General features: G+C 40.6%; 1 protein-coding gene across 3 annotated transcripts; it reads right to left on the bottom strand.

Moving 5' to 3' along the window:
• Nucleotides 1–27,829: 27,829 nt before the first annotated feature.
• Nucleotides 27,830–131,187, bottom strand: PRDM6 (PR/SET domain 6). 3 transcript variants are annotated; one of them, XM_037801790.1, is made up of 9 exons: nucleotides 131,050–131,187; nucleotides 129,956–130,550; nucleotides 120,643–120,950; nucleotides 58,232–58,359; nucleotides 54,595–54,719; nucleotides 44,052–44,394; nucleotides 40,561–40,599; nucleotides 35,673–35,849; nucleotides 27,830–28,750 (listed from the first exon to the last, which is right to left on the bottom strand). In XM_037801790.1, exons 2-9 carry the CDS (start codon nucleotides 130,533–130,535, stop codon nucleotides 28,636–28,638), a joined length of 1,815 nt encoding a protein of 604 aa, XP_037657718.1. In that variant the 5' UTR covers nucleotides 130,536–130,550; nucleotides 131,050–131,187; the 3' UTR covers nucleotides 27,830–28,635. The 3 variants fall into 3 exon arrangements, with proteins under 3 accessions (XP_037657718.1, XP_037657720.1, XP_037657719.1); XM_037801792.1 differs by lacking the exon at nucleotides 40,561–40,599; XM_037801791.1 differs by lacking the exon at nucleotides 131,050–131,187 and having other exon boundaries at nucleotides 129,956–130,667.
• Between the last annotated feature and the right edge of the window lie 12,992 nt (nucleotides 131,188–144,179).

The raw sequence follows: 144,179 nt of genomic DNA, 5'->3' as shown, positions 1-144,179 counted from the left end.
GTTCCCAGTGCCCACCCACCCCCAACCTATTGTCCATTGTCCACCCTGCACCACCCTCTCTTAAAACATAGACTAATCTCCTCTTGGTGTTTTGGAAGGAAGGGAGAGAGACAACTGGACTGGGGAGAGTTAAAAATAGCTGCAGCTTAGGAATGAAGCTATGAGTTTTCTCCCTACCCCTAGTAGCCAAACTTAAGAAATTAAATGATCAAGGCCACCAGTGAGGAAGAGACAAGTATAACTCTTAGATGAAACCAATGCTAAGCCCCTCAGCCATTCCTGGAAAATTGGGGGCCTGGCTATCCAGACATTAGCTGCAGCCAATACCTCAGAGGTCTGAAGGTGAAGCCTTGGCAGAAAGAACCCTGATCCCCATCCCACCCCATAATGCTGATGGAAACTTACATGGTTCCCATGTAACCCAAAGACTTGATGCCTATCTGTACCTACATGTATGTTGTGTCAGTTAAACCTCTCTTTACCCAGCATTAAAAGGACTTTGGGGATAAGGGAGTGGCAAAGGGAAGGAATGGTACTTATGCATGATAGTAGATATCCATAGGGCAGAATCTGTGACAGAGAGATACAATTCTTAAATTTAGAGACCTGAATCTCCCCTATAAGAATCAGGAATCAAATAAGAACCCCATGGTTATACACACCAGAGGGAAGCTTGGGGTTCCCTATATAACCAGTGTACAATCCTAACCAGGACTTGCTGAATGAAGCAAAGAAGTTTCATGACTAAATCTACTACTCTCACCAGTTTTAATGCAATGAAAGTTTTGTAAGAAGTCATATGCCTTCGATACCTAGATTTAAGAAAGAGAGCATGAGTACATGTATCAAAACATTAACAGTAGTTATTTCTGAGTAGAAGGGATGGCATTTTTCAAAATACCTTTTTGCTTGCTAGTTCTGTTTCTTTACATTACAGTTTGCTTTTAGAACCTATTAAATAAGGTGATTTAGGGGGGGAAATGCAGTAAGCTTTTGGGAATAAAGGGATGTTTTCCAAAGGCCAGATAAGACAGTGGGCTCTTTCCAGCCCTGCTTTTGCATAACTTATGTACTAATTTTCTCCTGTTGGTGTCATTTGGGCTAGGTGATCTTAGACTAGCTTTTTCACCTCAATTTCATCATATGTTAAATTGGGGCTTAAACAAAATGACTGCAAATATCCCTTCCCACTCTAAATTCTAAATGCATGTCTAAAGACTTAGGTTTATGTCCCCATATCTCAAAAACATCCACAGATGCTGGAGGTGAGGGAGAGGGGTTTCTGAGTAGGTGAGCCCTGCTAGGGGAAGATTTGCATAAAGCTGATTTAGCAAGTGAAAGATGGACTGTGACAGATTAATGCTGGAGGCTTGATCTGCTCAGTATCTGGCCCACACAGCCCGGTCTGATCAGATCTTCAAAGTCATATGGTCCCTATTTGGTTTTACAATAAATAACTCAGACTTATGAGGTAGACACCAATTAATGAAATCATTTAGTCCAGAGGAGAACAATCGGCCTGGGCAGTCATTTTGGAAGCACGGGCCATCTACTAAGCTTGCCAAGTCCAAGGATTTGATTCCTTCCAGTGATAGAAATTGTAAGATTTCTCCAAATTCCAGTTGACCTTTGCTCTGAAATATACCAGTGGTTGCCCTGACGGACACGGAGGGCTTGGCTCCCACGGACTTCACTGACGATGAAGGGCAATTCTGATTCTAGACAGAGTCTGGACTCAGAACAGGAAGTACTTGGAAGCTGTAAGTGAAAGACAAGAAACTTCTGATTAAACCAAGTTTACTTTATTTTTGTTTATTTCCATCTTGTAAGGATACAGGAATGACTACAGGTAGCAACATTTTGGAAAACATTGAAGGCAACATCTTGAGGCATCATGTTCCTGGTTGGGAAAGAAAACTATTGATGTGTTCATATATATTGAGAACCAAACCCACCATGGGTGCTCAATAAACATCAAGCAATCAATCAATTCTCCAGCCACAAAGAAGCTTCCTGTTCCAAACATGTAGTCATGGAAGGGGGTTTGGCTCAAGACCCAACTCCCTCTTCCAAATGATGTGACTCCAAACTCCAAGAAAAGTTTTGGGTGTTTTTTTTTTTCATCCCATAGCAACTGATGGCACAATCTTTGGCAGCCCTGGAAACAGTGATTTCCAAACCAAGACACCAAAGCAATGAGGTCTTGCCATGTGTTGGTCAAACTTTTACAACATAACGGAAAGAGAATCTTAAATTTTCACCAGGCAGCTGACTGGAAATGACTGTACCTGTTTTCAGAAATGCTCTAAGTAAAAATTGATGTGATTTTGAAAATGGAACTCTATTGTATGGAACTCCTTAGCACTGAAAACACTTGCTGGAAGATGGCCATAAACTGCATTTATTTGAGTTAATTTTGCATCAATCAACATGCCTCAAAGATGACATTCTGTGTTTTTAATTTATTGATCCATATATTATAAATTTCACCTCTAAGTTTTTGGGGGAGAGAATTAAAAATCCACTGCAATTGTTGACAAGCTACTAGCAATTTTTAAACACAGCTATTGCAAAAACAATTAACTACTGAAGTTTGCACATTAGGAGTTACCCACTTTTCAACTTATAATACTGAAGTTTCAACAAATGTGAAATTCACTTGTGAGGGTTCTGCTTTTGCACTGCTTAAAATGCTGCATGTATTAATGGTTCCGTGGGCATATATGATTTGCAAGACTATTCCAGCTGTAATTTGAGAGACTTTTTGATGGGCCATTTGTCTTTGGCTCTTAGAAAAGGGAACCAAAGTTATATGATCATATATGTTTTTTATTTAATGGCCTTGGATCAAATCTCCACATACTTCTTGGTGTGGTGGGATAATAATCTGATATATTAACTATGTGCGGTTTTCCTTTGCATTTTTTTTAGACTTATGACCCTGTGAGTACCTCCCATTAGGACTAGTAGAGTATGGCCTCTATTGGGAGGCAATTTCAGAGGGGATGGGTGAACAAAGGGACAGATTCTAAGTTTTTAAATTTAAAAGCTGTTTATCCTGGAGTAAGATAAAAGAAGCAATGGTAATCAGACAGAACCAGTTACCCTGGGGTTCCATCCCTGACCCCACCCAAAATAATTTTAGAGCTGATAAGGGGAAGAGATATTTGGGAGCAGCCCTGGGAGTTTTGGGGGCAGCTATAAAATGGGTGTGGCTACTGTGCCTAGGCTGGGGGTGGGTAATCAGACATAGAAAATTGAGTCTGTTTTCCATCTTGGGTACTGAGAGGCAGCCAACCCCTCCAGAATTTCTTTTGCCACCATGCTTCTGGAAAGCAAGTTAGGAGGAACACAGCAGTCAATCGGGATGGGAGAGGGAAGAGAAAGAAAGGCCACTGCAGGAGATGTGGCCTGGAGCTTACAGCTAGCGGTCTGATGAGGCATCATTTATTATAGCAGATGCCAGCTTGGAGGAGGGGAGACTAGCTAAGATCCAAAATAGGTGACACATCTCAGCAGAAGCGAGCAGTAGACACAAAGAGACCCAGGCACCTTCTACCTCTCTAATGTTTCCTCTCCCAAACCCACTCCAGATGCCATGCTGTTAACAGCCATGATTCTTGCAAGTCTGTGGACTGAGAAGTATCATACCTTCTGTTGGGGATTGAATCATGACCCCGACAAAAGGCATGTTCAGGTCTCAACCTCCGGTCCTGTGGGTGTGAACCCATTTGCAAACAGGACCCCTGAAGATGTTATTAGCTAAGCTGATGAGGGTGGGCTTTTAGCTTTTATCCCATATGGCTTAAGTCCTTATACACAAAGGAAATTGGACACGGAAAGAGAAGCCACAGGGAGCAGCCAGAAGCTGGAAGTCAATGGCACCCAGAAAAGAAAGGGGAAGACGCTGCCACCATGTACATCGGCATGCGATGGAAAAGCCAAGGATCAAAGATTGCTGACATCCATCCCCAGAATGCCACAGTCTTCAAGGAGAAAGCATCGCCGTGCCGAAGCCTTGATTTTGGACCTCTACTAGCCTCAAAACCATGAGCCACTAAATTTGCACTGTGTAAGCCAACCCACTGTCTGATATTTGTTTTAGGAAACTAAAACCCTTTCTCCTTTAGTGCAGCATGAAACAAATACTCTCTGTATTGTCTGCACATACACAAAAAATATACAATACCGAAAACAGAGAGGCACAATAAAGTTTGATTTAGTAAGGCCATAAATTAAAGGCTTACCTAATGAGTGGAAAGTTATCAGAAAGCTGGGGATCCAGTCCCGGCCCTGCCACTCACTAGCCATGTAACCCAGGTGAGTCATTTGTTCTTTTTGCAGCTCTATTTTCTCATCTATAAATTGGGGATAATGCTGCTCTAGCTCACAATGACTCACACAGGGTTACGGTGAAGGTCAAATAAGAAAAAGTATGTGAATGTGCCTTTAGACTGCAAAATATTGTATAAATGTAAAATATTGTAACTATTTTCTTTCCAAGCAAACAGAAATATGGAGAGGTCAGTTCTAAGAAGCAGCAAGAGCACTGGGTGGCATATACTCAGTCTATTCAAACCATCTGCCCTCAAGATCTAAGAAGCAAAAACTCACTTGAGATTTCAAATATTTCTCTAAACCGGCATATTAGGGGAATGGTTGGTAGTTTAGCTTTTTATTTTTCAGCGTGATGATTTTAACCACATCTAATCCCAGTAAGTGTGCAAGGCGTGATCCCTCCTGAGTCTATCCCACCCCATCCCCCACCCCCCCCACCCCCACACACAAAAGGTTGGGGAAAAAACAACTAGGAATTGATATCAACCTATTTGTTTTTGGTCCAAACATTGTGTTCATCTTTAATTTACAAGGTAGATCTTCTGACTCTGTCTGTAAAACTGGTTCTTCATATCAGAAGAATATAGTAAATGCCTGACAACTAAGCTAAATAAAAAATGTCAATCCTCTTATGCTTCATCCCAAGGAAAGTAAATCAGAGGCCAAGAAGGTACAAAGAAATGGGACCATAAAAAACAGGACTGGGTTATGGATAAACAAACTTTGGGAGTGAAAGTATGTGAATACAGAGGAATTATTCAGCCCTGGCCCACCCAGACGCACTGCTGGGAGAGGAGGCCGAACATATGCTTGATTTACAACAGTTCAGCCACATATGCTCAGACAGGGTCTGTCTTTTCACGTAATCAGAAGTAGTCTAAAATTATATATTGCATATGTAATATTTATTATATATTGTGCTTTCCTATATAATTAAACCTGCATGCATATCACTGCACACTTCATGTGTATAATGTGGGTTTTTCAAAAGTAATTGGACTACATACATTTTTGCCTTACATACTGACTCTGGAATCTAATCTCCATATAAAATGGGACTTCATTGTAGATCTGAATAATCACTTCTCACTACACTGAACAATATTTTAACTATGAAAGAAGTGTCCAACTCTCTACGCAGAGCCATCTTGTCTATATTCACCTTCTTTGGGGGAAATAAATTGATTTCAAGTTTATTTGGAAGCGAATATCCATACTAGATTTACGGAGCTTCAGAAGAGATTTTTACCTCCTTTGCAAATTTGTTTATTCACTTACAGCTAACCCAATTCCAAAGCTAAAGCTGGAGTTTCAAAATCCATAGGAATTTGGCTTCAAGAGGTGCTGGCTTCACCTGTGGAACAGAAGGGAAGGTGAGCCACACATCACAAGCACAATCAAGGCCCAACACAGGGTATAGGTACCCAATCTAAAAACCCATCCATTTTAATCACATCCCCATTAAAGAAGACAGACATGCCATCCTAAGGAAGGGATCCACAGATGGAGGAAGTCAGAAAACAATGTTAAATGTTCTCTTTGGCTTTGCGAACAGCCTCTGGAGGCTCAACTGAATTTTTGGTGAGAACAATTCCACAAATGCAATGATTTGAAATTACTATTGACATTTTTAATAGGCAAAATTCTGAGAAAATCTGCTTTTCTGATTCCTTTCAGACTGGTCACCTCTAAACACCACTTGAGGAATTACAGAGTGATTGTTGGGGTATCCCAGCCCAGGATGCCCTGGGCCTGACTGAATGGATACCCCATGTTCATCTTACCCTTGGGAGGTTGGTCCACAGAAAAGGAAAATGATGGCAGCCGATAGCAGTAATTCTGTTCCTAACATATGTCTCATGGCAGAAGCAAACCTGGAAGCTTCATCTGCAGAAATGCTGATGCCATGGCTTCACCAGCTGTGGCTCCTTGGGAACTGGTTTGTTAAGGATATTGACACTTCCACACTGACTAGTTTTTAAAGAATTACCTAAAACACAAATTCCCACACCCTGTTTGAGGGAACCATGGATGCTTCAAGGGCCTAAGAGAAGGCCCCTGGGTGCCCCTCCAACTAAAACATTTCCATATTTACCTTTGACATATTGGAATTTTGTTTAAGATTCTGTTTGACAAATAAAACATTCCACTGTTTAAAAAAAGGTTTAAAAACCACTGATCTAAACTACAGACCCAATAATTGTTAAATGTTTTTCTTCACTTGGACCTAGATAATACCTCCAGGTGATGGGTTTCATAGGCTGATGATGCATAGACTTAAAGAGTATATCCTTGAATCAACTTTCAACAGGAGCCTTTTAATTGAATACCATGTGGGCCTTGAATTATGAAAGAACAATCAGAAACACCCGTATGATCATGCCTTACTTTGATGCCTGTCATTTCTCCCCTGACACATCTCATTCTGACTAAATACTATAAACCTATGTCTTCAAATTGCTCTTGGCATCATTTTCATATCGTTATACTTTCATTTCCTCCCAATTAAGATAAGACTGGGTAAAATGCAGAGTTAGTCTCCTGCCCTTCAACTCAAGAGCCTCATCAGAGTCCCTCCTCTCCCTGCTGGTCCAGCTTGCTGCTTGGAAATTTTTTTTTCCCCCATCCCATGCTGGATGGTGAATTAGAGATACGAGAGCAATCTTCACAATTTTTCTTGCTAAGAGTAAATCCTAAATGTCTGTATAAAGTCAGAGTGAAGCCCCACATTTTTACCTGTCAGCAGAGAAAAGCAGAAGACTTCTGTGCATACTACATCACTCTGATTCTTGGATACTGGAGTCAGTCAACTGCTAGCCAGTTTTTTCACCACATTTAGCCTTCAGCTCCTAACAATGCACTTTTTGCACATGAAGAGGAATGTTCAATGTTAAGTCTCATTATTCTACTGAGCGAACTCATCAGAGTCAGACAACTTGACACTTGTTTTGAAGAGAGAGCTTCTTTGGTGGGAGACCAGCTGTCATTAAGAAAATGCTCTTTGGCTTTAGTGAGGGACATTTGGGCTCCCCTTGGAGCTAAGTCACTTAGAGATCTACCCCCAGTCCTCTGCAAGTGTGATCCATGCCAGCTACCATGCACCTGGGAAAAGAGGCAATGGCAGGTCATTCTGAAGAGGAAAATGTGGTCAGGCAAGGAAGGAGGGGCGCCTCCTTATCACAAAGCCTCCTTTGATAGAATCAAGCACACTTGGCTGTTGATGAACCCCAGGCGTCCCAGGGCCACACTCAGCACAAACCAGCACTGATTCCTGATCTCTGGAAGCGTCTGTCTGAGAAAGCTTCATGAAGCTGGGAGCTCTGACCGTCCCACTGGAGCATTCCTCGGGGGCTTTGCCAGATACAGCATTACTTAGAGACGGCTGGCTCCGCAAGGGTCACAAAAGACCTGCTTCTAGTATTGCAAAGTCCCAAGGGGGTGGGGGGAAGACCCACAGGACTCCTCGAGTCCCAGGCCCCTGACCCTGTCAGAGATGCAGTTGGCCAAGCAGTTTCCACCCACCAGGCCAGGCCCAGAACAAAGTGTTTGGCTGGACATGGTGTTGAGTTTTTCTGTTGGCTTCTCAGGTTGACCCACTGACCAAATATGATACCCCACCTCTGCTTGGGATTTTGCAAGTTTATAATCCATATAGAAAAAACACTGTTATATAAACCTTGCCAAGGCTATAGGCCCTTTAAATTCCCAAATAAGAAGCCAAAGAAATTTATGGCAGTGTTGCTAGATGGGGAGGCCAAGTAAACTCACAATGTTGATCTTAGGTCTGTTTAAATTTCTCTTGCCTTCTGGCACTTTAAGCAGTAGTGGAAAGAAATCATTTACTCATAGGAGCATTAAGGGTTTGGAAACACAGGGGTCCCGGGGAAGAGCGTTGGGAGCATAATTGATGGCACACATGTGGTCCCAGCTTGCAGAGAGCAGGATTCCACTGCAACACTGCAGCCATTCCTATCAGGGGTGGCACAAGAAACCAACAGAAACTTCATGCAATCAACAGAATGAATTATATGGAGGCTCAGTTTTCCTACTAGTGAAGTCTTGGTAATTAACCAACCCTCCCCTGTGCCCCCAAATAACCCCATAAAAGGACACACTGCTTAAACATGGAGCTAGTCATCAAGTAAGGAAGATCCAGTTGCCTTCCAAGTAGAAGGACGTAGGTTTTTAATGCAAGTTTCCTCTGCTCCTTTGTAATTGGCTCTGGGCGTCTCTTCTCCTTTTTGTGTCTGTAATGATTGCAGGATTAGCAACAAGATTCACTCAACTTCCGATCCTTTTCAGGACTGTAGTTGAACGAGAATGAGCTGAACCCTAAAGAGAAAAATCAGAATTTAGCCATGGTTAAGCCTTCATTTGCCAATTGCATGTCCTTGAGGGAGAATCTGAGATTCAATTAACAATGAATACTTTCAGCTAGAGAAGGTTCTGATTCTGCACAGCTTGTGGAAGAGTGAGGCAAAAGTTGAGAACCTCCACTCTTGCCGAGAGTTGAAATTGAAATGAGGGAGCCTATTTTTACATGCCAGATTACCTTGATTTAATACAAGATGAAATGCAATCTGATATGTGAACTGGTAATGGACTAACAAATGACTCAAGTAAAAAGTCATTTTAATGTAAAGTCCTGGACATGATGTATAACCTTCCCGGGAAGCCTGCTAATTGTGTGCCCCTAAGGTTTGCAGCTACAGGAATTTTCTGGATGTGACGCCTAACCCTTATCTACCCTTCTCCCGTGTCGCCACTTTAGTACTCACTTGTGTGTAATCTGAGTATTTTATATAGGGAAAACTTGCTGGAGTTGAAATTGGAAGAAAACACGCCTTAATAGAATTTATAATTTAACAACACAACATGTTAGACTAGAATTTATTGGAATAACATCTCTTGAGAACCTTCCATCTCCCAGTGTCCATAATCAGCGACCTAGATCTTTATAAAAAAGAAAAGAATGCCTTAGTATTTTTTTCAAACTGAAGAAAGCTGAACTTGTGTAAGTGTATAGGGTTCTTTATAGACATAGGGAATAGTGAAAGAAAGAAAGAAAGGGGGGGAGGAGGGAGACTGAGAAAGAAAGAAAAAGAAAGAAGGAAGGAAGGAAGGAAAGGAGGGATGAAGGAAGAAAAAAGGAAAGAGGAAAGAAAAGGAGGGAAGGAGGGAGAAAGGGAGGAAAAAACAAAAGAAAGGTCTTGGTTTCTAATTTCCTTGTAGCAAGAATGGCTTTCTTTTGTTTTCATTCCCTCTAGACTCCACCCTACTCCCATTAAGTTCTTGGATACAGACACTCAAATGCTTTCTTCACTCAGGAAGTTATTCTCCTCACGCCTTGTGAGGTCTTGGAACAAATATTAGTTGAGAAAAAACAACTGCGCCTCCTTTGTCCAGAAAACAAAAAAATCACATTGCATCAAGTGTCTCAAAAAAGTTTGGGTTTTGGGGGGAGGAAGGGGGGTGGAGATAGCATTAGGTAGAGGAGGAGAGGAAGAAGGGGAGGAGAATCTCATTTTCTACATGTGTAACTTTTTTCCTGAGGGAAATACCGGAGCCAGCAGTCACTGTCTGAATGCATGGTTTGCAGGGGAAGAAACCGACATGAACAGATAGCGTTTGACTGGGTGCAACCTCATAGGCAACACTATGTGGCATTCGTACCCATGAGGGTTTTGTTTAAGTCTCTTTTTGTCTAATTTCTGTATGTTATCCCTGCCTCTCACTTCCGCTAGCCCCCGCCCCAAATACTAAGGCTTTTCTCATTAACAAACAAAAATGTTTACAAACAGTAGATTTTACACTCAGAAATTTCATTGTCCCCTCCCTCAAAGGCAGGGAAGCGGGGCGGGGGAAGGCTCTGTTTATTGGTCTATAAATCACGGTCACCACGTCTGACCCAGCCATTGGGGTGCCTGGGGTCAAGGAACCCTCTGCTTCCAGGCAGCTTCTCTCTTTGCTGGGTTCCTAATCAACCCTCCAAAGGCAGAAAGAACATCAAACAACCAAGACCTCAGGGAAGGACGGGTGGTTTAAACGACTCAGCCCCTGCTTGGGAGAAAAGATTACTGAGAGGATTCTGCCCTGTTGTAAGCGATTTTTCTGATTCTTTGCAGACAGATGAAGGACTGGCAGGGGAGAAGGCAGAGATTATTCTAAATAATACAAATGATTTAAAGCCAAGAGAAAAGACAGTAAATGTCAGCCCTCTGATCGAGTTCCCTCCTTTTTAAAATAGAGACAATAATAACTGCTTCCTCCTATCCCTAAGAGGACTCAGGAGCAGCAGCCCAGTGGGTGTGGGATGGCCAATCTGCCCCATCACTCTGCCTAGCTCAGATCATGGCTCTTTATGACTCAATTTTTCTTGTTTATAAAAGAGCAATACAGAATCTACCATATAGAACTGTTAGGAGAATTCAATGAAAAAATACATGTAATGTGTTTAGAATAGCCTGGTCTATATTAAGTTCTCAAAAAACATTAGCTATTATCATAACATAATATCTATGCCCTCAATGAAAGTTAGTTTCCTTACTCCCAAGTCTGAATTACCTGGGCATACACTTAATGAAGCAGCATGAGACAATTGCAAGAACGCAGCTTTTGATGCCAACCAGACCAGGGTTCAAATCCCGACTTCTCCACTCACTAGCCATGTGACCTTGGACAAATTACTTTCTGTCTATGAGCCTTGGTTTTCTTAACTCTAAACTAGATAACAATGCTTATCTTACTGGGTAACTCTGAGAACAAAATGAGAAATTTCGCTTAGGAAAATGTTTCATTTGATGGTGATATGTGGCCTAGAAGCTGTCAGAAACCAAAGACGCACACTCAGTGTATCTGATAAAATAAATGCTTACTGAGCTCCTACTGTGGACAGGCATTTTGCTGCTAGGCATTGAAGATACAGAGGTGAATATCACACAGTCCTGTCTTCCAGGAACTTAAGTAAGTGTGGCAAGGAAGACACATAAAGGAAACACATCATTTTAATTCTTTGTGGCTCTTGGTAAGGTTGAAAGCATATTCAGAAGACCAGAGAAGACTCAGTAAAATCCTGTTCCCTTGCCTGAAACATCTTCCTCCAACTGCCGACTAAAGCTTTCAGACTGGACTTTGCTTGGTCAAGGAAGCTTCTGTGAACCCCAAGGCACCCTCTCCTTCCCATTTTCCTCTATCACATGTACACTGCCTTGTTCATTACATTACCTCCCACTCCAGCCCACGAGCATTTCCAGAACCATGTTAATTCATTCGCTTGGAAAATGCAGTATACATCTTTGGTATACAAAGAGCTGATCTGCCCCCCAAGGCTGCTTATAGGTGAGTAAAATGTGGGGTGCACCAGATCTCCTGGGACATCCTCAGCATCCAGCCTCTGGTCTGAAGGATTGGGGGCAATTTCATGCTCACAACAGAATCCAGTAAGTCAAGAATTATTTTGATCTAAAAGCATTTTGGTAATGAAAGGAGTCTAAGAATCTCACTATGGGCTGGAAGTGTCAGTTCAAGCAGACAGGCAAGGAAGGAAGGCAGAATGCAGTATGGTGGCATTTGGAGTGAGGTTGGCATTTGGAAAATCCAAAGACATTTGTCTGCGTGAGCTTCACTTCCTGCTTCTTCAGATACTCTTGTCTTTTTGTGTGTGCGTGGGGGTGGACTCCATGTGGTCTGAGTCACTAGCACTTTTTGAAGGGCTTGTTGATGTCCAAGAAAACCTTAGCCTCTTCTTAACTCCTTTGTTTTTAAGGCTGTATGATTGGCCAGAAGACTGCAAAGCCAGTAAGACTGAAATTCATATCCAAAGCTCAGGCCTGTGGAGTAGAAACACATTCAAATCTTGGCCCAAAGGACAAGAGCTGCAAGGAAATGCTGCAGAATGAACGTTGCAGAACTCAGGATACCTGAGAGGCAAGTAGAGATGAACTCTAATTCCTTAAGGTTTCTCCTGCAGAAAGCTAGGGGGTAGGGTTGGGGTTGGAGGTGGAGGTGGGGAGGAGGGCAGAGATCCAGAAAGTGCCTTGTGGTTGCTTGAGTCATTTTCACAGAAACAAAGCCTATGGAAGAGTAACATGCCCCACCTTGCTAGTGCTCAGAGTGCACGTGAAAATAACTTATTCCAGGAAAGCAATCTTAAATGGGAAAAAGCTGGGAAGTGGGAGGAAGATCGGGATGCAGGAAGGAAGCTCTTAGCTGTGGGAGATGGTATTTTAAACAGAAATGAACCAACCCTACTTGTGATTTGTCTAAGCTCATTTTGCGAGACTCAAAGAACCTCCACACCAAATCCAGCTCCTTCACTTTACTTGAAGGACTAGTATTCATTATTTGACCCAAAACAGATTCATCAAAGTTGCCCCAGTCAGTAGCACTATGAGATACAAAATATATTTGTCCCAAGGACCATGTCAACATTTAGAAAGCAAAACTATTTCTAAACCTGAAAGCAGAATTCATCCAGCTGTGGATTTTGGCCTGTTTCCACATGGATTCATCTAAGAATGATTTCTCTTAGAGCAGTTGCTTTTTGGCCTGTTGGGTGGTTCCTTTATATTTAGGACTCAACAGATCGTCCCTACTTCTAGCCAAGGAAGGTCTAGTCAAAGGGCTCTCTGAGATTCAGCCAGGGAAACTTTTCATATCAGAGATGTTCATTGAGGGCTGGGCAGTGGATGAGGGAGACAAAAACAGAGCATGGTGTGAAGAGAGAATTTCTTTTCCAGAGTTATGTTCAAAATTTGCTTGAAGAAGCAGCAGGGCCAAGGAACGGTGATTTATTTCCCACACCCTAAGGAAAGGAGATGTTTAGAAACTGCTGAGTCAATCTGTGGCAGTCTGCAAGCAGAGCGATGTAAACACCCTGTGGCTACAGAACTAGTGAGATCTTCAGGCTCTGAGAAAGATAAGCGTTGCTATCAAGGGCCTTCAAGAGACTTCAATGGATTCTTCTCACTACTTATAAGTTTTAGATGATTTCAGAGTTATCCTTGATTTTTGCCCTGAGCTATTCATTATTAGGGCTCAGAATGACTCTCTATGAATGGTCCAAAAGTTAAAACATTGGACCTTTAAGAAAAAAATGAAAGAAAATAGGATTGAGTAGTCTAGATATATACATCCCAGAAGAACGTTTTTGCAGATTCTTTGTAATTCCTGGAATTCTATTAAGTGGGTCTTTGGCAGTTTGAAAACATGGTTCCTAAACTCTCTGACTCTCCTCCAATCAAGAAGCAGGGTCCATGTTCCCTTCCTTGAATATGGGCAGGTTTGCAATGGCTTCAACCAATAGAACGATTCGGAAGTGATGCTATGTGATTGCCAAGGCTGGGTCAAAAAAGACCAAGCAGCCTCCACCTGGTCCTCTTGGTTTGCTCCCTCTGGGGGAAGCCAGCTGACATGTGAACTCCCCTAAGACCGCCATGCTAGGGAGGCCATGTCTAGACACTCTGGTCAAGGGTATCAACTGCCAGCTGTTGGAAAGAGCCAGATTGGATGTTCAGTCCAGTAGAATCTTTAGATGATCCAGATCCACCAACTGCTGGTGGCAACTGCATGAGAGATTCCAAATAAGAACTGCTCCGACATGCTCTTCCTACATTTCTGATCCACTAATTTCTGAGCAAAATAAAATGGTTGATTTAAGCAACTAAGTTTGGGGTAATTGCTTTATTCAGCAATAATAACCCAAATGTGATTTCTTAATGGTTTAGTGGTTTTGAAGGAAAGGTTAAGGAGACAACTTAGTGTACATAGATGTCACAAATTTGCAATTTAAGGTTAGTTATGGCTTTTACAAAAATCCCATTCTCTCCTCAATAACCATTATGTTCTTAAAAGTTATATGTCTTCTTGATCTATGTGCACTATTAGGTTTAACGTAACAGTCTGTCCTGGCTAACTTTCAGTTAATGGGTAGAGTGCTTGGCAAATATATTTTCATAACATTTGTGTGCTATTATTTACAATAGTTAAATTTGTGTTTTTCATTTTTGTTCTACAGCAAATATTTACAAAGCACTTATGATGTGCCAGGTACTATTCCAAGTGAGCATATTTAAGCTTCAAAATGATCCCATGAGGTAAGTTTTATTACTACTATTGTTATTTTATAGGTGAGGAAACTGAGTCGCAGAAAGATTAAGCAACTAGCTCATGGCCACACAGTTCTTAAGTGTTGGATTTGGAATTTGACTCCAGGCAGTATAATTTGAGTCCATAAAACTTGACTCTCTGCTGTCTCTGAAGTATGTGTCATTCTATTCCCAATTCGCATATACACAAAGGACTCCAAAAGTGATACAATGAAGTATAAAAGAAGTAATAAAACTAGTAATATAAATATACAACTCAGAATAGCATCATAAGTGTAAATGATCACCAGACTTCAAACACAAATATTAAGTATAATCTATATGGGTTTGGATAAATGAATCCAAGTTGATAAATAACTGAAAATTAGATTTTACAGGGCAATCTATCCATTTTCCCTTGTCCCAAGTGTGTTATCTGTTACAAAACTTTATAATATAGGATCATGAAGCCATTTAAGCATTCTCCTTATTTTTGATCACAGCACAACAGCCTTCCTGATAATACAACAGAGTTTTTCTAGAACAAGTGCAAATAATGCTTTCCAGTAAGAAACGTACAACTTGTGCTGCTAAGGCATAGACGAGACCTAAAGGACAGAAGCATCATTTAAAGTGGCACTCCCTACAGCAAAACAAGTCACACTATTGCCAATAAGCTTGTAAAGCTGGTTATATATTTAATGATTGATATCGTGCTTGGCAAGAAAGCAGAGCAAGTTATTGGAAAAGCTCCCTTTTCAAATGGCAGTGTGGGTGTCACATAATAACAACGACATCGAGTCTGGAGGAGCAATTACTACCATGTGTAGTGTTTAAGAACAAGGACGCCAAGTCAGAGTCCCTGAGTCCACATCCCAGCTCTGCCACTTGCCAGCAATGTGATCTGGGGCGAGATACTTAACCTCCTGGTGCCTCAGTTTCCTCTTATGTAAAGTAGAGATAATAATAGTACTTACCTCAGGGCTGCTAAGAGGATTAAATAAATCAATACCATAAAGCACTTAGGGCAGTGCCTGGCACAAAGTACCTGCTATATAAATGTTTGTCAAATGAGTAAATAAAATGTGTGCTAACAGATATTTCACCCTGCAGTTGAACAAAACCACTGATGTACAGTGTTCCAGTTCAGCATGTGTGTAACGCATTCACAAGGGAGAAATGTGTGGTCTCTTTGTTCTGTTTAAGACTGAAAGCTACAGAATGAGAGATTTCTTTGGTTAAGTTAATGATTATTTTGTGAGCTATGTTATAAGTAGAAAAGGTGAGTTAGCTTTAGGATTGATGGAGCACTAGCTATTGTGCAGCAAGAATAGAAGAGTAAAAGAATTGTCCTTAAGTGTCAATCTGTACCAAGGTTTATTCACAAAAGACAGTGGGTGGCCAAAAACATGCATTCAAATCTTAATTAGGTGTTGAAAGAACTAATGAAAATTGGAAATAGACTCAAACTGCAGCCACTGAACATCTTTTGAATGTGCTATATGAAAAAGCGGTAGTGAAATACAAGCACTCTCATTTTCCACATTGACCTATGTCAGCTGTTGTACTGATTTTCTATTGCTATGATTATCCTGTGTGACCAAGAATCACAAAATCTTCATGGCATGCAAAAATACATACATTGCCCGTGCATCTGGGCTCATGTGAGGATTAGCTTGGCAACACTGTTGAATTCGGCTAGGCTGGTGCACACATCTGGGGGGTGGCTGTCTATCAGCTGGGTCTAATGGGGCAATTTGGCTCAGTTCCAAGTGCCTCGCATTTTTCAGCAGGCTACCCTGGACATGTTCTCATGGCACTGAAAGAGGTATAAGAACGCAAACAGAAACATCTCTTGAGGCCTAGGCTCAGAAATGGCACACTGTCATTTCTACCACATTCTATTGGTGAAAGCAAGTCAAAAGCCAGCCCATATTTCAGGTGTGGGAAAACAGACTCCACCTCTTTAATGAGCGAAATTGCAGGATCATATAGCTAAAGGAATGGCTACAGAGAGAGGTCAAGTCAAAGGCCATTTCAATGACTCAAAAAATTTTCCCCAAGATTTACTATCCTAAGGATGCATTTTTAACGTACCTAAAATTGGCAGGATGTATTTATATGAACTGCCCATCACAAGCTCCGCAGATGCCAAAAGTTTGAGAACACTGATTCTACAATCAGTTAAGATATCATGATTTTAAAGTTAAAACCATAATTTCTTATTAAGACCAAAACTGAAAACAAAGTCTAACTTCCAAGAGCTTTTCTGATACTTGATAATTTTTATCATTTATTGGAGAAAAAAAATCAATGATGTATTATTAGACATATTTTAAAGACATAATCAAATGCCACAACATAACAGGAAGAAATTCCACAGCTATAAAGCTGTGATTAGGAAATCATTTTCCTTTAACTCTCAAGTTGAAATTTCAAACTTCCAACTTTGAAAAAATATATGCTCAAGTTAGGGTCTGACAGAGTGTTGAAAGTAATATCCAATGAAAAATTTCTCCTTAATTCCTGATTTTACATCCAATTCAAATGTCTAGAACTCTCTGAACAGAGTCATCAAATACCGACTGCCACTGCCAATTTTTTAAAATTGGGAATTAAGGGTTTCTAAATTAAAAGAAATTAAGTGTAAGAAAAGAAACAGACCAGATGTCAAAACAGAACCATAGCCTAAGTTATCCATCAAGGAGTCAGATGATCAGTTTATTTATCATGAAAATAAATTGGGTAATGATTAAAGACACTATCATTCCTATAATTTATATGAAAAATTATGATTAATTTTAAATTTTATTATTTAAAAACATGACAATTCTTTAAAAATATATCTAAAATTGATGTACAACAGGTATACTGATGGTCATTAAATGCTCCACAGATGCTAAATGTTTGCAAAACAACTAAATGGTCATCAAATATATAAAAAAGCACTTGCTAACCCTGATGATCATTTTCTGTATAGATTCAGCCACTTGCAGTCAAATTTAAGAAAAATTTAGGGAGGGTTATTCTGCATTGTGAAAGTGATGTGACAAACTTTACTGACCAAGAAGGGTAAGAAGAAATGAAATTTATCCTGGTAGAGAGGTGGGGAGAATTTCCTAAAAGTCAATTTGATTGAACTGAACTATTGCCCACTTGCTGTTTGCAAGATGCTGTGTTAAGATCTATGATGGGAAAGAAGATGGTAAAAACTCAGAATAGCATACAAAAGCTTAAGATTCTTTTATTAAAAAAGTTACAAATAAAATAGATTGTTACCTCCTATAAAATGTGTGTTTGTATGTGTGGACTGGCTGCCTGAAGGCAGGGAAAACTGCCTGACCCCATAAGATCATGCTGCGCTTTATTATATAGGGAGTTGAAGATGGAAAGTTTTGTTTCACCTTCTCTGATAGATGCCAAATAATTGATTTTGGTTGAGACTGGGATTTCAAATAATTAGTATTTCCTTACAATTGGATGCATGTCATGCATAATTTCCATATACATACATATGTTTTTAATTTGGGTGAGATAAGGAAATAATCTAGGATGATAACAGATGGGGAAAACATCTCCACCTGGCTGTGAGCGCCTCTTTTTTTTTTTTTCTTTTTTGGTATGGGAAGGTCAGGAGTGACTATGCCATGTTAATGGAATTATTATTATTATTATTATTTTTAAGTTTCAGTTCTTTCCTTATTATGCAATATAGGGTATAAACAGAAAGGTGAAGACTTTCAAAGCACAAATCAACGAATAGCTATAGAGCAAATTTCAAAGAATGTTATAGGCTACAGTTCCACCACGTCATTTACCTCCTTCTGAGCTCCCTTTTAGAAGATACCAAAATGCCTCTCTAACCTGTTAACCTTGCTTGGCTTCTTTCCAGGTCTCTATGGGCCTCCTACCAAGTCATGAACGGGGAGAAGAACTCCTGGTCCCAGAAGCAAGTACCCAAGCCCCTTGTCTCCCTAGCTGGGAGAGTGAGAAAATCTTTGCCTCATTGCTTAGAATCGTCATGAAAGCAAATAAAGAGCTACATCTGTATTTATTATCCACTGGGAGTTTTTTTTTTTATTTTCAGCTCCACTCAGCCTTTTGAAGCTATAATTGATGGGCCATTCCAAATTCAAAGTCTTAGAGCCAGAGGTTCTTATCTGGGGGTCCAGAGTTCCCCATGAAATTCAATGTAAAGTGTGATGTGTTTGTGTATTTCTCTGTTGAGCATTCCATTTTCCATCACATTTGCAAAAGAAGCTGTGCTGGTTTGAATGCATTTTGTCCCCCAAACGCCATTATCTTTGATGTAGTCTTGTGGGACAGACTTTTGGTGCTGATTAGATTTGCTTGGAATGTGCCCCACCCAGCTGTGGGTGGTGACTCTGGTGGGATACTCCCATGGAGGCGTGGCCCTGCCCATTCAGGATGGGCCTTGATCAGTGGAGCCATATAAATGAGCTGACTCAAAGAGAAGAAACTCAGTGCAGCTGTGAGTGATGTTTTGAAGAGGAGCAAGCTTGCTAGAAAGGAACGTCCTGGGAGAAAGCCATTTTGAAACCAGAACTTTGGAGCAGATGCCAGCCACGTGCCTTCCCAGCTAACAGAGGTTTTCCGGACGCCATTGGCCATCCTCCAGTGAAGGTACCCAATTATTGATGTGTTACCTTGGACACTTTATGGCCTTAAGACTGTAACTGTGTAGCCAAATAAACCCCCTTTTTATAAAAGCCAATCCATCTCTGGTGTTTTGCATTCTGCAGCATTAACAGACTAGAACAGAAGCCCATTACTCCAAAGAGGTAAGAATATACATTTGACTTTCAATGCCACGAACCATCAGTTTGTTGTTGACCTTAGGCAAGTTCTTTAGTTTCCGTGCACGAAACTAGTATACATACAGGGGGCAACAGCAATGATATAAATTTTAGAAATAAAAGGAGAAGTTTTAATTGAAATATGACACATATGTTCTAGGGAAGGGCACCCTGGGTAGCTGTCAGCACAGGGGGCAGATTTTCCAAGAGTCCACCATGGACAGTTCTTTGAGGTAGCTGTTTAGGAGGGGAAGCAAATACATGTGTCTCTTCATTTCAACACACATTTCAGAAAGCAACTCCTTGGATTTTCCTGAACTCTTCCTCCAGGGAGACTCTTCCGTCAGGATGAATCCCTTAAATCTGTCCCACTGGTTCCTGTACAGTCTCCTACACCCCTGTATTTTGCTTGATTACCTGTCCTCTCCTATCCAAATTTTATTACCCATGATATATTATTCATTTTTGTATATAAGCATCCCAGCACATAGTAGGTTTTTAAAAATGATTGTTAAATGGACGTATGAATGAACAGATGAATGACAAACACTAGTTTTCTATGGACTAGAAATCTCATTAAAGCTGCTCAGAACTATCCCAACCAGAAGGGTGAAAACTATCAACCACAGCCAGGCTGGCCCTGCTTTCCCACATCAAGAGTCAGTGAATTGAGCCGACATAACCTGGCCAGAGAAACAGGCTACACAAGGAAAAAGGTCCTATATGCATTCCCAGAGCATCTTTTCCTAAAAGAATCTCCAGAATTAGACTCCTGTGCCCTGTAAATGCAGGACACTACTATTTCAAAAGTAGATCCTTCATTCTGAGGTAATCTTTTCTCAAGAAATATTTGCATCTTATAGCTGGGCAATGGAATACCCATGTGGCACAACAGAAGTAGCAGGGTGCAGTGCAATGCCTTGTTTCTAGGTCAGGGCTGGCTGCTGACTTGGCACTTGGGGAAAGTTAGGAACCTTGTCATGCCTGTCGTGCATGATCACTTTCACATCTGTTACACTGGGAGGATCCTGGTGCCTGTGAGAAAGGTCAAGTGGCCTGGAAACAGAATCTAAACCCCCTCACTTAAAATTCCATCCTTTCCGTTGCTCAGGCCAAACAACCTTGGCGTCTCCTTGACTCCTCAATCTCACATCTCACATCCAATCCATCAGCAAACCTTGTTCAATCTTGAAAATGTACCCAGAGTTTAGCTACTTCTCCTGCCTTTACCACTACTACCCTAGTGGTGATAATCTCTCACTTTGGATTATCAACATATCCTCCCTATCATCTCTTGCCTTCCGCCCACGTTCTCCTACTGCCTATTCTCAGTCAAGCAGCCAGAATGATCCTTTTAAATCAGGTCATGTCCCACCTCTGTGCAAAACCCTCCAGCCCTTCCTACCTCACTGGGAGGGAATGCCAAGGACTCAGAGGCCTGCAGGGCTCCACACAGTCGAATCACACACATCTCAGACCTGATCTGCAATCTCCACCTCGCTCACTCCACTGCACCTCACTCTCCCCCTTACTGTTCCCTGGAACTCACATATTTTTTTCTCGGAAATGGGGAATTTTATTTTCTAACAGAATAAGTGTCAAATCAGACAGCAGACTTTGGCTTTCTGACAGAGAGGCCTGTGGCTGTGCAATCATTCAGGAGAGTCACAGACCCAGGGGATTCTCAGAGCAACACCCTTCTGCCCTTCCCCAAGGCCCATGGGGGTGGAGATCACGTCTCAAATCTACCCTACCCCAGAAGTGGGTCTGGGCCTCTGTGTCTGAGTTTTCTTGAAAGTGGACCCAACTCGGTTGAGGAAATGAGCATGCAAGCACATGGGTGAGGAAAACAGCAATCTCAAAAGAGCAATCTGGACTACATCTGAATAAACTATGGGGCTGAATGCTAACCATCTTTTCTCTTGCCAGTGCTACAAGCTCCCTCATTCAATTTTCTAGCTTAAGCTTCACCAATAAGAGTTAGTTCACTGCCTACTACCTAAGCTGCAGGCTAGAATTGAGCAGTTTGTACCTGGAAAATGACCAACGTGGGACTGGAAAGACAGAACCCAAGGGCAGATCAAGTCATCATAGAAACATTTTATTAATCAAATATATTTACATTTTGTTGTCACTTGTCTTTAAATGTGTGCCTGTTTTTCATTTGAACACAATGTAATCCTGATAGATTCTATCACAAGAACACAGCTGCATGCATGAGCTCATTGGTCCTTTGCAGTTCTTCTAAAGATGTGAGTTTAATAAAGCTTTTTTTAAAAGTAAGCAAATTGTTTACCATTCTAATTGCAGGATAATTATCATTCTTGTCATATCGGTGGCCCTTACAGCAAACCATCCACATGCTTCTCACCACCCACAGAGAACTTCATTCTCTTGACTGACTTGTTTAAACTTTCCAGACCTCAAAGAGCAGAACTGAAATTGAGCACTAACCCTAATCATTTTATTTGGTGAAAAGTCGGAAAGACACATACTCTATTCCATGGGGAAACTTTTACAGTAAGTTTTAAATAAGCATATTAAGAAAATTTACACAATGTACTGATAGCATCTAAACATCGCACTTCAATTAGCAGAACACAAAGCTGGATCCAGTCCTCCCCTTGATGTAACAAAATAAATTAACTTGGGAACATCAGGTTTCCCAAATTCCTTTGCTGATCTAAGCCAAAATTTTCCTTAATATCTGAGTCACCACTTCGGTCTTTGCATTTGTACCAGGGGAAGCCTCTTTCATAAAGTACTTTGAACTTCCCAGCAGAAGAATTTTGCCTCTATTTTTGTATTATGTTCTCTCCAAGTTGGAAAAAAACTCTAGTTTTCGAACCAGATTGTTCAGAGAAAGTGAGTCTATTTGGGTTGAATTTGTCAGCGTTAAGCAATGCTCAATGTGCATCCACAGGAACTGTGACTTGATGGACATTTGGTCTAAAATGGCTGCTTTCCGCAACATATGGTGATCACCTGCTGTAGGTTTTTAAACACACCAAAGAGTTCTGCTGAAGGAAAATATCTCCAACTTGTTGATGTTTATATCAAAATTGTTTTCAGGCAAAAGTGATGTGCCAAGCTTTGGGGGAGAAAGGCAGCAACAGGGATGTTTTGCAAGGCAGGAACCAGGAAATACCAACCAGGAGCCTGCCATGTTGGACTGGCAGGGAAAATGTGCTCATTGCTTTGGCAAACGAATGCACCTGTTAGAATCAAAATCTCTGGAAAAGTAGCATACACGGTGGTTTCAATACCTTGGTAAATAACAGCCTTGTAATCAAATCAGTTCATAAAAAAATTTTGAAAACTTACTTTTTGAACAACTCTCAGTCTCATTTAGATTGTGTCCAAGAACTTGAACTGGTTTCATGCATGTAAACTATATTATCTGTATTATTTGACAAGCTAAACCCTTTAATGACTACAGGCCTTCTACCTCACAGCTTTAACCCAACAAGCCAACCACATAAGCCCATATTCCTAACAGATACAACTGCAAATTATTCCACTGATGGCCTGAAAAGTAACTCACTTTAGCATTCAGTCAGAACAAAGAAAGAAAATGAGGTTTCATTTAGTCTCATTCAGGATGTGTCAGCACTTGTCCATAGTGTTCAAGCCTAGTTCTTCTCTTTGGGCCACTATCCAGCATTACCTTCCTTCTTGCCTGCTGCCATTTGTCCTAATGTGTATCACACATTTCAGGAGACTTTTTTTTTTTTGTTTTAATCTTTTAATGTGTAATTTTCATTGCATGTTTAGAAAAACAAAAACAATGCCTGCCAGCAATGGGATATTTGAAAGTCTACTGTCCAGAGGCACAGATTTGGAGATTACAAAATCAGCAACTATAATGGTGTACATTTTAAGAGTATTTTAGTATTATTTCCACACTTTTTATAAATAAATTATGCTTGTGTATATTACCTTCAAAAAGCTCTTGTTCTCAAAAAAAAGCTTTGCATAGAGAAGGATTTTGCCTCCCTTTTTAAAAATGATTACTGTCTTGTGGGTTTGGAGGAGAAAAGCCTAAAGAGCTGCTAAGATGAGATTGTAAAGTGTATATGAGAAGAGGATAATGCTAGTATCTTTGCTATAGGGGTATTTGGGTCTAAATTAGATAATCCATGTTAAGCAGCTATAACAGTGATAGTAATTGCACATAAGTTACTATCATCATCATCCCATCAACATCTTTGGGAATAAGCGCAGCTCAAAGTTTCCTTACTTTCTCATTAAAACTTCTTCAAAAGATTCTTTTCTAATTCAAGTACAATGGTAGCATTTTAGTATACAGGGAAGACCATTCAACAGTTTCTGTTTTTGCCCTGTTTCCTGACATATTTTGTTTGTTTTCATCCTATTTTGCATGTGTAGCTGCTAAAACATCTGACATCCAATATTTAAATAAAGAAACTGAATAAATATTTTAAATGTTAAACACAACAAAAGATTATAGGCAAAACACTGAAGAAAGCCTTCCACAGATAAAGCAATGGTCTTTTCAGTTTAGCTGTCTCTGAAAAGTTGTAACTGACAGAATTTAATCTTGAGGAGGGCTGAAATATGTGGCTCTCCCTGGACACTGGAGACAGTGTCACAAAATAACAACACAGTTGTTACTTTGTGGCAGTTCAGATAACTGCTAGTGATGGGGAAACCTCAAACTCTTAGATGGGTAAGTACCCAAACATCTAGTCGTTTCGAAAAATTTCTCCAAACCTCTTCACCTTCAAAGTATCCTGACAAATGAATGACATTTCTGGAACCTGCTGTTATCCCTTAAAGAAACAAATCTCTTAGTATCTTTCAGGCTTTTGGTGACAGGGATTGGTAAAGGCTACAGGAAAAAAAAGTTAAATTCCCATCAAGAAAGGAAGATTGAAACTAACTTTTTTGGACAATTTCTTTATTTAGTGTATTTGTTATTTATGGCCAGGTTTATGCAGGCATGAGTACCCTTAATGTGAGAGCAAATGATTGGCTCCTCAGTGCAAAGCTCCTGGGTGTGCTTTGACTAGGGGACCCCATTCTGCTCTGGAAATACTTTCTTTGTGAGATGTGCTTTGTTCTTATTTTAAATAACTCAATCAATACTTGCATTTGATTTTTAAAAAAATAGTAAAAAACAAATACAGTAATGATGCTATTTCTACCATGAAAGGCAAATATTAGTTTCTTATGTGAACAACTCTAATAACCAATTATTAGTAATTAATTTTGCAACGATGTGCCAGAGACCTGAGGTTAAAAACTAAATTTAACCAAATAATGGCTATTTACAACCCCATGATAAACATCCACTCTGACAGTGCTCTCTGAAGCACCTGGGTACAATTATGTGCACTTTTAGGAAGACCGTTGAGGAGCCCCCACATCTGAGAGCATCACAGCCCCACGCTGGGACAGGTGCTGCCTTGCCAAGGCCTGTCACTAACGAGGCACCTCAGACTCTTGCGGGACCTGCAGACCTCCTTCTTGGAGCAACTCCAGCCCCATTCCCATTTGTTGCCTTATCCCTGGAATAAAACCCATAAGGCTCTGGCCGTAATTCTGCTCCCTTGATACTGCTGGTAAAAACTGATAGCCTGGTGGGTATCTGAGTTGTGCCTCTTAACTGGTTTTGAAATACACTGCTTTCTGGTCCTTAGCTGAGCCTCTCTCTGCCTCTCCCAGCTGCAGCAATCTCTGTAACTTCACTGAGACAGGTCTAAAGGACTAAAATACCCACACTCCTAGGCAGTCACATAGGAGGAGATTATTATTTTCTCACTAACAGTTAGCTAAATAATGCTGGATTATGGCAAACACCTAAAATGGGATCCTTATACAAAAGAAGAGTTCAATACATGATTGTTGAATACAGGAATGAAAGAAAACATCAAACAACCAATTGATGAAAAACTGATGGAAAAAAATTTGATGAGCTGGTAAATGTTTGTAAATCTTTCTAAATATGGACTAGAATGAAGTTTTTCCAAGGTATAATCTAATGAATCATAACCCCTATGTGGAAAGACGTGGTATTATAACTTCCTCCTGTTATATACAGTTTCCAGTATAAGGCTATCACTTGAATGGGCGCTCAATAAATATTTACTAATTGAGTCAAATTATAGCTCTGTAAAAGCATATCTTCCTCCAAAAAAGTCATTTTTAAAGACAGTAAAGACAACCTAAATCAACAGCTTATCTTAAAAAACAATTTCATGCACATTTCCTGGGGATGAATATTTCATCTTTGCCTTATGATCTGAGACTTTTCTAGAAATGTAACCATCTGCAGCTCAACCCCTCATCCCACTGTGGTTTAACTGTTGCCTGGCATTGCCCTTTGGCTCAGACTCTTTTCTAGACAAATGAGTACATGCTAGGTGGTATGTCTTATTCTGAAAAAAAAAAAAAAAAAAAAAAAAAAAAGGTTATTCTCTGTCCTCATTGGCATAAAAGCATCAAGAGGGATTGCTTCAAAAACTAAAGACTGATTCAGCTCTAATAGTCCACGTTTCTCATCTTAGATATCCTTTTGCTTCAGTGATTCAGAGCTTTTACTATCTTTACACCATTACTAATTAAGAAGTTGCTAATAAGGGAAACTGGCAGTTTCTACTACCCATTTGCTGGGTCCCAAGGGATTATATGCCAATTTTAAATAGAAAAGGCTAAAGCAATTGTTGGGACATGTCAAGTAGAGCCCTCCTCTTCAGCACAAACTTCAGTTAAAAGCACTTGGGACCGGAAAGGTCTCAGAACCTGCTTCAGGGCTCCGAGACAATTTGCAGGTGAGTCCTGGCTGATGGACAGCTGGCCTAGGCTGGTCTGTTAGAAGCTGGCAATGCCTCAGCAACGTGAAAATTGTGAACATTCCCAAATGCCCAGAAAATTAGAGCATCCAATTTTCTACTTGTTAAGCAGAAAATATTTTCTTACCAAATCTGGTGGGAAATATATGCCAAAATTCATCTTGGTAAGAGAGGAGAAAAATAGATGAAATGGAGCAGAATGCTAAAAGAATCTTTTGGTTTAGAGGTTACTGCCACCTTCACTGGAAGTTTGGGATCAGCTAGCAGAGCTGCCTGAGTGGCAGAGATCTTTGTTATGGAGACGTTTCCCTTGCCAGGAATCGGGGGAGGAGTGAGGGCTTCTCATTCTCTTATGTGGGGCACACTGCGTTCACTAACAAATCGAGGCAAATGGCTGAAGTGAGTCTTCTCACTGGAAAAAATTCTTGAAACATACAGGGGAATCCCTTATTACCATAGTCAAAATGTAGGATCAGATGTTTCAATCTTAAATGGGGTGGTTTGCTGATGTGTCATTTTCTCGCAGGTTTGGGGTTAATGTGGCTACATCTTCTTTCCACCCTTCCCAATGACACACATTGTTAGCAAATGTCTCCATCACCTCGGGCAGAGAACTGTGGGACTGTAACACCTTCCGATCTACCAGAGAGAATACTCTAGATCCACAGAGGTTATAGAGCAGCACAGATTTTGCCTGCTACTTCCATGATAGTGAGCCAGCAAGCACTGGGGGACATGGGCTTGAGATTGGGTCAGAATTAGCCAACCTCCTCTTCTGTGGTCCACAATCCCAGAGATTATTCATATGTATTCATATATAATCATTCAAAACTACAGGCACAATTCTCACTGTTCGTTAGGCCCTGTTTCACTACATTTTAAATGTGGCAGGTGGGGGCGAAGGAATAGGGAGCAAAATTAAAAGGGAACGATGACTTTCTGAAAACCAAGTACACGGCAATACATGAAACTGAGAGCACACAGTATCAGTGCCTTTTGATAGTGTCTCCTAATGTTGTGGGGGGAAGACACTGAGAGGGCAAAAAGACTAGGAGTTCCTTAGAAGGCTGGACCCTGTTATCAAGTGACCAAGAATTCAACAAGCAGGAATTGCTGCTGTTGATCGCTCTAGATAAAACCATTCCGCTTTATTGAAACTGGCCATGGTGGTGCCCTCAGAGACAAAGGACTGAGCTCCAGGAGCATCACTCCCTCACGACATCAGACCATTTCATGCAACATGACCTGATTTTGTTGGGCAACACTGTCGAACTCCATAGGGGTAAAGAAAGGTAAACCTGCTTTCCCAACACTCAACAAAAGAGCGGTGAAAATGTGTACATAATTCTTCCTCTCTCAATCCATCTATCTTGAGAGAAGAAGGCCTAATTCTGTTTAAAATTCTATTTTTATTTAAAATTATCAGGGGCCAGAGGAGATGCAAAGGTAATTCCTCTTGATAAAATCAGCTGTTCCTGGCTAGTTTTTTCTAATCACAACCTCTCTGTGGCTGCCCCTCTCGGTGTTTCCTTGTCTGGGCTGTTTTCTGCAGAGATGCTCCTGCCTCCCTCAGGAACGAGTAAATGGGCCTGCGAGGTTTGCTATATGAGGATGAAAGATGAAACCACCTAAAAGGGCCTTGACAATTGGGCTTGGCACTATTTCTGCTTACATATTCAACCACTTTCATAACGAAAACAAAAAAATTACTTGAAACCTGATACATTATATTCAGCTTCATATGGAAGAACTTTATTTTCGTTTTTTATTTTTTTTAAGCTAAAATGTTATTGAAAACAAAATTTTCTCAACTAGCTGCTTCGGGACAATATACTGAATTATGAAGCTCCACATATTTTAAAGGTTTTTGAAATCCTGACGACACAGTAAGTCCCCCATTTTTTCCCCCTCAAATTTTGATGTTTAGGCCACTTTCTTCCTTTTCTGGGCTCTCCTGCCTCAAGACCACGCTGTGGATGAAAGGAGCCGCTGTGAAAAGTGCATGAGAAGTGAGCGTGGAAAGCACAGAGCTGGACTTCCTCCTGGGCTGGAGACAGCACCAACCGAGCCGGGGCTGCCGCTTCTGCTTCCAGGTCCCCTCTGGGGCAGCCAGCATCAGGCCAGGCCGAACTGAAACAGCAGAAAGAAGGGCTGCACAATGGATCCCCTTGAATCATGCTACTAAAAAAAGGTGCAACGAGAAACGAGTCCCTGTGCATTCTTAGTCACAACTGTGGGCAGAAGGAGAACCCAAGCGATTCCACCCTTTCGTATTAAATAACAGTTTAAAAAAGCTTTTTAGAAACAAAGCAAATTCTTGGTGAGACTGGAAATGTGAGCCATCCCAGGCTAGCTGTCCACTGAAATAAGTCTCATCCCTAGTCATAAATAAATAATCTCTTTCCTGGTCTGACTTCCACGCCAGGATCAATCTCTCTTAACATCTTACTTATTTTATTACTGCTTTTGGTTTTCTGGGACTGATTGAAAGTTGCTTGGAGGAAATCTTTGGTTTTGCTTAAGTGTCCGTGACATTTAATCATGACTTTCCTTGCAGTTTAATTCCAACCAGTCAATCAGTTAATCCACTTCGATTGATTCTGGGCTCTCGGTGATTGGCTTGCACTCATTGGGCATCCGCTGGTGCCGGCTCAGCTGGGTGGCCTGCGTGAAGCTCCTCTCACACCTCTCGCACCTGGTGGAGGCAAGAGAGAAAATTGAGACTGGGAGTGGGGCCTGCAGGGTGATGGGCTTCCTCTCATCCTGCCTAATCAGAACAGACACTCCAAAGTGGCTTCAGATTTTACCGGCTCAAGAGGTTTAATTGGTGGCCCCTTCCAAGGCCTGCATGCCTGTGATGGGACAAAGCTTGTCTGATGCAGAACAGAGGGATCTGTCAATAGGCAGGGGGAAGGTGATTTCTCCAGAGAGCCCTGTCCTGCTGCAGCTCTGATCACTGTCAGTTCAAATAGATAAAGAACAAAAAGAGATTTTTAGGAGTGAGCCATCAAAGCAGCAGCTTGTCTGCAGTTTTCTGCTCCATAACCTCAAAGAGAAATTGATGACAAATAGAATTTCACCTGCTGCTAATTTAAAATTGTGACTCCTACTCCCCTCAGTGCAGCAGCCAAAGAGCCATCAGCTCTGAATTGGGAAACTAGAGGAAACAGTGCATTAGTTTGCAGTGACTATGTGGAGGGGAGCAGGGTAGATATAGGTGGCTGCTTCTTTCTAAAAGCTAGCTACAGTATCACAGCCCAACCACACTGAGGGTCAAAATACCATTTGGGATGGGGACACAGGAAAACCAGAAATCAACAGATATTTGCATAAGTTTAGATGCTCAACTCTCTAGAAGGTATAGTAGAAACCATGTACATGAGGGCCATAATTAAGGGCCAGTGTGTCTTCATGTGAAGAATATCTCCTCTCGTTAACTTAAAAATGGTAATTTTAAAAAGGTAGCAATCTAGAGACCCCGGGTCTGTCCATTTCTCCCATGCAACACAAATTTACTAGTCTGGGGGCTACTCAAGCTACTAGAAAAAGAAAAAAGGAAAAGAAATTTAGTGTGGCCTCTGGTTATTCTCTTGTTGTTCCTGGCTGGCTGACTGCACTGTAGATATACATACAGAGATGAGCTGTGGCCGGAGTGGGGCACAGACAGTGACCTCGACACCACCCTGCTCTTCTGGGCTGCCTGGAGCACTGGCCAGGTGCCTCAGCATTCTCTCCTCAGACCTCTGAAGGAGGAGACATTTAGGAGAAGCTGCAGACAACTGCCCCTCTTTTAAATAATGCTACCTCTGGTTTTCTGGTCCCTGCACTATTGGAGCTGTGGCAAAAGCCATCCTGAGAAAGTCCCCACTGCCCAACTTAGGACCACAGACTGAGGAAATCCATGTCCCATTATCCAGTGTGCATTCCTCTCTTTCTCCTCTTTACTAAAATTATTAAGGTGTCTTTCCCCCAAAATAATTACCTATAGAAATATAAACCATCCATCCACTTTGAGGATTTTTGCATAGTTTTGAATGTTAGGAGACTAGAGCTTGGATTTTTCAGGGTTCCTGCGCCAGCTGAGGGTGTCAGTGTGAAGAAGTTGTGTTTCTTGGATTGTCTTTCAGGGAATATTTTTTTGCAGCCTGTTCCACTGTTAAAAACTGCACTGTGATCTTGACAAATGTATAATGTCAGCTTTAATGTATCAGACCTATCAGCTCAATGAAAATAACTCAGAAGTATTGATCACCTAATGATTTTTGGTGCATTCATTAACGCCCACGGGCAGCTTATCCCCTCTCTGAAGCTCCTGAAGTGCTGATGACACATCAGCAAATTGCTGATTGTTTATTAGAAAACTGATTAGTTACTGGATTACTGTGTCAAAATACACTACCTTTCACTGCTTGACAAACTTTCAAATTATTATATTCCTTTTTTTTTTTAATTTTGTAGCTCTAGAGTCAATTTCAAAGAGAGTGGAAGAGCTTGAACAATTATGAGGAATAACAATTTACCTGGGTCGTGATTTTGCTCTTCTAAACCTGTGTATTAGAATATAAAGAATCCATAAATGGGAAGGTTAGTGCTTCAAATAAGGCAAACATGTATTTGTATATGGAATATCTAAACATCCAGATTGAATGGAAGCATTAAGAGGGGTTAATTTTTTTCTCAAGTGTTTGCTTAAATGCCTCATAGATATTTATATGCATGGAACAATCTGTTGTAAGAGTCAGGAAATTTACCAAGTCAGATTTATAGGGCACGTGAGAAGATGATTGCTGAAAAATCATCTCTAGTGCCATCTGGTCACCAAGTGTGAGTAAAAATACATGCAGATGCATAGAAAATTAGATCCTTTTTAGATCCTTAATCTAGATTCTTTTCCCAGGAATTTCCCCTTCTTAAGCAGAGTGTGCTACTAGAAATAATTATCTGTGTGGTTTGGAAATTATAAGAATACAAGTTGGATATCTGAGGAAATAAAGGGAGCTGGGTATAAAAATGGTTGGCTTTGTTTTAAATTTGGATAAGGGTAAGGCCTCCATTTTGTGGTTTTGTCTTCAACTTTAGAAAAATGCCCATCACAAAATATTTTCAAAGCTTAATGAAACCCATCAGAAGGACAAATTCAGTTAAAGTACCTGGTTCTGGCAGGTCAAAGCCCTGACTGCACTTGAGCTGGCATCTAATTAACCCCAAACTACAATCCCAGATGAGTGATGGGGTATGGGCATATCTACGCTTGGACCTCATGCTGTGTAACAAGAGGGAAGGGAAGGTGCAGGTAATGAGGAATTTCCAGGAGGAATGAGCATTTCCAGGAGGAAGGAAATGCTCTTGCACACAGAGATCGTCCTCGTGTGTACCATCCCTCAATATAGACTTTGATGCTATGGCCGTTGAGAGAACATCACAGAAACACTGAAGTGTGAAGTCTTCCAAATAGTTCAGCACAGACAAAGTCCTTGAGTTTCTTCTGGTATGACAGTTCTAATTAAACTTGATTTCCCTCTAAGTTTGAGATCATTCTTCACTTAATTTGATGGTTGATTGGACTATATGTACAGGAGCTTAACTGCCTCCTGAGAGTGATAGAGGAGCAAAACCATGGAAAGTTCTCTTACGTGGAAAACTTGCAAAATGCTTTCTGTGCCACTACAAGTCACAAAATAACTTCTTGAATTGATCCAAATTGCACAGGACTTCATACTGATGATGTGCTCCATATGTAGTTACTGATTGCTTTGCTTTTGCTTAAGTCTTGTTCAAATATTAGGCATCCTTTGGAATTTCATTCAATTTTCATACTGAGCCAAACAGCCTTTACTTAAGGCAAACACCGGGTAATGAATATGTTCCACTATTTTTTAGCAAAGATAAAGAGAAGCCTTCCCAAGGAAAGTCCCGCCTGCTCTTGAGGCTCTTTGGGCTCAGAAGCCAGGCATTGAGCAGCTCACGTGGATCCTCCCAGGCAAAGCAGAGCAGCCTACCTGAGATCTTGAGAGATTATTTTTTGTAATAAGAGGAAAAGGGAGTCCACACTGTAAAGACTTCTTAGACTGGCTATCTGGTCCCTCCCTCCCTTTCTTCCTTTTTGCAATAAAGTGCTTGGCAATTGTTGCAAAATGGAATGATGTCTTGTTTTTGCTTCTTGTTAAGCACAAACCGAAAGCCAAAAGTTTCAATTGGATCCTTGGATTCTAATGTCTCCTATGTGCTCCTTTACCTTAGAGATTCTAAGACTACGGCCTAGGTTAGCTGCCCACAGGCCCCTGATCTACCTAGAGCTCAGGGAATGGATTCTTCCAGTGGGTCTGCAAATAATCGGATTGGGAGGCAAAGCCTGGAATGAAACTCTGCTCTCTCGATGCAAATCTCCTCCAGTCTTCTTTGGTTTGAAATAATTTTGCTCTGCTTTCAAAACCCACTTCTCAGCAGAAGATTTTAAAATTCAGAAGGGCTTTCCCTGATGTAGCAGGAACAATCTTGGCTTGCCCCTGAGAACTCTGTGAAGACCTCCTGAGCCCCAGGTGGGTGGGGCAATTTGGGGAAAGAGCCATTTGGGGCATTTATTTGGAAGCTGCCCAAGGTGTAGAGTTGAGGGTTGTGCATCTTTACAAGATTCTCTTCCTTCTTGCAACATTGTTTAAGCCAATACCCATTAGTTGAAGTAGTAAAATTAACTGTTGTGACAAAACCCATTTTATTGACTAATCTGCAACAAAAGCTTTTTTTGAATGTTTGTTTTATGAAGTTGTAAAAGGATATCTTCATAATATTTACAAATGCCCATGGGCTGGATATCCATGAGCCGTGGTTGGAAGTTTCCCAAAACTCCCTTGGGACAGTACAATCCTGAAAGACCTGGTTGTATATACTAAAGGATTTAACTTTCCATTTCCTAAAAGACGTTTAAATCTTGCACTTTAAAACTAAGCATGCCCTCAACTCTCTCCTGGGAATATATATTTGATAATTTAAAATAAAACCGACAGGATGTGGCTATCTTCATAGGAGAAGGAGCAAAAGGAACTAAAACTAAAACGCACATAGAACCTATCCAACCAATCCCTGTTGTTTCTTTACCTTTTTTTTTTATTCCAGATGAAATTAGATTATGGACTCAAAGGACCCTTTTGAAAAGAAAAACATACAATTGCCAAAGCCCTGCAAATATTAATTTATGAATTGAAATTTAGTTAAAATGGCAACATTATTGGAAACATGACAAAAACAGGATGTTAAAGAAAAAAATTGAGTGGAGTCAATGAGGTTACACTTAAGTAACACCTTAACATTAAAAGAAATCTATTTCTCATTTTGACCCTGAAACCTTGTCAATTAATTACTAAAATCTATTTACACAGCAACAAGATAAAAATCAATCTCATTCCTGGAACTCTATCTGTCTAGCCGCCCTCTCTAATATAAGGGGCCAGAAGGATGTTTGGTTCTCCTACAACTCCGCTTTTGAAAAGCTCTCTTGCTCAAAGGCATGGCGAATGTGTGATTGTCATCTTCTACATCCAGAGCAGTGGTGAAACCAGAATGTGTGACTTTCCTGAGGGTGAGGCCTGAGGACGATAGCAAAGTCCACTCAGCAGGTTAGGATGCAAATGCTCATGACAGGGAACCCCTAGGACTGTGTTAGCCCACCTGGCACCTTAGGGAGGATTAGAAAAAGCACCCTGTTGGGCTATTGCAGCATCAGGGCTACAGTTTGGCTAGTGTAGTGCAAGCTCCATTTTAGACCCCACTCTCTGCCCCTCCGGCCAGTTGCCCTTATGCAGTGAACAACCTGCACTTATGAACATAGGCAAAAATTATCATTATTTTTATTGTTAATTAATACAAATTAAGCCATGATGGAAAATAGATAAGAATGACAGATAGAGACATCTAATTCCTGGGCAGATGAGTGACAAAAACAGCCTTTTGTGAACTCCTCTCTCTGCTGGCAGGCACAGAGGTGGTCAGGAAAATGACCAGCAGGACTCGTCCAATCCAGAGTAAGTGTGGCCTCAGTCTGAGCAGCACTGTGGCAGGACGCCATGCTAGAAGGTATGGAGGGAAAGTCAGGGGTAATGAGACTTGGAGTAGACTTTTTGGCTGAGACTGAGCAAGGGGATTAGTTTCCAACTGCCTGAATCATTTTCTCTCTTGCTTGATCTTGTCCTACAGAAGGTGAAAAAGGCTATACATTTATGCTCTTTTACTTTTCGCCTGAATCATTTTCTCTCTTGCTTGATCTTGTCCTACAGAAGGTGAAAAAGGCTATACATTTATGCTCTTTTACTTTTCTCCTTAAACAGGAAAAGCCAGTATGGCAAACAAGTAAAGAGAGCTGTAAGAGGGTGGAACAGAAAAAAGTTCATTACATAGACAGTAAAAACTGTTTTGAGATCACCATTCAGTCATACATGCTGATTCACACTCCTAAGCCTTTTCACATGCCGTTTGGGCTGCCAAAAATGCCTCTTTCTCTCTGTATGCCTGGCAAACTCCTACTCATCCTTCAAAACACATCTTTTCTCCACCATTCCCAAGCACATCATTCATTAAAAAGAAAAAAACCCACATTTGAAATATTATCTATGCCAGATAGCATCGATTACTCCACCTTTGTGCTACCCTAAAACATGGTATATATGCTTTATTTTTGCATTCTTCACCCTAAGTTGTAATACTTGCTCATTAATTGGGCTTTGCCATAAACTATGAGGTCTTCAAAGATAGGGACTGAGTCTCTTTCATCTTTTGTATCCCTTATGCAGGGCACTTAGTACAAGAGTAGGTGCTCAATAAATATTTGCTGAATGAACGGACGCATACATAAATGACAGAATGAATGAATGGATGAATGAATGAAGAGGCCCTCTTGCATGATGCAGACGTCTACTGTTTTCACGATTGCGATATATCTAAGAACACATACTCTGCCTCAGGTACCCGTGCCTTGCCAAAACCCTTGGAATTCATTTCTACCTCTTCCCACATTTCCTGAATCCTCAAGAACTCTGAGGTTTTTTTCTCCCCCACCAACATGGAATTTCTGAGGTCCAGAGAGTATGCAGAAAAGTCACAAGCTGGCTGCTATAATAGACTCAAATCTCTATAATACATAGGAAATAAGAGGAAACAGTTCACCAGAATCCTGAAAGGTTCAAGTTCCCCAAAAGATGATGATTCAGATGTCCTGAAATCATGGCCAACATGCTTATGGTCATGAGGCTTACTGATGGCTCTCAGAGCTCTGTGTGGCTCCTAACTCAAATGCTAGAAGCATAGATCCTCAGGAATTGGAAAGAATATTAAAATTATTGTCTCATACCTCCTTATTTCACTGATGAGAAAACAACCCAGAAAGATTGCCTCATGTCCAAAGTTACACTACTAGATCCAAGGCAAGTACATAGGTATTCCGATTTCATTTTCCAAATTTCTGCCACTAAACAAGTAGGTCCTTTTGCAGCTTGGACATTGTCCTTCCAAAGACCCTTCTCCACCAGCTGGCTGGGCTGGACAGGGCAGTCCCTCCACTCTTCTGTCAGCTCTCAGGAAATGGTAGAGAAAGAGATGAGAGGAGGAAAGGGCCAGCTGCTACTTACTTGAAGGGCTTCTCTCCAGTGTGGGTTCGGATGTGGTTGTTGAGGGTAGTGGCCCCAGCGAAGGCGCGGCCACAGTAGCCGCACTTGAAAGGCCGGTCACTGGAGTGAGTGACCACGTGGTTCCTCAGCTCTGAAGGTTGGGAAAAGGACTGGGAGCAGTGACCGCACTGGTAGGGTCTGAAACAAACAAAGAGACTGCCTGGTTATTAGTCTGTCCATTAGCCAAGGGAATTCAGCACCATGAGGGAAGGGCTTGTTGGTGGCATTTTCTCTACTTCTTAAATGGAGCATAATGCACTGGTCACTGGGTTCCCACTGAATTACTTGCTGCCACAAGAATGAGATGTATGGAGGTGCTGAGACAGATTAATTCCCAAACTAATATTTCTTTCCAGTATTAATCATATCATTTCAAGAATCTCTTAATTTCTTGTTTTTATACCCCCCTAGGTAAATATTAGTGTGCTTTTGTGTCCACTGAAGTATAGACTTGGTTAAGCAGAATGTTAAGTGCGAAAATATGTAATTGTTTTTTATCCTTTCAAGGCACTTTTAACTTTTCAAGATTATTGTAAATAATAATCTTCTGGGATGGAGAAAGAAGGTATCATTTCCATCCTGTCAGTTTAGAAAACTGAGAATAAACCTGTACTCACAGAAATAAGCTCTTGATGTAAAGGACCTTCTAGGATATTTGGACTTTATTTAAAGTACGAGGTTAAATGTGGGAAAGGAAGCAAGGGCATGTGTGTTTTAATAAATGCTAAACTCTCGGAGGGGTCTGTCTATAGCAGAATCACTGGTATTGCAGAGATGAACACAGCATTGACCCATAGATGTCTCTTTGTACAAGAAACCTGGTCTTGAGATATTCAGGAATCCTGACTTCTGCTTTCTACACCCCTCTCTCCCAATGTTTACTCATCGGATCTTTTTCTTGAACCTCCTTGGCTCTCCCGTTTAATCTGGTGCTGAGCAATGATTTATAAACAGCATGGAAATGAAGGGATGTGCTTGCAGAAGGATGGCTCTGATGCAAAAGCAAAGAGAAGGAAGTTGTAACAAATACCTGATAATTAGCAAGATTATCAGAAAATATTCTTTCCAGCTCATGAGAAGGAAATCAATTTTTTGTATTCATAAAATAGATTAAAATTTTGCTTTCTCCACAGATGTTCTCCTGCTTACTGAAGCAGAATCTGGTGACTGATATAAAACCTGGGGAGTTTTCCCTTTCAAAGCTATTTCATATCATTCCTTGACAGGGCTCTAATATGTTTATCAAAATTTTAAAGAAAATTAATACTCTGTTGTGAGAGATATTAATAGCGCTCACTAAGCCCCATTTTGTAGCCCAAACATTCCTGACTGCATTTGGAAAGCCAATGGCTAAAGCAGACTTAATTGCTCTACTTTAGCAAATGCATAAGCTCAAATGACTAGAAACTGAAATAAAGGGCTGGGAGACAATGGTGAGCAAGCATGTACAACAATTCAATTAAGTGCAAAATAAAGTGTAGCCTCTCATTTGTCAAGTGAAGTGCTTAATTGTGGCTACTTGCCTCACTGAACACAAATACTATTATTTTACCAGGCTTCAGCACACTGAGCACTGATTGTAGAATTTTTTAGCGTGATTAATAGTCCAGGATTGGTCAATAACTCAATACTATACAATTTTAATTACTTACATTTAGAAATCTATTTAACTGTTCTCCAACAAGTTTCAAAGAAATATATAAGAGTCCTTGGTAAGGATTTTATCAGTCTTGACAAATTACATGCACGTTTTATTACAATTATAAAATAATGCTTTGAAAGCCATTAAAATTACATGTAGGTGAAAATGTTCTCCTGCCAAACCTGTTCTTTGTAGTAACCATTAACCTTAAAGGGTTCTTCAAAAATAATTCTCTCAGGGATGAAATTTTTTCTAATGTTATTGAAGAATATAAACAAAATAATATATTAATATATGCTATATCCACTGACAACTGATTTTTCTAATAGTGAAGGGACCATTAACATTTATAAGCCTCTGGTTATCTATTTTTAATAGCTATCACAATAAACAATAAGCCACTAAATAAAACCAATTAATCTTTTCTTTTTTTTCTAACTCTGCTGTCAAAAGTTGGGCTGATTTATTTCTTATGGTCAGAAGTCAATCCATTCTTTTTATGTTAATAGTCACAATGGCAAAGATTTACATGCAGAGAGCAGAAATGACCACAGAGAGGCTGGTGCTGAATTTTTATATCAAACGAACACCGAAAAAAGGATAACAGGATTCTAAAACATCCCCATTGCCCAGCACTGGGCCTGAGAAGTGTTTGCTAGGAATCCAGTGACCTGTGGTTCAGTTTTTACAACTCCGCAGGCTCAGCTTGACTGAATGGCAGAGTCTAGAGCAGGGGAGACAGAAGAGATGAGTCTTGCTTCAGTCCCTGACCCCAATCAGCTTTGGGACTTGGGGCAAGTCACTCAACTTCCCTGACTCTCCATTTTCTCATCTATCTGCGAAGGGAGAGGGACGAACTACATGCTCATCCTGACATGCTCTGTTCCTGCTTCCCAGATAATCAACAAAAGTGCATCGTCTGAGGATTTTTCCAGGGTACAGTCTCTCAGAAGTCAACCAGTATCATCTCTGTCTTCCATCACGTGCACTAGCCAGCTCCCTGGACACAGAGATTTCTGGGATCGTGTGTGTACATGCTAATTAGAAGACGGACAATTTAAACTTATTTGGTAAACATTTGAGAATATAGAGCAACAAGAAAATACAGAACCAAACTTTACTTTGGTTGATTTCAAAAAGCAAAGTGATGTTCCTTCGTTCTTAAGTACCTTGAAGAATAAGACTTTAGAGCCCGTGGTCACATTCACCTCTGCAGAAGCCAATTTTACATAGAATTAAGAACACGTGTGCCCTACTTGCCACTGCAGTAACAGATTCTCTCTCCCAGCCTAGAAACGTGTAGAAAATTAGCCCTGAGAAAGTCCAGAAGTTACAAAGTAAGCAGGCAGGACTCCTTTAAACACTCTTTTCCTGTATTTCAATATTTCCTAAAAAATGAATAAGGGAAATGGTCAAAAAATAATCTCTGCTTTGATTGTGCTCATAGGGTTTCATCTAAGGACATGAGAATACATTCAAGACAGAATTAAATCTTCAAGCCCAAGAGCAGGACTAAGAAAACATTATCACTACTCAGGCACTGCAACATCTTTTGAGACAACTGGCCACAAGCCTTAGAGTCAACTGTGTGTACATATGTCTACTAGCACAACCAAATCCTCACCTCTCAATTTATAGCTGAAGAACCTTAAGGCACAGAATTAGTTGCCATTACTCAGCTTTTTATTCTAGTGACTAACTTTCCCATTAATTTTTTAAGGTCTGCCCTAAAGATAAGGCTTGAGTTTATTAAACTTTTGGATGCAATCTTTTTCAACTCCAAAGCTGAATACACAGGCAGCAGATTCTGAATCCCTTTGATGTGTCATACCAGAAGTGCCGAGGACCGACATCCTCAACTGCTGTTTAACTGCACTCTTTCCAGGATCTCACATCATTGCACAACTAAATGGGAATCTCCTTTCTAGAACACTTTGATTCTCCCCACATCATCATACACATACAGTATTTCACTCTTCTTAAGGCAAAAAAATGAGCATTCCTCACAAAATGAGCATTTCACACCCAGCGGTAGCTTATGCATTTTTTTTTTTTTTTTTTTTTAATGACTTGAGACCTCTGGTAGTGGTATCCAACAGAATCCATTCTGCCTCGATGGAAATGTTCTATATCCAACACATGAGCCCTTACTCACATGCAGCTGTTTTGCAATTGCAATGTGGTTTGTACGATTGAGAAACTGAAGTATTATAATACAGTTTTGATTAATTTGAATTGAAATAACCTTGTGTGTCTAGTTCCAACACAGAAATATCAAGCTTCATGGAAAACTAGAAGGTGCTCTGTACTCAATGAAGAAATAACTGAAAAACAGACAAAGCCTGGGTTGATTTAGTTAGTATATATCAATGCTGATAAATATAAGCATAAAGAAGGCAGTGAAACAATTTTGTACATCCCCTGGCATTATCTGTTACTGGCAGCAACCCTGCCAAAGATTTCTCCAGTAAAATGTGCAATTCATTTGCGTTAAGTCTGTAACTGTTTTGGTGTACAGGAAAAGGATAAAAAATTTAACAAAACTAAGTGTGGTTTGGTTTAAAATTATTAATCCTTCTTTGATTTTTATTTCACGGCATGAAAGGCTCCAGGACAAAAGTTCAGCTGAAGTCACATTCTCTCCTTGCTCCAAGTCAGCCAGTGCAAGTGCAAATCTCCCAAGACTTCAAAGGGAGCGCTACTTAGGTCACTGCTGGCTGCGTGGAGTGAGAAAAGAACATAGTTCTATGTAAGGAGAAAAAGATTTCAGGAAAGCTACAAAAGTGTGCAGCCAAAGGGCCTGGAGAACATTGAAAGCTAGAAGATAACCTTCACACTTAGAGGGAAAAGAAGAAACAGTGGAACACAAGAGCACTGATACATTCCAAAGAAACCACTGTGGCGATCGATTATCTCCAGGCTCCTCCCACCAAACAGCACCTTCTCAGAGTCACTGTCCCCTCTGGAACCACATCAAATTAAAGCAATGATACTCGAAATACAATATGAACAACTGACGGGAGGTGTGTGGGGGAGGCTGACAGAAGACATTCCCATGTGGCATAAACAACCAAAAGGAGAAAGGAAAAGAAAAAGGATGCAAAATAAATAAAGTAAAGGTAAGCATTATAAAAACACTTTCTGTGGAAAATAAAAGAGAACATATTCATCAGAAAATAATCCACTATAATTGAAGGCTTTGCTTACCCTTTCCTGGAGCACCCCCAATGGGACTGTTGGGAGTTTCTGCAGCAGGAAAAAACAGAAGAGAAAAGGGATTTCTAACTCCTGGTTCAAACAAAAATGAGCCGACCTGTTCTGGCCTAGGCAATAAGCTTATACAAAAACCTAAGGGTGTGTGAAGTCTTTAAGCAAAGTCTTGGCTGATCTAGATTCCAATAGCTTCTTCCCTTTGCATTTGCTTAGGCAAAGCAAAAGTCAGTTGCCTGGGGAAAAGGAAGAAGAGATTTTTGGTTTTGGTTTTGGTTTCTGTTCTGTTTCTGTTTTTTTGATAATATTCACAGATCAAAATCAAGAAATAACAATTCTGTAGCTCCTGGGCCCTCTTGGATGTGTTTTTATCTTCACTGCTGATTTCCACCCTACTAGGTAAAACAAAAATTTTTTCTGCATTCAAATGTGAATGCCACAGAGGTGAAAAATGGTGATTTCTGGCATCCCTGTGTACTGAGAGATCTCCTTCCTTTATATCAAGGCATAGACTTTCTGATGGACCCTCACACAAATATAGACACACAAAGTCTCTTAGAAAAAGGTTCAACTGTCTGAGGATTCATGGCCAAATATTCAATCTGTTGAATGAAGATTCTTTTGGACTTGAGATTCAGGGGCCTGTTTCAAACTTGGGCCTGTTTGAGAATTTAACCTGTCTATCTTTTGACTTTGTCTTCCTTGGCTCTCTTTCTTGCCTCTGATTCTAGCAAGGTTTTCCTAACAAAATAAAACACTAGTGTTTTTCAAACAGGGGAAATGGTGTCTGCCTGTTAAGTTCTCCTTTTTTTTCATTGTTTTGGCTTATTGGGCACAAGGTACTAAATGGTCAATTGATTTACAGAGTCAATCACTCAGAAATATATGTGCATTCAGCAGCTGTGAGTCTCCACGTGGATAGTAACGCAAAAAGGGTCAGGATTTAGCCACCATCATGATCAACTGATGTTCCATTGTAATTCTGCACCTTTCTTCTACTTAGCAATTCACCCAAGTTTCTAAGAATTATGGAGAGTATCTTTTCCTTCCAAATTTTCTGGTAGAAAGACAGCATCCTAGGTTCTGGAACAGAAATGAGCTGTTCCAGTCCTATATGCTAAAAGCAAATTACATCTCTAGAATGAGGCTAGTGGGTCAAAGTGACGGGACATCTCTCTGTATTTCCTCCTCATCTGCAAGAATCAACTCAAATGTGGTTGTGTATTGCAAGCATCTCCCCAACATTGGTAAGAAACACTGTACCTCACTACTTTGCCTATAAAAAGGACTGATTTTCTTTTTTAAGTCAAAATTCTTAATTTCAACTCACTCATGAATGATGGTGATCACACCTCAGGTGTTCCAATAATGCCCAGGAAAGGGAGAAGTATGACCCAACTACTTGAGCAATTAGTTGCTAATTCCAACTCTGGTTATTTACCTGGTTAACAAGCACCCACCACTTCACCTCATCTGGGAAGGCCTGGCCACACAATACCTGGGCATCTGATTCAAACAAACCCATCAAGGTCTGGCACAGGATTTTTGCCAATAATTTTAAATTAGCTTGGAATCACCATTAGCTTGATAATCTTTCATGGAAGTGTATTTTGTACTGGTAAGGTTTCTAATTTGTCTTTTTTTTTTTTTTTTTACAGTTTACACTGAGGCATTACAAATTGTGGCACTATCATTTCATAGGACAGGAATCAAACAAAATCATATGCCTTCATATCTTTCCATTTACTGTTCCATATTTTCATTGCTTTATATGACATTCAGTATGAAGTCATATCACATGTAAAGCTAAGTGTTGAGTTAGAAAATTTTAACTATTACTTCATTTTACTTTGCATGTTCAGTTATTATGACTAAGCCTACAATGAACCTTTGCAAATAATAGATCTGTCCAACTGAACTCACTCAACTTAAGAAGCAAGTTTACGAGATTTTAATCCATCTTTTCTATTTTAAAAAAACCTACCAAAATGTTGTGAAAAATTAAAATAGATATATCTTGGAGCTCTATATATACTTACAAGAAGAGTAAACTTTTCAAAAACATCTTTTTAAAAGGAATGAGGAAATATTTTCAAAACTTTTACATCACATTTACAGTCAATAGTACTAAGATCTACAGAAGTCTGTCGATAGTTTCATCAACGGGCTCCCCTATTGAAAGTAAAAGAGGATAAATACACAGCTGCCTAACAGCCCTAAAGTAAATGTTTCAATATTAATTAGCTTGAGCAATGTTTGATCCTAAATAAGGGGTTTCTAGAATGGCATAAATAAAAGCACACATATGTATAAATGTGCACATATAACCTAAAATTGATTATCATTATTTCGGAAAATATCCATTCCCTCCCACCATACCTCCACCCTCCCTGCCCTTACTTAGCTTTTCTGGGCATATTGTTGCACCCTGTAATGCTGAGAGGAGACTGCTGAGTGTGTATTATTAGCCAAGGAGATCTAAGTGGCTTGCTTAAGGTTAATCAGTGGCAAAATTAAGAAAATAATTAGGAAGTCCCACTTCTGAGTTTCCTATTCTAGTTCCAAAAATTATATTCTGCTTTTATGTTCACAGTGCATAAAACGCTATTCTTAGATAATTTGGTTTTAATCAAATTTTCATAGGACATGAAGGAGAGAGAAAACATAAGCAATCCTTTCTTATTGAATTAATTTGATTTTTGTCTTTTGCTCTGCCAGCTATCAAGACTGCCAAATAAACCAGTTTTGATTCATAAATAATAGTTCCATTATATCTACTGTGCCACTCGTCAGAGTACCTGAAATTTTAATTCACTTGTTCAGCTAAATTTCATCCTCAGTTCATGGCCATAAAATTCTTTATTGACAAACTTTCAAACCAACTTTGACTCTGAGGTATCTAGTCAACATTTTTCTTCTGTGTGGATATTAGTTTATTGAATAAGTGGCATCTGTTTTCCTCCACATCACTAGCAGAGGAGGTATTTCCTTTTGACAGCTTTGCAGGATTTATGGGTTTGCATGCTCTGAAGAAAAATGTACTAAGCAAAAAATTCCAATTCATTACCTCTTAGTACTTAATTAAGTTCATACCCACAGCACACTGGAGGTGAACCCTGAAACGACTGTGACAGCAGCAGAGCAGTCAGCTATATTATCTTGGGAAGACAGAGAGGATTCTAATTATCCTGGCCTCATTTTTCCATCTATGATATTCATAAATGCTCTTCTACCTCGCTCCCCTTTATACTTGGTCAGAGCAATGTGGAACGAGTACAGGTTCCTCTCTGCAGCCACCAACCTGTGCATGAGGTCTTATAAGCCAGAAAGTTGAATGCTGGCCTAATATTACTCTCTGACGTTCCAGAATGCAGACACCTCTCAGCACAGAGTTTCCCCAGAGGTGTGACTGCAGGAGGTGACTGGAACCTGGTAGGAACGCAAGTAGTGCATATCACTAAGTAAACACACTGTGAGCAGGGTTTTACCTGTCCGGGTTCTGAGTGCACACGTGCATCTGTAACAGGATCCTCTGGGTGAAAGTCTTAAAGCACTGCCCGCATTTCCAAAGATGCCAGTCACTGAACTCCGAGTGGAGCTGGCTTGTGGAAGTTGGGCTCGCAAGGACTCGCTGGTTTTTCACGTTGATTTGGCTGAATCCTGATTCAATGGGCCCAGACTTATCCAGGAGAGAGAAGTTCCTGCTGCACGGCGTCTGTGGGAAAACGATGGAGCGCTGCTGGGTGGCTGGGGAGAGTTTGCTGCTCTTGTTGAAGGGCTGCAGGGCATCTTGTCTGCACATGGCTTCCATTACCGTGGAAGGGACATTTACTAGGAGAACAGCAGTATTTTTAGAAGATCAGTTTTGCTAGCCCTTAAAATAAGCAAAATAGCATGCATTTTAAAAAATTCCTACACATTAACATTTTAAAAATTTGTTTTTCTAAACTCAGAATTAATGTAATAACAGATAGTTTGATTGAGGGGGAAAGCACTATTATCACAAATTAATAACTCATTCAATGCCTATTTATTAAGCCACTGCTATATGCTCAGGATTGTTCTTACATGGTCTTTGCTCTCATGGAGTTCACTTACGAATAGAGATGCACAGGATTGTACAGTGAGGTTCCACACTGCCCCTTAAGTTAGGAGAGAGTTCAGATGAAGACACAGCAATGGGAGGAGGAGAGCAAACAGGGGGGCTTCCCAGAGAGGGTGGTCTTAAGCAGTGCAGAGAAAGTGGGCTCAACTTTGCTACACACAGAATTTTAGGTATTCCACCAGATCTTGCCAGCACACCACAGGTATTCAAGAAAAGCTGGCTGAAGAGATGAAGGGAACAATATGACAGATGCCTGGAGACAGGAAACATCTGGCATGTTGATGGATAGTGAGGGAGACAGGCTAGCTAAGAGGGCATGGATTCTGAGCTCTGTGGGAAATAATGAGTAGGGTATGCAGACCTCAGAGGGCCTTAGAAGTCCAAAGAGACAGATTAAAAAAATAATAAATAAATAAAAAGACTTTAGTCCAAGGACTTGGACACACACTGTTCCTAAGCTGAGGAACAGAGAGAACAATGAAGCGTTGTTCAGGTTGGGCTTGAGCAAGGCATGATTTAGTCAGGGTGCACAGTGGATAACGTAAGAGTGGGAGGCCACAGAGGACTGGGCTTGCAACTTGGCCTTTGGAATCAGAAAGCCCTGGGTTCAAATCCTGACCTCTGCTGTCTATTAGCTGGGAAAGTTACTCAACCTCTCTTTGCCTCAGCTTTCCCATCTGTGAAGTGGGGATGTTGAAGTAACAATCATAATAATAACAGCAGCAGCATGGCTGAGTGGCTGAGATGGTATAGACTGAACTCCACTATTTCCTAATCTTGTGTCTTTGGGCAAGTGTGGAACATCTAGATCTTCCATTTAGTCTTTGGTAAAATGTAAAATGTTTCCTCCAAAGAATGAATGAGATAATGGATACATTAGGATCTAGCAAAGAGCTTGGCCCACAACTGACATTCAATAGATGTAGAGCTCTATGAGTCCCAGTTTCCTCATCTTTAGACTAACCTTTATGAGGCTTAAATAAGAGAATAAAGTTCTCACCACAGGGCCTACCATCAATAGTAACCACTGTTCTTAATTTATAGAAGAGATTGGAATGATGGGCGATGGGCCTAAACTGGGCTGGTGGCAGTGGGAGTGAGGAAAGAACTAGGAAAAAGAAATGTTTTTCAGGAGGAAAACCTAACATAAATTTTTCTTCCTTTTTTTTTAAGTTGCTATTTTTGTTTATAAAATTTATCAAGTAGTCACTTGTCATCCCACAGGTCCAGAAGAGATCAGAACCTAATATGCTTAAAACTATTATTCTTTTGTAAAGTAACCACTGTGTCAATAAAATGTAGTTTTTAGTCATTTCAGGGGCCAAAGAGATTACTGATCATAGTGTGGTCAAGAGCAGGAAATTAGAGACCAAAATATTGAAAAAGGATGATTGACAAAAAGATTGGTGGTGGCAAATAACAAAGCCATGCAAACGAAGGTTATTGACCAAGGGTCCAGAGCCACACTTGAGGGAAATACATGAGCTGAGGGCTCATCCTGCCCCACCACAGACTATCGCTAGGATGCTTATGCAGCGTCAAGTTTCCTCAACTCTAAGAGAATGCTACAGGATCCTAATGACCAGGAGTAGACAGAAGGAGATGGCTATAGATGGCCTGAGGAGACAGGAAGGCATCATGTTCGGGACATAAAGGGGTTGCTGTGCTGCCATTCAGGACTCTTCAACTCAGACAGCATTCTGTAAAATCATGTGTATTAGACAACCCAACAAAAGTGCCCTGTCCACAGGGTACTGACAGCCTGGCCCATCCTGTCTTAGGAAAGAAAACCAAAGCAAGAGACTTACAGACCTGAAAAGAACCTATTAATCCTCCAGTCAGCACTTCTTAACCCAGACCGGGGAGATATCAAAAAATTACATCAGAATCTCTCAGTGGGTCCTGGGCATCTGCATTTTTAAAAGCTCCCCAAGTGCTTCTAATGGGCAATCACTGTTGAGAAGCACTGATCTAATCCAACCTCTCTTAATACAGATGAAAAGAGCTGAGGCCCCAGAAGGTACAGTAACTTGTCCTGGGGCACACATTCAGTTAAGAAGAGAGCTTTCTGATACCCAGGTCAGTGTTTTCCTATCATGCTCCTATACTGTCTCTGCTCACTAGATGTGTTTCAAAAGGAGAAAGGACATTTTACAGCTAACATGGGTAGATAGATAGATAGATGATAGATAAAAACATATATACAAATGTTTATATATATATATACACCAAATACACATACATACATAGGTTTATGAATATGTTTATATTTTATATACAAATCTTTACATGCAATTTCAACTGCTAGGGCAGAAGTGTATAATCAGGACGGAATTTGGACATTTTTTAGACTTTCAAAAATCTTGTACTGCACAGTGAGACTTTTTAAAAGGTATTGGAAGATAAGAAGGAATGTTTCATCATGTTTGGGTACTTCTTAAGTAAATCAGAAAAACAGCCCCACACTGCCAGAGTTCAGGTGAGCCCTTTTATAACTAATCTGGAAGAGGCAAAGCACAGAAGTCTACACAATTTCAGACTACACTTAGCTTTTGTGGGGTGGGAAAGGCCAGACTACCAGGAAAGAATGCATGGTGGCAAGACTACAGAAGGAAGGTGTCATCAGCATGCACACAACAGAGAGAAAAACTGGCCAGAGGCTTCACTGTTGGAAAGAGGAATGTGAAACCCTTGGGAGAAGGTAATGCAAATAATACTCCAAGTATAGATTATAGATTCTGACTTTCCATATATGCTTCTGGAGGGTAAACTAATACATGAATTCTTGAAAATTGTTAAGGTCACATAATCTTCATATTAAACAAAAGAATCTGTGGGCCAATGGGTTTTTGTAAGTTTAATGATCAATGTCAAAACAGTAATAAAAATGTATACCAGTTTGTACACTAATCCAGGGGATATATGCGATCTGAGTTAATGGTTGCAATCATAGCTTCCAGGCAACAAGAATGGGAATGGTTGGAAGGAAATTATTCTCCGTTTTACTATTTTCTTTTCCAGAATACCCCAAACAAATATATGTTTTCAAGCTATAGAAAGTAATACTTGCACTTTATATTTTATTTTTTGCATGGTCCTTTATTATATTTGTGAAAAAACTAAATCCTACCAAATGAAAATGAGCACATAATTTGAGAGAAGAAAAAAGTAAGAATATGAATGAATAATTTTCACAAAAGCAACCACATTTGAGCTCTAAATGATCCTGCACACTTCCATAGAACTTCAAAAGTCTAAAAAGTACAGTTTCTAAAAGCAGGACTTAAAAGACACAGAAGATTATTATTCCCAAATATCAGCCTCCTTGGCCATGGCATTCAAAACTATCAACAAAACACAGGAAATTATCAGAAAGGGTAAAGAAAATGGATCAGAAAACACCATATTGTCCTAACTCAAGAAATACAACATAGACAACTGCAAAAGGCCAGAGATGGCTAACTAAAGTGACCAGAAAGATGAAGTGGTTTCTGCATGAAGACATAATGAACTTGTAAAATCTCTTTAGTCTGTAAGGACAAAGATTAAGAGGAAAATGTAAACTCTCAAACCCTCAAATGAAGTACATGAGCTCAACAAACCCTGGTCAATTAAAACATTGAGAGAAGCAAATTCAGAATCCGTAAAACAAAGTCCTACTCTAACCTCCCCTTGTCCATTTATTCAGTTCACAAATACTTGGTGAGTGTCTATTACATGCTTGACACCATGTTAGGTGCTGTAGATACGAAATGAACAAGAAAGCCTCAATTCCTGCCCTCAGGGCATTTAAACTCTAGGCGGAGAGACATATTAAACAAAACTTTCTGCAAATAAACATTTACTCAGTTTCATCTAAGCAAATTCCATTAATTGTACAATTATAATGGTACAATAATTGTAAGTCACCATTCACTTGAAGACACCTGCCAGTTTAGATTGAAATGTGAAAAATGTATGAAATTTAGAATTGATAAAATGCAGTTGATACGACTGTGATAAATACTAGGAGAGAGAGGAAGAGGATGCCAGGAAAGCATATATAAAGGATACTTATACTTGTGGTGTGAGGGATAGCTTCCCTGGGGCTGCGAACAAGAATCTCAGTCCTGACTGGTTCACAGATCCCAGTTAGGTGCAAAGGGAGGAAAAGGCCTTGCAGGGACACACAACATCTGCAGCCTTTGCCACAGGGTCTGTGTGTCATGCTGAGGTGGGGGCACTTGGGGAACTGAAAGGCAGCCAACTGCAGCCTAAGCAAGGAGAGAGAAGGGCTGAGAGCCGCTGCACTGAGGCTGGAGAGGAAAGCAGCACCATCACCGATGCCTATGGGAGCTGGGCAGGTAATGGAATGAAAATGATAGGAAGCAGGTTAATACAATAGAGGATGGCAGGATCTGTAGCAAACCGAGAAGAGCATTGTCTGTCTAAAGATATTTGGATTATAATATTTTAAAACACTATATTGGCCATACAAAATATTGCTGGAGACTATCTATGGCCAATAGGCCACCATATTAAAGAATTAGGAATTAATCATAAGAGTAACAGAAAGCCAAAAAGTATTCTAAGCTAAGGTGTGAAATGATCAGATTTATGCTTTAAATGCAGCACTTTAAATTGTTAAATGAAAAAAGTAAGGTGCACATGTTAAAAACAGGGGCAACTATAGACGAGGGAGAGTATTTGGGAACTCTCTGCACAATTTTTCTGTAAGCCTAAAATGGCTCTAAAAAGTCAAGTCTATTTTAACAAATGCAGAACGATGTATACAGTATGCTATTACTTGTTTAAAAGACAGGGGCCAAGAGCAAGCAAAAGAGAGGAAGAATATACCTGAATGCTTGAATAGGCAAAACCTATCTCTGGAAGGAGATCCAAGAAACTGGCAACGTTACTGATTGCCTCTTGCAAAGGGAATTGTTTGGCCAATAGCACTTTCTGGATTTAGATCTATATAACTGGACTACCTATTAACAAAACATGTTGGTAAACTGAAACAACAAAATAAATCAATGAAACCTTCACTCTGGCTGCTGGGCTGCTATGATATGATAACAGAGAAAGCATGAAGACGTGTAGGAAGCTACTGCGGTGGTCCAGACTTATACTTTACAGCGACACTGATCAGGTGGTGGCAGCAGAGATGAAGAGAAGAAATGTATTTAAGAATATACAATCAACGTAGCCTAATGGCTGATTAGATAAAAGGGAGGAGAAGAGGCAAGTGCCAAGGTTTCTAGAATGAGCAACTGGATGAATGGGAGCGAGAGTTATTGACATGCAAGAATGAATAGAACACAGTTTGGCATACGTTTCATTCGAGATGCCTGTGAGACATGAAAGTGTTAAGACATTTATAGATAGGTGGATATAGAAATAGAGATTGAGAAATTTGTGCACAAGTAGTTTATTGGGAGGTCTCTCAAGATCAACACCTTAGGGGGCAGTGAGTCAAGTAGGACTGGGTAGTAGGACTGTACAGAGGGAGGAGTTCAACATCTCTGGAGCTGGGAAGGTCCTTCAGAGTTGTCCTGCTATAGGCAAGTGAACCAGGCCTTTTATAGCCCACACATTGACCAGTCACTGGATATGGACTGCCATGGGGAGAAGGCATGACCTAGGGTGAGTGGCTTTCTGAGGATGAAGACAATTCCTGGAGAGGGCTCATCTGAGAACTGCCAGCCCCTCCCTGCACTTCTGCAAACTGAGGGAACATGTGCCTCCATCCTGAAGCACAGTGGGGTGGAGAGGGGCATCCTACAGCACCCAAGAGGTCAAAACTCTCCCAACAATGGGTTTCTCTGTCTCTTTTGTCCCATTTGTCCATGAATTCATCTCCAGAGGGTGCTGCCTTCTGTTACTGTCTTACCAAGTCCTACAGAGATGTCCCTCTGGAGTGACTTCTTTGCTTCTTCTAGGACCCTACAGGTTTCTCCAATTCTGAACCAATTTTTATTAGTTTCTGGGCCCAGGATTTCCATATGTAGCAGAGAGTGCAAGATTAAGCCCCATACCATGCCACAGCTGGGGTTGGTTTTTAGTATGTGACTCTGTTTCCAGAGATTTTCTCTTTTTGCTTTAGGATCTAGCTTTATATTTAATTTTCTTTAACCCATAATGGTCATGAGTTTGGATTGAGGAAAAAGGATTTTCCATGTTTTGCCAGCCCACCACCTGGACAGTCATTCCCACAGCTAAATTCCAAGTAGAGTCAAAGGATCACTGAATCACAGAATGTCATGGAAGTCAAATTAATTAAACATTAGTCGAACGGGGATACACTCCAAGCAGAACCGATCTCTTCCTAACTCTAATCCCCAGATACTCTCTTTTTAGACCTCCCATGGTACCTACTTAGTGTTTTCTTGTATTGTTGTGTGTTTATGTGCCTTCCTCTAGATCAAATCCCTTAAGGACAGGAGCTGGGTTTTCAGATTCCATCATTATGCTTCCCAAGGAGATATTCCGTATACTTGTTGAATTGAGCTATGCTATCACGTCTGGGGTCACAGGTTTAAGGCTTGAGTAGGGCCTTCCTTACTCAGGGCCTGGTTTCTCATGGTGGGTGAGATGAAGGGGTGAATGACTCTGTGCAGAGGGGCCCCTTTCTATTTTGCGCTCTTAAACCAAAATAAAAAGGCAGGCCTCACCGAGGCAGTGTTGACTCCAGTGCAGCAACCCCTGAGTTGCCATCAAGTTTCACATTCTGCTACCTCAGCTTCATAAGCCGAGACAGAAAAAAGCAGCAGGAAGACTTGTTTAACATTTATTCCCAGGTTTTTTTTTAATTTCCTCTGAAATGAATATGAATACACCACGGTCTTTACACTCTGCAGGAGCTAATCCTCCACTGGAAGCCTTGGGGAACCTCATTCCTCCTTGCGGATGCAATCTGTCGACACAGGCGTTCCTTCAGGCTCTTTGAAAGGCCCTCAGTGGATGGAGTGGCTCTCTCTTTGGAGCTCTATTACATTTATAACTAGGACTTTTTAAAAGAAAATAACACGGGAATTGCTTCCAGAACTCAAATGTCTGTGTGAGACTCTGAACTCTCTTTGAGTCAAGGCAGCTTTGAATGGCTCATCCAGGGATGAGTGTGCCGGACCCCCTCACAGCCGCCAACGGAGGGGGGCAGTTACTGAAGCCTGAACTCGCTGCACACACTCAATGGGAAATGTGTACTTTCAATGTTGAAAGAACCATGGGAAGAAAATTATATTTTTTTAAATGAAAGTGCTTAATAAGTATGGCATGTAGACTCCCAAACCCTCTACTCCGACCCCTCAATCATTCCTGCTCATGTATTGGTATCATGCATTGGACCAGTGTTGTGGAGCTGTAATTTCCACTCCAAAGATCCACATCCAGGGTAAGGAATGCATTCCCTAAGTAATTATTCCACAGTTTCCATTTCTGACTTACAACTCACTGAGAGGTCATTCTATCCTTCCAGTTCTTCAGACTAAAAACCCTGGAGTCATTCTTGACTCCTCGATTTCTGTCTCACTCAGCATCCAATGTGTCAGCAAATGCTGCTGGTTTTACTTTCAAAAGATATCCGGCATCCAACCACTTCTCACCACCTCCACCATTTCCACACTGGTCCAAACCACCAGCCCCTCTCCCCTGAATTCCTGCAAGAGCCTCTAACTGGACTCCCTGCTCCACCTTCACCCCTTACTGTCTGCTTTCCACACAGTAGCCAGAGTAATCCTGTTTAAAATTTCAGGCAGATCATGTCACCTTCTGCTCAACACTCTACAATAGGCCCTTCACCCACCTCACACAGAGTAAAAGGCTGTCCCAGCACCCTCCTGCCCCCATCTGAGTTAACCGCCCCCCACCTCACTCACTCCACTTCACCTGTACTGACCTTCACGATGCTTTTCCAGCACACCTGGAACATTCCCACCTGGACGTCTTTACACATTTAGTCCTGCTGCCTGAAACACTCTTCTCCCAGATAACCGCGTGGCTTGCTCCTTCTCCTCCTTCGAGTCTTTGCACAAACATCACCTTTTCAGTGGGATCTACCCTGACCACTCTCTAAAATTGCAACTCCAAGCTCCTGGCACTCCTGGCACACCTTCTTTGCTTCTTTATCTCTACAACACTATCACCTTATGACAAACTATTCACTGATTTATTATCCTTCTCCCTCCACTAAATGTGAGCTCTATGAGGGCAGGGATTATTGTTTGTTTTGGTCACTGCTGTATTTGCAGCACATAGCAAAGGCACTGGCAAAGAGCAATATTTGAGCAACAAATGGATGAACTGATGAATATTTGGACTATGTCCTACCTACTTTAGATCTCTAGGCTTTGCTATATTGACCTCCAGACATTTTTCAACATACATACTCCACAACAACTTCTTCAGAGTCTGTAGCGGGTTGTATTAAAGGAGGAAACAGAGGACCTTGCAGGATTTCTGGAATCCTTTTTGATCATATTTGACACTTTAGCAAGCAAGGTTCTGACAAGGTTCCAATACACAGACTGGCCGTCCATGTTGGCAGAGGAGGGAGCAGATACTGGTGCTTTTCTGTGCATAGACCTGGATCTATTTTCCAGGGTGTGGGGACATGCAGCCATTCTGGGCAAGGCAGATCATACTGGCCTCCATCTCCATATCTGCATGTAAGACCAGCCACACACTCATGTCCAACACTGAGATTCTCTCCTATGAAAACAGACACTTCCTCAAACAGGAGTATCACTAGAAAATAAACTTCCCAATGGAAACTTGGGAAGTAAGAGGAATGTACTATATGTCCAAGGATTCATTTTTTTAAAATTGGAGATTGGTTTTGGGTCAGGGTAAGGTAGAAAAGGAAAGCTGATAGTAATAGCCTTTTTGAGGTTTATTTTTTGCAAAGAAAATAAAGATGGAAAAAAACTATCTGATCATCAGCATTTTGATCAGTAGTTAACATGAGCATTTTTAAATTGGAGTTTGTGTGTGTTTGAGTGTGCGTGAGAGAGAAAAAGTGAACAGGGAAAAAGGAAAATAACACATTTTCAAAATGAAGTTCCTTATCCACTAACAATATAGATCTGCTCTGTTTCCTCCTTTGTAGGGTAACACCAGATTATCATTTCACAGATTAGTTAATTTTGTGACGAAAACAAACAGCATCATTGAAACCAGTGTTTATCACCGAAGCACATCAGAATTATCTAACTCTGTTCCAAATACTGGAAGCTATAACATTTTTCAAAGAATTGAGAAAACAAAAATATAAATTGTAAGTGAAAGTTGCTGCAAGTTTTCATTTGCCTAGACATTAGATAGTTTTTTAAAAGATAGAAGAAAATTACATGGTCTGTTCTAGACTAGGAGATTTAGAAAGACACCAATTCCTCAGTCATATGTCTATGGTTTATATTATCATTTCTCACTCCAGCGACAGCCTAGGAGATGGCCATCCCAACTGACTGGAGGGGTGTCAGCCCAGATAGATGGTATTGTTTTCTTATTGCTCCATTCTTGCTGATAGGGTGGACTCAACAAGACTGTGCATTCCTGCAGAGCAGAAGGTGTATCTCATGCTGTTCTTGTCACTCCCTAAGGTGCCAAGCTTAGAAGCAGACACATAGCAGGTGCTCAGTAAATACCAGCTCATCTAACTTTGCTGTTAGCAAGTACTTAAAACTATGGCAAAGGAAAAACCCTAATGCTAATGGAGGTGAGGCATGAAATTGTGAACAGGCAAAGAAGGACTGGCCTGTGCAGGTTAAAATGCCCTGTGAAAGAAGCAAAAGACATCCAGGGAAGGAAAACGGTAAAACAGACTTGTGCACGTTTGAGTTATGTACCACAGAGAACCACATTTCAGGAGCTTCAAGAAACACCCTTTAAAAGTTAGCTTTCAGATAGGTATTTTGAGAGGTGAATTCAGAGCTAAAATAAATTCTTACAGTTTTCATCCTGGGCAATGCATTGTAAAGGGATCCCAAAGAAAGACGTATAGCTGTCATTGTACCACACCAGAAGCTCGGTACCCCTGGGAATATCTATACAGGCTCGGTAGAATATATTCGACCTATTCAAAACAAAAGAAAACCCAGCTTAGTAACAGGTAGGACTCATGTACCCCCATTCGACATTTTAATTGCCCTCTCCCAAAATTCTGCTAAGCTCCACCTAAACAGTTTCTATTTATAATAAATCTATATCCACACTTCTGTCCCCAGCAACAAATTAGAGCCTGTAACCCAGTAAGATAAACAACTTAAAATTTATTTCTAGTGTCCCTCTACAGAGCATCTTGGCTGAGAGATGGATATTTGGCTCAGTAGAGAGCAGAAACCAAGAATTCATTTAAAAAAAAAAAAAATTCCATCTCCCACTAATGAGAAAATTCTCTCTCTTGGCAAATGACAAAGACACTGGCACCCTAGCCCCATTAATAAATTAATACCATTGATTTCTTACTTGAAGGAAATGCATTAAATGTATTCTTACAACTTGGCCCTGGGAGTTCCCAAATTTGTAATAAAATTAAGCAGCTTTGTGATATAAAGATGGAGAGAAATAAAATTCCTTTCCATTGCCTTTCTTCTAAAGTTTGATACAGGAGAAAAGAAAAACCCTCTTATGTGAAATCGATGGAAATTCAATAAATACAAGAAGAGCACTTTACTATGGCTGAAAGATTACATTCTGAAATGATACAGTGAAAGTACCAAGAAATAAACATTCTTTATAACAGCTTTGGTACTGTAAAGAAAAATCTACAGACTTAAAAAAATGAGGAGACTGCGACTAGTTTTCTCAATGAAGAATTGCTACAAATATTAGCCTCAGGTTCAAGATAAAAGTGTTTAGGTTGGTGGGCTTTAAATTTAGCTTTTCTGAAAGGAATTGGCTATAGCAGGGCAATTTGTTCCTTGTATAACACTGTAGATATAAGGTGAATCCTTCACCACATTTTTCATGGCAGTGAGATATGCACTTGTCAACATATTTTGTCACCACAAAGTGGCTCTTGGCAATAGGATCATAAAGATCAATAAAAAAGTGCAGATTCTCAATATTTTACTTGCAGCTGCAAAAATTTCATTTATCTTGTTATTTTTCTTACTTGCTGCCATTCTGTCTCATGAGGGCACTGCTAGCTAAGCAAAATGTTTTTCCCAACATTCTATGAATATCTGACAAAAACTCCAGCCAGTTGTCCAGCCCTCACTCCCCTTCCTCCCTCCTCATCTCCAAGAGCTGTGCATTTTATTAATTCTTTCCACTGCTACATAAAAAAATCAAAATTGGAGCTGAGTTATAAATCACTGGCATCCCCTAACTTGAGAAAAATTGAGTCTACTTTGTACTTCACCCTTGTAACATTTCATCTCTCGGTTTGGCTTCCCTTAATATAAACACTGCGCCGGGCAAACGAATGTGCTAAAACCAAATGACACACTTTGCCGCTGAAAGAACAGAACTGTTTTCAAGCAATGGGTGGTCTCCTGAGGCACGAAGTAGGCCGAGAGGGGGAAAAATGTGTAAGCGTACACCATTCCTTACAAGCGGGCAGAGCTTCCAAAACTCGCAGAAATCTCTGCATGTTGAAGCACATCAAAGGGATTTTTCCCTTTTCAGATAATATTTCCTTTGCTGACATGTATTTAGTATTGTGGTTGGATGACTCATAAAGATAGCTTCATGGCGTCCCAACACAGTTGAAGCAGAACACATGCCAACAAACATTATTGTCAGCCTCAAAATAAAAACAAAACGTTCAGCTAAGGGTCAATCAATCAAGGGAGCTTTGAAGAAAATTCCATTTAGATATTACAAATCATAACAGAATGAATTTAAACCAGCTGACTTTTTGTGAAGAGGACATTCATGTACAATAAAAATTAGGCTGGCTCTTCAGGGTCCAACTTTTCTATTTTCTTACTCTTGGACATGGTCACTGGTGATGGATGCCAGTTTTTTAAATTGTGTTTTTGTAGTTCATTTTGTAAAGATCTGAAGTAATCTAAAACAGATCGGCAGAGAGAACTCAAAGCTTAAGCACCATCATGAAAGGGAGTTGTAAAACCCACTTAATATTGACAGATAGGTAATGACTTACTCATGCCCACCTTCCTCTCAGGGTTTTCTTGTTTCCCCATATTCAGAATTTGCTGGGAGGGCTCCCTGGGTACTCATTACAGAGCCAGCCAAACTATCTCTTGCTGAATGGACAAGCACAATCTTTACTGATTTTTCTAGCTGAGTTTTATAAAAACTTTACGACAGAAATGCAGCTGCAGCAAAGGTGAGGAAAGCCCATACATGGCAATGTAATCAAATACTGTCTTGCACGATTTCATTTTAGCCATTATTTTAATGAAATAAAACTGTATAGGAAACCAAGGCGGTGAGTCACATGCTGCCCAAATATGTTCCTTTTGAATCAGAGCCCTTTGGATAGCAAGCCAGATTTGTGCAGCTTTTAGCCTATAAGGGGAAGAAAGTTTGTTTTTTGTTTTTTGGTTTTTGTTTTTTTTTAAAGACTTCGTTTTTAAAAACCAAAAAAAGGAAAAGAAAATAAATAGCCATGGGCAGGATTCCAAATTGCCAAACTCAGGGCCTTTTGCTTTGATGTGTCTATGGAGCCTAATAAAGCTAAACAGTTGCTTCTGATTCTAAAGGGAACGCGACTGTTTATAACTGAGGTCATATATTTATATGGCACATGTTTTCTAGGGATTTTGAAAAAAGAAAGCTTAGTGGTAGGGCTTTCTTCCTAGTTGATTTGTTTTTGCCCTCTAGTCTCCTCTCGACCCTTCTTAGGCACCAAGTGGAAATGCTTGACCAACAGGTGCATTAAGCAGATGGGGCTAAGCACCCTGAGAATCCGTCTTGCTTCTTAGCTCCCAAAAGGCTTCTATACGTGACTCTGGGAAACGGAGATGGCTCCGCCTTGTCTTTACCACCTTTTGGTCTTTGCCCAAACATCTTGGGAAACTGGGGACTCCTCTATGGTCTGAAACCACCTCTTCTCCTCAAACATATCCTGAATCGTCAAAGGGCTGAACTCAAATGCTCTGGCACCTTCCAAGGGACAGGAGAGGTTACCTTGGCTCAGCCATTGCCGCTGCGAGCTTAACAGTTTTGGAAGGGCACCCTTAAGGTTTGAGCGTTCTTGGTTTCCCATGCCTCTAGGCAAATAAAAGTGCTGCCCCTGGGAGGCATCCTGTCAGCAAGGGGGTCTGGCCTGAATCTCTGACCGACTTGATCTGTGTGCACACATCTGCTGAGAAGAATTGCCCCAAATCAGTGGGTTTGCTGGGCTCATTCAGGCCTTTGTGTCCCCATGATGCAGAAGTAACTTTACCATGTGTACTGAATGAAAGAGGCCTTTGCTAGCAGCTTTATCCCTGAATTCTCATTAAATTACTGTTGCAAGAACTAAAGGGGTATCAGAAACCTAGCAAAAAAAACTTTCTGCCAGTCCTTGCAGAGTTCTGCAGGATTTTTTTCAAAACTAACAGCAAGCCTGAATTTGTATATGCAAGCCAAAGGGCTTCAGCTCTGTAAGTGGTAAATCAAGATATACTTTACCTGTACTGAACTACTGTTAGATTCTGTTCTCCGCAGTGCCTTGCACATCGGATATACCTCATCCAGCTCGACTTACTAGGTTCCCCACCATCAATAAAGTGCTGTAGTGTCCCATCTTGGTCATATATCTAGAGAAGAGGTCAGAAGGTCAAGTAGTTAGAACGAATCATCAGCAATCATTTTCCCTACTTCCCTTGGTGTCTTTATGTGTTGGCTGCAGAAATTTATAGCCCGTAGGTTTTCCAGTGCTTACTGATGTTTGTGGAAACTCAATTGGAGTAACAGGAAAATATTTTTTTGGTGATGCGAGTCGATCACGTTTTTCTTATCGAGCCAATCTTTCCCGTATTAAACATATTTGTGGTATCTCAAGGATGTGACCATGTTTCCCAAAGAATATTTAACCTCTTTTGACAGGCTGGTCTTAAGTAATGAGCTGCCAGATAAACAAAGCAAGCTGAAAGGAGAGGCTGCCCTGACATGGTTGGAATATCTACATAAGCATCCCCCAGCCTCAAACATATAACCATACGAAGACATTCTGGAGGCAGTAAACATCTGTTCGACAAGCTGGGTGACAAGCAGAAGGCAGTTGGACAGTACGAAGCTGTAAAGAGCTAGAGAAACAGACTCTGATTCAGGTAAAATAAATGAACTCTCACTTCACAAAAGATGTAGGACTTCAGCCGTCTGGACCTGAAACTATTAGGAGAGGAGTCATCAAAAAAGAGAGACCATCAAAAAAGGAAAGAAAACATTAGCTGTTTCCTGTGGACTTCAAATTTCTTAACTTACTTTCAATTTCTTAACTCAAAAGCGGATTTTCTTTCAAGATGGCATTCAAGCAAATGAATCAGCTTCAAGCCTGGCAATAAACTTGGGACAAAGGGTCTTATGCAAAACAACTAGCTCGTCAACCAAACGCAGATTCTGTTGGCGCGGAGGAAATAGCTCTCCCTTCTAGAAACCAGTTCAGATCCAGGAGCGGGAGATGAGGAGGACACAAATGCATAGCAATTCTAGAAGGTCATCCCTGGCACTGGAAGCAAGGGCCAGTTAAAAGAGTTTCTTAGGAGTATGATTTTCAGGAGGACCGTGGTATACCTGGAGCTTTGCAAATAAAATCAGCGGTGGGATATTTCTTCCATAGCTGCCGAGGCATTCCCCAGAGCATCCTAAGAAATAATGTCCCTCACTCTTGCTAGCCAGCCTTTCCACTTTTCCTTTCCAAAAAGACACACAGAATAAGCCTTACAGAGAGCCTCACTGGTTACTTTTAGGCCCTGAAATTAATAGGGTCATTTATATTAATTTCTTTTCTGGGGGCGCAAAGGCTTAGTGATGACAGTTTCTTTTTACTACCACCAGTTATTTCAAAACACCTGGAAGTTTGGTGATTTTGTTGTTGTTGTTGCTGTTGTTTTTTACTTTTCATGAATTCATTCCTCTCCACCCCTCAACCTTTCCACCAATCCCCACAAATAAAAGACAACTGTTTGAGAAATAAAGATAATTGTTTGAGAAATTATGACTGGATAAATAAGCCAAAGTGAGCACAATTGATAATAAATTTAACCTGAGAAAAATGAAGAGATTTCTGAATATTTTGATTCCTGGATTGTATTATATTGAAGGCTAATGATGTCTTTAAATTCCTAATTTTTGGATGACAGCAGAAAATAAAACATTTAATATGGTAGATACATCTGCTACACGAGCAATCTAATAACAGACATCACATTTAGGCTCGATTACACGATCTTTTTGTTTTGTTTTTAGGAAGCTGGTTAAGATGCAAAGTCTCAACCCCGAGTCTGCTGCTGACAGGCCATGAGATGTGAAGCAAAGCTGTTAGGTTCCGTTTAACACCAGTGTTTATCTATAATGGAGCCAAAAACGCTGATGACCCAGACCCTGTCTCTCTGTCTCCCCCTCCCCACTCCTGTACAAACTTTCCATGAGGACTGCTGGTGAAATAATTATGAAACATTTTGAGAAGTACACATAGCAATTCTCTTTTGTGCTTTTAATCAATGTCCTCAATAGCACACAAAAACTCTAATATTTATAAGCAGTGGGTGCTTCCTTAAGTATTGGCGCATTTGAACAATGACCACTAGCCAGCTAAGCATTTCCTTTTACACTCTTGCTTCAGCAATAATGTCCTTAATTAAGAATATTGTGACTACAAGACAATTTTTGTCTGTCTGACATAAACTGTTATTTGCCTTGTAGAAATAGATGGCTATTTGTAAGGCTTTTGCCAAATATCACACAATGTAGCACATGGTGTGAGACTACCGGGCTTCAACTAGCACCGATATTAAAACATTTCAGAGGAAATTGTGAAGTGACTCCCACGCAGGTACTCAGACCCAGTAACTGCATACCCAAGCAGAGTTGAGGAGACTCATTCATTCAACCTTGACTGCTCTCTCCCTCAGTCCACAGAACCCAGCCATCACTGAGCTTCAGTTGAATTTGCATCCTAAATACCTTTCAAGTGTGGCCGTCCATCTATCCCTCTCCCTTTACCATCCCAGACCAAATCAGCTTCCTTTCTCACCAGAAGTTCAGCAATCGCCTCTTCACTCATCTCCCTGCAGCCTCCCCGGACCCTTCCAACCTATTCTTTAAACTGTAGCCAGAGGGATCTTTCAAAATACAAATCTGATTATATCTGTTTCCCCCAACTTCCCTCAAAAAAAAAAAATAAATAAAAGCTTCATAAATGTCTAGTCATAACAACATACATTCACAGCATGTGCAATTTCCTGAAGGAGCTCGTTGCATTAATATGGCCTGAAGCACCTCCTACCACAGTAATTTAGGAAGGCAGAAACCCTGTGTCTTAGCAATTGGCTCAAGACAATCCACAGCTCTCTGACCTGTGTTCTTAAGAGTTAACATTTAACTCAGTGTTTCTTGAAAGAGAAACAATGAGCCAGAAAGTGCTGCTGCCTATATTTGTTCATTCCTCTAGAATAAGGAGAATTAAAGTTGGAAAAATAGAATAACCAAGTGCAAGTGCTAAACAGAAAATAAAGATGACTTCTCAGAAAAGCTCTAGGTACTATCTTGGGGTTTATCATTACTCTCCAGCATTTGCTCAACTTTGTTTTCATTTTAGAACTCAGTTTTAAAAAGGCTGGGGAGCGGGTGTTAAACTCGTGCATGGAATTGAACTATTCAAAGACAGCAGTAGTTCATCTACCACTCAAGGGGTTTCAGTCTAAAGTAGTAGCAACAATTTCAAGTATGGGAGTTTGCTCTTGGAGGCTGCGTTAGCATCTACATTTGTATGACACTAAAATGAAATTTTAAGTTGGATATCTGATAGCTCAAAAATATTTAAGAAAAGAGAGAAATTTGTAAAATATTTAAGGAATTTGACAAATGCCAAGACCAAGGGTTATTTTGTTTTTATCTTTCAAGAGACTTATAAGCAGAAAAATGTCCAAAATTATCCATAAAGTATATATACAATCCCCATCAGGACCTATGAAAATGCCAAAAATTTCAGAAATTTTATTCATTCAAATAATTAGAATGAAGCAAAGAGAGTTAAATTAGAATAAGGAAAAGATTCATTTTGAAAGAACACTTGAATACAAAATATTGCTGAAAACTGTACTATTTATTCTGAATACCCATGAACAACAAAGTTTTAATATTTGCTCTTTTCCTCCAAAGAAAACCAAACAATGACAATTTGGGAGTAGGGGAAATACATGTGAAGAAACATGGAACCCTTGGTGGGAAAAAGACTTAAATTCTGCTGTGGAAAACCCTCAAAACCCTAGAAAATATATTATGCATATTTGTTTTAGAAAACCAGGCCTAGCATTGGTGAAAAAGAGTATAAAATAGCCCAGGTAAATCAGAGAATGTAATATCTAAATAAAGTTGATAGTGCATATACCCTATGACTTAGCAACTTCAGTTCTAGGAAATTACCCCAAAGAAACTTTGATACATGTGTCTAAGGAGATGAATTCAAGGGCGTTCAAAGCAGCATTGTCTGTAATAGCAAATAATTAGAAAAAACTGAAATATCCACCATCAGAATAGTCATTTACTTGTTTAACAAAATAATCTTGAACACTTAAAATGACTATACTAGAACTACTACTATCAAGAGCCAATTGATAGAAACACCAACCACGTAATGTTGACTGAGAAAAGCTGCAGTTTCATGCATACACTATTTGTTAAAATTTCAAAGTTACAAAATAACACTCTATACAGTATTTTTAAATAGTGTATATAATACTCTGTATTCATATATTTATGCATATTTATGTAGAGAGAGAGAAATTATGAAAAGATACACTAGCAGGATTCCTGCCGACTTTATCAGAGTAGTGGCCTTGGGAGAGAAGGGAATGGGAGGAAAACAACGGGAACATAAATTTTATCTGAATTGTTTCGTTTCTTTAAAAAAAAATTCTGGGAGGCGGGGCAAGATGGCAGACCGGTGAGCTGTATGTTTTAGTTGCTCCTCCAGGAAAGTAGGTAGAAAGCCGGGAACTGAGTGGACTGGACACCACAGAGCAATCTGTCTTTGGGCATACTTCATACAACACTCATGAAAACGTGGAACTGCTGAGATCACCGAAATCTGTAAGTTTTTGCGGCCAGGGGACCCGCGCCCCTCCCTGCCAGGCTCAGTCCCGGGGGAGGAGGGGCTGTCAGCTCCAGGAAGGAGAAGGGAGAATTGCAGTGGCTGCTCTCATCGGAAACTCATTCTACTGATTCAAACTCCAACCATACATAGACTGAGGCCAGACACCAGAGACTCTGAGAGCAGCCAGCCCAGCAGAGAGGAGACGGGCATAGAAGGAAAACAACACGAGAAGCTCCAAAGTAAAAGCAGAGGATTTTTGGAGTTCTGGTGAACACAGAAGGGGGAAGGGCGGAGATCAGGCCTTGAGGCGCATATGCAAATCCCGAAGCAAGGCTGATCTCTCCGCCCAGGGCACCTTTCCTTAATGGCCCTGGTTGCTTTGTCTATTAGCATTTCAATAACCCATTAGATCTCTGAGGAGGGCCGTTTTTTTTTTTTTTTTTTTTTTTTAAATCCTTTTTGCTTTTTCTAAAACAATTACTCTAAGAAGCTCAATACAGAAAGCTTCAAAGAATTGAAATTTGGGCACGTCAAGTCAAGAGCAGAAATAAGAGAGCTCTGAGACAAAAGGCAATAATCCAGTGGCTGAGAAAATTCACTAAACAACACAACTTCCCAAGAAAAGGGGGGTGTCCGCTCACAGCCACCATCCTGGTGGACAGGAAACACTCCTGCCCATCGCCAGCCCCATAGCCCAGAGCTGCCCCAGACAACCCAGTGTGACGGAGGTGCTTTGAGTGACAGGCACACACCACAAAACTGGGCGTGGACATTGGCCTTCCCTGCAACCTCGGCTGAATGTCCCAGAGCTGGGAAGGGGGAGCAGTGTGAATTAACAGAGCCCCATTCAGCCATCATTTGAGCAGACTGGGAGCCTCCCAACACAGCCCGGCGGCCCAGAACTGCCCTGGGGGGACGGCACTCACCTGTGACATAGCGCAGTCATCCCTCAACAGAGGACCCGGGGTGCGCAGCCTGGAGGAGGGGCCCACTTGCAAGTCTCAGGAGCCATACGCCAATACCAAAGACTTGTGGGTCAGTGGCAGAGACAAACTGTGGCAGGACTGAACTGAAGGATTAGACTATTGCAGTAGCTTTAAAACTCTAGGATCATCAGGGAGATTTGATTGTTAGGCCCACCCCCCCTCCCCGACTGCCCAGAAACACGCCCCACATACAGGGCAGGCTACACCAACTACACACGCAAGCTTGGGACACCAATTGGGCCCCACAAGACTCACTCCCCCACTCACCAAAAAGGCTAAGCAGGGGAGATCTGGCTTGTGGAGAACAGGTGGCTCGTGGACGCCACCTGCTGGTTAGTTAGAGAAAGTGTACTCCACGAAGCTGTAGATCTGATAAATTAGAGATAAGGACTTCAACTGGTCTACAAACCCTAAAAGAACCCTATCAAGGACAGCAAATGCCACGAGGCCAAAAACAACAGAAAATTATAAAGCATATGAAAAAACCAGACGATATGGATAACCCAAGCCCAAGCACCCAAATCAAAAGACCAGAAGAGACACACCTAGAGCAGCTACTCAAAGAACTAAAGATGAACAATGAGACCCTAGTACGGGATATGAAGGAAATCAAGAAGACCCTAGAAGAGCATAAAGAAGACATTGCAAGACTAAATAAAAAAATGGATGATCTTATGGAAATTAAAGAAACTGTTGACCAAATTAAAAAGATTCTGGACACTCATAGTACAAGACTAGAGGAAGTTGAACAACGAATCAGTGACCTGGAAGATGACAGAATGGAAAATGAAAGCATAAAAGAAAGAATGGGGAAAAAAATTGAAAAACTCGAAATGGACCTCAGGGATATGATAGATAATATGAAGCGTCCGAATATAAGACTCATTGGTGTCCCAGAAGGGGAAGAAAAGGGTAAAGGTCTAGGAAGAGTATTCAAAGAAATTGTTGGGGAAAACTTCCCAAATCTTCTAAACAACATAAATACACAAATCATAAATGCTCAGCGAACTCCAAATAGAATAAATCCAAAAAAACCCACTCCGAGACATATACTGATCACACTGTCAAACATAGAAGAGAAGGAGCAAGTTCTGAAAGCAGCAAGAGAAAAGCAATTCACCACATACAAAGGAAACAGCATAAGACTAAGTAGTGACTACTCAGCAGCCACCATGGAGGCGAGAAGGCAATGGCACGATATATTTAAAATTCTGAGAGAGAGGAATTTCCAGCCAAGAATACTTTATCCAGCAAAGCTCTCCTTCAAATTTGAGGGAGAGCTTAAATTTTTCACAGACAAAGAAATGCTGAGAGAATTTGCTAACAAGAGACCTGCCCTACTGGAGATACTAAAGGGAGCCCTACAGACAGAGAAACAAAGACAGGACAGAGAGACTTGGAGAAAGGTTCAGTACTAAAGAGATTCGGTATGGGTACAATAAAGGATATTAATAGAGAGAGGGAAAAATATGGCAAACATAATCCAAAGGATAAGATGGCCGATTCAAGAAATGCCTTCACGGTTTTAACGTTGAATGTAAATGGATTAAACTCCCCAATTAAAAGATATAGATTCGCAGAATGGATCAAAAAAAATGAACCATCAATATGTTGCATACAAGAGACTCATCTTAGACACAGGGACACAAAGAAATTGAAAGTGAAAGGATGGAAAAAAATATTTCATGCAAGCTACAGCCAAAAGAAAGCAGGTGTAGCAATATTAATCTCAGATAAAATAGACTTCAAATGCAGGGATGTTTTGAGAGACAAAGAAGGCCACTACATACTAATAAAAGGGGCAATTCAGCAAGAAGAAATAACAATCGTAAATGTCTATGCACCCAATCAAGGTGCCACAAAATACATGAGAGAAACATTGGCAAAACTAAAGGAAGCAATTGATGTTTCCACAATAATTGTGGGAGACTTCAACACATCACTCTCTCCTATAGATAGATCAACCAGACAGAAGACCAATAAGGAAATTGAAAACCTAAACAATCTGATAAATGAATTAGATTTAACAGACATCTACAGGACATTACATCCCAAATCACCAGGATACACATACTTTTCTAGTGCTCACGGAACTTTCTCCAGAATAGATCATATGCTGGGACATAAAACAAGCCTCAATAAATTTAAAAAGATTGAAATCATTCAAAGCACATTCTCTGACCACAATGGAATACAATTAGAAGTCAATAACCATCAGAGACTTAGAAAATTCACAAATACCTGGAGGTTAAACAACACACTCCTAAACAATCAGTGGGTTAAAGAAGAAATAGCAAGAGAAATTGCTAAATATATAGAGACGAATGAAAATGAGAACACAACATACCAAAACCTATGGGATGCAGCAAAAGCAGTGCTAAGGGGGAAATTTATAGCACTAAACGCATATATTAAAAAGGAAGAAAGAGCCAAAATCAAAGAACTAATGGATCAACTGAAGAAGCTAGAAAATGAACAGCAAACCAATCCTAAACCAAGTAGAAGAAAAGAAATAACAAGGATTAAAGCAGAAATAAATGACATAGAGAACAAAAAAACAATAGAAAGGATAAATATCACCAAAAGTTGGTTCTTTGAGAAGATCAACAAGATTGACAAGCCCCTAGCTAGACTGACAAAATCAAAAAGAGAGAAGACCCATATAAACAAAATAATGAATGAAAAAGGTGACATAACTGCAGATCCTGAAGAAATTAAAAAAATTATAAGAGGATATTATGAACAACTGTATGGCAACAAACTGGATAATGTAGAAGAAATGGACAATTTCCTGGAAACATATGAACAACCTAGACTGACCAGAGAAGAAATAGAAGACCTCAACCAACCCATCACAAGCAAAGAGATCCAATCAGTCATCAAAAATCTTCCCACAAATAAATGCCCAGGGCCAGATGGCTTCACAGGGGAATTCTACCAAACTTTCCAGAAAGAACTGACACCAATCTTACTCAAACTCTTTCAAAACATTGAAAAAAATGGAACACTACCTAACTCATTTTATGAAGCTAACATCAATCTAATACCAAAACCAGGCAAAGATGCTACAAAAAAGGAAAACTACCGGCCAATCTCCCTAATGAATATAGATGCAAAAATCCTCAACAAAATACTTGCAAATCGAATCCAAAGACACATTAAAAAAATCATACACCATGACCAAGTGGGGTTCATTCCAGGCATGCAAGGATGGTTCAACATCAGAAAAACAATCAATGTATTACAACACATTAAAAACTCGAAAGGGAAAAATCAATTGATCATCTCAATAGATGCTGAAAAAGCATTTGACAAAATCCAACATCCCTTTTTGATAAAAACACTTCAAAAGGTAGGAATTGAAGGAAACTTCCTCAACATGATAAAGAGCATATATGAAAAACCCACAGCCAGCATAGTACTCAATGGTGAGAGACTGAAAGCCTTCCCTCTAAGATCAGGAACAAGACAAGGATGCCCGCTGTCACCACTGTTATTCAACATTGTGCTGGAAGTGCTAGCCAGGGCAATCCGGCAAGACAAAGAAATAAAAGGCATCCAAATTGGAAAAGAAGAAGTAAAACTGTCATTGTTTGCAGATGATATGATCTTATATCTAGAAAACCCTGAGAAATCAACGATACACCTACTAGAGCTAATAAACAAATTTAGCAAAGTAGCGGGATACAAGATTAATGCACATAAGTCAGTAATGTTTCTATATGCTAGAAATGAACAAACTGAAGAGACACTCAAGAAAAAGATACCATTTTCAATAGCAACTAAAAAAATCAAGTACCTAGGAATCAACTTAACCAAAGATGTAAAAGACCTATACAAAGAAAACTACATAACTCTACTAAAAGAAATAGAAGGGGACCTTAAAAGATGGAAAAATATTCCATGTTCATGGATAGGAAGGCTAAATGTCATTAAGATGTCAATTCTACCCAAACTCATCTACAGATTCAATGCAATCCCAATCAAAATTCCAACAACCTACTTTGCAGACTTGGAAAAGCTAGTTATCAAATTTATTTGGAAAGGGAAGATGCCTCGAATTGCTAAAGACACTCTAAAAAAGAAAAACGAAGTGGGAGGACTTACACTCCCTGACTTTGAAGCTTATTATAAAGCCACAGTTGCCAAGACAGCATGGTACTGGCACAAAGATAGACATATAGATCAATGGAATCGAATTGAGAATTCAGAGATAGACCCTCAGATCTATGGCCGACTGATCTTTGATAAGGCCCCCAAAGTCACCGAACTGAGCCATAATGGTCTTTTCAACAAATGGGGCTGGGAGAGTTGGATATCCATATCCAAAAGAATGAAAGAGGACCCCTACCTCACCCCCTACACAAAAATTAACTCAAAATGGACCAAAGATCTCAATATAAAAGAAAGTACCATAAAACTCCTAGAAGATAATGTAGGAAAACATCTTCAAGACCTTGTATTAGGAGGCCACTTCCTAGACTTTACACCCAAAGCACAAGCAACAAAAGAGAAAATAGATAAATGGGAACTCCTCAAGCTTAGAAGTTTCTGCACCTCAAAGGAATTTCTCAAAAAGGTAAAGAGGCAGCCAACTCAATGGGAAAAAATTTTTGGAAACCATGTATCTGACAAAAGACTGATATCTTGCATATACAAAGAAATCCTACAACTCAATGACAATAGTACAGACAGCCCAATTATAAAATGGGCAAAAGATATGAAAAGACAGTTCTCTGAAGAGGAAATACAAATGACCAAGAAACACATGAAAAAATGTTCAGCTTCACTAGCTATTAGAGAGATGCAAATTAAGACCACAATGAGATACCATCTAACACCGGTTAGAATGGCTGCCATTAAACAAACAGGAAACTACAAATGCTGGAGGGGATGTGGAGAAATTGGAACTCTTATTCATTGTTGGTGGGACTGTATAATGGTTCAGCCACTCTGGAAGTCAGTCTGGCAGTTCCTTAGAAAACTAGATATAGAGCTACCATTCGATCCAGCGATTGCACTCCTCGGTATATACCCGGAAGATCGGAAAGCAGTGACACGAACAGATATCTGCACGCCAATGTTCATAGCAGCATTATTCACAATTGCCAAGAGATGGAAACAACCCAAATGTCCTTCAACAGATGAGTGGATAAATAAAATGTGGTATATACACACGATGGAATACTACGCGGCAGTAAGAAGGAACGATCTGGTGAAACATATGACAACATGGATGAACCTTGAAGACATAATGCTGAGCGAAATAAGCCAGGCACAAAAAGAGAAATATTATATGCTACCACTAATGTGAACTTTGAAAAATGTAAAACAAATGGTTTATAATGTAGAATGTAGGGGAACTAGCAGTAGAGAGCAATTAAGGAAGGGGGAACAATAATCCAGGAAGAACAGATAAGCTATTTAACGTTCTGGGGATGCCCAGAAATGACTATGGTCTGTTAATTTCTGATGGTTGTAGTAGGAACAAGTTCACTGAAATGTTGCTATATTATGTAACTTTCTTGGGGTAAAGTAGGAACATGTTGGAAGTTAAGCAGTTATCTTAGGTTAGTTGTCTTTTTCTTACTCCCTTGCTATGGTCTCTTTGAAATGCTCTTTTATTGTATGTTTGTTTTCTTTTTAACTTTTTTTTCATACAGGTGATTTGAAAAAAGAAGGGAAAGTTAAAAAAAAAAAAAAAAAAAGAAAAAAGACAAACAAGGGGAAAAAAAAAAAAAAAAAAGATGTAGTGCCCCCTTGAGGAGCCTGTGGAGAATGCAGGGATATTCGCCTACCCCACCTCCATGGTTGCTAACATGACCACAGACATAGGGGACTGGTGGTTTGATGGGTTGAGCCCTCTACCATAAGTTTTACCCTTGGGAAGACGGTTGCTGCAAAGGAGAGGCTAGGCCTCCCTGTATTTGTGCCTAAGAGTCTCCTCCTGAATGCCTCTTTGTTGCTCAGATGTGGCCCTCTCTCTCTGGCTAAGCCAACTTGAAAGGTGAAATCACTGCCCTCCCCCCTACGTGGGATCAGACACCCAGGGAAGTGAATCTCCCTGGCAACGTGGAATATGACTCCCAGGGAGGAATGTAGACCTGGCACCGTGGGACGGAGAACATCTTCTTGACCAAAAGGGGGATGTGAAAGGAAATGAAATAAGCTTCAGTGGCAGAGAGATTCCAAAAGGAGCCGAGAGGTCACTCTGGTGGGCACTCTTATGCACACTTTAGACAACCCTTTTTAGGTTCTAAAGAATTGGGGTAGCTGGTGGTGGATGCCTGAGGCTATCGAACTGCAACCCAGAACCCATGAATCTCGAAGACAGTTGTATAAAAGTGTGGCTTGTGAGGGGTGACAGTGGGATTGGGAAAGCCATGAGGACCAAACACCACTTTGTCTAGTTTGTGGATGGATGTGTAGAGGGGTAGGGGAGGGAGGCGGACAGACGGGGGTACCCAGTGTTCTTTTTTGCTTCGGTTGCTCTTTTTCACTCTAATTATTATTCTTGTTATTTTTGTGTGTGTGCTGGTGAAGGTGTCAGGGATTGATTTGGGTGATGAATGTACAGCTATGTGATGGTACTGTAAACAATCGAAAGTACAATTTGTTTTGTATGACTGCGTGGTGTGTGAATATATCTCAATAAAATGATGATTTAAAAAAAAAAAAAAAAAAAAAAAAAAAAAAAAAAAAAAAAAAAAAATTCTGAAGCAAATATGGCAAAAAGTTAACACACTTATTTTTTGGTGGTCTGTATATGCACAGTTGTGTATTATACTTGGTGCTTTTCTGATTCCCACCTCCCCACCAAAACAAACAAACAAAAACCCCAAAACCAAACACATACACACATGGAGAAAAAAAAAATGAAAAAAGATTCTAGCCTTTTATTTCTTTGTAGTTTACTTTTACATGCATTTTTAAAACAGAGAAGTTGACTATCTTACCCAAAGTTAAGAACTACATTTGTGTTATCCTGCTGGGAAAACACTTGCAATGTATATCACTACATTATCAGCCTCTGATTTCTTTTGTGATTGTTGTTGCTATTTTAAAACCACTGTTTTTGGTCTGTACTTTTTTTATCTTGTACCAATGGGAGGAGAAAGATAAGTAATGGGAGAGCGAATTCTTACCTTTCTAAGGGAATTTTTACAGTTCTCAACCCAATAATATTTACTGCGATGCTAACACACATGGTTGACATAATGATCACACAAATTCTTGCTCATTACAAACCATGCATGACACTAACTGAAAACCACTATGCAAAAGGTGTCTTAAAGCCATCCTGGCTTCAGGAAGCACTACTCTTTCCCAGGACCTTATTTTCCTAGAACAGGAATCTACTTTAAATGAGAACAGCAGGAGTAAAATACTCACCAGTGCTGTGTGTTATAAACTCTGGTTGTGAGTGACTTGTCTGCAGCTTTGCTATTAATCAATGCTGCCAACTTACATCACACAACAGTAATAATCAGAGAAATAGTGCGAGCTAGTAGACTAACTAGAACCCATTTTAACAGAATAGCGAGAAAACTGTTCTCTGAATGATAGGAATTTGTGTGCATCAGTGGCTCTGAGCAAACTGTTTCTCTAGAGCAAGATTTGTTAACTAGTGGCCTGCAGGTGGAATTCAGGCAATTAATCTGCTATGTTTTTCCTGTACAGTGTTTTTAAAATTTGGAAAATTTACCAAATTAAATCTTTAATTTCTTTATTAAAATCAAAAGACCTGACCCGTTCCCCAATCCCTGGCAATAATCATCCAAAGCTGAGAAGATCAGGCATGTGTTTGTCCAGCTCTACACAGACCTTACCACTCCCGATTGCCTCTCACACTGCTTAATTCATTAATTTACTTATCACTTAGCCTTATTAGGCATTTAAGTTTGTAACCACACCACTAAAGTAATTATTGCTACTACCGAAAATCAGTCTTCTATATCTGGGGGTACCCTCAATGACAACTGTTTTAAATGACAGCCTGAAAACACAGCAAATATGCATCACCCCTCTGCTGTCAAGAAGCCATCGTCTGATCTAAGATCCAAACTCTCTATGCTGCAGCCTCCCACGGAGAGGGAAAGCAGAGAAGACAGTTCATTTATTTCATTTGTGCTAGCAGAGGCTTTCAAAGATATCGCTGAGCCAAAGAAATCTCAAATATAATTCAAATCTTTTTAAAAAAGCAGATAAAAAGAAAGTTACTAAAGAGATAATAACAAGTGTTGAAAAGAACGTGAGAAATGGTAACCCTTGTACACTGCTTGTAGGAAAATAAAATGGTGTAGCTGCTGCAGAAAACAGTTTGGTGGTTCCTCGAAAAGTTAAACATAGATCTACCATACGACCCAGAAATTCCACTCCTAGGCATGTACCCAAAAGAACTGAAAACAGGGACTGAAATATATACTTGTACACCAATGTTCATAGCAGTGTTCACAATAGCCAAAAGGCAGAAGCAACCCCAAGGTCCATCAACTGATGAATGGATAAACAAAGCATGATATGTCCATGCAATGGAATATTATTCAGCTGTAAAAAGGAATGAATTTCTAATGTATGCTACAACATGTGTGAACCTTGAAAACATTATACTAATGAAATAAGGCAGGCACAAAAAAACAAATGCTATATGATTCTACCATAGGAAATATCTAGAATAGGCAAATTAATAGAGACAGAAAATAGATTAGAGGTTAGCAAGGCTAGGCAGGGGGGCAGTGGGGAGTTATTGCTTAATAGGTACAGAGTTTCTGTTTGGGGTGATGAAAAAATTGGAAATAGTAGTGATGGCTGCACAACATTGTGAATGTAATAATGCCAATGAATTGTAAACTTAAAAATGGGTAAAATGGCAAATTTTAAAGTATCTATTTTACCACAATTGACAAAAAGAGAAACCTGAAAAATATATATTATTAGCCCCACAACCCCCCCTCCCTCGCACACAAAGAGATAAGGTTTGACGAAAGAATAAGGGATTGGTGGACGCACACCACCAGCTCAGCTGACCCCGCCCTTACTCACTGGAGTAGTTCCTGGGACATTTCCACGGGCCCTTAACAAACTGTGGGACCTGGTTTGAAAAACCACAGAGACCATTTCCTCCGTGGAGAAGGTCTCCTTGAAGATTTGAATTACTAATTCTGCTAGAACGCCGAGTAAATTTAGAGCCCAGGAAAATCAGATTTGGAAGGGACCTCAGAGACTGCTCCGACGTGATCATTTTATACATAAGGAAACCGCGTTCTCCAGAAGTTAGTGATTTAAGCAAAGTGACAGGACTAGTTAGTGACAGAATCAGGCCTGTCTCCAGCCCCCTCAGGCCCTCGGCCACCTCTCTGCCTCCCCAGAGGGCTGTGCTCAGGCCTCCCTATAACTACCCTGAAGGAGCCAAGGGTCTCAGACAAAGGTAACTTGAATCACAATTTAAGGATTACTCTGTTCCTCCCATAACCCCGGTTCCTGAATTCTGCATGAAAAAAGGAAGGAAGGAAGGAGGGAGGGAGGGAGGGAGGGAAGGAAAAGGAGAAAGGAGAAAGGAAGAAAGAAAAGGATTCACAGACTTTCGGGGAGTGGAGGGACATTCCAGGCTCCCTCTCCTACGTTCACACACCGTGGCACACCCCTCTGCCAAGGCCATGGATGCTGGCACGTGGTTGAGTGTTGAAATGTCTCTTTCAGTTTTCGCTGAGCAGCTGAGGTTAGCAGCATATTTTATACCCAAACATCAGGCACAGGGCCCAGCACTGAGCATGAGCCCACTATGTGCTGAAGTGAATTGAAGTGAATTCTCACAAACAATTCTATAGCTTCTTAAATATCTAGGATTTTATTCAAAGCCTGAGATGAAATTACCACTAAATGCAATTAAAACTTGCTTCTAAGCACTAACAATTAGGGTTTTAAAAAAACAAAAAACATCACCCCTGAGCCTAACTTCTGTCAATTTCATGAAAACAAAGGTGAATTTTACATAATGATTAAAAATTTAATAAATGATTACCACAGAAAAGCATCACTGGGAGTTTTGCCACTCAGACCTGTGCACTCAGCACTGTTTTGAATCCTTTCACAACACATGAGGAATCCAGGGAAGAACAGATAAAAAGATGGTATCTCCAATCCCCTCTGCCTATTCTCCACACAGTGCCTTTATTAAATGACTCATTTTTCTGTAAAATTCAGAAAATCATAGTTTCAATGATCAACCCTATTAGCAATTTAGGATACTTAGCTGAAAACATACTATTACCAAAACGGGTAAAAATGTTTTACTTTGAGTTCATTCTGTGAGTGTTTAGTCAGGAGGTGGAGCTCAGTGTCTTGCATCCATGAATAGTGCCACAACTAGATCATTGATACGAAAGAATAATTCTTGACTGTTTTGACTGTGGAAAATTAAGAGCCAGAATACTTTTATTATGAAATTAAAAGTAGGAATGATTTCATTTTTAATAGTACAGTCATCAAAGGAGACTTTCCTTTAAGTGTTATCAATGAAAACATGCAATAAGTCCCTCTGGTCATTGACCAGTGGGTGGTAGAGTACAAAGGTGACGAGAAGGTGCAGGGGTGTCAGGCGGCATGAGTTCCAGTCATGGCTCCGCCTATGTGAATTTTGGCAGTTACTTCTGTTGAGAAAGCTGAGACCTTCTTTGAAAGTTGGTCCTATTGACAGTCCCTACATAAAAGGGCTGATAGGAAGACCAAATGAGTTAGTATATGAGTTAAATGATTTAGTATATGTAAAGGACGAAAAATGGTGCTGGGCACCTGGAAAGAGCTCAAAGAATGTTGCCTATCCTTTGGCTACCACTATTATTAGATGAGAAATGTCAGACCAGACATAATCTACTAACCTGCTCACAGACAATGGCCACAACAATCCATGCAGCGTATGTCGATACAGTATTGCAAAGCTTACCAGACCATAAGCTCTGAGGACAAGAATGCCTCCTCACCCCCTTGCAATTTTATTGAGATATAGTCACATACCGTACAATCATCCACAGTGTACAATCAATTGTTCACAGTATCATCATATAGTTGTGTATTCATCACCACAATCAGCCCATGAACACATCAAGAATGCCTTTAAATCTTTTTTTTTTTTTAATTTAACCATGGGATCCTAATGTGGCTTGTACATTTTAGGAAATTAACTTTTGTTGAAAAAGAGAGAGAAGAAAAAGATTTGGAATGACATCAAGGGGGTGTAGAAGTAAAACAGTCTTTCTAGTTTCATGCTTTTATCTCCAGATGAGTTTATTTAAAAAACAAAACAAAATATAGCAAAACGAAAAATTCTGGATGAATGTGGATGCTCTCTAGAAAACAGTAAAGAAGCATTTTTTTCAGTCCTAAATTTTCCATTTCCTAAATTTAATCAGTCTTCAGATTAATGCAGATGACAGCTTCCCTTGTCATCCCAAAGACCTGGGCACCCACCAATTCTTGAAGAACATTCCTGGAGCAGAGTTCTAACAGGTATTTATTACAAGTGTTTTCATTAATTGTGTCTCCAGAAATGCAATAGCCCTCTCACTGGGACATTACCTCTCATTTACGTTTGCTTGTCTTCTGAAGTCACTGATATTTCTGGCCCAAGGAAGCCCCCACTCACAACACATTGTTCAGGTAAGTAGGCTGTCTTTGCAGTCGAATGTACCTCAGTGAGGAGCAGGGATCATTTGTGGACAGCAGCCTGGCTCCTCAGATCAACAGGGAGCACTGTGTGCAGAGGCCCTGGGGCACTGCTCCCCAGTCTGACGGGGAGGACAGCAGGAACCACCCCACTGTGATCTCCTAACCTCTGTGTTTTTAAACTTTAAAGTCAAGCTAAATCAAGGCACGAGAAGAGAGCACAGTGTAATACTTTCAAAACAAGTGAAAGCATCTGTCTCCACCTTAACACAAAGCAAAAACAGCAAGTTAATGACCAATTCATATGCATTTCCATGACATTTTAATTTATAAAATGCTTTCACAAGCTATTTGATTATTATAACTGACCAAAGAGGTAGGCTGGGAATATTAATACATTTTATGGATAAGAAACCTTGGGCTGAGAAAGGTTAAATGACTTGCCTGTAGCCATATAGTTGGGAGGTGCTTGGGACAAGGATGAAAACCTCCTGAATCACAGGACACCATGTAACTGCTTTTTCCGTCACACCCCATTTGTCCTATTAGGGCAAAATAGTAGAGCTTTTTCTTTAAAAGCATCTGAAATTCTCTAAATGAGGTTCATAAAATTTTTCATGATTAATAATGTCATTTATGAAGCAAATTCCTATTTTCAGAGCAAACGTCTGTTTAGTGAGAATTACTTAATCTGTTAGTAAAATCTACACAAAGAAACCATGCAATGGATAAAGACAAAAATTCTCAATTCTATGTAATACCACTCTTCTCCATTGGCAATGTGCCATAAAGACCAGGAACATCAAAAAATGGGGAAGGCATAAGTCTGTGGATAAAGATGCATATTTTAAAATAAAGGCTTCTTTTGTACATATTACTTGTGCTCAGTTTTTCCATTTTTTTCCTCCAATGTATACTATAAGCTTTTCATCTCAATAATTTCTCCCTCTTCCCTCCATTACAATGAACTCATTTTGTTGTTTCTAATAAGAAAATCTTTTCCTCTTACTTTGGTTTGGAATATTTTGGAGTGTTTGAAATGCCAAGATTCTAAGACAATGTTTCAAAGGTCAAGTGATAAATGCCCCATAAAATAAATGAGTAATGGTTATATACACCATTGCTGTATTTTCAGTAATGCTGATATAAAGCTATATACTGTACTTTGTCAATTCACATTCATCAAGTTCCAGAAATATTAGAAAATCATTAGAGGTTTATGTTGAGCTTGCAGATAATACTAACATATAAGTCAAGACTGAAATACGGTAATCAGAAAAACAGTTGAAATATGTCAATAAACCGTAAAACACCCGTGGTGGTATTTGTGCAACCTTCATCAGAGAGCCGGCCATGTGAAGAAATGGAAATGGGTATTTTGGTCACACTGTGGATCAGCTCTGCTCAGTGTCAGGTTAGCAGAGGATACTAAGTGACTCTGAGGATTAGAACACAGAGACTAGGGAGCTCCTGAGAACTGTTCAGCATTAGGTGAATCCCAGTTATCTCTCAGGACGTTGCTGGCAGTCAAAACGTAGCCTGCCATCCATCAATCTGGAGTCTTCTTGAGACATCTTGGGTCTGCTGATCAGAGGAAGACTTTGGGGAATCAGCCTTCCATTATCAGGATTTTGTCTGTGATCTGAACAAGTCACTGAACCTTTAACTCTTCACTTGGCAAAAGCATATATGCTGGAAAAGTCCTGACAGTTCATTCATTTTGCTCCATCCTGGAGCCAGATGATGTCTGACTGGTGAGACCCGCCCCCTTTGATGTTGTACTCTTTAGAGAGTGCCCTGCTGTGAAAAAAATTTTTATCCGTCCAAATTAAAGAGAAATATTTCTGCATCCAGCTGTTAACTGTGACATGTTTGCCATTTTTCAGGGCACTGGCTTGGTGCCATCCGCAGGCTCTGCTGAAAACCTATCTTTTTCCCTCTCTGTCGCAGCAATAATATCCACAGTGTAACTGTCTCCAGTGTCCACACAGCATCAGCATTTAAAAGGAAACTACTGGTAATCCTACATTGCTAAGAACAACCTTAGAAATATTTGCATGCAGCAACTTCTTTTTTTTACTTTTCTTCCCCATTTCTCTCCCCCCGTTTTTTTTTTAAATATCAGCACTAATATCTTTCACAAACTGTAAAATTCTTTGACACAATCGACCCATTTAAAAATTACTTAAACCTAGTTTTAGTTAAAGCAACCAGCAAGAAGTCCTGACCTCTACTAAATATATTTACAAATGAAACGAACTTGGATCCTGTGAAAACTTGTTTCATACGTACTGAGCTCACAACAAAAAACGAGCATTCGTTCATTGGAGAGAGCTCTGTTTAAACGAAGACAAACTCTCACAAAAGCTTGAATAAACATTTAAGTCTAAGTAATCAAGAAAACCTGTATCTTCTCATGTTTATTAAGTGCAATTTTGGAGGTTGTAAAGATTGCTGTTAAGAATTCTGTGTATTATAAACAAAGGGCAGCTCACACTGTCTCTGCATTTTTTCTCCATACATTCAGATGAATGAAGGAAATGCCTTAGTTTCTACCTTCCCTCCCATTCTGGCCTTTCTGTCTCTTCTCTCTTATTTTCACTTTTGCTGAGGTAGAAAGGATCAGATGAACTAGATCTCAGCACTTAGCATCAGAGAATCCTGTCTGGTGATGGATCTCAGACGATGACTAACAAACATGAAAAACTACTCATCATCTTTTCTCGCATCAGTGAAGGATGGATTTTTTTAAAAAAATAAACAATGACAACAAAAACATTCTATATGTGTAAAAGCATCAATTTTAGAAAATAAATCACAGATTAATTTGAATTAACATGCTCCTCCACTTGGATAAACAAAGTCTTAGTTTTCCACCAAACAGGAACAAGGATCATTATTTTATTAAAATAACTCTAGAAATAGCAAGTGTGAACTGATGGGATTTGCATGTTATCTATAATAGTATACCAAATAGTTCTGCAGTTGAGAACTATAAAATATCACATTAAAGTGAATGCACAACATAATATTACACACGGCGATACACAACTGAATTCTCTATGCAATACATATTATGGAGTACTCGTTAACTCTTCACTGCAGGGGAAATTTTTTATTTATAAATTCTAGTGTGTATGATACCTTATAGACCTTGGTGGAAAACTGTTACTGATTTTACACCCCAACATAGTAGCTACTGAGGAATATGACTTGGATGAAAGCTTAGGTGCAAAGTGCTATGCTAGACAGAAATCATATTAAATACTTCCAAAATACTAAGTAGACAGTGTTTGCAAAGGTAATGTCCCTAAAAAATCAGACACTACTTCCATGTATGTGCAGAAACACACACCATGCCCTACAGCTCACCTGCCTTTTTAGTAAGAACTTTCTGAAGACACAGAATGTTTGTTCCAATGAAGTGATGGTTTCCTATGGTTTTACTTCTTTTCAGAGAAGTCTACAGCTTTATTTCTTTGCTGAAATGTGTCACTCTTTAAATTATTATGTTTTCCAAAGTCCACGACATTCTTTTCTTAACCACACCAATAAAGTGTGATTGTCAGATGCACTTTATTAAGGGGGGAAATGACCATCTGTTGAGGGTAGAAAACATATTTTCAGATCTTAAGTGATTTAGGAGACATTCCTAAGTCAAATCAGGACAGTTTTAAGCAGGCACTCCATTCCCCAGTTTACACCATCCTGCCCCTGGATCACAGGACAAGGGCAGAAGATGAAGCCAACTCCCAGATTCAGGGAGTTCAGTGAAGTGAGAGTGCAAGGGCCACAACCAGCCTAGATTAAGCTTGAGTTTGCTGTCATACCAAGATAACTGCTTAGAGGAAATCTTAATGAAATTCTGAGTTCATCTTGGAGCAGGATAAAAAGAGACATGGGAGAGGAGTGGATTTGGGTTTTTCATGAAAGAACAACTGCACAGTTTTAACAGATCCATTTGCTAGCCATAGGTCTTCTCCCCATCAAAATCCAGGAAATGAGACCCCAAGCAGAAGGTAATAGTAGTATGCTGAGCCTCCAAATTAGATCTTGAACCTCCTAGAGCTTTCATTCAACAAACAGTAAGCAGCTGCTACATGCCAGCCAACAAGCTTGGTGCAGGACATTGAACACTTAAGATCCTGTTCCTGCTCCCAAGTACAGAGGGACATATAAAAGGTGCTCATTCTGGCATCACAATGTGTAAATTTTTCCAACTAAATTTTGAACATTTGGTATCTAGGATGGGTAATCCATTAAAATCTTGCAAAAAGGATACAAGGATTTAAAGAGAGAGTAAAAGCTAGTTATTTAAACAAACTCTGGATTGTGACGACAACAAACAAATCTTTGACTAAAATCTGCCAGACTATAACCTCAATGAGGTCTTTGCTATAGTATCTTTAGTGATTTACACAGTGCTTGGTACATGATACTGCCTGGTATTCAATAAATAGTTGTAGGATGGATTGATGGAAGGAAGGAAGGAAGGAAGGAAGGATGGATGGATGGATGGATAGAAGGAAGGAAGGAAGGGAGGAAGGAAGGATGGATCAATGGGTGCATTGATGGATGGATGGGTGATGGATGTGATGGATAGGTGGGTCAGTGAGTGAGTTGATGGCTGGATGGATGTAGATGAAAGATGGCATGCCTTCCATGTGTCCAAGAACTGGGGCTTGGACTGTCTCTCTGCTCTATGGGTACGTCGACAGAGCAACGGCAGAGTTGGATATAAAATTAGGAGAATTTTAAGGGATATAATATTGCTGGAAAAAAAGTGCCTTGCCACACTCTGGCTAACATTAAGACTTCTAAAAGTGCTAAACACCAAGCAGCTGGATGGAGACCTTATTCAATGCTAAGACCAGAGGCTACTCAGAGTCTGCACATACCTGCCTTTCTTCAACTGTTGGCCCCTGTACCCTTCCTACCTCCCCAATCTGTCCCAGGCTGAGGATGATCTTTACTCTCCCTAGCTTTCCCTTTTGGTGGCTCTTTTTCTACCTTCCTTCATGCTTCAATCCCTCCCTTTTTGGGCCTAGTGCTACCTCTTTTCAGGTTCTGGTAGCTGCCATTTACACCTTAGTGTGAATTTAGGTCTAGGTGCTATTCCTTAGGTCAAAGTGCTGTTTGCACTTTAAGCTTTGTCTCCAAGTGAGGTTTGAAAAGGTGTATGCCCTTTTAAAAGGAATCTGAAGTGCCGCAGAAAGAGCTGCTGTGATCCCGGGGAGGACTGATGACCATCCCAGGACAGTTCCTCGCGCACAGACATCCCATGTTGGTCCTGGTCAAGATCCAAGGTGAGACCACTGATTGTGCTGCTGCAGTTCCCTGGGTGTGTCTTGCTCCCTAAGAAGGGAGGGACCTCAGGGGAGAAGGGAAGGGATTCAGTTACAGGGGCCAGTCCAGCTCCCCCTGCAGAGGCGCCTTCTGCAGGGTCTCTCCAGGTAGTGCCAGCAGGGCCAATTGGCCCTGCTTTTATAAAGATGCTCAAATCAAATCTTTAAAGTCATTTCCCAATGAGGTATACTCACAGGATTGAAAGAAAGAGGACTTCTTGGCACAACTCTAAACTTAGGTCCTACAACCAGACCACACTGCCTGAAGTGCGTCATAAATTAACATTTTTATAAATCCTGTAGTTAACTTATGAACAGCACAATTATATGTTTCTGGTATTAAAAGCATTGAGTTGTTAAAGATAAACACTTGAAGTACACCACAGTTTTTATAACCGTTTTGTCATTTTTTCATTTTTTAATATAACAAGAGTCTCAAAAAATGGAAGTGGCCCAGGCCTCTAAAACAGTCCTGGTTTGGGTTTATTAATAAAGCTCCTTTCACACAGTTGGGCCGGCAGACTGGCTGTTGTGCAGCTGGTGTTAGTACACCACACTTTACCTTAGACAGACAGCCCTGTTTCAGGACAGGCATTCTAGTCCAAAAGGTGTGATTCCCCTGAAATTTAACCAAGAGATTTAATAAGCCTGAATGTCACAAGATTTGCAAATCCTTTGGTTAGCAGAGGTTATGACCAATGTCAACCACCAATGAAAGAACCACCACTTAATTACCACTTTGTTATATAGCCTGTGTGCGTCCTAATTTTTCAGACAAGGCAGGATTCTCTTCTTTTCACAGAAGGCACATGTGCACCGAAAGGAAAGAATGGAAAGTGGTCTCTTAAACCACAGAGGGCTTAAACCATAAAGTGTCCACAGAGAACTGTTGTAAGCAAGGCTACCAACCCCCTGATATCACATACAAGACGGTAAATGTGCATATGAGTAATCTTCTGGGAAGACTTCACAAAGAGGGTGTTTATAACACACACACACACACACACACACACACACACACACACACACACACACACGTTAAAAACTAATGCCAAGACCCATACATTAAGATAGAAAGTCAGTATTGAATGGAGAAATGGAGGTGAAAGCAACTGTGGATGAGCTAGAATTCTTGGGGTGTTTTGTGTACTTTTGACAAGAGGTTCTCTTGAAAGGCTGATAGGGTTCTTTGGTCTCTGAAGTCCCTGGTATCATTCTCATTTCTTTCTCTCCAGAGCAGAAGACTGGGACCTCTTAAATTCCCTTGACTGTACTTTCATTTTGTATTTGATTGCAATTGAGTTTTGATATGTTTGTTTTGCCTAAAACTCTACCCACATTTCTTGGACCATTAGAAAAGCAAACCAGAGTAGAGTTCTTTAGCTGGTTCATTTTAAAAGATAGATATTTTTAGGTTTTAGAAGTCACATACGCCAGGTTACATTGGGCCAACTCAGCTTTGTGAACATTTAGCAGTGCCTACTGCTGGATTTACTGAGTCAATGGCTATTAATACACCCTAAGCATTCCCTTTCAGTTTTGAGCAAACCCTCTGATGCCACCACTTTTTCCTACCGAAAAGAAAATACATAATCACATTAAAGCAGTTCACCCATTAGAACCACTTGCTATGAAAGCTGTAAAATTTTTATAAATATAAGGTATCCTTTATTTTCTTCAGCTTATTCCCTTATGTTTCCTAGTTAATTAATTGATAGGTAGGTAACAAAATAGGAATCCTGGCTTCAAATTTTGAGTCTTGCTGTATTAAATTTGTCACCTAGACAAGTCACTCAACCTGACTCTCCGTGTACTCAGACATAAAACATGGACATTCAATTAGATGATCTCAGGGATCCCCCAGGTCATCTTCTGTGACTCTATGAATCGATGGCCTTATAAATGTGTGTTAAATGTAAGTACTTGGCAGCTGGAACCCAGAAGGCTAAAAGCCATAACACAACAGTTTTGAGTAGTATAAAAATATTTCGATGTCTAAAAAGGTGGGGACCCAGGGAGGATAACAAAACTCCAAGCGAAATAATTTTTTTATTAGACCTGTGCAAATTTAATTTTAGTTTATACCTTCTAAACTGTAGAGTACACCTCTTTGGAGAAGAAACTCTTAAAAAGTTGTATTTTTAAAAATTCCATGCAATTGAAAGTGAATTCAATTGCATAGATGTGTGATCTATACACTTAGATTTAAGTGTAAAGGAGACGTGGCAGAGAAGTAGAATCCAACAGCCTGATCTGAATCCTGGATTCAGCAATTATGAGCTATGTGATCTCAAGCAAAATACTTAGCTCAGTTGTAAAAAGGGCTTCTATGAAGATGAAATGAGATAATCTGTGTAAGTGCATGACATATTATATAAGGGCTCATAGATAGCACCATTTCATTGTCCTCTACTGGTAGGTTTTGATTTTCCTTTCCAAAATAAATTTCCTTGTACTTCAACATTTCTGAAAAACTAAGCAAAACTAGGTACAGAAGAAAGTGAAAGAATTTCAGAACCATCTCCTCAGGTGTTGTGTATTTAGTGAAAGTGGGTAGGCAGAAGTCAAGGCTCTGCTGTGTGACATTAGACAATTTATTTAATTTATAAACTCATTTTTCCTGTGTAAAAAGAGAATAATAACCCCATAGGGTGTGCAAGGGTTAAGAGAAATAAGGCATATAAAGGGCTGAGAACAGTGCCTGATATACAGCTACAAAAGGAAATTCCTAGAAAAGTAAAAATTATTTCTGTAGTTCATTGACCCCATTAACTTCATACTGCAAGTGCCCTTCACAAATCATAACAATTTCTGAAACCTCTATACAATTGTTTTGAATTAAAAATACAAATGCCATAGTACGTGATAATGTTTAAATATTAATTGAGGCCATTTAAGCTTGAAAATAGATTTCCAATTCAACTCGAAAATTTGTCTTCCTAGATCACAGTATTTCTGTTCATGTTAAAATAATATTTTAGAAAAGGAAAAGTATATTATTCCCATATCTCAATAAAAGAATTTGATATATTTCTTTCATAGAATGAATATGAGCTTGGGATATAATTACTCAAAGTTGGGTTTATAAACCCAAAGAATGTAGCATGAAAACTTTCACAGAATTTATACTTTTTTCCTATCTATTTAGTTTCTATAATCACCCTTGTAACAACTAACAGAATTAACTCTAAAAAATAGGTGACTTCATCTTTATTTATTATTATATTTTACTTAGAATCCAAGGTTCAATTTAAAGTGTGTGGGGGTGGGGTGGGGGGTGATAAAGAAATAGGCCATAAGCAACTTTAGAAACAATTATAATTATAATTTATTTAAGAATTAACAATTTGCTTCCCTTGTCAGTAAGTCATTTACTTGCAATAGTAAATACACACAATTCCACATACCAGACTTACAAAGATTCTTATTCATGTAACCCATCTCTCAGATCTTTTCTTTGTGACCCTGTCATTAGAAAGCAAAAATATATAACTTTACCAAGATACATGCCATTTTTATTAGGGTAAGTATTTTTTTCTGTAAACCATCTGTGTATTTTTTGCAATAAATTAAATACATGTCAAATTCTAAATGGCATAATTAAAACCCAACAAATATCTATTTTTCTTTAAATTGAATAATTTTATCCTGCTGAGAGACTGCATGAATCTTGGCTAGTTTGTACATTTTTGCTTTCAAGGATGTAATGTAACCATCAGAGCTGTTACCTCATGTAAATAAATTTCAAAGATGGTCTTAATAATAAAAACTATATCACATAACCCTAAAAATTTAATATAGCTGCCATGGCAATAACCAGATCATTCTTCCAAACAAATATGTATTCCATCATGTCATTTTGAACTTTTTATGACCTTTTTTTTTTTTTTAAAGAAAGAAAACTACAATTGAGACCAAATGTTCTGTGAAAGAAAATACAGGCTAGCCTATTTGGCCAAGTATAGATAATTTCAGATTTAAAATGTTATTATATTTTAGAATTTAACCCATTTTTTCACAAACCAAGGTAATTATGATTAAATTATGATCTGAAATTAGGAAGTCACTTAGGAAATCTAACAGCTTGCAGTAGTGCTTAGAAATGCTTTTGGAATGATTTGACATAAACTATGACTACCAATTACACAGTTCCTCAAAAAAAAAAAAAAATCAAATGCACAATTGTAGTTTGAAATAAAGACTACAATTGTGCCAGCATCATTTCATGAACAAATTATTAAAACATTTATATCAAACAGAGGCCTCTCCTGCAGCAGCTTTTTTGCCACCAATCCTTCCTGCTCCCCTTTCCAGTTCGCCCTGCTCCATCATCAAGCCCATCCATCGTGCTCCTGTCTCTTCCTTAGTTCAACTTCATCTCTGTTCCAGAATCTCTCACCTCTTTCAATTTAATTCTGCACCTGTAATAAACCTAAGGCCCCCAAATCCCCACCTTTTTAGCACTGGTTGGATCAGTCAATGGAATCAAAACAGTAAGTGCAGCGGCTCTAGAGAAGTAGTCCCCAGGGTCCCCGGTGCACGCTGTGAAGCTTGCGACCCTATGGACTGGTTCAGCACATGCCAGTAAGGAGATAACTCTCCAAAGACCCTTTCAAGAAAGTGTTATGGACCACATCCTCTACATCTTCCTCTCTCTTGAGCTCACCATGCCAAACTACACCAAAAATATTACCAAAAAAAAAAAAAAAAAATGCTAGTTTTTTAAGACAATGGCCTAACTTTCACTAAATATCACCTGTAAATTATGACCAGCACCATTTTTGAATTACCCACATGACATCAGTCTATAGACGACCTAAAAAAGGACAGGCTTTCAGAATCCACCAGAAGTTTCCATATTATACTCTAAAGCTCATTGCAGGCTGGCTAGAACTCTAGATGGAGGGATAAAAACTCCTCCTCCTTTTTCTTATTTGTCAAAGAACTGCAAATTTAAGGTTGGAATTCATTTAAAAAATAACAGTGCACTTTAAAAGGAGGGTAAGAGAAACATGGGCTTAACAAGTGTTAGGGCCAAACACTCCCGTCCCCTAGACCAGCTGACCAGTGGCTTCTTTCCATGCCTTCAAAAACAAACAATAACTAACACAGACCACTGAAACCAAACCAAATATTTATTATCTCATATGCCAAAACCTTGAACAATTTCTGATTATATCTGCTTTAAGAAAATTTGATACATAAAAATCCATTTTTACAGAAGAGATAAAGAGGTGAGTCTATTTACAAAAAGCTTTACTAGTTTCCTTAAAACACTCAACTTCCCCAAAGCCCTAAAATATGATTTTAACAACAAAAATTAAATTTATTTATAACATTACAAACAGACAGTTACTAAATATCCATGAATGGAGTAGATAAACAAAGTGTGAAATATACACAAAATGGAGTATGATTCAGCCATGAAAAGGAATGAAGTACTGATACATACTGCAATGTGCATGAACCTCAAAAGCATCATGCTGAGTGAAAAAAAGTCAAACACAGAAGGCCACATATTGTATGATTCCATTTATATGAAATATCCAGAACAGGTAAATCAGTAAAGGCAGAGAGCGAATTGGTGGTGGCCAGGAGCTGGGGGAAGGAGCTAATGAGGAGTAGCTGCTTAATGGCTGAGGGTTTTCATTTGGATGGGATACAAATGTTTTGGAACTAGATACAGGTGGTAGCTGCACAATGTTGTGAATGTACTAAATGCTACTAAATTGTTCACTTTTTAAAGGTTACTTTTATGTTTTGGGAATTTCACCTCAATAAAAAAAGAAATTCTTAAAAAAAATGATAGATTACATAGATTAGATAGATAGATAGACAGATAGATAGATAGATAGATAGATGAATGGAGAGAGAGCTGTTTTGTGAAGTAGGGTCTACCTGTGTGTACACACAGATAAAGAGAAAAGATGATACAGGCATTTAATCTTTGCTGAAAGTGAATGGGCAAATGTTCATAGGCATGTGATTTAAGATAACCTGCTATCAGAATCATTCCTGACATTTTGCTTTTCCCATCTGTCTCTTTCTTCTAAAATACATTTCACACTTCCCTCAGTACAACTGACAATAATTACAGCTTCTCTCAAAAGACCAAACTTTGCACTTAGGATTCTAGATCAGGATGTTATATGTTAACCAATATTCACTCATGCTCTTACGTTTTTTAAAAAATTTTAACGTTATTAGAGTAGGAAAAACTCCTCAGGCCTAAGAAGTTTCTTGTCTTTGACAACATAATCATGAATGAAAAAATACACATATGTATAAAGCCATAGAACAACGTGGGCCTCCATCAGGATCTGAAAGGAAGGGGCTGGACCTGGAGAAGGCAGGATTCCCGATACCTGAGCATGAGCATTCATAGGGTCTTCTGTATCTCTGGACTACCTGCACTGTTATATACATACTATTCTTAAGATGACTTTAAATCAATTTGTTCATGTTAATTAGCCTCACGTTAAGCAATAATATTTACAATACTATGGGTTGATGTACCAGAAACATTTTTTTTATTTCTGTTTACTGTCTAAAATTATTTTGAATGCAATAATATGCCACACGTTTGAACATTGCATTTGCTTCCAAGGACACCTCTGCCCTAGATAGCTAAGTATCACCTGGGGAAAATAATGTTAAGCTCTGCGATTGCCTGGCTTGCTCATCTATAAGTAAAATGACACGAAATCTCAAAAGTCCTTTCTAAATTCTGAAATTCTATGATTCCAGGACTCTTAGAGTGATTTGCACAGTCACCTTGCACAGTGAATCAAAGCAGAACCACACCCAGATCTTGGGTTTCTCGACCTTTAAGTCAGCACTCCTTCTTGCCAACCTACCCTGCACACAACCGTGCAAATGATCTGGAAATGAACATGTTGGTAAATGACAGCAACCACGCACCTAGTACTTACCTTGTGTCAAGGATGCACCACATTATTTTTCCACTTAATCCTCACAATCATCCCTTAACCTGTTTTACAGGTGAGGAAACTGAGGCATGGAGCGGAGAAGTAACAGGTACAAGATTACAGAGTTAGGAAGAGCTGGGGCAGGGAATTGAGGCCCCAGCAGCCTGGCTACAGAATGTGGGCTTTTTGCCACCAAACTGCACAGCGAATTTAGGGTGTCTCTCAGTTGCTAAGGTTCCCATGCACACATTGCTGGCAGAACTCGGAGGACGTTTTGGAGAGCAGTGGAGAGACTGTGAGGCAACACCGAAGAATAAGATGCAAGGTGAATGGCAGTTGGAAAATAAGGAGACTGAGAAGAAACACAAAGCAACATGTATTCTTTTGCCTAAATTTAGCATAAATAAGATCAGCCACATTAAACCTTTTGTGGCAATAAGAGCAAATGAAAGAAAACAACCAAAATAACATTAATCCTTAAACTTGTCCCCCAAAAAAATGATTTAAAAAAAGAAAAATTGAGCAAGAAATCTCCAAAATAGAGTCAAATGTACTGAAATACAATTGTAATTAATCTCTTAAATTTACTGGCTACTTACATAGTCTCTAATAATTAGGTTAATTTTTTCTTTTTACATTTTGATTCTTTCTACAAAAGAAAAGAAAACAATAACAACAACTAGAAATGCTTTCATTAGCCTCCTGGATATCTACTTCTTAAAAGGTTCTACTGCAGGGGGCTGGTGGTGGATAATGTCATACATCTACCGCTGTTCTCAGCCAACAAGAACCCTATAAATACATTAAAACGCTCTGGGCAGAAATAAAATAAAAGTGGTATAATCACTCGAGGCCTACGTAGCTCACGTTACACTCGGAAACATGCCAAAGAACACGTTTAATGTTGTAGTCATATGATCTTAGTCTTAAAACTCAAAATGGAGCAATTTCCAAAAGAAGATAAAGGTCTGACTTCAGAGTGGGATGAGGCTGAAAAAATAACCTTATAATTTAAATCTTCCTCCCCAAATCTCACAAGAAACCTGGTCACTCTCATTTTTCAGAGGCCTTTACAAAATACACGCATGTCTGGCAGAACGGTTAGAGCTAGCTTAAAAAGAAAGCTTCATTTCTACTGCAAGATCTTAGACCATCTGCAAATTTTAATACTTTAATTTCCTTTACTTAGTGGGAGTGAGAAAGTAATAAAATTTTTTTTTTAATATCCCAAGGCAGTTTGACAGTTAACAAAACAAACTCTAAAATAATGATGTTGAGCTCTGCTGTCCACATGGATTGGTCTGGTTATTTTAATATTTGAAATATGGGGGGAGAGTGAGTGTGTATGAATAAATTCTTAGGAATTTAGAAATTCATCCAAAATTTAGCAGTTTAAGATGACTTAATGAGTTTGATAATGGGATACAGAAACTTTAATTCTTAAATCATTTGTTTTATTTCAAAGCAGTCAGGGGTGATTAATCAGCTTTGGTAATAGTTTATGGCTTAGATATAGTTGCTGGGGCTCTGGGGTAAGGAGCTGGGAGGCAGTTTGGTGTAATGGTGCATTACCAACATCCTATCTATAGCGACTATTAATGGGCACACTCTCAAGTTTTATTAAATCCACAGGTTTTTCGTAAGAAGCTTAATTGCTGCACTTGGACTTGTGGACGGAGTGGAGCCACCTCAGTGGAGAAATTCCGGCATTCTTGCAGCCAGGGATGCCTTTCTGTTTTGTTTTGTTTTTATGTCTGAGAAATCCTTAGTTTTTTTTTAATGTGGTATGTTTTCCAAGTCCTATGTTTCCTTAAAGATTTTCCACCAATACTTTAACAACTGAATTGCTTATTTTTAAGTCTAATTTGATAGGACTAGTAACATATTTTAATTAAACACAAAGGCAGTTTCATTCATGTTCGTATAATGATGCTTTGCACTTGTGTAGAACTTCATTATTTTCAAATATTTCATATATTTTTCCTCACTATGTTTTTCATACTGTGCAAACCATTTAATGACTGCTATTTCTGGGATGATCCTGATGTTGAAAATCAAGATGATCCATAGAGATCATTTGTTTTCAGTAAAACATTTAAATTACTTAAGGAGTAAAGGTATCAGTGAGTTTTTAAAAATAATACTTTTGGTTTTTTTACACTTTATTTTTATAAGATCTGTTTGTCCTTATTGCCTGTGGAGGGTGAATGCTGTCCACCACTGCAGGTTAAATATCCCTGCACTTGATGTGATTAGCTTCTTAAAACGCTGATGTCTTACATAATTTTCTACTGCACATCTCCACATGCTGCGTAGTAACTTGAGATGATCTAATTTATTTAAATGTACTCAAAGAACTAATTCCTGGGAGTTAAAACCACATAGGATTTAGCAGAAATCCCATACTGAAGATGATAGGTGGCTATATAAGGTTAATAATGTCTGTTTACTTTTATTCTGGCTTAATTCATTTAATTAATCCATTTTATGACAATGAAAAAGTCCAGTTTCTTTTAAAAAGGAATTCAAACATGCCTATAAATGAGTTTTCTGTGCATGCTACCACAATTTAAAATACATAAAAATTAAAATGCTTTCTAAACAAATGGAGGGAATTTATCATTTAAGTCTATGTACTTAATTGATTCTTATTTTGTTAACAGACTACCAACCTTTTTCATTAAAGTCAGTTTAATTTATTACCTTGAAATTAGCATGTATATTTTTTACTCCATTTCTTCTAGATACTAGTTTAAAGTAATAAAATAAAGATCTCTACATGGAAAACAACTGATTTTGAATGCATCCACATTCTTTTCTGGCATTACATATTTGAACTAAAGTCTCCAATAATTATTAACGCCATTACAACTGCTAAATAAAAAGCGGGAGGTGGAGGATCCCAAATACCGTGGTAAAATCCTGCTAGGAAAAATAATGCGCAAAACCCACATTTATTTTTTAGATAAATTTGGGGTTTTACAAGAGGAAAAAAGTACTTGGCTGATAATTAGAGAAAGATATCTGGTAAAAGAGCAAAGTGACTTTGAGTTGCTGTAACTATTTATACAGAAATAACTCAAAAGTTTGTAAACTGATCCTTAACTGGTTTGATTAAAAGAACATAATTAATAAATGACAAGACAGAATGAAAAGTTCATTGTGGCATTTGATAAACCACCCAAGTAGTTAAATCATTGCTTTTCTGTTTAATTTCACTATTTGTTTTTCCATTTGAGCTGCCAATTTTCTAACACGCTACAGAAGGAAGAGGAAACCTCCTTTTTTTTTTTTGATTGATAAACATCACAGATTTTTGTTTCAAATCAATTGAACTTTTTCTTTCCCTAAAGATGATCCTTGTATTTGCTGTCACACTTGTGGTGAAGCCATTATTCCATCAAAACTATATAAATAGCCCCCCCTTTTCAGCGACTTTGACAAGAACACCATAACAGTTCATATCACCCCTGACCTTCAGAGTGTATATCATCTTGTCAACATATAAACAAACGCAGTATTGGCTGTATTTTAATAGATTCTGTAAATATCAAGATCCAATTTATCAAAAGGTTCACCCAAAGTGACAGCTCTGAAGTTCTGGATTGTATTTGCAATGCTAATTCTGACTTTCAATGAAAAAGGATTTTTTGGCTTTGTTTTGGTCTTTTTTTTTTTTCTTCTTCAGGAAAGTGTAAGAAGCTACCAGAATTTTTCTTTTTTTTTTCTTTTTGTGATGGATGCTTGACTCTGATTTAGTCACAAAAGGTGAAGACTGAAAGTACTGTCAGAGGTGGCTATTTTTCTCAATTGTGAGAGAAACACGCCTGTTTGCACAGGAAGAATTTATGAGATTCCTACTACTGTGTCTGAGCTTGGCAAATGCATAACCTATGATAATTGGCTTTAAACGGGAAAGGAGGCAATAACAAAGATGACTATCACTATTTCTGCAATCAAGGCGTATTTTCTTTTTATTTCCACATTCACAGCCGCCTCACACTGGGTGTCACTGACTTTGTACCTTCTTTACAAAACATAAAACATGCTATCGTTATTAACGTATCCTCTCCTTGTGAAGCCTTTATTAGGGAGATAATTATAGGAATATTTGTCCTGTTCGTCAAAGAAAGTCTTGTAGATAATATTTGCTAAGGATAACAAATCTTCAACAACTGTAAATCTAAAATCTCTACCGGTGGGAGAAATAGAAAAAAATTAACAAAAAGCTAATGTATCTAGGAGAGAAAAATTCTTAATAAAGCATTAAAACCTACAAAATAAGGATGCTAAGAAAATGGCAAGGTCCTCTAAGAGATCTAGACCTCTACAAACTTACTTTTTTGTACAACTATCATTCTGTCGGTCGGAAATCATACTTGGAAATTATCTTGTTTAGGCCCATTTCTTTGAGTCTGGGCCAACCACTTAGCCCAAAGCACTGATACATTTTGAAACATTCAGGGCTTCCTGAAATGTCAACACACTTAGAAAATGATCCACCAGAGATATGGGGATGATGTACCTGCTCTTGTGAAAAACTAAACAAGGAAACCCATTAGAAGGTAATGACAGAACATCCAGGATTTGAAAACCTGACCTTGATAAGTTAAGAAGAGGAGAAAGACACACACACACAACTTGTTGTTACTTGGACAGAGGAATTTGTTTATCCTGCTTATGTGAGGTTTGAGTCAGCAATAATTCTAATTTTGGAAGGCCTGAGGTGTTTTGCTACATTTATGCACCACATGTGCAAACAGCGGGGATTCTTAGCAATGAAAAGACCACAATGTATTATTTTAGCTCAAGTAATAGACAAAGGAGGTTGGCTCTCTCTACATGAATCTTCTTCAGTATGACATCATGAAGGATTGTGTCATAAAAAGGGCACCTGCTTTGGGATCAGACACAACTTTACTGGAAATAAAAATAGTTCTATTAACTATTTAAATATTTAACAGTGCCAGGCACCATCCTAAGTGCTTTATATGTGTTAACTCATTTAATCCTCAAACTTCAATATGGAAAAGATACTATTATACTATTATGATCCCTATTTTGCCATTGAGGAACCTACAGTATAGAAAGGCTGAGGAATATCCCCAAGAACATGTTTCTAGTAGGGGACAGAGCCAAGATTCAAACCCAGGTCATGCTGGATGCAAAACACCTGGCACTGTACCAGGAGCATCATATGCACTCAGATTATCAGTAAGTAACTCTTATCGTTATGGTTCGTTCAGCAAAGCTTTACAAAACTGGAGGATATGCATTCAAGTCAGATATGACCTTTTACTCATTGTTGCTTTCACTCAGTCTACTGAGAAAGACACGTTAAAATTTATGACCACTACTCATCATGGTGTTATGATAGCTTCTCAGAGCCTCAGTTTTTGATGTATAAAATGGGAATAATTAAAGCGGGCAATATGGGCAGACACTGCCTGGTGCATGGTAATTGTTGTTAATATAGTAGTGATATTTTTAATAATGAAAACAGTATAGTAGCTGGAAATACTGTATGCTATTAAGAAAAAAAAATACAGGCAGAATTTCAGCTGTACTAAATTCCCAGACCATCTCAAGAGAATTAGTAACTGTTTATTGACTATTGTTTGGCTCAAATTCAACCTTTAATCTCTTAATGCCATATACACTTTAATGGACCACATGGACTTCATCGTTTTTTAAAAATCCCTAAATAAATGACAATTCAAATAAAGTCTCCACAAAAAGAGATCCTCTGTACCTGATTCTAATTCAAAAGCACGCACGCCCTCCTGTATGTATTAAGAAAGTAGTCATTCCCCATGCTCGAAGATTTTCTGATTCTCAAGGTGTGCTTCAGGGCTAATCGCTATCAAGAAAGAGAGTGAGACAGAGAAGACAGGAGGAAGGAAGGAAAAAAGGAAGGAAGGAAGGAAGGAAAGAAGGAGGGAGGGAGGGAAGGGAGGAGGGAAGGGGAAGAAAGGAGGGAAGGAAGGAAGAGAGTTCCAGTGCTATTTTTATAAACAGGGCCTGCTTAGGTTTGATATAGTCGATTTTCTGATTCTCTCTGGCTCAGATCTTAAATGGAGCAGAACTTCATAATCTAGATTTTTTAACGCAATAAATGGAAGGAAACACAAAGAACCTAATGTGGCTGCAATGCGCTATGAAATTTATATAACTTAATTTTACTTAATTCTTATAACAAAGTTAGATGATATTAGTATTCCCTATTTTGCAAATGAAAAAAAGTTAAACAAAAAAAGTTAAAAGTGACTTGCCCAAAGTCACATGCAGTGGAGTCAGAATTTGATCCAGGCTGCATGACTGCTAAGGCCTTATTAATTATATACACAGCTACTTTCACATAAATGTTCATTTTTGTGTAGCACTGGAAGGAAGAAGGATGCTTGGAAAGAATGCAAAAAATCTTTATTCAATGTCCTCAAATTTTGCTGTGCTTGTTTAAAGTGCAGATCCAGGCTTCATTCCCAGACACTTTGATTCAGTGGGTTTAGGCAGACCTGAGCACCGCAAGAGATTCTGACTACACTCAGAATTTGAAAATGCTATTTGTTAATCATAATCTATATGGCAAGTCCTGGATTTGGTGTGTTTCCAAATTGCTTCATGTTAACATATTATCCCTTCTCTCCCTTCTTGCTCTTTGCAATGAGAAGATTCATAGAAAAGCATTTCTTTAAAAGCTGTTTTAGGATCAAAATGCTTTGCTTTATATTCATCCATAGATCTTGCCTGGCAAATATTTAAAAGTTAACAGCAGCCTTGAAAAGGATGAAAATCTCAAAACTAACAATGCGTTAATTTTTTCAATCCCAAATAAGTAGTCATTTCTCCCTTCATTCCTCTCGATGATATTGAATATAGAGATCTGATCTCTTACTCTGGAACTTATTGGTCGAAGGATCAGAAATGAGAAACTCTTCCCAAACTTCCTGACTTTTTCTTCCACCACAACTGTCAGATTTTCCCAATGTAGGAATATGTGCCATCTGTTGTCCAGGAGATATATCTTGCTTAAATAGACAGAACTCAGTCACAACACAATCCAAAACACTGGTGGCATTTTAAAAAGAACTAGAATAGTTCTGAGAGTAGTATTAGAACACAGGTATGGTGGTGTCTGGCATAAGAAAATTTCCATAACTAATTATCTGGGTTCAGAAAAAATGCTTATCCCAAATATTACTGGTCCACCAGTCCCTTGACCCCTGTCAGGTGTCCCACCCTCCATTACTATGCAGGTGCCACAATCAAAACATTGCCAGAGAAACCATGATCAGGGTCAAGAGCTGCCTGCTTTCCAATTTCAAGCAACCACCCAGCTCCTCTGACATTGCATACCAAGCAAAAGAGACAAAGGCATTGCCACAAGTTTGATATAACTCATAAAATCCTGGAGGCCAAATCTGGTACCTCTTCCTGCCTTCACTGATACCACCATGCATCTTCCCAAATAAATGAGGAAGACTGGGCCTAGTTATGCGTGATCAAGAGTGAGAAGCCAAACTGTATCTGTCAAAATTCCCTGCATGTCCAAGTTCCTCATTCCAGAACTTGTCTGCTGTGTTGACTTAGTTCCTATTTCCTAGCTGTTAAAATTTAAGTAATTAAGGCCTCACAGTAAGATCTATCCAGCCATAATGAATTTCTGGGTCTCCTCTTCCTCCCCACACAAACATAAGCACAACAGAGTAAACATACAGTGACAGGGACAAGTTACTATGTAGTCCTCCAAAGTCCTGAAAATGAGCATATATATGCTGATCTCCTGGATCTCAAGAACTGACATTCCACAGTTTCTCTCCAGAACCTGCACATTGAGGCCCAGTGTAGCCTCAGAACATGAAACTCCCTTTCCCTCCACTGAGACCATTTTGGGAAACTGCCTCTTCTTCTGATGTTCGAAACCAAAAATGTTTTTTTTTAACTTTCAAGTCTCTCCTGCTGAAGTTACAAAAAAAAAAAAAAAAAAAAAAAAAGCCAAAGAAATAGATGGGGGAATATTCCATTGTGATACCAGGTAACTTCTGCCTAAAGCCAATTTCCCCCAACCAAGAATATTCATCTAGCTTTCATTTTACCTTGAACCTATCAAGTACACAGGAAGAATAAAATTGGAGGGGCTGTGTCAAGTAGACTTTGAATTTTTGGCAAATGGCTCACTGTATATGTCATTTCAAAGGCCTAATTATGTCTGCATAAATAAACTGTGCTACGCAGCTTGCTGCATGGCCATTTGTCATATTAAAACAATGGCATCCAAAGTAAATCCCCATTAACATTGTTTAACTTGAATGCTTTGGGGTGTTTGCTACTCAAATGATTAAAAAATGGAGTGATTTATGATACCACAATTTAAATGAGGCAACAAAACAAATAAGATCATGAGTTGCCAAGACTTAAAATGTACTACAAGCCCAGCTGGGTTAGCAGTGTGAAGGGCACCCACGGCTGAAGAGACCCTGGGTTCTGTGCTCTGTTATTTTACCACTCAGGCCATGTGTGTGAACAGGGCACTCAGAGGGCTTTCAGGAAAATGCAGCACACTAAATTCCAAAACAAAATTGTTCTATAAGTTGCCCATACTGTCTCTGTAGAAATATTTATAATGATGAAGATTTGGTCATCAAAATTTTGGATGCACAAAATTTTGGGGGAAAATGAAAACTTTTTCACAAATTTGGATGCAGCAACATTGGCTCTTTCCCTCTTATTTTATTTTTTTCTTTTAGAAAACTGTAAGTGGAATATCTTTATTGTATATGGAGAAAAAAAACTACAGAGCTTGAAGACATATCCTTTCAAGGGGTCACAGATTAGTCTTCTATAGTAAAATCTGTTGCACAGGCCAATAAATTAAGAAATGACAGAATTGTCTAACTTTCCAGACTTCACTGGTCTTAACCATAAATTTTCAAGATGCAGCAGTATCTTGGTTTTCACTGCTTTCAAACTTGTCTACTTTCTTCTCAGATAGAGCTGTTTTATTATCTGATCCTTTCCCACTTAAATCAAGGCAGTTTGATTGCCAAAAACAGCAAAGTTTCCGAATTAAAGACCAGAACTATTCTACTTAATCCCAGCCCTAAATTGAGCTATTGTTTTAAAGAGCAGATTTGGATAGATACATTTATCAACAGTGTAGTATTTTTGCCTTAGTCTTTGAGAACCAAACTTCCTGTGTCTGTGCCATAAAAATAAGTTGAGGTCTTTTAAAACAAAGTACCATATGAAGTGTGTCTAAACAGCACAAAAGTAAACTGAAATTTGGCAACATTAATTCTACCAATATGAGTGGCTAAAGTGGACAATTGAAGATAAATACTTTCCCCTGGAGTCTGAATTACCCTTCTGGCCATCTACACCAAAATAATTATTTAGAAAACCACCAGGTTGGCTCTTCCTGTTGTGCTGCATTAACAGTCACAAATGAAAAGAATGTTGGCGTGGCTGCTCTGTTGCTCGCCAATTGCTGTGCAAAACAGAGACACACAACTCAACTTGTCTTCAATACAGAAGGAGCAGCCTCCTAGCCTGGCAGGTCAGCTTCCACGGGTAGCCTGGCCTGCACCATGTTGAAATTTTCCCTTGCTTGTGAAACTCTTGTGAGCTTTGTTTACAGGCTGCAATCCACTCCAAACCACGTATTTCTCTAGTGGTTCAAAATACTCCAATATGCCAGCTCTCTTTCCCCACCCAAACCTCTGAATCGCCATCAGCCTTTCTTTTCCTCATTTTTCCCTTTTCAGATACACTGTAATTATAGCCCATAGAGATCCCATCTGAGACAGGAGAATGGACTAAAAGCAGCCAGAAGAGCCAGATAAGAAATCGGGGGCCTATCTAAAGGTCTGCATCAAACAAGCCTAAAGGTTCAAGTATAATTGGAGCAGTGTGAGAGTCTGCACGGAAGGAGCGATCACACACCTACTGACAGCCTCAGTATAAATGGTGAAGGGAAGGAGGGCAACACAAATGAAAATAATTGAGTGAACTGTGAAACATTATTTCTGCAAAGCAAGGACCCCCAAGTATTAAAGATAATTTATAAAGCTTACTTATTTTGGAATCATTTTGTCTACCCATGAAACTGAGCCACCTTTATAACCAGGACATTTCATATTTCTGCCACAATGCAGTGCCTAAAAGTGATAAAAATGAATGAAAAAATCAGGCGGCTAGCCACTTGGTTAGAAGAATCCTTACTCCCATAACGAAAGCCAAGGGCTTTGAGCTGACCACAGACGGCTTCCTAGACCTCCAAAGGGTGTTTTCCTAATACTCAAAGAGCCAAAAGGATCAAAAGCTGAATTACCAGGTGCAATGTGCCTCAGAAAGTCTAATTAAGGTCCTATATTAAAAACCACTAATATGAAAGAGGAAAGGCACAGAAACAGCTTAGAATAAAGACCACGGTGGGGGGCAAGGGTCAGGCAGACACTCTCTCACCCTATCACAGTAGTGTAAACTTATGCAACCTTTCTGAGGGGAAAGTAGGCAAAATTAAAAGCTTTTAAAATGTACAAATATTTTAACTCAGAAATACAAAAATGAATATGAAGACAATAGTCATGGATGTGCCAAAAAAAAAACAAACAAAAGCTATAAGGATTCCAGTAAGGTATTATCCACACCAGGGAAAAAAATTAAACAAGTCAAATATCCAAAATTTGACAATGCTAGAACACTAGGCAGCCATTAAACTTAAGATTAAAGAATACTTAGTCATTAAAAAATGTTTATGAAATATGCTTAGAATGTTATAAAAATGTAATAGGACTTTAGATATTGTTCCTTAAAAAGTCTATCATAGGATGTGACTAAATGAAATACAGTGAAAATACTGACATCGATCACCTCTAAGTAAGGAGATCATAGGTAACGTTTATTTTCGTCTCACTTCCTTACATCTTTTTAGATTTCCAGAACAATTATACTCTATAATCAGAAAAAATATCATTTCCACAAAGAAAAGGTAGTTAACTATGGATATGATGCAAATAGGTTGAGGAATTTAAATACAGAGAACTCAACAGAGAAAGCAGTAAAAACACCCACAAAGAATAGTCACCAGGAAAAAAAGAAATGATGGTAGAAAGAAGCCATAAATCATCATCTTTATCCATATAAGAAGTGAGTCCCGCTTTGAGAAAATCCAATAAATAAAGGGTCCACATTTACAAAGTAAATAAACTAGGAGGTGATTATTTATATTTCAAAAAGTTTTTACAAAAAAATGCATCCCAAAGGTGTCGTAATATAAGTAAGCTCCTTTGTACAGAGGCTCTCAAAACTGTTGGTCCATTAGAATGACCATTAGAGCTTTTATAAAATTCAAACCACCAGAACACATCTCTGATGAATCTGATTGAGAAGGTTAGAGGTGAGATCCAAGAATTTATACTTTTAAAAAGCTCCCCAACTAAGCTGTAATAGATTAAAAGAGACTTCAGAGATATTACAACAAAATGCTATGTGAAGGTCATGTTTTGACTGTTAATCAAGCAACCTAACTCTAAAAAAATATTTGGAGTGAAATTGGGGGAAATGGAAATTAGATGATAGTTAGAAATTGTTAATATTGTTGAGTGTGATGATGGTATTGTGGTTATGTGTATGTGTTTTTTTTCTTAATCCTAACATTTTAGAGATAGATAAATCATTTATTAGTAAAATGTTATGGTGTCTGGGATTTATTTGAATTTATTTTACAATGATTCAACCAAAACAATACAAAAAAAAAAAAAAGAAAGAAAGAAAAACAAAGCAAATAAATTGAGAACAGAGGAAACAAGAAGGGAACAAATAATAATTATTCAAAATGGATGCTAGTTACAAGGGGATTTATTATCATAGTTCTGTCTTCTTTTAGATATGCTTGAAAATTTTTATTAAAAGTTTAAAAAATAAAAGCACTCTAGGTACTAGTTTGCAGAACTACTGCTATAGTAGTGTAAAGATGATTCAGTTTGCAAAATTGGATCTAAAGCAACTTTTCGGCACTCTATTGTGTAAAAAGTAAGATTTTTTTACTATTTTAAAAACATTAGTGGGTTAAATTATAAACATCAACTCATAAATCCTTAAAACAGACCTATTAAGTCCTAACATAAGGAAAAAGGGGTCCACGTTTAAGCACCTACTAGTTACTATATATTACTTCATTCATTACTCCCTTAATAATCCTGTAGGAATAAAAATAATTCCCAATATAAAGACGTCAAAACTATGGCTCCAAAATATTAAATAACATGTCCAAATATGCTCACTAAAATAATGAAGAACTACAAACAACACACATGCTAAATGTCTAATAAAAAGGAAACAGGCAAATTTCTGATTCATCCATTTGGTGGGCAATATAGTAAATACAGGGGTTACGAAGAGTATTAATTATACTAGGACATGTTTAGGCAATTTTTAAGTGAAAAAAAGGATATAAAATTTTTTCAGTGTGACACAAACATATATATAACTTTTTAGAAAAATACATTAAAAATTTTCATAAATTTGTTCTAGATGGTGGGCTTATAGGAATTAAAATTTTTTCTGTAATTTTTGAAACTTTGGTAATGAGCATCAATTACTTTTCTAATAAGAAATAACTTAATTTAATAAAGAAGCCCAGCATCTCACAGATGCTCTTGGCTGCACTGCAAACTGGGATGCATGTCTGCCTGGTTCTGTGCATCTCTGTCTGCGGTGTGACGTTGCCTCCAGATGATGGGGCGAGACATCACAGCACAGCAACATTCAACAAGCAAGCAAACAGACCTGAAGTGTGGATACATCAAGTAAGCATGTCAAGGCACTATGTGGATAAAACTAGAATTATCAATTAATTCATTGGACCAATCTATAGATCACATTCCAGTACAACAGTATCTAGAGTATTTTAAAGTTATGCACATTTGCTTCTATTTAAAATTTTCCATTTTCATCTTCTCAAAACATTTACCCATATCTAAATTAGACTTTCTAAGACTCACTTTGAATCTTTTTGGGAAAAGGGGAAGTAAGGATAAATACATACTCACAATAAAATAAAAACCATTCAAAATTGACCAAAACAACTTTTAAAATATTTAATGTATACTGGGCATTGAGGGACATGACAGAAAAATCTTTTTTAAAAATTTAACTCAACTTAAAAATTTCAAATGAAAAAAATGTTGAAATTTAAATTAAAATACACACACACACACCCACACACACACACCATACACACATAGAGACCATTTTTTAAGTTCTGGAATAAAAGTAACCTGGCCTAACTTGGTAATATAACCATAGATATATTTTAATTTAAAATGTTTCCACTTAGCTTGCCCCCTCAAATTCCGTTCTGTTGCTTAATTTCCAAACAAGAGATATTACTGCTAGTCTTAAATCATCTGAGAAGGGTCTCTCTGACATTGCTGACAATGTAGTTCTAAAAACAGAAAATTATAGATTATCAGAGAAGGAAGTTTAGAAGTATCAGCTTGGAGTCTGAAGCATGTCTTGTGAGGCCACCCAAAAAGACAGCTTCCCTGGGAGTCCCCCAGCCACAGCTCTAATCTCCAGCCCACAAACAGATGCATTCCTCTAATTCCAAGAGGGGGCAGGGGCAGGCATGGTCAGCAGAATAAAGCTTCTGGTCACTGTGGAGGGAGTGGAGCCTTGCCGACCCAGATGCAACACGGCCCTGAAGGTGGCAGGACTGCAAACCCGCTTGCAAAGGGTACCTGTGGGACAGCGGCTCTCCCTGCCTCTGCCCTCGCAGTTCTTTCTTCACCTCCTGATAGGCCGCCATTCTTTGCCAAGCTCCTCCTTTTCTCCAGTCTCTACCTTTATTACATATTTTGCTCTTGTTCCTTCGATTTTGTTTTAAAATTTCTCTTGTTTTTCCCTAGTCTAATCTCTACTCACTTAAAAATGTGCATTCCTTAATGTACTTGTTAGTTTGGAGGTTGGCTTAGGTTCATTTTTCTTTTGCTTTCCCCCCTCTTGGTGTATAGGAAATAAAAGACAATGCTACAAATTAGCCTCTCCAGTATGTTATCCAACTTTTCCTGTAAATGTAATGTGGGCAGCCTCCATCTTCCAACTCGGAGGTCCTAGCAGTTGGGTCTTGTTTGTCTTTTGTTTGTTTCTTCCATCTTTGTGCACAGCTCAGTGCTGTTGACTGAAAGATTACATAAGGGCAGAGACAACCAGATACTGAATCTAGCAAGATGCATTCATTTGTCACAAAACACAATATACTCCCCTCTATTCCAGCAGAAGATGATATACCTGTGGGTGTCCTTACCTCCAGCACCAATCAGGAATAAAAGGGAAAAAAATGCTCCCAACACAGGGAATTGATATCTACTTTCAGAGCCTCTCCCTTACCCATACTTATTTCCAATCTATCCCTTTTTCCTTCTAATTATATTGTTACCTTGAATGACATATCAAATCTAAGGCATTACAACATCCAAGTGCCCTAAAGTGCTGTGCACCCTGACAGCTCCTTTGTAAGATGAGCCTTTGCAATTCGCAAGGTTCAGGGATGTCCATAACTTTTTCAGTCTGACTGAAGGGAAGAGCTCACATGTCACCAAAACTTTCAATATCTATAGTTTAACCAGCTAAAAAGTTACCTATTGAGTCAGATGCATTTTCTTCATCTGCAACCCTCCCTCCTCAAATCACCCTCCCAGCAATTATCTTGTGGTTTCCTCCTCACACTTCAAATCTCAACTCTCTAGCCAGCTTTCAAGAAGTTTGTTAATGTGCCTTCCTGGTTCATCAGCTTCATTCTTAATATCATCCCATTGAGAGAAAACCACTGACCAAGTCCACCTTTTAAACAGAAACAACTTACTTACTCCTCCTCTAGTTGTTTGCACTTGCTATTCTTTCCATTTTGAATTCCTTCTCTCCTGTCCTTCTCTTCTGGTTATTGTATCACATATGTTTATCCCTGAAAAGCTTGACTGCAAACTCACCATCAGAAGCTTAGATGACTCACATCCACAATTGGCCTTTTGGTCACCTCCTTAGTTATCCTACTGGATTTTCATGAGCAGATAGGGTTCTATTATACTCACTTTGACTAGTTTGCTTCACTTAAATATCCTCCTCAGGTATTTGATGTCTTCCTCATAGACTATAGGCTCCACTAGGTACGAACTGTATCTTTCTAATACAAAACAATCCCCAAACAACCCTGAAGAGTGCCTGGCACATAGGAGAGACTTGCCAAAAACGTGTTGAATAGCTGACTGTACGACTCTCCCCAGTCACCCTTAAGCTCCCCCAGAATTGGGAGTGCCCCCATTAACACTTTACACACCTCCACAGTTCCTGGTCCAGTTCTTTGGTATAGCAGTTACCACACAAGCAAAGCAAATGCTGGCTTGGATTTCACATTCATTCCTGTGTGACACACTCCACAATTTTCTTTTTCAATGAAATTCCCTGCTCTGGAATCTTCAGCAAGATTTAAATGGCCTCCCATCAGAGGTACGTGACCTTATCTTAGGAGGCTGAATCCAAGAAAAATCCATCAGTGATTCTAACCAAGCAGGAAAGGATGAGAGGACACCAAGATGAAACCTACTTTACTTCCTGGGGATTATCTAGTCCTTTCTAATTTGTCAATAAAATACCCATTTTAAACTTTCCAGACACAAACTAGCTGTGATCCAAAGTCAAGAGCATGAAAATTTTCAGTATGCCAAGTCATAAACAGAGTTTTCAGAAGCAGAAGTCACTGATACTCCTCTCCCTTGGCCAGGAAAGCAATGCCAAAACCCAAAGGTACTTCAAACAACTCAGTGCCCTCTAGGGCAGTCCAATCTTGGCTGTGACTACTTTAGCTATAAAATCCTCTCACAGAGACAGCCTGGGTAAGGGTATGCTAATTGCCCTCTCCCCACCTCCTCACCTCTCCACCTCTGCTTACCAGGAACCTAAAACTGTTAAGAGTCGCATAATGATAGAGTTACTCTGGACCTGGCTCAAAATTAGCATGAACTGAACTGTTGGGTTGTTGTGCACCCCTGAGGCCTCATGGGGAAATCCCCAGAAAGTCCAAAGCCCTTTCACGTCTCCAGAGCATTCTGGCAAGGGCCCGAGGACCAGTTATGTACATAAAAGCAGGAGGCAAGACAAGAGCTGCACAACATAACTTGGTAGCTGGCAAGCCAGCTTATTGGAGGTACACAACACAGGAATTCACCAGCTACAGAGACGTGAAGTAAATTGGGGAGAGCAAGGAAATTACTGGCTGGGAAAGAGTTATTATGGAAAGCTGATTTCACTGTCCAAAAATGTTAGCCTACATTTATTCTCAAAATTATCCAAATATTTCAGCAATTATCTATTTATATAGATAATTTTCTATGTCTATTTTCTAGACAATTCCTTACTGCTTCCCTCCAGTCTTTTATACAGTGTGAAAATATCTGCTTTGAAGCCATTTCCTCATTTTTGTCACAACCAGCAAGGCCTAATCTATCTGCCCTTCTGGATCCCAAAAGATCTGGACTTTGAAGAGATGTCAAGCTGGTTTAAAGCAAAATATTCTGGAATAGAAAAAAAAATTTTTTCACCTGTGCTGCATAATAGAATTTGATTTGCATTTTTATCCCCTCCAATAGCTCACTGTTGACTTCTAAAAGATACCTCAGTTTTCTCTGATAACACCAGATCTAAAACACAAGATGTGTTATGATACAAAAAACTTCTCTAGTTTGGAGTGAGCTCAATACTTCCTTGGCTGTGCACAATTTGTAAACCAACTTCTTGCCATTTTGTACATTTTAGAAAACAAAGCTCATGATAATGAGTGCATGAGTCATTCACGTGGAGGTGACTTAGAACTCAAATTGAATTAACTGTAAATGCAAGCAATTGGGAAAAAATTAAGGCCTTATGTTCAGTGCTGTCACTACATTTGTTAGGGATTTCATCACTGTGTGGAGGCGTTTAGTTCCAGGCTAACATTTGGACAGATGGAAAACTCCCCTGGAGCACACAGGTCAAAAAAGCCAGCTCCGCCTGGCCTTCTGCAGAAATGCTCAGCCCACCTCCCAGACCCACAGCTTCCCCATCTCACTCTCACTAGGCAAGACAGGACACTCCCTGCATTTGCAAGGGGGCAGCAACAAAATCCGCGTGCTGGTTGTGAAATCTCTTGTAAATTATAAAGTGATGCACAAATGTTTGATGGTGTCTCTAGTAGTATTGTGTGTGTTTTTTCCTGCAGGTATTTTGGCAAGCGTGATCCAATACACTCAGCATATCAAATGATTTGCAATATTTTCAAAGTGAGGAGAGGGAGAGCACAGAAGGAGAAGGAGAAGGAGAGGGAGAGACCCAAATGTTCAATAATTTGATTCAACCATATTAAAAGTATATAGACAGTAAAAATTATGTGACAAAGAATTTTCAATATGCAAAAATATTTATGATTTCATGAAAAGAGGTAAACAATGTGTTTTCATTTATATATTTAAAGCATTCTAAGCAAAAAAGGAGAAAGAATAAACACCAAATGAATTTGGGTCATTTTTCTTTTCTTTTTAAAATATTTTTCTGCATTTACCCAATTTTCTTTCATAACTATGTTAAGACTTTGTAATCAGAAAAAAATTATTAAAATAAAGACAGAATCAGAAGTACTGTGCAAAAAAATGAGAGAAATAAGTATGTATTCACACATGTGGACAGCATGCCTGGTTATGAGTAGATGAGGAAAATGAGATTTTCGGTAGAATGTTTGAGTCAGATTAAGCATCCCTCCCTTTGGGGAAGGATTCCAGTGTAGACCTCATTTGGAACCTATAATGGCCTCATGGTCCTCAAACTCCAACACAGTTAGAAATTCTGAAGTCGCTGTACTATTTCCTCACTGCCATGTCACCCGCAGAGCCAAAAGGAAGACGTGCCCATCATCAGCAGAGGAGGGCAGTGGGATGAGGCACATGCACTTACGCCAAACCTGGTCATGAGCCCAAATTTGACCTCCAGATCCAATTCACCAAGGCTTAGAACTAGAGACATTGTAAACTCTGAGCTCCCCCAACCACACCCACCCTTGCCCTACTGCAGACTGTCCACGCAGCACCCTGAGTGATCCTTTTAAAACAGAAGTCAGCTCATGCTGTTCCTTGCTCAAGATCTATTTGATTCAGAATAAAATGTGATGCCTTTCCCGCAGTTTAACTTATCTGGGACCCCTGACCTTATCTCCTGCCATACTCCTCCAGACTCGCTCGGCCGCTGGCGCACGGGGCTCCTGGCTGTACCATGAACGTGTGAAGGACGCTCCTTTTCTGTGGCCCCTGCCTGGAACGATATGCTCCCAGACCATAAGGTTCATTCCTTTATCCAGCAGCTCTCTCCTCAAACATTGCCTTAAGAGGATTGCTGGATTTAGCAAATCAAAACACAGGATATCTGGTTAAAGTTGAATTTCTGACAAACAATAAAAAATTGTTAGGATAAGTATATACTGTTTTATATTTTGTACATATACTAAAAAAAAATCATTCATTGTTTATTTGAAATTCAAACATTACTGGGCATTCTATGTTTTATCTGGCAACCCTACCTTTCCAGGTGCCTTCCCTGACCACCTCCTCACACACACACACCTGTCACTCTCTGTCCCCTTACTCTGGCTTGCTCTCTTAATAGCCCTATCACCAGGCACATGTTATTAGTTTGTATATTTATTGCCTTTCTCCCTCAACTTGAGCGTGAGGGTTAAGGGAGCAAGGACTTGGTTTTATTAACAGCTTGCAGCATAGTTCAGCACACAGCTCAGCACCTGACAGGTAGCAGCATTCAGCCTACTAATCTGTTGAATAAATGGATTTTAATAAGGGAAATCTCTGCTTAGAGATTTTTAATGAGTGAGATAATTATTGGTTAGTAACTATTTTCCAAAGAAGAATGTGCAATATCTCTCATAACTGGTTAAAATCCTCCTCCTCTCCCTCCTAACTGAAAGAAAAGATGAGCCCTCAGTCACATAGCAATTATTCTTGTTCAACCTTCAGATGAGGCTCCAGAGGAGAATGCAATCATTTAAAACCCCTGTGTCCTATGAATATTTCCCACCCCCAAGCCAAGTTAGTTGTTGCCAGGTTTACTGGACAGTTACCACTGTTCTTTCAGTAAGCGTGTCACGTGTCAGACACTTACCCTGGAATACAAAAGAAACAGAACCAAACTGAGCCTACAACTGTCAAGGGGATGGGTGAAGGGAAGAGAATATGGAAAGGGTAATGGAGACCCAGGATTAGCCCAAAAGGAATTCTTGGGGGATGTGACTCTGAGAAAGTAAAAAGATTTGGATTGACCAGAAGACAGAGCATTCTGGGTGAAGAAACAGCTTAGGCAAAAGCACAGCATTGTAATGAACAGGAGGCAGTGTGCTTAGACACAGTGAAGGGGCAGGCAGAGGGAGTAGAGCTGGCCCTGAAAAGACAGTAGTGCCCCACTGAAGAGGGACTGAATCTCCCCCAGAAATATCTTTCTCCCAACCCCCGACTGTGTGTATTAACTATCTATGGTCTCCAGGTCAAGTTCCTTCTCCAACACTCATCTTCCTGCAGGAAGTCCCGTCTCCCTCCTCAGTGCAACCAGAATGCACTTTTCACACTCTGTCCCCAATTGGAATTACTCACAACTGAAACTACTACTACCTTACAGCTCTTGAAGGCAGTGGTTTTCTTTCCCATCTTTGTGACCTGCACAAAAACTAATGCACAGAAGGTTCTCAATAAATGTGTGCCCAACTGGTTTTGTGAATGCTGGGGGAGTTTAGACTTTCTGAAATGTTAAGTACAGTTGCCCATGATCCCAGAACACAAGGTGGACGAATCACGTCAAGGGCCTGGACCACGAGGCTGTCTGTGAAGCTGCATCTGAGGGACCAATTCAGTGTCCAACAAAGAGGGAAAGCTCACGTGCAGGTCTGGAGGCCAGGGTCAGCCTGGAGGGAGGGGTCTGTGGCAGAGACTGGGGCCCCATAATTAATGAGAGTTCAGGTCAGACAGTGGGAGGGGGCAGGCAGCACAGCAACAGAGTAGTTAAGAGCAAGCTCTCTGCAGCCCTCACCACCTCAGTTGAAATTCTGCCTACTACATGCAATCCTGGGCAAGTAGATTAACCTCTCTGTGCCTCAGCTTCTTCATCTGGAAACGGGTACCTTACCTCATTGGGTTATTCTGAGGATAAATTAAGATAGCCCCTCTAAAGGTCTTAACAGAGTGCATAGCACAGAGTTTCAGCTTAATACTGCTATTATTATTGCTATCAGATTAGCAGTATTTTTAAATGCCTGCTTGAACTAGATACTATATTCACTGCTGGGGACACAAATATTAAAAAAAAAAAAAAAACACACCAATAACACAAAAATGTTGGGTTCATAGGCCAAAAAGAAATATAAAAATGCTCTAAGTTAGCCATAAAAGGATGCCTATTTGGGGGGGAGCAGGAGGATACAGTTGGTGGACTCAATTTCAAATAATGTTAGGACACCCAAACGGAGATGTCCCACAGAGTACTGAGGAAACAGATTTTAAGAGGGAACAGTGTGGGAAAGGATGTCTGAGATCCATCCCTCATAGGTAGCAATTGAAAAGATAAGAGCAGGCAAACTCTCTGAGTGTAAAAAGGTAAAAGCAGAAAATACGCTGCATGCCCACAGACTACCTCCATTGAAGGGCAGAAATGGGAAGCTGTGGAGGAAGAAGAAAAAGATTGCAAATTTGCAGATTAAGTTGGCATATGGAAAATTTACAGTCCGCAAATCCCAAATGTCATGTAATGAGCATATGGCCTCTCCATACGATACAGGACTGTACAGAAGGAGCTGCCAAGAGAAATGGTGAGGACAGTACAGTTGGCCGTAGCCCTAGTAAGAGTCGAGGGAGTTAAGGTGTCCTGGTCACAGCCCCACAGCTCACACCCCGTAAGAGCTAGGACTCAGACACTATGAATACCAGGTCAGCGTTTCGTCCATCACACGGCTACCAGAGTGCCACCTCCTCCTGAAGCATATCTTGATTACTAAGGGGCTAATTATACACGATGGTTTACATGTAGTATAAGGCTTTCCGCCTTTTTAGCTACTTCCTTAAACTTAGCCAGGAGGAGTTCTGAGGTAAAGAAAAGATAAAAGTCATAGAAGTCCCTTTTGCTCTCTGTTAGTAGTTCTTTAATATTTATATCTATATCATTATATCTGTATCTGTCTATCCCTTTCTATGTCTCTGTCTGGCTGTCTAATCTTAGGAAGGGGGAATGATAAAGGAAGAGATTGAAAATGTCCAAAGGAAGTTAGCAAGGTATATCTACCAGGGATGAAAGTAAGGCTGAGACTAGAATTAACACAGGGACAGGACTAGACCAGGTGTGGATCTGAAGCAAAGAGGTGAGGTGGGCTCAAGAGTAGCAAGGGCAAGGGAAGAGACAGGAAGGGACACTGACAACCACAAGGGGGTAAAGTTTAGAAAGGCCGAATCTAGTGTTTTGTTTCTTAAAGCGTAGTTCCATGACCACCTGGGCCATTTGTTAAGAAAATAGATTCCTGGGCTCCAGCCCAGGTCTACTAAATCAGAAACTTTTACAGGCAGGACCCCAGACTGCCTTTTGTCAGAGTTCCTGCTCCTGGAGATTCTTATGCATGCTCAAGTCAGAGAACTACTGAGCTAGAGGGGAATCATTGAAAATACAGTTTATTCACCTTACTATTTATTTATATAAGAACTTTGCTAAAGCTTTGCCAGCTATCCTAGATTGAGATCACAAACACATGCTTATGGGTCAGTGTGAGCTGGACTCGTTGTCAAATATTTTAAATATCACCTGTCTTAGTTTCCCATCTGCTAAAACAAATACCATACAATGGGTTGGCTTAAACAACAGGAATTTATTGGCTCACAGTTTTGAGACAAGAAGTCCAAAATCAAGGAATCAGCAAGGCAATGCTTTCTCCTTGAAGTCTGTGGCATTCTGGGGCTGGCTACCTGCGATCCTCAGGTCCTCGGCTTTTCTGTCACGTGGCAGTGCACATGGTGGTGTCTTCTGCTTTCTCTTCCTGGTTCAGTTGAATTTCAGCTTCTGGTTGCTCCCCTGGCTTCTCCTTTTGTATCCAGTTTCCTTTGCTTGTAAGGATTTCATCCACATCGGATTCCCACCTTCATTCAGCGTGGGCACACCTTAACTAATAACACCTTCAAAGGTCCTAATTGCAAACAGTCCACACCCACAGGACCAGGGGCTGGGACCTGAACATGCCTTTTGTGGGGGACATGATTCGATACCAAACATTACCCCTGCTCAGACTGCCACCAGAGTAAAAACTCCAGGTACCATCACAGAAATGATTAATACAAAATAAATATTAGGGAAAATATTAATTTTAGTCTAAATGCTTGTTCTTTATGATTTTTGGGCATTTACATTCTTTTAATCTAAAATTTCTAATTCAGACCATCACTAGGAATTCCTGCTTTTCAGAGTCAGCATTGGCACATATTAAGAATTTGTATGATGTACCGTACTGTTAAGTCTGTTTTCTCTGGTATACATACAGCTGTACACACATTATTATGGACAGTGGCAAGTGTACCACTATGTTGATTTATTGTCATTTAATGTTTATTGACAATTCACAATATGCTAGGCATTGAGATGTTTTTCTATTCAGAATTCGATATCTAGTGTCAAAACTACCTAATGAATTGCTTCTGATTTGAGGTCCATGGTCAAAAGACCTTCAGATTTTAGGGCTGTCTTGTGATTTTCCAGATGTTACTAAATCATTTCCCTTACATTTTCCTATTGCAAATCAGTTTTCTGTTATGAGGATTATGAGTGCACATTTCACTTCCTGAAACCCTGTACATCTAGGAAATTTTCTTTATGTGCCCAACATTTGCACTTAAGCTTGCTGTCCTCCCATGAGAAACATAATTGTAAAAATGAAAGCCATCCATGATTTTATTTTTGCATTTATTTTTTATGGTATCCCTTTCTAACTTACAATGAGTGCTAAATAAATTTCCATTTAAATAATATTTAAGCTTGATTTTGTAGTAAGTAATTAAATCCAAACTGTGCATTACTGTCTACTATGTACAAGCTGTTAACAGATAGTGAAATTCTTTATATTTATGTGCAGAGTCCACTAGAAACTTGAAAGTTGTTATTAAAATCCCAATTGAAAAAGGGGAAAATCTCAGTTGTTACACCTAAATCATATATATTCTCCTTCTAATTTTCATAATTGTCCAATATGACTTTCCTTTACACATAGAGAAATAGAGGTACAAAGAAATTAAATAAAATAATGAGGGTTCCACTCAGGCAAGCATGTCAAAGAGATTTGCTTGGGTTTTTGTCAACATTTTTATTTACAAAAAGTAAAATGGAAATTTTCTCCTTTCTTCTCTGAGAATCATTAAAACTCCCTATACACACCAGAAAGCTCTGGCTGTGTTAAATACATGTGTTATAAAACATATGAAAATATCCACAGAAGTGTTTCCACAATATCAGTAGGGTGTGCAAATTGTTATGAAAGTTCCTGCCAGAAAGACACATATATGGAAGGATGGGACTTGATAAAAAATCAAAATCTATTCAGGGGTGAGGAGATTCTATGAAAATAGGGCCACTGACTACTGTGTTACAAATGCATTTTGCAGTATCAAGGAGACAGTACAAATATTTTTTTGCCAAAACTTGATTCAATGAAATAAACCTGTATCATAGTACAGAACCATCTCTCAAAAGGCCATCATAAAAACCATCAAAAATAGTTATCACTGTTTTATAATTCTATATAGTTTGAATTTCTTATGGCAAGCATTAATTATGTTTAATACAAAAATTTGTTTCCAGTATTTTAAAGCATAATGAGATTCTCCATTTTGTGGATTATCTGGATCAATTTTTAAATTTTCCTCAGTAGCCCAATATTTTTCAGGATTCTAACCCATAAACAATGTGTATATCTTTTACAGATCACAAATGAATTTAACATTAGTTTAGGGAAAACACAGTGGGTTCTGAAAGCATTGTATTCTAAACTAGCATTTATTTGGGGGCTCTCTACCACTTTAGAGTATGCATGGGCATCTGAGAATTTAGCACTGATAATCTTGTGATAAACATTAATATTCTCTAGTGTGTTAAAAACACTTAGCTCTTGGTGCTTTACAAGACTCTGAAAACATGACTTGATTACATTTAATTTGATTCCAATTAAAAAGCACTTAAGAAGTTTCTACTGAATTAGATTATCCTGAATGTTTCTATAGAAGACACTTCATTATCCGAGGCAGCTTTAATTTAAAATGATTACAGACAGTGAAAAACATGGTTCATTTTAATAAAATGGGCTTATTCCTTTATCATTATTTCAGAATTGCATGCTGTAGATTTTCATTTATTAAATAAATGCACAGAGGCCCTGGGAAAAATTTGTAATACTGAGCGTCTCGTTCACAGTTTACCCAAGACAGAACTAGCCACACGGCATTTAAGACTTAACAGAAACCAGAAAGACTAGGAAAAAAAAGTTATTTAAATAAAAGAAGGGAGATAATATCAAGATACTGAAGTGAAAATATTGCCTTTTTACTGAAGTTTTACACGGTGAATTTTACAACTAATTAAAAATGAAAATGAACTTCTGACTTAATTAGGTAAAAGCCAAATGAATACAAGATGCCACCAAACCACACCACGTCCTGAAACACATTTCTCCTTTCAAACAAAGAACTACCTTGAGTTCAAATTATTATGTATTCACTATCGGGACAATCTAAAAATTTTTTAGCCTTCCCAACACTGTGTCGAACAATTTTTTAAACTTCTTATTTGCAAGCCTGGTTTGCATTAAAAAATCTCAAAAGGGGAAAATGATGATTAAAAACAAATGTCCTATAGTCAGTATTTTTGTACTACGCTTAAACCGCATGGCTGGTTTTCATTGGTCAGAGACCTGCAGACACATTTGACTTGTCCATCTCTGAAATTTCAGGAATAAAAGCAACTTTGTGGTTTGTGGTTAGTGATTAAGCACCAAGTGGGCTTGTTGCATGTGTTCTTGTATAGGAAAATCTGCTGTATTTTGAGCATTTCACTCTTGTAACAATGTCTTTATTATGCCTTCCAGAATTAATTGACCAAAAATCCAGTGACTCTACAATATATCTATTGGTTAATTAGAACTCTAAGGACCAACAAATAAAACACATTATTGACTTTTAGATCTTCAATCAAATAAATATTTACAGCTGCAATTTGCAAAACTTATTTCTTTTCAAGTTGGCATAATATCAACATCTGTGCTACTGATCCAAAGCATATCTGAATCATCGATACCCTCCCCAAAATTATGACTAAAATATAAAAAATAATGCTACAATCGTTAGAATAACCTAAACCAAATCTTACGCCCTACCTGGGTCTCCTCTGAAGACAAATGAAACTTTATAATTGTAAGCTTCTTTGGAAGCCTGCCTGACCTTGAGAATAAGAACAGCAGGGTGGGGGAACAGTGACCTGGTTTAGTGACCAGTAGCTATAGATATCAGAGAATGTGCTTGTTGTCAATGATCATTGCTGAAATCTGTCGATACCACACTGGAACAATCAATTCTGTAAATGACTGCAATAATCAAGGAAATTGCCTAATTTATAAATCCTTGCATACAGCATTTTAATGGATTCCTCCATTTTAATGCTGATGTCTTCAGAGCTAAATGAATTGTTGTCCGGACTGTCATTACACAAAATGATAAAAACATTCCGTCTGGTAAGGAAACCACAACTCATGGATATTCAGACCCTCAACCCATAATCACTCATTAGTGAGTTCCTTGAAAGTTTCACACCGTCGAGCTTCAAGCACAGCAAAAGAACGGGTTTGTTTGTGCCTGTACTTTTGTGGAAATCCCTGTTACAGTTTTGGAATTTGAACAAATTACCTTTCACTGAACTGTAATGCACTAATGCCTCCCCCAGTTCTGATAGCTCCGTATTTTAATAGTTTTCCCTCTTCCTTCAGTCTAACTCTGCACCATTTTTTCCCACCAAGCCTCAAAGTTAACAAACTCGGCCACCATGAACCCCCAGGTCATGAATCACATCAATATGGACAATTTTGGATGCGCTGAAGCAAATGTGTGATGCCCCAACCTGTACACTCCAACAAACAGGTAAATCTACGTACGCCATGTGAAAACCCGGGCTGTACTCTTAGCTCTTTTCCTAAGCCCACCACACATAGATTGCTCTACTCAGTTAAACCTTTGCCAATTGATTCCAGCCAATAGTGTGCTGTCACTACTTTACTTACTGCTCAATCTCACTAACCTGACATTTATGGTGCACTGATTGGCCTCTGTCAGTGGTGCTGGTTGTAAATTCACTTTGAAAAGCTTTGTGTTAACAGCCTTCAACCAGGCTCCAAGAAGAGTACGAACAGGCAGCCTGACAATTGTTCGACCTCCTGCCCTTATTACAGTGAGTAAATCAGGGTTTGAGCCATTAGGCTGGAGCCTGGGGCCTACACAAAAAGGATTGACATGACGAAAGGTCAACCTCTGTCACACATGTGTAACAATTTGGATAATGGAATTCTGTAACTTATCTGAGCAAGGTGGCAAATGCTTACAAGGAAAAGTATATTCTGTCCTGGCTTCACTGGCTTTTATGCTAAGTAGTTATACCGGAGTCTGTATTTCTTGTGTAAATACACAAGGAATGTCTGAACTCATGAAATATCAGAGTATGTAGGATTCTAAAAGTAAGGAAAGAAGGAAGGGAAGGAGGGAGGGAGGAAAAGGGGGAAAGGAGGGAGGGAGGGAAGGAAAGAAGAAAGAAAGAAAGGGAGGGAGGGAGAGAGAGAGAGAGAGAAAGAGGCGGAATAGTAAAGCAGAAGGAGAGAGATAAAGGCAGGCCCTTAGTGGTCTGTGCATTGCATTGTTTAGAATGAAAAAATATTTTTCCTATACTACCAATGCAATACTCTTCATAATATTCATTATATCCATCCTCTGAGAAGAGAGGATTTAGATAATATGGACATGATTCCCCATCTAAGTAATATGCAGTTTCTCATAATCACGTAAAGTAAAAAAAATTTTTTAGTCTATAATACTGTACTACAAGTAAAAGTGATTCCTGGGTTTCACAAAAGATTTTTCTGTAATATCTAAAACTGCTCTAATTTGTACAGTAACATAAGAAGGCTCCCCGCAGCTTTCTCAGACCCCGTGCACAACCACGATTCCATCAGATCATTTGCCAACATGCAGTGAGTGAGGAGGGCAGTTTTCATCTGTCTAGCAACCTCTGAGGTGCTGATTTTAATTTGTATACCCTACTTTTAAGTCAGTGTGGAAAAAGAAAAAAATTACGTGGTGTAAGAAAATATGCAGTTAAGGACCAAGAAATAACGCTGGATTATTTTCTTCACATGGACAAAACACTATCAACCTGTAAACAATAGATAACCTGAACTGACTAATGAGAAAAACAGCCCGGCTGAATATATCAATCTTTACAAATTTGTAACTAAAGCACTCTAGAGTTACATACATGTTTGGATTAAATTTCACTAACGTGAGAATTTCCAAATGGCTTTTCTAATTTTTAAAAAGCAGATTCATTTTTGGACTTGGAAAACCAAGGGTGGCACTGCAGCAGATACATATATCAAAAGTATCAGGGCTTTAAATGGACCTTTTCAAAGCCAGCTTAGAATACTAAATTTTGATTTTTAGCACAATGGTGGAAACCATTCCAAGAGGCAGCAGATGGTTTTACAGTTTATGTAAAACTACAAAATGCTCACACTCTATCAAATGGGCACCATTATAAAAGACATCTTCAAATCAAATGAGGCAAAGCCAAAGAGATACACCAGCTGTTATTCTGCATAATTTAAAACATAATAGTAATATTACTAGGGTTTAATTTTAAAGGGAAATTATTTGAATTTCACGAAATTGATATATTCAAAACCAAGCTGAAGGGCAATCTAGGATATTAAATGATAAATGGCTGAGAACACAATTTTTACTTTAATATAGTTGTAACAGTGACATAATTCTATCCCCTGGTGTTTTGTTAGATCAGGACAAAATGAATAAGAGTCTATAAACCAAGATGTGGAATATATCATTAGAGTACTATCACTGGAACAAGTTCAAAATTTTAAAATATTTTTTTCTACATCTAAATGCAAACAAATGGGTCCAGTACCATACATACGGAATTGGTTCTTTTATAGTAATATCCAAAATGCATTCAAATTATGAAATCAATTTATTTCCCTCTAGTACAATTACCTATGATGGTTTTGCAAATATAAACATTTAGCAATGTGGAACATATTTTTAATATTGGTTTTCATTAATATCTTCTGACCTAAGCAAAATGATAATGATGAAAAATAGACCATTTGCTTAAAAGCAAAACTCTTATCAAACCTAAAATATTATGGTACAAAATCAAACCTTGAATGAACCACATTATTTTATCCCTTGGTTTTGTGAAGAAAAGTAATGAAAGTTCCCACATAGTGCAAATAAAAAAGAGAAACATATTTACTCAGGCAAAGAAAAGACAGCTTCTGTAAAGTTAAATCCCTTTCTAGTAACCTGTCTGTAATCCTAACAAGTCACCAAATTATCAATTAGCAGAATAATTTTTCTAGGGTGAAAACCAGTGCAATGTATTTTGTCATTTTTGCTAAAAATTTCTTGGCAAATCAGACTTTGAGTTGAAAGGCTTAAGTAATTCTAACCTATTTCAAATTATAACTTTATTTTAAACTTCCATATTTTATTACAGTAGAGTTTTAAGTATACACTGTGTACATTCCTCAGGTCCAGTCATATTAAATTCTGATGTTAAGCAGAAAGGGAAAACCATATGCAATTAGATTAATTTATCTCAAGGGAAAAAGGCACATTAATAATTGAGATAATGTTTTCATATACATTGGAATCAAATGTGCCTTTTCAACTCTTTATTAGAAAACACATTAGGGTAAAATTGTCGCATTCTCATCAATAAAGACTTAATTTCTGAGAAAGTCTCTGTTTTCTTTGCAAAATATTCAGAAAGATTTTTCCCATTACATCCAAATAGCTAGAAACGTATCCTGCATCCAAGTTTTGTTGGAATAAATGCATACAACCGAAGAGAGTGATTGTTTAACACACAGTTTAATGTTGTTTTAAATGATCTAAGATTATCATCTTTGTAAAATACATGAATATTCTGATTTTAAAAGGAATCAGCCAAAAAATGACGAAAATTGACTTTTAGATTGCTAATCTCCTTGAACTACAAAAAAAAAAAATTATCTTGGCTTATTTCTAAGAAAAAAAAAGAAAAGTGAAAACTCTTAGAATTTCCAATAAACAACCACAAGTGTCAAAACATATTAAAAGTAATGGAATGAAACTTAACTTTCTCGAAATTGCTGCATTTTGAAGAACTAGGATTATACACAAAGAAAATAATTAACTAAACAATGACAGCACGCTTATATACCAATCAAACAAGCTTTCCATGGCTGATGTATGTCAAGTATTAAAAACTCATTTTTCTACAAAGAAAATAAAGCTTTTAATGATTAAACAAAAGGAGCAACTAAGGTGAATCTGCTTTCTGATTGTTTCTGTCACAAACCCTCGTGTGTATAATAAAGTACAACTATACTGAAAACAATGAACTGTAAATTGAAACAAGAATCCATCATCTACTTGGAAACAGTGACGGGAAAAGATTAGCAATCCATTTATTGCACTGAAATAAAGATAAGTAACCCCAGGAAGATCCATTGAGACCTAAGTATTGAACTCTAAATATAAAGACATTTCTTCATCAGCGAGTGACTTTAAAAACATGTGAGGAAGAGAAACAATTACAGTTACGACTTTGAAATTGAACTAGTCATGATTCAATTACTTTTAATTTTTAAAAACTCTGCTTTATGTTCACCTGGTATTCTATGAGATATCTAAAAGAATATGTTAAAAATGGATAATTATTACATGAGTCATTAAATGATTACTGACAAAAGTTTCCTGTAGACCTACAATACATTCCAGTCACTGTTTCTTTCTAATATAAATAATATGATGATAAAAAGTAATTCTCTCAATAGAATTTAGGTCTGAAAGGAAAGACTAAAATTTAAAGGAACAAATCTAACATTTAGAATCTTCTGTTACAATGTAACTTTATTCAGTCACATTTAGAAAAATAATACATCGTGATGCTTGAAAAATTTTAAATCAATTCACACTTCATCTCAAGAATAACTATACTAATAAACATCTGAAACCTATTATAGGATGCATTTTATCTTACAAAGGGGTATGGAGCATGAGCATTGAGTTACCTGGCCACAGTTAGTCATATTTTACATGACCTTTCTGGGGACTGACAAATTTTGCACAGCTGAAGCTTTAATATCCCCTCAACCCACCAAATGTAGGTTATTCTAGCTGTTGTTACAGATGAGAAAAAATAAGTAGATCAAGTATGTTCTGAATTTGGAAGTAGAGGCCCGTAGATCATTCAAGCACACACCCAGAAAGTCTTTTTTATAACACAGAACCAATTCTGTGCACCCCCAATACACTCAACCCACATGCCCCAAACAATAGGTTAAACTCATTTCATATCTACTGAAGTAAGTATCAACATAAAGGGGTAAAAACTGATTAAATTCTCCAGTTTCTTTATTACAACAGAATTTTAACTTCATCCAGTACAAGTCATGGTACAAAAGAAAGGTTCCATCGATTTCAGTGTTAATATATATTATATTCTATTGACATAGTGACCTCCTGACAACATCCCAATCATTCAAAGTCTTGTAAAAAAAAAAATCCGTGAACTATGGGATCTTTTCATGATTATGACTCTGTCCCCTGGCACTCTAAAAATAGATAGGCACTAAACCCAGCTCTTCAGAGGGCACTGAAAAAGTGTTCAGTTTTAACATTTTCAAGTAAGAGCAAAAGTGTATTGCTGAACAATTGTTTTACGATTTCCTCAGAAATGCATTGACAAACCTTTAACTAGATGGTATCAGTGTTCATATTAACACCACTGGAACGTGAAAAGTGCCTGGAAGTGTTTTATAAACTTTAAACTTTGTTGGAGGTACAAATAATTAGAAACAAAAACTAGGAAATGCTTCAAAACCAGAGCTTTGACAATTTACTTGTCAGTTTCTCCTACCCCAAAAGTCTAACTTTTAAACTACCTCTGTCCCAATCCATTTTCTCCTGCCCTGTTTTCCTACAAAAATCTCTGTTTAATAAAACAGAATCATTTGGTAACAGAAATATGCCCAACTTTTTTTTTCCTCTATCAGGAACCCTATTCTGAAAGACTAAAAATGTATAGCTGTTTTCCGACAATACTTTAGTAGCAAAATGGAGCTTGGGAGACTGGGCATTGTGTGCCAGCAGATAACTGTGGGCCAGGTGGTTCACTGGCTGCCACGTTGTCATCTTGGGCTGTAGAGCTGTGGGGTCATATACTCAGCTCCTCTCCCATCACAGGAGGCTTTGCAAACATAGACCTCAGCATCTCATTCTCAACAGCCATGTGAGGAAAGCTCTGGGGACCAGGTCTGTTTTTCCCAACACTGTATATCTAGGGCCTACCATGTGCTGACCAGAGTGGATGTACAAAAATTTGAGTGGAAACTGGATCCCATGTATTTCATTTGAAGATAAAGCAGCTCACAGTGAAAACAAAATGATCACTTGACAAGCTACTCAGTCAAGTTCAAGGGGAAAGCTGCTAAAGAAATGGCCCATTAATGAGCCCTGAAGTACATGCCAACTTGGCCCCCCACATTTGCGAACATTTCTTGTCTGGTTACTTCCACTCGATTATACTACCTGGTCAAATTTATATATTAACTAAAGGTAAGTCTTTTAGCATCTCATATTTCATAAATACCTCTCCATGGATAGAGAATGCCAAAAACTAGTGGGAGGATTACTCAATGATAAAGATCCGTCTCTTCAGGAGTAGATCTCAGTAATCAACCATAAAACTTTATGAGAAATCTCAGGTTAACATTTTTCAAATAGAATATTTCTTTTTAAATAATAGAATCAGGTAAGATTGTGCCATTTAAGGATTACTATCAATAGGGGTATATCAAAGGGCTCAGAGTTTTTCTTTGTTTTATTTGCTAGTTTGTTGCTTAATTTTGTCAGGAAAGAAACTAAATTTATGATTTCTGATTCACAATAGAATTTGCTTACTTGGGGTACTGTGAAATTTGTGAAACATGCTGCGGTCTCCCACATGTCAGCGTTTACAAGAATATTTTACCTGAGGAAATAAGATGGACTCTTCTTTCTCCTGGCTATGCTTGTGTCCCTCCCTGCCCAGTGTACAGAATCACATTAGATGAGCTTAGAATGGGACATAAAGGTCACCCAGCTCACATCCCAATGTCTAACTTTCTTTGCTCCATCTCCTTGGCTGATTTCTTTTTCCTCAAGATCTAGGGAGTCTGAGGGCCAAACCCATCCCGACTAAGTTAAAGTGACTCCATCTTCAGAAACTGCTGGCCCTATCTTCATGGCTGGGCTGCTGTTGTGCCAGAGTCCAGCTCTGTAGCTATCCTACAGCAGGTAATACAAATACTAGGTATTTCCAGAACCACAGAAATCTATGGTAGTGGGGGGTGGGGGCAAGGGAAGTTCTCCCCGAAGTTGCGACCCACCAAGGACCAGGCTCTGTGCTGGCCAAGGCTCTGGCCCAGGCGTGAGGTGCTGGGCGGCGGCTGACTTACCTCCCACAGATGCTGCGTGTTCCTCACGGCGCCCGCTTGCACCTTCTCCGGGGGCAGGAGCACGCCCTGGAAGGGCCCGATCCAGGTGCCCTGCTGGATCCTCTGTGCTGCGCAGATGCCGTAGGCCAGGCCGGGCACGGTGCTGGTGCACAGGCACACCTCCCGCGGCAGGTCCCGCAGCCACTCCGGCAGCTCCGGCGGGGGCGCGGCGGCCGCAGCGCTACTGGTGCCCACCAGCCGGCGCAGCGAGTGCAGCGGCCCGTGCATGGGGCACTCGCCGTTGCGGTTGTCCGCGCACATGTCGCAGCCTGCGGGAGACAAACGGGGGGGAGGGGAAAGAGGATTAACCAGGGCGCTCCCGACCGCCCACCCTCGGAAAACGGCCACCCTCACCCACCCTCCGAGATAACGGCATCCCCGCGGGGGTAAGCCACCTGCTGGGGAGGGGACAACTTGGGGGCGCCGAGACCACTGGAAGGGAGGGCCCGAACCCGCCCGCTCGGTCTGAAACAGGGCGAGGACGCCGGGTGCCCCCCAAAGCCTTCCGAGCTAAGTGCGTTGGCGTGGTTGCCCTTGCGGCGGAACCAACAACGACTGGCTTCTCGCTCCCAGTCTTTGTCTCCCGGCATCTCTCCATGTCTCCGTATCCCTTTCTCTCCCTCTTTCCCGTTATCTCTATTCTCTCTTGACCCTCTGGCCCTCTTCCCGTGGTTTCTCTCTATCCTGCGTTTATCCTCGTGCCACAAAAACAAAACAACAAAACTTCTCATTTGCGCAATCTGGTATCTCGTAGAGATTTTTATATAGGTTGCCTGAGGATTTGGTTTTCGACTTTTTTACAGTTACAGAGGAGACGTTTAAAAACCACTAGGGCCGGTGAGCGACCCATCTTGCGCGGGGTGCTATTCCCACTCTCCTCGGTCGCGGGGCACGACGGGTTCCGCAACAGCCTCCGGAGCGCCCGCGCGAGAAGGTGGAGCAGGCCTGGGCAGGGTGGAAGGCGCGCCCTGCCGAGCTCCCGCCTCCGGTCATGGGGGGCGCGCCCGGGCGGGGACCCTCTTGCGCTGGGTTAGCGCCTGCTCCGGGCATTCTCGCCAGGCGGGGACCGCGAGCTAGGTGAGGAGAGTGGGGGGTGGCACTTTACTGAGCGGAGAAACTTGCTTTTCTGAAGGGTTTAATGTGGCCTATGCGTGCGTGCACGCTTTTCTCGGATGCCGACGAGAAACGAATAGTGAATTTAACGATCAGAGTAATGGGTCTTTAATGATCATAGTATTGGTTCAATGGAGAGGACCCCAACTCCTGCCCTGGACGGTTGATTCTGAGGCTAAGGGCGATTTTCTTGTGCTGTAAATTGAATGCTAGCTCTTGCTGAAGCCGTTTGTCTCCGACGCTCTCAGAGCCCTCGGCGCCCACTTCTCTGGGCCGGGCAGGCGATGAGGGCCCAGTGTCCCGGGACTCGAGCAGGGCGGTAGGCGGCCGGGCTGCTGGGGAAGCAGGGCCTCCGCCGACCGCGCTGTCCGACCGCAGCGCCCTACGGGTTATTAATGGGCCTGGCGGAGCCGCTGTGTCTGCTCCCCGGCCCGGCGGGCCTGACCCGGGGAGGCTGCCTCGGCGCCCGCCAGCGCGACCTGGCCTCCCTGGCCCAGTCTCCCTGGGGAGCCGTGGCGCCCCCGGGCACCCAGGCCCTGTGGCGCGCGGCCTGACATCGGACGAGCTGGGATTGGCGAAGATGGTGAATGCCGGGCACCAGCATGCAAGCCAGCACAGGATGGCGGGTCGCTCTCCGGGCCCCCGAGCACCTGCGCCCGGCCTTGGTCGTAACCAAGTTACGACCAGGTGGGTCACTGGGATGTGCCCTATCAGTGCTGAAATGGACGAAACGCCCAAGGAAATTCTAACAAGGAGTCAGTGAGTCACCTTTGAGGGAGAAACACCGAATCTCAACCCAGCTTGGCTAGCAAACCCGTATTTCACCATTCGTTTTACACTGAGTGTGAAGTGACTTTGCAAGCACCCTATTTCAGTCGACGCGGGCTCCATGACTCCCCGGCTGTGCGATCCCCCCTCTTCAGAAGCTCCTCCACTCATCCCAAGTGAACCGCAGGGGATGATGGGACCTTCCTTTGACTACTTCTTGGAGGTGTCCCCCAAGCCTCTCTGGTGAAAAGCAACAACCTGTTTGTGCAGATAGTGAAATGTCCCCACCTCTGGGCCTCCACACACAAAGGCCCACTCTACCAGCAACCCAAACTATGTAAAAATGTGCAAGTCTCTGTTTCTGAACACAGCTACTAGCTAAGAGTATTCCCATACTTATCCACTCCACCCCCACCTCACACACCCTCTCAAGCTTTTGACTGTGAAAAAAAAAAAACAAAACTTAAAGACATTGGGGGAATGGAAAGAAAGACAATAAAAACGCACAACTACAGGTATCTACTACATGTCAGATACCTCTCTTGAACCACACGGTCACCATATTAGCTAAGTATCATGATTCCCATTTTGCAGATGAGTCACCTAAAGTTTCAGCAGCATTGTAACTTAATCAAGGACCAGAAGCTAGAAAGTAATGGAGAAAGGAGTCACAGTAAGGTGACTCCAAAGCCTCCAAAGCCTCCAAACCTAGAGATCTAGGAAGAAAGATGAAATTCAGGAGACTTCTATATCCAAACTCATGACAATCAATAGAACTGAAATATTTTGCTAAAGTAACTCTTTTGGGGTCACACACACACACAACACTGTGTCATGATTGAATTACAGAGATTTCTTTCTTTCCCACACTTTTGAAATGTGTTTGGAGAGGTTAAAGTAAGAAAATGAACGGGAAAGTAAATAGGTAGTGTTCACAATTTCAAATTTTAGTGCCTCTTAACATGAAAGATGGCCTTTCAGCACCTTAGCAAAAATAGCTGAAAACAAATGACAATAAGAAAGGGCAATATGCCCACGGAAATAACAATACATCACCCTGAAGAGCTGCTTAACTGGCTTTTCCTTTCTGATTCACACAATGAAGCAAAGGGTGAGAAGCAAGAGTATTTAGTATTCACTCCCTCAACAGTCTGGATCAGGGATTCTGTCGTCTTCCAACACCTGCCCAACATGTAACATCACACCAACTACATCAATGGGAAAATAAGGAGCAACGGTACCAACTTCAGCCACTACACCCACACTCAACAAGCACACCTCCGATATTTATAATGCTTGATAAAACTGGTCTGAGTCCTTTCTCTAAGAAGTCCTTTAAAGCCCTCTTCAACTTATTAACTTTCATTTGTGTACATGAGGTGTTGAAAAAACTTAGTAGCATTTTGCAGAGTGAAAAACTGGTCTCCTCCAATATCTAGAAGACTAACTGTTCATTAGGTCCACAGCAGAGTAGTATAGATGGGTCCACTTTAATTAATCCACTCAACAGTTGTTTACTTAATTCATAAACCACGTCAGAATATAGCAAAAATATTCTACCAGAAAATGTGACCAATTGCCATCAAAATGCTCATCATATTCTAATGCTATTGATTGTTATTACACAAAACTTCAGCAACCAAAAGCATTTGGCTTCTGACTTATGCCTCAGAGTCCCAGAGGAGATTGAGGATGTTTAGAAAAAGTAATGTATTGCTCCGGATTGACTAAGATGAGGAAGTGGAGAAACATTCTAACAGAGAAGTCTGTGGCAAATGAGCCATAAACACCTACATGAAAAGAGTTGAAGGAGAAGTGGGCTAGACACCCAAACTGCACATATTTTGTATTAATGTATTTGTCTATTATATTTATGTATTTATATATAAATTTTATATATATTTAAATATCCACAACATGCCAAGCCAAGCGATACATAATACATGTCTATTTGTAGTCATAAAGAGGAGGCAAATAAATGTTCCCACTTTACAGAAGTGTTTGAATGTTTCACAAGTGCATGCATTACTTTCATAATTTAAACTTGATATACTTTAACCTAAAGGGGGCAAAGCAGGCCATAGTTTTATTTGCGGGGGTTTCATTTCCGTTTAACGAAGCGAAAATATAAACATAAAAAAATGTACTATATATATATATATATATATATAAGCTCTAGATATCTGGAGAGGCCGATAGAAACGTTTGGGCGCAGACGGAGCCCGGGCCCGCGGAGAGCGCCAGCCTGGCCAAGCCTTCGCTTCCCGGTGCCTCAGCATCGCCTTCGACCGCCTTCACCCTCCCTCTCGTAAGAGCAGCTGAAAGGCTAGCCTCCAGCCTGGACGACGGTGCCCGCTCGAGCTGTAAATCCTCCGCAACCGCCGCCGAGGTCGCGGCCCGCAGCCCCTCAGGCCGAGCCCGGTGAGACCGGAGCTCATCGATCCCCCGCACGGAGACTTGGCCCCAGGAGTGCCGCCTGCTGGCAGCCCCGCCGCGCCGCGTGCGCCCTGATCGCGGTCACTGGCAGTACCAAGGGCCGGGGCGCTGGGCGGGCCGGGCCGAGGGGAGGCTGGAAGCCTCCCTCGCTGGAGTTCCCGCCCCCGGGTCTCCAGCCTGAGCGCTCTACCCCTGCCCTCCTGGCGCCAGAGGTTGGATGGGCTGGGGGAAAAGGGACTAGTGGGAATGGTTGGAGGATGGTGCTCGCCCAGGCCGGGGCGGGCAGGAGGTCTCCGCACCTAAGGCTGCGTTTTGAAGGCCTCATCCCCATTCTTGCCAAAGAAGGACTTTCTTCCAAGACCTGATCTGCCAGCCGCCACCCGCACTCCGAAGTCCCCGCCACGCCTTGCGGCCCTCACCATCCACCCGGACCCCATCCTCCATCAGGCAGAGGTCTTCCAGGCCTCCAGATTGGTCTATAAGCAGATGGAGAGGCGAGGAGTGTCAGCCCCGCCACTGGGAAGGAGAGCCGATTGTGGTCGCGCCCCCGCGGGGAGACCCAGCTCTTGGGAAATCATCTCCCGGACTCAGAGAGTTTAAAGCTCGGCGCGAAACGCCTTTCTCTCCCAGCCTGGCTGCCAGCTCGGCCCTGGGACCAAGAGAGGTAGACAAAAGGTGGCGGGAGGGAGAAAATGTGATTTTATTTTTCTCCCGATGACTGTATTAATAAATTAAATGGGAGCGCCAGTGTGTGAGAGTGAGAGTATCGCACTGAGATAAACCTCGCTGGCCCCTGCCCCTGCGAGGCCGCCATATACAATGCGAGATGATGAATAGGAGCTGCGAGAAGAGATCGAAGCGGGTCTGGGCTGGCTCCACTCTCTCCTACAAAACTACAGGGCAATTAATTGTGGCTTGTCCCCTCATCCTTCATCTCCTGGTGGCACATATCGATGGGGATTACTGCTGATGGACCATTTTATCACCTTAAATAAACAGTCGCCACCTCTTCTAACCTCAATCTAATATATGGCTCTATGTTCAGTTTCAGGGCGCTAAATAACGAATGATGTAAAATAGCTAAATCATGTGTGTTACCGGATGGGGCTGGGGCTGGGCCTGTGCACAAAACGAGAGACAAGAGAAAAAATGAAAAACAGAACAACACAAAAGCCCACACACCAACGCCTCCCTCCCACCAAGGACCAGATCTGAACTCTGAAGTCGCTAGCTGGCCACTGATGGCGGGCCGCTGGGCGGGAAGGGCACAGCCGGTGTGCCTCGGTGGCAGGAAACGCCCATCGCTGATCTGCTGGGCTCGGGGCTTCCAAACAGGATCCACTCTTTCCCACTGGGTGGAAAGAGATTGGAAGAAAAGTCTGAAAATAATCGCCTTCCTTTGTTATATCTTTCCTTGTAGCCCATAGCACGTTCCCCTCAACCGGATAAACTAGTGTTGGGCCCAGATTTCCTTCTCTCTCCCGCAACTCCTTTCCCCAAACCCTTGGAAAGGGTGGGCACCGCCAGCAGGAAGCCTCAGGCCAACCCAAGGACACGCAGACGCTGTTCCCCGAGCTGTTCCCTGCACTGCAGGGCTCGCCTGCGTTGGGAAGGGACAGAGAATTCCAGCTGGAGAAACTTCAGGGTAGCCGGCGCGAGCCTAGCTCCCATCTCCCTCCCAGGCACAAGAGACGAACATCGTCACAAAAAGGTCTCTGCCATGAGACAACCCGCGATTCAATGTTTCAAACGCCCCGGCCCGCGGTCGCCTCCCGCTACCTTCCAAGAATAGACAGTGCCTCAAACAAGGCGCGAGCTTCCAGAACCCGGAAGAGGCCACTGAGACGCAGCCTGTCTGAATCAAAGACTTCAGGCAAATAAGGAAAGTAGTAGGAAAAGGGAAAGTAAAGGCCCCTCCCCCGTTTACATTACACAATGTGCCACTTGACTTTTAAGAGAAGAAAGAAGAGGCAATCAAGTTTTCAGAGCTTCAGTGGAAAGTGTACTTCAATTATAGAGTAAATTGATATAAGGAGTTAGTGGAAATACATTGGGAAGAGCTCATTCAAGTGAGGTTGTACAGTTTCTGCTGTTTTAAAACATTTTTTGTGTGTGAAAGAAAGCTACAAGCCCCTTCACTAAGGCATTTGCCATGTGGCCAATAAAGTTTCAAAGCTGAAAAGTGTTACTGAGTTCCTTTCTTACAGAGCAATGGTATCATGGATTGCTGATCCCACGCAAAATGTTTACTCTTCTAAGGGGAAGGGAGAGGTAAGAAGGCCCCTTTCTTTGCCATATAAGAAAAGAAAATGACTCAGTATCCTTTTAAATACAAAGTGACAAAATGAAGTGATGCTAAGTGGTCACTTCACAGAATTTTAACAGAGATGGCAAACGACTAAAAAGAAAACTGGGAAAATCCATGCATGATAAGTTAATAGATGCTCCCCTTCTGCTTCCACCCCACCTATCACCCTCTTCACCCATATCCAACAAAGAAATGATGAAAAGCTTCTGCTTTTCATGTTCTTTCAAGTAACAAATAAACCAACTTTCCCTGCCAAGGGATAAAAAGTTTCCCAGACTGCAGTTCTGGTTGAGCCTCTATTTATATTAAACTCAATCACTTTTCACTTCATCTTTGTAAAACGCACCCCATGGTTTCAAACAAGTGAAAAACAGGACACCCGGTCTCCAAAGCATTACATAGAGCTACCTCAGTTTTCCATTTTCTTTCTCAATTGTGCTCACTTTAATTCATGAGCAAGGTGAGGTGTAACTCTAATAGTACAATCTGGTTTCATTTGCCTTCTCCCTTTTCTCCCTGCACTTTGCACACTGAAGCAGTCCAATGGGTTCAAAATGAGCTATCAGAGGCTTAACACAGAAGCAATAACGTAAAGAAAATAATAATTCATTTACACCAGCCAGAGAAAAAAGTTATCTAGGCAATAAATTGACTCAATAGCCATATATTAATTAAGAATTTATCCCAATTCCTTCTCTGCTTGGTCTAGATTTTCTCAGTGAAAAAATGTATTCTATCTCAAGATTGCACTGTAATGAGAATAAGGAGCTCAGTACACTGCCAGGGCTTTGGGGTGCGCTACTAGTCTCTCCCAGCACTCATTTAGTTCAGAAGAGAAACTGCAAGTTTAATGAAGCACTGCTGGTCCACAATGACTGTATTTCACTTAGCGATTAGAAATGCCTTTTCCAAGGCATTTTCATATTTTCATTTCATATGTGCAAAGAACTGCTTTGAAAAACAATACATGAAAGAAATTCAGTGGGAGAAAGTATTTGTTAAATCCAGAAAGACTATAATTTTATAAGATTTTTCTGAAGCCCTGAAGTACAAGGGTCTTACCTACAGAGCAAACTAAAGTTGAATGTCCTATTTTAACCAGTACTTTACCCCTGAACTCTAGAAAGGAAAAAGGTAAATACAACTACTTTTTTTTGTTAATAATAATTATCTCCATTACAACAATTATCTCCAGCTATTATGAAAAGATTAATGCATCTCAGTCACTAGGCTGATGCCGTTTTTTCATCAAAGTAACAACTTTAGGAATCCCAGCCATAACTTAAAGTTATTTTATTTTTTACAACGAATTAAGAAGTTCAGTGAGGAGGAGTGGTGTACATTCTGCAAGAAGCAGCTTCTTCAAAATAGAATAATAATACATGTTTACGATCAACTTTTCTCACATAGAAGCTAGATGAAGGAATGAGATGGTGCAAATAGCTGAATGAATGTTGATCTTCTGAATCCTGCATTGCTTTCAACCTTTCCTAAACTGCTTTAATGTTGTCTTCGGATGTCTCTGGAAGTATATTTAACACTTGCAATGTCCTGAAAAGTTAGACATATATGTATCATAGCTTCTGAAACTACCAACATAAAGCGAATATGGAGCAATACACATTCTTGTTCTTAAAAGTTTTGCTTCAAAACCTCAGAACATAACTGTACTTGTTAGCGTTTGGAATCATGAATACAAGAACAGACGCTAAGTGACCTAACTTTTAATTAGGCATATGGCACTTACTTGGCGGAAAAGGGGAGTAAACTTCTACGACTAACTTAATATGTCATCCTAATTTTTAAAAATTAACAAGTAAGTCAGCAAGATGGTTATGGATTATGAACGTTTGCAGGTTAAGTGTACGCGGAGCGGAGTGCGGGATCCGCAGGGAACGACCTTATTCTGCAGTCGGAAAAATTTTATCTCGCTAAGCAGAGGGCATTTTTTTCTTTTTCTTCTTTTTTCCTCCTTTTCTAGATAAACAGTAGACCTAAGAATAATGCCTACCTACGGGAGAAACTGACCCTGTGCCTTTCAAAAACGACTCCAGCAAGGCCCTGCAGTTACGAAGCTCGCGGCGGATTCCCCGAAAACCCCGCAGACCCCGGGGCGGAGGGCGGGGGTGGGGGTGGCAAGCACAAAACAAAACCAACCAACGAACAATAAAGGTCGACGCTAGTCAATTCCAGAGATCCGGGAGAGAAGTAGAAACAAGCCCAGATCATCACGCTCCCCAGGAACGCTAAGTAGCACTCCCTCGTCCGGGCTTAGGCCCTGCTGGTCGCGTCCGGGACCCTTCCCATCGTGTGCTTCCACGACCCGCCCCGGCCTCGGGTACTGTTCCGCGAGAGGGCGGCGGTCTGTCTGCCCCGGTCCGCGGGCAACTTTGTTTCCAAAGATTTAGGCTGCGAAGGAGGGGATGAGAAGGAGAAGGTAACCCCAAGGTGGCACCCGTTCACCCCATCCATTTTCTTTTCTTCTCTAACACCAAAAAACTTCCGCCACGACGGGTTGGAAGGCCCGAGTCCGCGGCCTGGACCAGCCTGCCACCGAGTGTCAACCCCATTCGACCCCCTCCCCGACGGGCGCCCGCGGTCGCCCGCGCCAGCGCCCCAAGAGAGAGCGCGCCGGCTGCGGGTACGTACGGTTGTTGGGGTCGCTGGTGTGCTGGTTGAGTGGGATGATCTCCATGCGCTGCTGGCCGTACAGGTAATAGTCCAGCTCTTCCGCGCTGCAGCGGAAGCGCGGGACGCCCCGGCCATCCCCACCGCCGCCGCCGCACTTGGCGGGGCCCGGGCCGGAGGCGGCTCCGAGGCACAGGTCCTTGGCCGGCAACGGCTCCGCAGAGACGGCGGCGGCGGCGAGGGGCGCGAACACCGGCAGCTGCGCCACCGGCAGGGCCGAGAGACCCGCCAGCGCGGCAGCGGCGGCGGCGGCGCAGGATGAGGCGGAGGAGGCCGAGGTGGAGGAGGAGGCCGAGGTGGAGGAGGCAGAGGAAAGTGAGGCGGGCCGCGGGCGCAGACTGTCCGGCGGGGGCTCGGCGCGCTCCGCAGGCAGCGGCGGGGGTGGCGGGGGCTGGAGCGGCTGTGGAGCTCCCAGGGGGCCCACGGCGCCGCCACCCTTGAGCGGGCCGCCGCTGTGCGGGAAGAGTTGTTGCCAGTGCTGCAGGTAAGCTGGGTCCACTTTGAGGAAGGCCGAGCCGCCGGGATCTCCGGGTTTCAGCATGTCCGACGCCTCGAGCTGGGGGCAGAAGGCAGGGTGGAGGGCGCGCGTGAGACGGGCCCAGGTCCTGGGGCGAGAGGGGAGGGGAAGGTGGCCGCGGGGACACTGGAGAGAGCGCCCGAGCCCCCTTGGCTCTGTCAGCGGTAGCCTGACTCGTCGGCTCCCTCCTTCCAACTCTGCTGAGGCTCAAAGTTTTCTCTGAAGCCGCGGTGCGGCACGGTGGGAGCGGCGAGCACAGCGCCCAGCCCCCGAACCCGTCGCCCCCAGCTCGCACTCTGCACGGTTGTAGCCCGGCGAGAGGGCGACTCCCCGCAAGTCTTAGGCTACAGGATGCGACCCCGCCCGCAGCCAGCGCCTGGGGCCGAAGTGGCGCAGCGCCCGAGCCGCGTCGGCCTCCCGCGTCAAGAGGCGGGACAGCCTCGCCCCTCGCCCGCTGTACGGGACCTCCAGCCTCTCCACTCTCCCCGCCCCCCGTCCTGGGCCCAAGACCCTGAGTCCAAGGCAAGTCTCGCCTTACCTGAGAACTCTTGAGTCACCAGCAGGTCTGTGCGTGTGTTTGTCTCTGTGAGCGTGAGGTAGAGTGTGCGCCTAGAGCGTGCTACATGTCCCTGGGCAGCGCGGGAGGAGAACCCTAGAGCTGCGGCCGACCAGGAGCCGCCCGTGCCGCAAGCGAGGGATGTGGAAGCCCGCAGAGGGCGCGAGGGTAGCTCGGTCCAGGGCGCGGAAGCGCTGACTGACTCCGGCGCGGGACTGAGATGCCGTGGGCTGCCGCGCTCGGCTGCCGCCGCGTCTCGGCTCCTCGGTTCCACGCTCTGGCAGCCTCCCGTCTGGACACGTGGGTTTTACGACAGCACAAAATACAACTCTGTGTGTGTGTGTGTGAGTGAGAGAGAGAGAGAGAGAGAGAGAGAGAGAGAGGGAGAGGGAGAGAGAAGGCAGGCAGAGAGGCGGGGGGTGGGGTGCGGGGGGAAGGCAGGCAAGAAGAATCCTAGGGAGGGGAGAGAGAAGGAAGTTCTAACTTAACTGGATTCATACATAAGCCGGCGTGTCCCTCCTGCACAAATACCTCCTCCACTCCCACCTCCCACCCTCTACTTTTTTGGCGTGACGTCTCCTGCTCGCCTGTTTTCTCTTTCTGCCCATGACATGTGTTTTCTAAGTGCGCGCTCAATGCTCTGATCCTGAAAGCAGTGGAAACGCGGAAACCGGCATGCATCTCCGCACGCGCCGCGGCCGGTCGAGTAGACCGAGTCCCGGGACCTGGCTTGCGCTTTAGCCCCGCTCAGTTTTTCCTGGAGTGTTGCTGGGTGACGAAGTCGACTCGCCGGCCACGCAACCTCTAACATAAATCCTCTGGGGAGAAAAGTCGGGAGCGGGGCGGGGCGGGTAGTGCGCTGGAGTGAAACCTTCAATCGGCCGCAGAGCAGGCTGGCTTTGCCGAGCTCGGAGGGGTGGGGCCGAGGGTCTCCAGAGGGCGGCTGGTCTCGGCGGGACTCAAGCCTGGCGGCGGGGCTGGGAGGCAGCTGCAATGGAGACTGCACACAGCCTAGCGCCCAAACTCTCTGGGGATTTCGCTCCCTCTCCTGGTCGGCACCCCGAGGCAAGTATCTAAAGCTACGTCTGATGACACAACTGCTCCCAAACATTGCTGTTTGCCTTCGACTCCCCGGGATTGCACTGCAGGGGTATGTGCAAGTCTCTCGCTCCAAAACCTCGCGTCCGAGGTGCAGGGTAGGAGAGCAGCCTCCCCCTACCCCCAGCCCACTTTGGGGACTTTGGGTCGTGGTCTCCCTTCGTTGCGCGGTCTCATCCTAGAACTAAGCATGCGACCCCACTCTCTCACCCTTCAGTTCCGCTTGGCATTCGCACGTACCTGGAGAGGGGAGGGTATGGAGAAGGTGTGCGAAATTGATCCTGGCTCAGGCGCTTTCCGGTCACCGGAGCTGAGTTCACACCTCAAAGAGAAGAAATGGTATTTGTCTCTCCGCAAACAAGCCAACTTATTTAGCACTCACCATTCTGAACAATTAATAGCCTTTCTTGATTTCGGCTGGTTTCTTTTTGTGTTCCCAACATTCATTTCGCCAGAGCCTGGGAAACGAGCTGTTTAGACTTTGTCCTGGCCTTACGCAGGATGCCTCGATATTGGATGGAACAGAGTTGGACCGAAAATGTTTTGCCTGGCGTCGTTGTGACAAGATCATCTGTCATCCCTAGATAGATTAATAGTACCTAAGTTTAAGGCAAACTGTGCTGTGGGACCTGAGGCTAACCAAGCAGTCTTTACCGGCTTCGAGCAACTCCACCGGGAGAAGAGAATGAGGTTCCGGGCCTGTTTCAATTAATCTGCTCTCTTGACTGCCGAAGGGTGGCTTTCCGGCCACGGGAGGAGGGACAAACTGTTTTTCTCACACTCTCGCGGTCCAGTGTTAAAAGACAGTTCGCTGGGGGAGACAGGGAACGCCCGGGGTGGAAATTCGGACACGATGGCAGCGGCTTGACTGCCCGCCTCGTTGTTTCTGCCCAAGCCCTTTTCTTCCCTGCACTAGTTTCCCAGGATTGGGGGCTCCAAAGACCCTTCTCCCCCGCTTGAAATTATCGGGAGTTTGAGACTACCGCTACAGCAACTGCTCCCGAGGTCTCACGCAGTCCGCACTCTGGGAAGTCAGGGGTGGGAATGGGCGGGAGTGGGGGAGTGGGAAGCGGTGTTCCCTTCTTAACAAGTTTAGCTAAAGGGTCAGTGAGGGCTGGCGACAGGTCAGACAGGCACGCTTCACATGCGTTTAGTCCGCCTAGCAACCTTGCGGAGAAGGCATTATCATTAACCCCATATTACAGATGGGGACACTGAGCCTCAGAAAGGTTGAGTAGGTTGCCTTAGGTCACACCATTAATGAATGAGGGCGGTAGATTCAAACCAGGATCAGTGAAACGCCAAAAGCATTCTTCCGTCCACTTCAATGAAAACTTTACCCCCGGGATCTGGATTGATCTCCAGCCGGGGTCGGTATAGGGGGTCGCTATGGGAGGGACGTAGTTTTATTTTGCTGCTGGGCAAGGGTAGAAGCAGAAACCACAGAGGAGTCTTTCCTCCCATACCTGTATGTGGTGCCCTGACCCAAGTAGATTCGAGGGCGCCCTAGCGCATCACATCCCACACAGGTCGTTAGGTGACAGATCCCTAGGTCGGAGAAGGCATAAGGCCCTCGCGTGAGGCGCGAGCAGAAGTTCCAGGAGGTGCTGGGAGGGCCGTGGAATTTGCTTCACAATCGCGAGAGGAGTGCAGTGTTAGTCTGGTCATCCCCAACCCCTTCCCAGCAGGCAGCCTACAAGCCGGCGGGGCTGGCCCGGGCAGAGGTCATCTCAGTCTCCCCACCTGGAGCGCACGACCGCGAGCGGCGCTGGCAGGGTGGGAAGGCAGACCACCTGGGACGCGACGAGCGCTGCGGGGCTCGCTTTCCCCTCACCCAGGTGACCCTGGGCCGGCTTGTTCACGGTCACCCTGGTACATCTCAGAGGGGTTTTAGCGGGAGCCCACGACCCTAAGGACGCCTCAAATCCTTCCCCCTCTTCTTCATTACTTAGAAGACCGAGAAAACAAATCACTTCGACCACTTAGAAAGCGATCAAACCTTTATAAAAATCCATCGCTCCCAAATCAATGGGCGAATATTTGCTGGGAATTTGTTACAGAGGAATAAATAAGGAGCGTGAGTGTATTAAATGCAAACGGGGGGACACAGTGGTGTTTTTCTTCATTGATTAATGACCTCTAAAATAAAACAAGTGGGAAGAGGAGCCGGGATCGATAAATTAACTAGCCAAATTCATCATTTTCTTGAGCAATTTTTTTTCCCGAAAATTATCCTCTGGAAGCCCGTTGCACCCTTGGCTCAGAGGGAAAGCAGGAAGCCAGAGGTCAGAGCGAGAGGGGGGAGTGGCAAGAGGTGGCAGGAAATCAGGAAGGGGAGTCTGTCGGCGAGACCCTCTATCTGATTTCGTTTGACATACAATTAAAAAGTTTGCCTTTCATATTAATTAATTTTTCCCGATGGGGGAGGGGAACAAATAGTCTGTTGCCTTTGACAGGACTCCAATAAAGGATTTAGCAGCTCTCCTCTCTGCCCTCCACACTCCTGCTTCTAGGTTTAAGGTCACGGGTGGCTGAGTTAATAATTCATTAATATAGACATTTATTCAGAAGGGCTTTCTGAGATCTACTCTCCCAGCCTCCTCCCAGAGATTTATTTTCCTGGGAAATGGATGGGGGTGGGTGGGGAATCTGGGCTGCAGGTGAAAGGAGGGGGAAGGAGAGAAAGAAAATGGAGGGTGGGGGGGCTGGATACATTTAGGAGAAAACATTGCTTAGCCAGATGTGTTTAGCCTGCTGTGTCAAAAACTTAGTTGAGAATGTGGCATCCAAACAGCAGAGACTGGCCTCCTGTGGTCCTTTTTCCTGCTTCTACACCTATTCATTTACATGTCTTCAGAAAGCTCCTACGCTCCAAGCTTTAGTAGCTGGACAGAGCCAACTAAGGACCTTGGAAGGCAGGCAAAAAGGGAGAAAGCTTGGGAAAGACAACACTCTATCCACACCCCCCACCTCTAAGAAGTTTCCAAAGGAGGAGCTTCACAACTTGCCCATGCATGGAATCTAAAGGAACCCCCTCTTCTAAGGGCACAGACAACTTCTGGTGGACACTCTATCCCCTCAGAAATGGGATTTATGGGGGCATGGCATTTAAAAAAATAGTCCAGATCCTCATGAAGATTACATTCCAGAGGGTAGAAACAAAGTAAACAATAAATAAATAACTGTCAGATAGTAATAAGTGCTATGGAGAGAAATTTAAAAAAAATTATAAGGAGAAAAGAAAGAGTGCATGTTAGTGGAGGGTGTTGCTATTTTACAATGGTCAGTGAAAGCTTCTCTCATAAGGTATAATTTGAATAGAGATTTAAAATGAGAGGGTTTCAGTTTTCTGCTCAGAGTAGGGCATCCCCTGCCATACTCTATGGCCCAGAGGCTAAAGCAGTAAAAGGGTCATCCTCTGCACAACTCGTCAAGTCCGTGAATGAGGATTCTGCCTTCTTGGCTTCTGGCAACACATGGCTCCCTTTGCCCCTGCCAGTTCCTACAGCTCCTACCTTGCTCTCTCAGTATGCTGTGAACTGCTTAATATCCTTTCAGTATATCCATTCAAGGTTCACATCAGTTGGAGTAGTTGCTTCTGTTCCTGGAGATTTGGAGCTTGACACAATGACTCTGATTAGGCTCCAAACTGGCTGGGCTCAGTTTCTTCAACTGCCAAATGAAAGGATGGGGCTAATGTTGCTTTCTATCCTAAACTTTCTATGAAAAAGTCACTAAATTCTGATCTTTCTCTCTACCACCCACTTTATACCCTACCTCCCGAATGCTGTGAACCTAAGGTGTGTGATACGTAAAACGTATCAAGAAACTGAAAACAAGAAAACCCACCCTGCTTATTTTCATTACTGCAGTCTTCCCATTGATCCCTTTGCATCTTCACTCACTTGTCCTTACTCAGTGATAGAAAACAGTGTGCCACAACAGGAAAGAAAGGGTGTGAGGACATGCATGAAGTAGATGGCACTGAAAAGCTTAGCAAACAAAAGATGGCAACTCTTGCCCCAGATGATGTAGCATGGACCTCACAGCTAGCTGTTGTGCCCTCCTCTTCTAAGGCCTTGGCAGTTTATATATGTCGTCTCCTTGGCTTTCTTCCTGTCACAACAGTACTCAGAAGGCAAGCTCCTCACTTTCCCAGGTCAAAGTCAGCCTCTGGGGTGGAGAGACCAAGCTCGGTCTATTTCTGACCACTCTCTCTCATCCTCCACCAGGACAGTCACAGACAGCACCTGTTCACTTGAAATGCACTGAACCCTCCAGTTCCTTTCACCCTGGTAACCCAACAGCTGTCACTCAAACAATGCCTCTCAGCCACCACGGGCCTGATTTGGATTTGACCTACTGACCTTGAGGTGAAAGGCTCTACAGTCCATTACCAATCCCTGGAGCCGTTCATTCTCCCAAGAAAGCCTCTAAATATATCCTTTCCATTTGCAGGAAAATCAGCTATTCTAATTTGCGAAGTCCTCGTGAGTTTAAAATGTATCAGGGAGCATTTCCATTCCATGAAAATTTGATGAATGGCCATTGGGTAAAAAACAGCTGCTCTTTTTTCTTTTTCTAAGTCGTGACAAGTAAAGGAAAAGGGAAATAATTAGACAAAGGGGGACGATTCCCTCAGAAACACGTATCCTCTTCCCTACCTCCACCTTTCTTCCAGGAATTTAATCCTCCATTTTTCTAAGAGTCTGTGAGAATAGATAAGCCCAACCTAAATTCTCTACAAATTAACAGCTCTGTATAATATCTAATGAGGGCCTACTATGTGCAAGAGAGTATTGATAGGGATATTTGGGCCAATCTCCTTTGATGCTTCACTAGCAAATGCTACCTGGTTATAACACAGTCTTCCTTTGGTCACCAGTTGCTCCCTAAATTAGTAGAAGCCTGTAGGTCTTAAGTTACAATCAAGATGAAGCAAGCATGTTGCAATGCATCCATTCAAAATTAGGAACATACGCTATGGTTGGTTCATTGTCTAAGGATTGGGGGTTTACCAGTGCATGGTGGTTTGCTGTCCCTGAGTGTCTCCAGGAGTCAGGACAACTTCTAGTTAACCTATAAAAGGAGCCACACTCCCACAGAGACTCCCACACCTGTGGGAACCCTGCGAAGCCTGTCTGTGTCCCTTATCATAGACTCTTCTTGTGGATGGGGACCCTCTCTCTCCTCTGAGCTTGGGGAGCAGAGGGTGACACTAAGGCTTGTCTTTATTGTATTGTTTCTGTGACTATATTCTCTGTAAGAGCCACTCACTTAAAGACAAAAGGAACCAATTCTGAGTGTCCTTTTTGGGACCAGAAAACTTTCTTTAGACCAAAATAAAGACAATGCATGGGTTGCTGTGGGGAAAACAAAACAGGTCTAACTTGCCATACACCAGCCTTCATTGCTCTTATACTGCAGATGGAATGATGAGATGCATTCACAGGAAAAGTAAAGTGAAAATGGTAATAGAATCAAATGCAGTAAATGTCAAGGGTAGGGCTTCGACAGGAAGTATTGTTCCAGGATCAAACCAAAGCTCCACTTGCACTGAAGCTCCAGGCTTGGGAAAATCTTTCAGACACCCAGCCTTTCCTTTTCAACTTGTAGGCTCTAGAGCCAGTAAGTAGTATAAGAGTTCAAAGAGGAAGCCATCATTTTAGGCTAGGGACTGATCATGCAAGGCTTTACAAACAAGATGAGTCATGAAGATTTTCTGGATTTGGGTGAGTAGGGAGGAAATGAGGAAAGACATTCTAGAAAAGGGTAACAGCCTGAGCAAAGACCCAGAGAGGACCCCTACACAAATTTACTGGGAGTCCCAAGGTGAACCCCAATGACCAGGTGGCTTTCCTTTCTCCATTCATGAGAATCACAATTAGATAGCTGTTTGCCCTCTCTAAGAGTGAGGCTACATCTCCTTGGTTACCCTGCAGTTGCATTCCATAAATTCAGAAAGACACTTTTATGAGAATGTCTTGGCCTAATAAGTTTGGGTTTAAGTCCAATTAAGACATTTGGTATGGGGGGGAGAGCACTTGAAGGTTCCAGTGTGAAGCTACGAGGGCAGCAGAAATTGCAGATGAACCATGGTTTGGTGAGCTTAGCTCTGGAGGGTACACGCTATGATTCTACGACCTGCTCTTTTTAAACTACAAAAAAATATGGAACATATGAGAGAAGTTTCAAATACTAGTGATCCAGATCCTTCTGAAGTAAAATATATGTAGGAAAATGTTCTAGAATAGGTAGATATATTTCCCAAGGATCCTTACAGACCAACTATGGTTAATCTCCCTTGGAAGGGAAGAAAAAAGAAACTACTGAAAAATGACTTCATTTTTTAGACTTAAAGAAAAAACTATTGGCATTGATAAGACTGCCAGATTCTTAAATAGAACCAAAAAAGGCTTTGTGTAATCATATTGCACACTCTTAGTTTGTTTTCATAATATAGTAATTGACAAGTAACACTGAAACATCGATTGGAAAATTAACACTTTGAAAATTCAGTGATTAACAATTTGACTTTTTACAATACCATTAAACTTGACTGTGTTTTGGATATTTCCCTCTTGTCTGTCTGCACTGGCAAGCATTTTTCAATTGAAACATGTTTGAATGAAAAAATATTTGTTTGGCAGCAACCTAATAGTTAGGTATAGATTTCAAAATCGAACATTTGCTCCATAAGCAAATATTTTTGAACAGAAGCATTTCTCACAATTACTGCCTCAAAGCAAATTTTTGTCTTGGAGCCAGCGGTGGAGGCCAAGCATCTCAGTAAACATCCAGAGCACCATCACTACTATTCTGCCACCTTCGGTATTTCCCATGAGTTTCTTTACCAGGTCTTCAAAAAATGCTTTTGAAAGATGAGTGCAAGCATTTTCAAAATGATTTTTCTTGCTTAAAATGGATTGGAAGTACTTTCGATGCTTTATTTCATTTGTGTAGGTGCCATTTTACTTGTCATATGATTATTGGCACTACTTGTCTTCTCATTTCCAAAGTTGTGAAAGTGGAAACCATGGGCCCCTCTACTCCTTTCTCCCTGACACAAAGGAGAGATGATCAAGTTGGTATGAATCTGTGAATGACTGTGCATGTGTGTGTCAATAGAGGATCACTCCCCACCATCTGAGAAGGCTATTAATGAGAGTCAAGGCTGATATGGTCTATCTATATTACTCAGGACTTTTTCAACTACAAACCACAGAAATTAAACTGTTATCAGTTTTTGTGTTTTTTTTTAAAGAGAATTCAGTGTCTCACATATGAAAAAAACCAGGCTATGGATTTCAGGTATAGGTGGATTAGGGGGAGCAAACAATGTTGTAAAGTCTCATTTTTTCTCTTCATCTTCGAGCTTCAGGCAGACTCTTCTATGTGGTTGCCCCCAGCAGCTCCAGGTTTGCCTTATTCTTCTAGATAGCAAATCCAGGGGAAAGAATACTTGTTTCCCAATTTTCTCAACAAAAGTCCTTGAGTTGAGTCTTAACAGACTAATTTGGGTCACTCAAGTATCCCTGAACTAATCATTGCAAGGAAGGAAACGGAGTATTTGACTGACAAGTACTGGAGCTGAGCCCTACCCCAACCACTTAAGACTGAGATTTGAGACAGGATAATTTCCCAAAGGAAAACCAGGGTGCTGGTACTAGAAGACTGGGAATGAATGTTGAGCAAGTAAATAACAGATGTCTTTTCCACTAGGAAGCCTTTGTCTACTAATAGGTACAAGTCCCTTTCTGTAGGGATTGCTATTGACAAGCCCCAGACTGGTCATAGTCAATTTCTATTCATTTCTTGGATAATGGGCAGCAATACTTGGCCTTCCCTCCTGAAGCCACCGTAAGTGTCCCCTAGGATCAGAGTCATAACTAACAGTTTTTTCTCTTAGGGCAGATAATCCTGTGGCACACACCATTAGTCGATTGAAACAGCCCTCATCTTCAACCCTCTTTTCCCTATCCACCTTCTATGATTGACCTAGAAGCAGTCAGTGAGATGTAAGTCACGTCTTTTGGTGAGACTTCCAAGGAAGCCTTTAAGAGGGGATAGCTTCCAAGGACTGTGGGAAGATGGTTGTGATGATTAGGTTCATGTGTCAACCTGGCCAGGTGATGGTGCCCGGGTTCTGGTCAAGCAAGGACTGGCCTAACCATTGCCGGAAGGACATTTGTGGCTGGTTAATAAACCACAAGGCTGGTTTATTAAATCATCAGTCAATTGATTGTATCTGTGGCTGATTACATCAACAAAGGGCGTGTCTTCCACAATAAGAGGATTCAATCAGCTGGATTTAATCCAATCAGAAGAAGATTTTCAAGGGAGAAGAGAGAGAACTTTCACTTCTTCTTCAGCCCAGCCAACCTTTCCTGGGGAGTTCATCGAATGCCTTCATTGGACTTGCCAGCTTGCTGCCTGCCCCACAGAATTTTGACTCATGCATCTCCACAGTTGTATGAGACACTTTTATAAAATCTCATATTTACAGACATCACCTGTTGGTTCTATTTCTCTAGAGAGCCCTAACTAATACAATGGTGGAGTAGGAAGCTCCAGGATTTAATCCTTCCACCAGAACAATTATTAAACAGTGAGGAATTATCTGAAACAACTATTTTGTAACTGGAGGCTGGAAGAACCTGTATAGCATCCAAGGAGGAGGGGAAGGAAGAGGCTGATAAAATGCGGTAAAGAACAGTAAATTGCTGTCCATGTGTTGGCTACCAGTGCCCATCCCCGACTCTCATTGTAGGCTGCAGTGGGGTCCAGTTTGTAACTAGCTTGCAGGTGACAGAAAGGGACATGGAAATCCCTTTCTCCAAGACCAGGGGTGGGCACAGCCAATCACTGATCATGGAGTTTGCTTAGTGACTTGGAATCACTGGGACCCAGCTCTGAGGGAGGTCATTTATTCAACATGCCACAGATAAAGGCTGGAGTGGAGGAGACTTAAAGATGTTATGCTTCCTTGGGGCTGCAGGGGACACGTAGTTGAAAGACTGCATTTGCTGGGCAGGTCAAGATAGCCGAGTCATGGAAGAAGCTCTTGGCACCCTTCCTGATCCTTCCCCAGGGAACTTTGGATCCAGTCTGCACCCCTTTGTAGGTCCCTGGCCCTGTTTCTGCTGGGAAAGGCTGACTTGGGAAAGTCCTTTAAAGTTCTCCTATAAACAGAGGGACTCCTAAACAACTAACAAGCAATAGCCCAGGACAGGACACAGGGAAAACCCTGCACACTGCATTCGCCTTGGGCAGACCTTCCTGATAGGAGGGCTGAAGCTTGAGAAAATCTCTGTCTTATCAGCTGTTTACAAAACCAAGAAACAGACATCTCAGGGAATAAATCCCAGGTTTAACGTTATAAAATATTAAAATATACAGTGTGCAACAAAACAATACAAGATAAAGAAACAGGAAATGATGGCCCATCCAAAGGAAGAGGATAAAAATCCAGAAAACACAAACAAAGAAGACCAGAATGTGGGCATAACAAACAAAACCTTTAAAAAATTGATCTTAAAAATGTTCAAGGAGATGAAGGAACAGAGAAAGAACCAAAGGATACCAGGAAAACAATGAATGAGTGATACTATGAGAAGAATATGAAAATCTTAGTAAAGAGATAGAAATTTTAAAAAGGAACCAAACAGAATTACTGGAGTTGAAGACCACAGTAACTGAAAAGAATAATTCCCAGGAAGGTTTCAGTAGCAGATTGTAGTGGGCAGAAGAAAGAATCAGTGGACTCAAAAACAATATGCTTGAAATGAGTCAAGCTAAGGAGCAGAAAGAAAAATTATAAAAAGTGAAAATAGCCAAAGGCACCTCTGGGACGCCATCAAGTGTACCAATATATGTATTATGTGATCCCAGAAGAAGAAAGAAAGAAAGAGCAGAAAGAATATTTAAAGAAATAATGACAGAGAACTTCCCAAATTTAGCAAAAGACATGAATATGCACATCCAAGTAGCCCAGAGAACACCAAACAGGATAAACATGAAGAAAAATATACCCTGTCATATATTGATCACACAGTTGAATGCAAGGAAAAGGAGAGAGTTCTAGAAGCTGCAAGAGAAAAGCAAAATGTTATGTTAAAGGTATTCCCAATTAGATTGAGTGCTAATTTCTCGTCAGAAACCCTGGAGGCCAGAAGGCAATGGGTTGAAATACTTAAAGTGCTGAAAGAAAACAACTGCCAGTTAAGAATTTTATATCCAGTGAGACTTTCTTTCAAAAATGAGGGAAAGATTAAGACACATCCAGATAAACAAAGGCTGAGGTAGTTCATCACAACTAAATCTATCCTACAAGCAATGCTAAAGGAAGTTCTTCAGACTGAAAGGAAAGGACTAAATAGTGGCTCAAAGCAGCATAAAGAAATAAAGACCTGTGGTAAAGGTGACCATTTGGGTAATTATAAATGTCGGTATTATTGTAGTGTATTGTTTAGTATGAAACTCCACTTCTTACTTCCGACAGGTGCTAAAATGCAAATACATAAAAAATAATGATAAATCTGTGGTTTTGAACATACAATGTACAAAGATATAAGTGGCAACAAGTACAAAAAAGGGTTGGGAGTACAGAGAATTGTAGGAAAAGTATATGTGTATGCTATTGAAGCTAAGTTGGTATTAAACCAAATCTGGTTGTTATATATTTAGGATGTTAAATTTTAGCCCCATGGTAACTGCAAGGGAAATAGATGAAAAATATATCCAGATAAAAAAGAGAAGACCCTCAATATGGTACACAAAAATCAAATAAATATAAAAGTAGGCATTAATGGAAGAATTGAGGGACAAAAAAGGTTTAAGACACATAAAGCCTAAATAGCAAAATGACTGAAGAAAGTCTTGCATTATCAGTAGTAACTTTAAATGTAAATGGATTAAACTGTCCTGCCAAAAGGCAGAGATTGGCAGAATGGCTTAAAAAACATGACCCAACCATATGCTGTTCTCAAGAGACTCACCTTAAAATCACAGATATAAGAAGGTTGAAAATGAAAGGATGGAAAAATATATACCGTGCAAGTAGTAACTAAAAGGGCTCTGGGATAGCTATACAAGTATTAGATAAAATAGACTTTAAGTTAAAAACAGTTACGAGGGGAAAAGATGGCCATTGTATACTGATAATGGCCATTCTTTTCAAGAAGGTGTACCAATTATAAATATATATGCACCTAACAGCAGAGCTCTAAAATATCTGAAGCAAATACTGACAGATTTGAAGGGAAAAATTGATGGTTCTACATCAATAGTAGGAGACTTTAATACAGCACTTTCAGTAATGGATAGAGCATCTAGTAAGAAGAATAATACGGAAATCCAAGACTTGAATGATACTCTAAACCAGCTGGACATAACAGACATAAATAGAAAACTACACTCAACAACAGAATACACGTTCTTCTCAAGTGCACATGGAACATTCTCCAGGATAGACTATATGTTAAATCAAAAAACAAGTTCCAATAAATTTAAAAATACTGAATTCATACAATGTATATTATCTGTCCACAATGGAATGAAGCTAGAAATCAAAAACAGAGGAAGAAATAGAAAATTCACTAATATGTGAAAATTAAACTACATATTCTTAAATAACTGATGGGTTAAAGAGAAAACCACAAGCTAAATTAGGAAATATCTGGAGGCAAATTAAAATGAAAATACAACATATCTAAACTTATGGGATGCAGTGAAGGAAGGGCTGAGAGGGAAATTTACAGTTCTTAAATGCTTACATTAAAAAAAGAAGAAAGACTTCAAATGAGAGACTTACCCTAAAAACTGGAATAACTAGAAAAAGAACACCGAACTAAATACAAAGTGAGCAGAAGGAAGGAAATAACAAAGATCAGAGTGAAGATAAATGAAATAGAAAACAAACAAATAAACAAACAAAAAACAAGAGAGCAAATCAACAAGGCCAAAAGTTGGTTCTTTGAAAAGATCAATAAAATTGGCAAAACTTTAGCTAGACT

The sequence above is a fragment of the Choloepus didactylus genome, chromosome 13 (genome assembly GCF_015220235.1).
Source record: "Choloepus didactylus isolate mChoDid1 chromosome 13, mChoDid1.pri, whole genome shotgun sequence".
Taxonomy (NCBI): Eukaryota; Metazoa; Chordata; class Mammalia; order Pilosa; family Megalonychidae; genus Choloepus; species Choloepus didactylus.
Note: the sequence above shows the minus strand (reverse complement) of the source record. Positions and strands in the feature narration are given on the sequence as shown.

Bases quoted from the DNA above. Each gene is read 5' to 3' on its own strand.
- PRDM6 (XM_037801790.1), bottom strand. From the start codon at position 130,535: ATGCTGAAACCCGGAGATCCCGGCGGCTCGGCCTTCCTCAAAGTGGAC. The intron at 44,395-54,594 runs GTAAGAATTTAT...CTGTTCTCCTAG, and splicing joins CATTGCCCAGGATGAAAACT to TAAATGTCCCTTCCACGGTA. The intron at 40,600-44,051 runs GTAAAACCCTGC...TTCCTGCTGCAG, and splicing joins TGCACTCAGAACCCGGACAG to AAACTCCCAACAGTCCCATT.